Source organism: Sciurus vulgaris (genome assembly GCF_902686455.1).
Source record: "Sciurus vulgaris genome assembly, chromosome: 11".
In the NCBI taxonomy this organism is placed as follows: domain Eukaryota; kingdom Metazoa; phylum Chordata; class Mammalia; order Rodentia; family Sciuridae; genus Sciurus; species Sciurus vulgaris.
In genome coordinates this window covers 13439462-13583640 of record NC_136472.1, presented here as the reverse complement: position 1 = coordinate 13583640, position 144179 = coordinate 13439462, and the positions used below count along the sequence as shown (strand labels likewise).

The window sequence follows — 144179 nt, the reverse complement described above, 5'->3', positions numbered from 1 at the left end:
GTGATCTCCCTCTCTCCCCCTTTTCCCCACCCCACCCACCACCTCGCCTCTCTTCTTATAGTTCATCACTTCTGGATCACTCCTGGCAGCAGCAGAGAAAACCTCCAAGAAGAGCCTGGCAAGTAACCGTATGTCCTTCTTTCCCACACATTAGAGAAATAGCTATTTTCTCAGTTGAAAACAAGAACCTTTAAAGAGCTTTGGAACCTCAGACTCTCCACTCTTGAAAGCAAAGGATCCTCCACAATGCCAGTTATGATTTTATTCATGCAAAACCTGAAAGTGAGATCTACCCTACATATGTCCTCAGAAACACAACTGAAGGCAGAGCCACGAAGTCTATGCTTACAATTGCGTTAATGTTAAGTGCGTGTGAAAATAACAGACCTTTCTCAAAGCCATGCTATTCCTCCTAGCCCAGCACTGAGGACAATTATGTCATCAACATTGTGACTGATTCCCCTTCTAGCTCAGTTAGAACCTTAAGTTGTAATCTTGAGCAAGTCCGTTTCTCTGTGAACCTCTCTTTTCACCTACTAGATGGAGGTGGTGTGACAGCCAATGGTCACCATTCCTATGTCTTCCAGAGGAAATCAGTGTGAGGATAGAATGGAGTAATGTCTGGTGGTATTTCAGAAGCTGGGAGCTTCCATGTGCTCTTGTTCCTATAACACCTAGGAGTTCACACCCAGGCTCCTGATTCTGGATGGATGAGGAGGAGCTTACAGCAAGTGTCCTTTCAAGAAATCCTCTCCCAACACTTGCACTTACTAAGCTGAGTCACTTGTAAAGTCTGAGTCACTTGTAATTTCAGTGAGGGCCTGGGTGGACTGAGGTGGTTCCTTTCTAAAAGTGGTCTAACAAACTCAGTTTTGGGGGAAAGAAACTGTGTAGATCGGATGTTTCCAATCTCCAAATGCAGCCAGACTTGCCCTCTGTAGATCTCATAGCCAGGGATGAAATGTGTGTGTCCTAAAATAATCAGCATCAATCCCATGCCATTGTGCCACTTGTCACGTAGATCTTCCTGTTTAACCTTTTATCATCCCTGAAAGGCAGAACATTCACACTGATATTCTCTCACCTACACTGCACAGAGACACCAGTCCTAACTCTATCTTGAAAGATGGTTGACTAGGGTGGATTGAAACCGATGTCAACAGGCAGTGGTATTATTGCTGCTGCTGCTTCTTTTTGTTCCTGATTGATGGTACAGTCCTGGAGGGTTCTAGTTCCTTCTCAGCCTATACCCACAGTACCATACTTAAGTGTGATGCAAGAATCTCTCTCTCTCTCTCCTCTGCCTTCCTTTGCAAAGAGATAATACTCTGGATGTCATTCATCTTCACTTTCTTGACAAATATTTTTCAAATACCTAGTAGGATGATGGCACTGAAATAAGTGTAAGGATACATGATATGAGATTCAGGGATCGCTCCTAGGTGTTTGCCTTAAACACAACGGACGGTGACAGCATAAAATGGGATGGAGAAGACTGAAAAAGAAACAAGACACTTGAGTTTTTATTTGCATAAATACAATTTATATGTACAATGTAGATTTTATTCATAGTGACAAAGAGGCTAAAAGCGGCTTAGAGAAGACCTCCAGTAATTTTAGGTGTAGTTCTTTGAGAGTCAGAGAGATGACGTCTGGGATTCCTTACTGATATTCTCCAAGTGGAAGTCAAACGTAATTAATGGATCTCTTTGTCTCTGTTTCAGGTCCAAGTGAAAGTAATAATGAACTCATTGAGTCTCTTTGCTGCCATTTCTGGAATCATTCTTTTGATCATGGACATACTCAATATTACAGTTTCCCATTTTTTAAAAATGGAGAGTCTGAATATTATTAAAACCCCTGTGCCGTATATTGACATATACAACTGTAAACTCACTAAGCCCTCTGAGGAAAACTCTCCATCTACAAAATACTGTTACAGCATGCAATCTGTGTTCTTGGTAAGTATGAAACTGGGTTTCTCTCCAGAGAAGGAATATGGCACTTTTATCCTGATTATCAACTCTGGATCCATAATGTCTGTCTGCTACTTATAGCATAGGTGGTTTCAGCAAAAATTTCTACCTATTCTCTGCCTAAGTTTCAACTGTAAAATGAGGATAGTAACAGCAGTCATTTCATAGGCTTTTCTTTCACTTTTTGTGGAATAAATGAGTTAATATATGCGAAGAACTTAGAACAGTGCATGGAATACAAAAAGTGCTGAGTGTTTCAAGATTAATTATTAATGTTATATGTGGTGTTAATATTTATCATGATTGTTAATATAATCATGGAAGAAAATCCTAAGATGTCAGAGTTTGAGGGAAAAGATTTCATCCCTCAAGTGTGAAAGGGTGCACTGAAAGCTAAATACAGTTTAATTTAGGACTCAGAACTTACTATTTCATTTACATAAAACTGATTATTCAACTGACTATTCTATCAGCAACATGCATTAACCATCTGCTATGTGCCTGAAGTCATTTTAAGGGTTCAGGTTATAAAGACCCTGTCTTCCATATTAACAGTTTTCCTGGTTAGTTGTTACTGAGCTAAAGAACAGACCTTTTAATCATTGAGTCATCAGTCATTCACAGAGCATCGGACGTGTTCTGTGTGCCATTATTATATTCTCACGGTCATTCTTCTGTTGCTCTTCAGGGCATTTTGTCAGTAATGCTGATCTTTGCCTTTTTCCAAAAACTCGTAACTGCTGGCATTGTTGAGAACGAATGGAAAAGAGCCTGCTCCAGGTCCCAAGCTGTAAGTAGGAACCAGTGTCCCTAACATCCCTTAGAAAATGCACATCGACAAAGGATCATATATGGAGAAGGGGATCCATTGAGACCTTAAAACTGGAAGCTTCACACACACACAAATGGTCTTGCTATGTTTCTGGAGAGCAGAAAATACCAGTAATGAGGAAAAATATCTTTGAAATTGAAAATATTTCTATAGCTAGACAGAAGGGATAGTTCTATCATATGCAAACCTTCTCACTGCCCTTTTCTTCTACTTGGTCTCATGATTCCATACTGGATGTTTAAGGACGGTTGAAGGTTAAAGGCCGATTTAAATCACTAGTTCTTTGATTTCATTTATCAGTAATTCCATTTCACCCAGTTTCTCTTCCAAAATAGTAGGTAGGTCCAAAGAGGCTCCAACGTTGGGAAATATGAACATCCCAGTGATGGTTCTATTGACAGCTGCTTGGGAACCACAACCTATTAGACTTGGAACAGAATTTAGAAATCATCATTAATCCCTTTACTGTGCAGATGTGGAAAATAGAATCAGAGAGAGAGAAAATTGTTCTGTCAGGATTGCAACACCTAAGGGCAAATCAGAACCAGGGGCTGAATCCTCTATTACCACAAGGTTCTTTTTCCGCGTTGTGTGGTCATTCCAGGTAAAGTGGCAACTGCCCGCAGCCTGGGCATTTACTCACACTTCAGTTTTGATAAGTGGCTTGATAAGGATTTCAGCACCTGGGAAATCCATCTTGGTTATGGGAGGCATGTAGTAAGTAACATAAGTTGCCTAAAAACTTGAAGGCCTTTGATAAATATGTGTAGAGATGGTTGAGAGAGGCACCAATGATAAAGGTCAAGGAAAGTTTGTTTGTGTTCTAGAATGTGGTTTTTATGTCAGCCGAAGATAAGAAAGAACAGACCGTTGAAATAAAAGAAGTGGTTGAACTAAATGAAGTGTCTTCTCAAACAAAGAATGAAGAAGACATTGAAATTATTCCAGTCCAAGAAGAAGAAGAAACAGAAATAAATTTTCCAGAACCTCCTCAAGATCAGGAATCCTCACCAGTAGAAAATGATAGCTTTCCTTAAACTATTTCTTCTGGGTTTTGCTTCCTCTTTTAAGCATTAGTGTTTAGCTTCCAAGAGACATGGTTACCCCATTTCTTGAGGCACTCTGAGCTTATTCTCCATGTTTCCACCTGGTCTTTGCATGGAGTGACCACAGTCCCATCTCTAGCACATTCAGCAGATTTAGCAATTGTAACAGATTGTGTTGTCATATTTCTCGTTTGGAGAAACTTTCATACATTGGATAAAAGCAGAAGTGCCACAGCACATGTTTCCCCTCTAGATCTTCCCTTGGTTAGGCTTTTTAGTAGTAGTGTTTTGTGGTTGTTTCTTCCATTAGCAACAGGACAACTCAGCATCTGATAGAAAAGATACATGATTGATCCATGCCATTCCCTTAAACTATCTTTAACTCCTCCCACATCTACATCTTTGGTGAAGTTCCTTTTGTACCATTGTGTAAAGCAATAAAGAATCAATCCATCAACATATCATAGAGCCGACACTGTGGCATGTTCTTGGAGTCTCTGCACCCACTAGGGAAGCTCTAAGTGGTCACTACCCAGTCCCTTATTTGTCCAAATGGTTCAGCTTCTATTTGAACATGTCTCTGTCTTAACTTTCCCCAACTCTACTCTAACCCTTGGTTGCGTTGTCTCCCTTCTTTTAGCCTTTAGGCAAAAAGAACAAAAGAATGACTGGAGAAAACTACCCTAATGAGTATCCAAATCTCAAGCAATAATCAACACTTTTATTTACAGAATGTTTTACAGGTGACTGCTTTATAAAATAGTTTTGTTTGATCTTCCATGCTCAAGAAAGAATCCCTATCCCTACTGAATAAGTAATTCAAAGAGGTGAACACAACCTGTCAACACTCACAGCTAGCAATCATGAGAAACTTGTTTCATTCCCAGATCTTCATACTCAGATCCTGGTGATGTTCAAAGCAACCGAACTATCTAATCAATGTCTGCATAAATCACCAGAGCCATGTCATCAGGTAGGATCAAGAAGCTACCCTGACCAGCAGGTGTTAAGAGAGTTACATAGAGAATCAGAATCAGATTTCATCCCTTTGGAATAAAAATCCTTAGAAATTCACAACATTCAGAAAACAAGTTATAGCATAAATATATAATCAGCTGGTAGACTATATAATGCAGACATTAAGTACCGCAGACATCCTCAGGAAGAAGATCACATATGAAAACAGCGTGATTAAAGTGCCAAATCGCAGGCAATAGCCACCCTGCTTTACAATTCCCGTTCATGTTCAGAGATACCAGTACCTTACCCCGAAAGCAAGTCAACCTAGGAAGATATCACGGTCATTCTTCAACCCAAAGCTGTAAACTACCAGCTTCCAGATGTGGTAGGTGTACAAAACAAGGCAATTTCCATCCCCTGTGATTTTTCCACTTTGTTAAGGACTATCTGGGGAAGATATTTCCTGTAATTACAAAAGAAGGAGATTAACCATTTCTCTATGTAAAGTCCTCAAAATTTGCTGTAAGTGAATAAAGCTTTGTGTTCTACTAAGCACAGTAAGTGATTCTCATGTGAGTGTCTCCCCATCCTTTACACTTGAAATGTCAGACCTTGGGGGTTCATCATATTCACATAAACCCAATATGGGCTGCAATGGTGAGGGGTTAGGTCATTAATATTCATGTTGGTACTTTCGTATGCACAGTCCCAAGGAATATCTTCACAGACGGGGTTGTTAATAATGTATGCTCACTCTCAGCAATCACGCCATGACCAGAATACATGGTAGTTGTTCCTGCTATAATTACAGAAAAGAGTATGTCAATGGCAGGCCCTCCTTGAAAACAAAAATAAAGTCAGAAAGACTTCAAAAAACACAAGATTTGATTTCTTTTTTTTTTTTTTAATAAAGTACAGAAGACAGACACTTTGATTTATTTATACACTTAGAACAATAGGTTATACAAGATAGTAGATATTTCATGGTCATTTTAAGGCTTATAAAAATCTTCATCACAATTTAACCAGGTATGCTCAGTAATCAGACAACAACAACAAAAATGTAGCCTCAACTCCAAGATAGCAGTTGTATGTTGACATAGCAGAATACAATTAATTCAAAAAAGTACTGGGACACTACTAAAGAAGTATGAGAGCTAATAAGTTGAGTAAAGTCAGAGGATACAAAGTCAATATTAAAAAATCAATTGTATTTTTATGTATGAACAAACAACAATTTGAATTTAAAATGTAAAAAACAGTACTCTTTTCAATAGCATTAAGAATAATGCAGGGGTAAATATAGCAGAATGAGTACAAGAATTGCCCAATGGAAATGATGAAACATTAAAGAGAGAAATTAATAAAAGACTTACCAAAGATAAAGAACTATATTGTGTTCATAGATGGGAAAACAATCCTGTTAAGATCTTACTTCTCTCCAAATTGGTCTCTATAATCAGTAAAATCCCCACTCAAAGTATTAGCAAGAGTTTTTGGTAGAAATGGACAAGCTGGTTCTAGATTTTTTTTTTTTTAATGTAATTAAGTTTTTGTTTTTTATTTTCTTTTTTCTTTTTTCTTTTTTTTATTATTTAAACAAATGGGATACATGTTGTTTCTCTATTTGTACATGGAGTCAAGGCATACCATTTGTGTAATCATAAATTTACATAGGGTAATGTTGTTTCATTCATTCTGTTATTTTTTTCCTGTTGGGGCCTGTGCCATGTTGGTGGCCGGGATGGCGCCTGATCACATTGGCAGCGAGGAGGTTGATTGACATAAGCACACTCAGGTGATTTTCTCGTGGAAGCACACAATGTATGCGCATGTGTTCTCGAGCACTAATTGCCTGCTCCCATTGTCTCGCCTAATCTTTGCTAAGAGGCGTGGCCCTTCTCTCCGCGTCCTGGAGGTGATATAAGCGTAGGCGGAGCGAGACAGACACAGCAGCCATTAGCAGGAAAACAGAAGAAGGAGACACGACGCAGCAGCCATTAGAAGCAGCCAGAGGGGAAAACACGGACAGCAGCCATTAGCAGCAGAAAAGCAGTAGCAGAAGACACACGGCACGGCAGTAGCCAGAGAAGACACGCCACGGCAGCCATTAGCAAAAAAGCCAGAAGAAAGAACACAGCAGCGAGTAGGGGAGCGGCGGAAGGCAGATCGCGGAACGGAGAACTGAGACTCATCACTAGGGCACCTTAGGTGGACGTATGCAGGACTTTAAGGCGTAGCAAGTTTCTCTCTTAAGCAAAGTCTCTCTCTCTGATAAGCGGGGTCTCTCTCTCCTCTCAAAGCAAGTAAACCTCATTTCCTCTATCCTCTATAAACAAGCAAGAAAGCAGTGCACCAAAGAGAAAGATAGAAGTGCCTCAGTTTCCACTCCACCACCCATAAGACCCCTGCAAGTTGTTGCTGCAAGCGGTGACAAATATCCACGGATATTGGAACCGCAAAGAGCCAGCGACATTTTCCCCTTCCGCCCCACCCCTCCCACTCTTCTTTTGCCTCTACACAGTTCTTCCTTCCTCCATTCTTACCACCCTCCTTATCCCTACCCCTAACGCTAACCCCTCCTACCCCCCATTATATGTTCTCATCAGCTTATCAGCGAGATCATTCGTCCTTTAGTTTTTTGAGATTGGCTTATCTCACTTAGCATGATATTCTCCAATTTCATCCATTTGCCTGCAAATGCCATAGTTTTATCATTCTTCATGGCTGAGTAATATTCTATTGTGTATATATGCCACAGTTTCTTTATCCATTCATCATTTGAAGGACATCTCGGTTGGTTCCACAATCTGGCTATTGTGAATTGAGCAGCTATGATCATTGATGTGGCTGTATCTCCGTAGTATGCTGATTTTAAGTCCTTTGGGTATAGGCCAAGGAGTGGGATAGCTGGGTCAAATGGTGGTTCCTTTCCGAGCTTTCTGAGGAATATCCACACTGCTTTCCAGAGTGGCTGCACTAATTTGCAACCCCACCAGCAATGTATGAGTGTACCTTTTTCCCTACATCCTCTCCAACACCTATTGTTGCTTGTGTTCTTGATAATCGCCAATCTAAATGGGGTGAGATGAAATCTTAGGGTAGTTTTGATTTGCATTTCTCTTATTACTAGAGATATTGAACATTTTTTCATATATCTGTTGAATGCTTGTACATCTTCTTCTGTGAAGTGTCTGTTCATTTCCTTAGCCCATTTGTTGATTAGATTATTTGTATTCTTGGTGTAGAGTTTTTTGAGTTCTTTATAGATTCTGGAAATTAGTGCTCTATCTGAAGTATGAGTGGCAAAGATTTTCTCCCACTCTGTAGACTCTTTCTTCACATTACTGATAGTTTCCTTTGCTGAGAGAAAGCTTTTCAGTTTGAATCTATCCCAGTTGTTGATTCTTGCTTTTATTTCTTGTGCTATGGGAGTCCTGTTAAGGAAGTCTGATCCTAAGCCAACAAGTTGAAGGTTTGGACCTACTTTTTCTTCTATAAGATGCAGGGTCTCTGGTCTGATTCCGAGGTCCTTGATCCATTTTGAGTTGAGTTTTGTGCAGGGTGAGAGATAGGGGTTTAATTTCATTCTGTTGCATATGGTTTTCCAGTTTTCCCAGCACCATTTGTTGAAGAGGCTATCTTTTCTCCATTGCATATTTTTGGCACTTTTGTCTAGTATGAGAAAATGGTATTTATTTGGGTTTGTGTCCATGTCCTCTATTCTGTACCATTGATCTACCTGTCTATTTTGGTACCAATACCATGCCGTTTTTGTTACTATTGCTTTGTAGTAGAATTGAAGATCTGGTATTGCGATACCCCCTGCTTCACTCTTTCTACTGAGGATTGCTTTACCTATTGTGGGTTTTTTATTCTTCCAGATGAATTTCATAATTGCTTGCTCTATTTCTGTAAGGTACATCATTGGGATTTTAATTGGAATTGCATTGAATCTGTATAGCACTTTTGGTAGTATGGCCATTTTGACAATATTAATTCTGCCTATCCAAGAACATGGGAGATCTTTCCATCTTCTAAGGGTTTCTTTAATTTCTTTCTTTAGTGCTCTGTAGTTCTCATTGTAGAGGTCTTTCACCTCTTTTGTGAGATTGATTCCCAAGTATTTTATTTTTTTTTCAATGCTATTGTGAATGGGGTAGTTTTCCTAACTTCTCTTTCTGAAGATTCATCACTTATGTATAAAAATGCATTGGATTTATGAGCATTGATCTTGTAACCTGCTACTGTACTGAATGCACTTATGAGTTCTAAGAGTTTTCTGGTGGAATTTCCAGGTTCCTCTAAATATATAATCATGTCATTAGCAAACAGGGATAGTTTGAGTTCTTATTTTCCTATTCGTATCACTTTAATTTCTTTGGTTTGGCTAATTGCTCTGGCTACAGTTTCAAGGACAATGTTGAATAGAAGTGGTGAAAGAGGGCATCCCTGCCTTGTTCCAGTTTTTAGGGGGAATGCTTTCAGTTTTTCACCATTTAGAATGATATTGGCCATGGGCTTAGTGTAGATGGCCTTTACAATGTTAAGGAATGTTCACACTATCCCTATTTTTTCTAGTGTTTTGAGCATGAAGGGATGCTGCATTTTATAGAATGCTTTTTCTGCATCTATTGAAATAATCATGTGATTCTTAACTTTAAGTCTGTTGATATGGTGAATGACATTTATTGATTTCCTGATGTTGAACCAACCTTGCATCCCTGGGATAAAACCCACTTGATCGTGGTGCACTATCTTTTTAATATATTTTTGTATGTGATTTGCTAAAATTTTGTTAAGAATTTTTGCGTCAATGTTCATTAAGGATATTGGTCTGAAATTTTCTTTCCTCGATGTGTCTCTGTCTGGTTTAGGTATCAGTGTGATATTGGCTTCATAGAATGAGTTTAGGAAGCTTCCCTCCTCTTCTATTTCATGGAATACTTTGAGGAGTATTGGAATGAGCTCTTCTTTAAAGGTTTTGTAGAACTCAGCTGAGAACCCATCTGGTCCCGGACTTTTCTTTGTTGGTAGGCTTTTGATGACCTCTTCTATTTCATTGCTTGAAATTGATTTATTTAAGTTGTGTATGTCCTCCTAGTTCAATTTAGGTAATTCGTATGTCTCTAGAAACTTGTTGATTCTTCAAGGTTTTCTGTTTTGTTGGAGTATAGATTTTCAAGATAGCTTTTAATTATGTTTTGTATTTCACTCGTGTCTGTAGTGATATTTCTTTGTTCATTCTGAATTTTAGTACTTTGAGTTTTCTCCCTCTTTCTCTTTGTTAGTGTAGCTAAGGGCTTATCAATTTTGTTTATTTTTTCAAAGAACCAACTATTTATTTTGTTAATTTTTTCGATTGTTTCTTTTGTTTCAATTTCGTTGATTTCAGCTCTGACTTTAACTATTTCCTGTCTACTACTACTTTTGGTGTTGGTCTGCTCTTCTTTTTCTAGGGCTTTGAGCTGTAGTGTTAAGTCGTTTATTTGTTGATTTTTACTTCTTTTGTTGAATGCACTACATGAAATAAATCTTCCTCTAAGTACTGCTTTCATAGTGTCCCAGAGATTTTGATATGATATGATGTGTCTTTGTTCTCGTTTACTTCTAAGAATTTTTTTATTTCCCTCCTGATGTCTTCTATTATCCATTCATCATATAATAGCATATTATTTAATCTCCAGGTATTGGAGAAGTTTCTGTTTTTTATTCTGTCATTTATTTCTTAATTTCAATCCATTATGATCTGACAGGATACAAGGTAGTATATCTTCTTGTATTTGCTTACAGTAGCTTTGTGGCATAAAATATGGTCTATTTTAGAGAAGGATCCATGTGCTGCTGAGAAGAAAGTGTATTCGTTCTTTGTTGGATGGTATATTCTATAAATGTCCGTTAAGTCTAAATTGTTGATTGTGTTATTGAGATCTACGATTTCTTTATTCAATTTTTATTTGGAAGATCCATTCAGTGGTGAGAGAGGTGTGTTAAAATCGCCTAGTATTATTGTATTGTGGTCTATTTGATTTCTGGAATTGAGAAGGATTTGTTTGATGTACATGGATGAGCCAATGTTCGAGGCATAGATATTTATGATTGTTATGTCTTGCTGATTTATGCTTCCCTTAAGCAGTATGAAATGTCCTTCTTATCCCTTCTGACTAGTTCTGGCTTGAAGTCCATATTATCTGAAATGAGGATGGATACTCCAGCTTTTTTGCTGTGTCCGTGTCAATTTTCCTTGATTTTTTTTTTTTTTTTTTTTAATAATCCTTGCTCACAACAGGGTAATCCACCATCCCAGTTTATCCAGGTTTAAAGGACTTCCTAGGATGTGGGATTTTCAATGTTTAAACCAAGATAGTCCCTGGTAAACTAGGTGGTTGATCACCACAGTTCATAATACTATGTAATTTCAACAAGTTACAATCACTTTAGCAGTTACAATATAATATACTTTCTACATGTAACAACATGTCATGATTTTCTTTAATTTCACAAGTATCATTTTTAAATTGCAACTGAGTATACAATGAATCAATCAAGATTAATTCAGCATTCTATTAGTACACTATAATTGAGTACTTGAGGTGTTTCCTTTTATAGCTTGTTTTCTTCTTTGGGTTGTTGTTGTTATTGTTGCAAATCACTTTTGGAGCTGCAGAAACTAAGTAAGGTATGTATTTCCTCTTCTTGTTATCCAAAATGTGGCTTCATATTCAAGCCTTGTCAATGTCTTCCAGAAGTATTGTCCCCTGTTAAAATCCAGGAAAATTAATTTTGAATTTCACTGGTCAAAGTGAAATTGTCAAAGATCCAACCCACAGACATGATAGCTTCGGATGAACTTAGTGTGAGTTCATTTATGGAATTTCATTTGTTCTAAATCCTTGGTCAATAACGTAGATGAGGGTTCAAATATGAATATTTTCTAGGGTAAGGCTGCAATTATTAAGGAGGCTCCCTTTAATTCAATCCTGGTTATGTGCTGTGAACATACAGAACCAAGCAATAGAAAATGAATATGGTAGAATCACGTAATGGAAAAATCAAAGCAAATTTAGGATTATCCTATGGAACCAGGATTGGCCCCCACTCATCTCTTCCCTTGTAACTTCCAGTAAGAAAGTATGCATTCTTCTGCAAGTGAGAACAAAATCCTAAAGGAAGACAGAACTGATCATTGAAAAACCATTGATTCATTTATCAAAAAATAGTTATTGATCACAGACTATTCTGCAGCACAAAATGGTGAAGAAAATAAGCAAATTGTCTCCTTAGAACTTACTATCTGGGTGGAGAAAGAGACATTAATAGATTATCTATCCGGCATCTACTATGAGGTGCTAATCAGTTTTCTGTCAATGTGACAAAATACCTAAGGAAATCAATTTAAAAGGAATAAAGTTTGGGGGGGGGGCTTGTCATCTCAGGGGTTTCAATCCATGGTTGGTTGTTCCATTGTGTTTGGGTCTGTGCTGGGACAGGACATCACAGTGGGGAGCACGTAGTGGAGAAAAGTCATTTACCTCATGGCAACCGGGAACCAAAAAAGGAGAGGGGAAGGGGCCAGGGTGCTAATATCCCCTTCAAGGGCACACCCCCAATGACATAACTCTGTCCACTGGGTCCCACCTCCCAAAGTTTCTGTCACCTCCCAATAGTGCCACAGGCACAGGGATTGGATCACGAACTCAGATTAGAGTAATTCTGTAGTTTTCTACTGTAGATGGGAGATTCCCCATATTAAACACTTTTCACATACCTGGATATAAGGCTTGGAAAGCAGAAAAAAGAACAGAATTGAAAATGAATTACATGAATTAGGCACCTAAAGTTGCTAGATTGAGTTACAGGGATGAATGAGGGTTCCCAGTGGACAGTGACACTTTGTTCTGAATGTCCCCATTTAGCTGTCATAGAAAATACAACTTGTACAGATGAAATTGAAGACATCTAAGAAAGTAGGAGAAGGATGCAAAGAGCATCTTGTCTTGGAAGCTGGGGAAGGACAGGTGTCTCAAAGAGCAGGGAAGCAGTGTTGTTGAGAAATCCTGAAGAATAAGAATTGAGTAGAGACCCCTGGATTTGGCAATTAGGAGGTCAGTGTCAGCATTAGAAGAAACAGCTGTAGGTAAGCATTAGTGAGAGAAGACAGATTGTAAAGCACTGGGAAATGAAAAGTGATGTGAAAGTATTCAAACTGTGAAAGCAGACTGCTTTTGAGATATCTGATTGCACAGGAAAGGAAAAAAGACAAGTCAGTAGTTTGTATGAGAATCAAGGCAAGTGATCACTTTGACTAGTGGGTAGTCTAAAACCTGCAGGCACAGAGAAGTACAAGGCCACATTCATTTAGCAAATTGAACAAATATTTATTGAGCACCTAAAAGACAGAGGATATTGCAGTGAGTAACATAGGCAAAAACTGCTGTACTCCTGGAATTTATAGAATTTAGATGCATTAGTCTGCTTCTTACTAGCAAGTAGTCAAGAAGACAATGCAAAATTTGAGACCTATATTCACTTAGAGCTAAGGATCAGTCATGTCATATTCACCTTATTAATATTCTAATAATGTATTAACAATTGAGTGTGTCTTTTGCAGTATTTTTGATCTTCACACAAATATTGTTCAGCTTTGATAAAAACAATCATTATGGCTAATGCAGTAGAAACAAATTTGTAGGCTGCAGTATCAATGGCAAGAACAGTATTACTGAATGGACCAGATAAGATCGAGGAAAAGTCCAGGAACTTAAAGTGTCTAAAAGCTATTGTCATGTAATAATTCTGGCACCATTTTTCATCAGCTTCCACAGTAATAGAACTACCCAGTGATCTATTCACAATTCTCTGTGCTTTTGTCTTTATAGGAAATGAAACTTGTTAAAGCTATGCTTTTGCATTTGGCAGGAAACAGCTGCGATGAAGGCAAGTGTATGATAGGAACAATGTGTGTCACCAGATAGTAGAAGACTTATTTAAAATTTATTAAATAAGACAGAGACATAAACTTGAATTTGGTGACAAAATAATAAGCTAAACTCTATTTAAGAGCACTATTCATAGACCTTTTGTTTGCCGATGTAGAACTGCAAGAGATGCTTTTAAATGTCTTTTTATTCCCTGAGTCCCTGAAAATTTATAATTGGGAAATCTCTGAGAAAGACAAATTCAAAAAAGGATATCATTGAAAGGGAGAAAAGGAGTAGACATAAGCTTAATTATGTCTTGTGTAGGTGTTTCAGCAGTTTAACCTAGAACGTACAACATTTTTCAAAGTCAATGGTTTTCAATAGCAGCCATGCCTTGGAATCATATTGGGAAATTTCAAAACATTCTGATATTTGAGATGTTAAAACTAATTACATCTGGCTTGGCTAGAGTGTAGGGTTGTTTTGGTTTTGTTTTGTTTAAGTTCCATGTGATCCCAGTGTGGATTAATTTGAGGACCTCTATTCTAAATTATTTCTAAGGAGTCCAAGACATACCTGTTATGGTTTGGATGTGAGGTGTCCCTCAAAAGCTCACATGTGAGACAATGCAGGAAGGATCAGAGGAGAAATGATTGGGTTGTAAGAGTCTTAACCCAGCCAGTGAATTAATTCCTGAGATGGGATTAATTGAAGTGGAAGGGTGTGGCTGGAGGAGGTGGGAATTGGGGCGTGGCTATGGGGTATATGTTTTGTAACTGGGGAGTGGAGTCTCTCTGCTTTCTGATCACCATGACGTGAACTGCTTTGTCTGCCACCTTCTCCTACCATGATGCTCAGCCTCACCTCGAGTCCCGAGGAACGGAGACGGCCTTCTATGGATTAAGACCTCTGAAACCATGAACCCTCAAATAAACTCTTCCTCTTCTGTAATTGTGCTGGTCAGATCCTTTTAGTCACAGCAGCAAAACAGCTGACTAAAATAATACTAAAACACAAAACAAAACAGAAGGGAATAAGATCTGTCAGGTTTTTCCTCCCCTCCTTCTCTTTTCCCCTTCACTCTGCTTTTATTTGTTTTGTTGTTTTTTTTTAGTTGTTTTGTTGTTGTTGCTTGGGAGGCAACACCTTTAAAGAAAGTAGATGACATAATTTCTGGAGAAATGAAATAAGAAGAATCCTTTGAGTAGACAATTTAATAAAGAAAATAGAGCTGGTGACAGAAAAGATGCAATGAGTTAAAGAGGGTAGATTAAAATTTTATTAGAGAAAAATAAAAACTGGAGAGTCCATATTTAACAACATTCTATAGTATTCGCCAGGAGGAAGACACCTAACCTGTGAGATACCCTTGCAGAGTCAAACTATTTCCTGAAGATGTGAAACGACAGTTGGTTTTTTTGTAATCATATGTGGATATTCAATAGGCCGAGGATGCTTGTGCCTACGTGTGAAGTGGTCGGTGTATCAACCACTGAAGACCATGTTTCAGTCAGCAGGACAAAGAGCAAGGAGACTCAGGTAGGAAGACAGAACAACATTAAGACTAAGACTCCTCCTTCTAAAGCAACTCAATTAAAAATTATGCCTGCACTGCAGAGACTCAGCCAAGAGGAAATGAATTTAAATTGATACAAGAAATGCATTGGTTGAAAAGGAGGAGAAACTCAGTGAAGTACACACTAATGCCTGTCATTAAGTATACAGCCCAGCAAGCATTAGAGTAGAAACATTACATTCAATATGTCATTTATTCCTCGCTCCAACCCAATTGATGTGTGATTCCTTTTCACAGATGAGGATATGGAATTTAAAGAAATGTCATTTCCCAAGGTCACATGGCACGAGAAGGGGACTGGGAAACAAACCAGCCTAATGACAAAATTTTCATCCTTTCCCCTTTTTCTTAAGACTAAAAAGAAAAATCTTTATATTTTCCATAAGGATACACCATATGACATTAAATATCATCTTGGAAATCCTGCAGTGTCATAGGTTAAGTAGCAGAGTCTTTCTTTCTTGCATTATATAAAATAATGGTACATTTCACCAACCATGATATGAGAGATTGAATGAAATACTTAGATACGTGACTTACTTGAGGGAAGTTCCAGCAGAGATATTTAAGAAATAATAATAACAAAATTGTTTAGATTCAGATATTCACTCTTGGCTGAAAGGCAGAGTCCTAGAAAAGAACATCTTTAAGAGGTGGCTTCATTTAGCTATGTTCTTCACTCTTAGTTTGATGAAGCTTCATTCTGAAATATTCTACCTTCCAATACTTAGGGGGGGGATCATTTTTTTTAACTAAACTTCTTTTGCCTTGGTTATTTGAAAAAACAAACAAACAAACAAAAAAACCCAAAGACTGTACTCACAAAAAAGAACCTTTAGCTAAAGTGTGTTTGAGAATATTCTATAAAATCAGAGCAGGATCAGAGAGAAGAAAACTTGTCCCTCAAGAAACTGATCCCATGCTGTAGCCCCCAAGCCTCTTGTCCCACAGAGCAGAAACTAATGGGGAAGAGGAAGTAAAGAGGGTGTCCATCTGGTGGTGGAGATGGGGCTGGCCAGTCCTGTGTTCCCCAAGTCCCTCCACCTCAGGCTCCCAACACAGGGATGGGGTGGGGCTCCATTCCAACTGAAAAAGAACACGAAAGGTGGACATCAGCCAAGACCAGGGGCCTCATCCTTTTCCATGGGTGAAGTTCAGACCTGGGGAAGTGTAATGAGACAAGGAAATTATAGGAATTTGTATAGTTGTGTGTTATGTAGTAAAAATAAGCTGTATTTGGTATTTGCCTGGACTTGTAAAACTAAAATCATAAGATGCAGCAGGCACCTGGTGACAAACTTGCTGTGTGGAAGCATGACACAATGCCGATATGAACCTTTATCTATGATTTGAGTGGGGGCTCCTAGTCTAGTCGTGTTCTGTCTTTATCAATGAAGACCAGAGCATGACTGGGCTGAAAATCACTACTTACACCCCTGGACTTTTGGAGCAAACTGTCAGCAGCACCATGACCAGAGGACTCCACGTCGCTCTGTCTCTTGACTGCCCCGGCTGCTGTCCACACTATCGCTGATTGCTGATGGACCGTTGTCACCAATCCCAGATGACTGACCACCAATCCCATGATGACGACTGCCATCCAGCCTCTGACTCATTGGACAACCGAGGACATCCGAGGACATCTGAGGAACTGAGAGAGGCTACAGCTGAGAAGAATCCCCCCGGTCTTGCTGACTGACTTCTTGGCTAAGAGACGTTGCATTGAGTAAGTCCATGAGGACTGGACTCTAGGTGAACAAGGGAGTGAATCTTTAATGTATTGGTTACTCGCTATTAGGAATGTTAAGTTGACTTGCTATTATTAGGAATATTAAGCAAGCGTGCATTGCATGAATAAAATCCACTTGTTAGAACCAAATTCAGTTCCTCTCTTACTTGCTGCTTGAGACAGGAAGATCAAGGAGTGAGGATGAAAAGGGCTCTCGTACCTGCAGCCTGGGCCAAAATTAAATCCTCGTGCTGCTGCTTATACAGCAAAGGTTGCTTCTGAGCCTCTGAGGTCCCACAGACCCTCCGTCTCAGAAGTCCTGCTCAGGGGCAGATTCCAGAATGAGGGCGCCTGGGAAGCTTCACCCACCACGCACTCCACCTGCTTCTCTGAGGCACCGACTGGATCTCAGAGCAACTATGCACTTCACTGTCTGCCTTTCAGCCAGATGTAAGCTTTTAGAACGTAAAAAACATCTTTTACTCACCCCTCAGCATCCTGTCCCTACTCAATCAATCCCTCCTAAATAGTCATTTTAGACTCTGTTCTTTAAAGCCCAGGGAAGAAGTCATTCCCAACACAATTTCCATCAGCAGTGATAACTCCTCAAGGCATTCAAACTGGAATGTAAGTAAATATGTTTTCACTTCTACATAACTTTACTTCCTTTCAAATAAAGAGAATGTGAGGGGATGGACATGCTAATCAGTTGGATTTGACCACTTGACAAGGTATCAGAACACTGTGTTGTATACCATAAATATATACAATTTTTCATTTGCCATTTAAAATTACCATTTTAATCCAGAGTACTTCATTTTTAATTTCTTGACTCAAACCGTTTGAGAGGGGCACATAGTTCAAACCACAATTTGTAGCCAGTGCTCTCATCTATGTCTTCCTGATGCCCTTCACGACACTAAGCTGTGCGTCTACTTATCCTGCTTCATACTCACAATGACCCTTTGGCAGAGAACTGCTACTTTCCTCTTTTCAAGACAAAAGCCCAGAGTGGTTGACTAAGATGCCCAGGGTTCAAGTATCAGAAGAGGGAGGTCAGGAACCCACATCCTGCTTATCCTCCATGGAGTCTGCCTTCCCTTCTTCTTTACAAACGCCATCTTCAATCCTTACATTGATGACTTGACTTCTGCCTTTACAAACGCCATGTTCAATCCTTACATTGATGACTTGACTTCTGCCTTTACAAACGCCATCTTCAATCCTTACATTCATGACTTGACTTCTGCCTTTACAAACGCCATGTTCAATCCTTACATTGATGACTTGACTTCTGCCTTTACAAATGCCATCTTCAATCCTTACATTGATGACTTGACTTCTGCCTTTACAAACGCCATCTTCAATCCTTACATTCATGACTTGACTTCTGCCTAGCTTTGTTATTGTTTTGTGCTTACATCTTTTTTTGTTTGTTTGTTTTTGGAAATAATTTTAGATTCACGTAGAAGTTGCTAAAATAATCTGAGATGTTCCTGGGTACCCTTCTGCCAGCTTCCTCCTCATTCACATCTTATGTAACGTAGGACAACTGGCCAAAGCAGGAAATTGACATTTGTGGAACACTGCTAACAAACCTCAGAACTTAATCAGATCTCACCAGCTCCTGCATGCACTCACTATATGCATTGTGTGTATGTATAGTTTATTTATATCACACATAGAGATTCATGGAACCACCACCATAATTGGAACTCAGAACAGTCCCACCAATCCCTAAAGCACTCCCCAGAGAGTGTATATCTCCCAACATCGCCAACTCCATTACTGTCCATTTGCAGTTCCAGTCCTATCCCTAACTTTAGTAATCACTGGTCTGTTCATCATCATACATCTTGTCACTTGAAGAATATTCTATGGATAGAATCATATACAGCATTTTGAGACTGGCTTTCTTTTTTTAACCACATGGTTTTTTAACTGATGCCCTTGGGATCCATCAGTTGTAGGTACCAAGAGTTTATTACTTTTTCTTAGGAGTAGTATTCCATTAAATGGGATTTTGCTTAATTACCACTTAAGTGTTTATTTTTTTTTCTCTAGCCCTTCTATGGTTCTTCATAATTCCATGATTTTCAAAATCCATCAGAAGGCCTTCCTTCAACTAGTTATAGAGTTAAAAATGCAGAATTCTGGGTCTCATTTCGGATCCACTCAATCTGAATGTCTTTACACTGGTCAAGACCAGTCTTACAATATCTATAGTTCAAGTTCTTCAAGGTACATGATACAATATTGGTTGCTTTTCAGTTGCATTCAGATACAAACCTGTGTAGTTACCACTTCAATTATGAACGGTGATGGTTAACTGACATTCTAATCACAAAAACTATTCTCCAGAGGCACATGGTGGTATTGATCAACATCACACCCCTTTCTAGTTATAATAGTTAATGTCAGATTTTTTAAAAAATGAGTGTCTTGTCTTGTTACATAGCATATTAGTAATGAATTCTCACTAATGAAAATAAGGTACTGATACATTAGAGACAGACCCCATTTTAGCATGGACAGGACTTCAGTATCGAACAATGTCTGTAGGCCTTACCCTTATGCTCCAAACATGCCAGATATTCTGTTCCTTTGTGAACTTGGAGAATTGATGATTGCTTTGCTTGACAGTTTCACCTTCCATGTAGAACAGTGTAAATGGGAGGATTTAAAAGGATACTGAACCTAGGGGTGTGATAAGCATTCTTTTATCATGGTCACTTACCAGTGCGTGGCACAGAGCTGGCCCTAGTAAATACTTTGTGAATTTAAATATTGTGTCCTAGTCTTGATAGCTCCACAGTGTTAGCCAGAATCATAAATCCAATTAATCCTTAACTAGCAGAATTCAGGTCTTCAGTAGACAAATACTTAAAGTTCATAATACTTGACCCAAATTGACATAATATACAAAAGCTTATACATGGTTATAACATTCCCAATCATTTGTCACTTTTGGGGTTGCCTGACATCAAGGAAGAAGCAAAGAAAGACATTTTTGTGCCTCTCCTCCAAGATAACTTTCTGATATCTGAAGAGAGAGAGGGGGAGTGAGAAAAAAAGAGAGAGAGAGAGAGAGAGAGAGAAATATAATTGTAAACAAGCAAAAAGCTAAAAAAAAAAAAAAAAAAAAAAAAAAAAAAAAAAAAAAGCGAAGATTAAGCATGAAGGACACCTGGTGGTGAAATCTGTCACATCATGTCACAACTGATGTCTCAACTGCTCCTCTGCACCACACTTGCCCCTGAGGACCATTACCAGCCTGTGATTCCACAGTTTCAAGCCTGTGGAAGATCACACCGTGAAAGCCTCATGTGTTTGTTCTCAAGCACACTCCACCTGTCTCACCCCTGGTTGACTCATGTTTCCCTGGGGATGTCCTCCTTTCAGAGAAGCGGTACAAGGCTGAGACTCAGCCATACCTAGACACAGACCCTCTGCCATCTCCTAACTCCATAACCTTGATCAAATTGCTCTCCATGCTGAGAAATGGATTCCCTGTGTATAAATCAGCAATTAAATTTAGTATGGAATTGCTGTAAGAAGTTAAGGAGATTTATATAAACAAATATCACCCAATAAATGGCAATAATATTATTATCCTAGCTTGATATTGATACCATCCTTCCCTCTAGTGACCAAGGTTTGGAATTTCTCTTATTTCCAGTACAGTATCTTCAATAATGTATTGATTATAGTAATTCCATGAAGATAAGGACTCCAGCATTTTTACAGTGGCACATAAGATTGTTAAAAACAAGTGTAAGAAGAGAAGAGTATTTACATAAAGTGATGACATATTGCTTAATTTAACAACTAGTAAGAAAATGGTTGAGGATTTTGATACTACATATCTGCAAAGGTTAGTAGCAATCAATCACCTTACAAATTATATATTCCATCAAAAGAAGACCCAAAAGTTAAAAATTAATCTTCCTGGAATCAATTTTTTATCAAAAGGAAAAAAAGTGTCATTCTGTAGCTTTAAAAGATAAATTGCTGGAGCTGACTACTGATGGGCTGAAGGTGCACTCTGAAAATACTTTATCACTTGTCTGATTTTGCTTGAATTTTAAAATAAATATCCTGTGTTTCTGAAATTATTCTAAAATGTCTTGTATTCCTGTCCACATGACTCTATGAGACTAATTTCTGGACTATGACTGTTATTAAAACAAAATGTGGAAACAGTTTAAAAGCACATTATCCTCTGCAATTGGCTTTGCCACCAATCCAATTTAGATTAAGCAAATTAATAAACACAAAGGAAGCTCATTTAAATAACGGAACTTTAAATAGTGATATGTATCATGTTCATGCCAAGAACAAGTGTAGATTTGCAAAGTAGGAAATCATGATTTCCTTTGTAACTTTTTGCTTATTTGCAATTGTGGAAAACCAAGTTATGTGTAGTTGTGATTATACCAATCACTGATCAATGTTTTCAGACTTGTAATTCTTTTCTGCTTTTCTAAACTATATTTGTTTATATTTATTGTGATTTTATGCCTACTGACTGTAATGAAAACATTAGACTTGAATTATTGTTGTTTTGATTTTATTTTTCTAGTAAAAATAAAGGTATTTTATTTACAAAAATATTGACCCAAAATGAATTGATTCTTTTTTTCCCCAATGGAAAATGGTCTTTCTCTACAGATAGTTTGTAAGCTTAGAGCTGGGACTGTCCTGGGGCCAGTGCTGTTGTTATTTGACACCACCTGCAGAATTGGGGTGTGGAGCAGAAACCAAGCCCTGAACCACACCTCTCTGAATCTTGCTTGAAATTTGGCCCCATGACTCATTTCTTAGGAATCCTGTTCCATAATTAGGCCAAATTTCCCAGAATTGAAACTTTCTAAAAATGTCTTTCTAAATATTTATCAGAAAAGCTAACTAGAGAAGTGTTTTTGTGTTTAATTTACAACAGATATCATGGTTATGTAACAGACCACAAAGCAGCATCCACACACACTAAAATTTCACTGCCTAAAAGAACAAAATCATTTGCTCCCATAATATACCCATATAAGTTTACTCAGTAATTTGTGTGCAAATACTATAAGATTAGGATATAGACATTTTAATAAATGGACCTGCAATTTATTTGTTAATACATGACAAATTATCTTACACTGAAACAAACAGAAGGGCAGCAACTAACCAGTTTTTACTACAAAGTCGCCTTGGCAGCTAGCCTGTGTTCCTGAGATGCAGTACCAGAAAGAGAGTACTCTGAATTTTTGTGGTATTTTCTAAAAGGATCATACCCCTCTCCTGATTCTTCCAGTTTCTGAGAAATCAAGTAGGCATGGATCAATGCACTTTTCAAATGTTAGTTCAGTGTCTATAGAAAGTCTGTGAGACTAGCTGTTTTCTTGCATTAGTGACTCAGCAAGGAAAATCGGATGTGGTATCACCCTTGTTTCAGCGAAACAGGGTGGGAGACTATTTTGAGTTGACTAAGAAATAAATGTAGTTGATAGATATTAGATGAGAATACTTGAAATCTTGCTGAAAATTCATAGAAAAATAACAAGAGTATTTTATTTTTGGTAAAACTAAAGTAACTTTCAAAAAAAAAAAAAAAAAAAACAGATGAAGCTCAGCAATCCATGCATTGGCATTTTATTTTTCTTCTATGAAACAAAAAGATGTGATTAAGAAAACAATACAAGGAAATCTGGACTACAGTATGGTTACCCTGTTTTAGAAAGGTATGGAATCTATTGAGAGATTTCCATCCAAAAAGGTTGACAGGAAAATATTTGTATGCCTAAAGGGTTAATGCTCACTTTTTCTACAGAGACTCAGTTTCCCAATAAAGGCATGAAAGGTGTTACAACATATGTAAAGTGGTCTTTGTGGGACTTTATTCTTAAGCACTAACTACCTGTATGACCTGGAAAGTTACTTCTTTGTGACTCAATTTAAGAAAGTTAATCTACCAGAGTCTTAGAACTAGGCCTTGTCAACTTAAATATTCTTAGTGAATGTTATTATACCTATGTTATAACAATGCAGTAGTAATAATAACAGCAACGTTATTCCACACCCCTTCTTCAGTTGGATGTTCTTTACCTGCAAGCACCATTTACATGCTTATCTCTGGAGATCTTTTTCAGTCATACGATCAGAACTCCATAGGATATGCCCACAGGTATCACTTTCCCCAGCTAGTTGGTAAGATCACTCAAGGTAGAGAAAATATTTTCTAAATTACTTATAGAATCTAGTAGCCCATAACTCAGAAGTCTGAATAATGAGTGTCATGCTTGTTTAGAAGTTTTCTCTCTTTTTTTTTAATAAAGAGAAAGTAAGCATTTTATTTAAAAATTAATGTTAAATGACTTGAGTCATCCTTCATAAACATTAAATTCAGTTTTACAAGCAGGTTCCTATGTTAATGGTACAACAGAGATTATGAATTGATGCTATGGCTCCTGCCCTTTTGAAAGCTAGGAGATGGTTGAAGAAACAAGTCAGAGTAATGTACAGGAGAACCACATGGCATCCATCACACAGTTTGAGAGCAGGAAGGAGCGAGGACAGCAGAGCAGTCTTGAAGAAAGATTTACTGCATGGAGCTGAATCTGGAAGGTCACCAGGAGGAGGGAATCGGCTTAATGAACACCATCCATTTTCTACTTGCCTGCTGCCCAGATAACAGGAATCAGGTTGATCATGTGATACCTTATCCAGCAGCAGCCACGATTCTCTGGTCTTCCTAAAACAATGCTGACTCCTTATCCCTTTAATTATGCTCAGCTTTTGAGCAATAGGTAGCCTGAAACTGTCACTTTCTTAATTAAGCTCATAACAGCAGGAATCTTTAGCATCTGTTTTTTCCCATTTTAGAAAAATACCCAAAAATGTAAGCCCATAAGAGAGAGAAGAAAAAAACTTCAATAACACACTTGAAAAAGGAAAAAGCTTGAAAAAATGATCTGCACTCATGCCACCAACTCATTCCATATACATTTAAAGGTGTTCACTATGTGGACACCATACCTGGGACTAGAGGTGAGAGTGGATGCTAGCCCTTTACACAAGGATCTCTGGCCTTAAGGTGCCCACTTGTACCTGTGAGATGGGACTGAAAAATAAGTAATTGGCATATAACAGGACACTTCTGAAAATAAAATATCATACCACTGTTAAGAATCATAATAGGGCTGGGATATAGCTCAGTGGTAGAGCATTTGCCTCACACGTGTGAGGCCTTGGGTTCCATCCCAGTACAGCAAAAAAGACCTTAAAGTCTAGAATTGGGTTTACCTCTCCAGCCTACAGAATAGGATGCATTATAGAACCCACCAGATAGACCAACCTCACTTTGATTTGGGTGCAGAGATAGGGAGAGCATATATATATATATCCTAATTGACAAAATCATGTCTATAAAAGACATAAATACTAAATTTACAAATCTAAATAAAATAATATTGTTAATTATGCTTAGTGTTGGGATTATGGGTCCTTTTTCTCCCTCTTAAATTTCTGCATTTCACTGTGTTGTTTATCTAAGTTAAAGGGATTAAAATGCAATCTGATATTAGATTGAAGAGCATCAGAAAGCACAGGGGGACTGGAGAAATGAAGAGCAACTTGCTGGAGGAGTCAGAACAGGCTTCCAGCATAATCAGGAAGAGAGAGTATCAGTGGAGCATGTTCCAAAATGTGAAAATGAGCTTGCGCATTCACTTGGGGTGAAACAGTGAGCAATAAAAGGACTTTGGAATTATACGACTATGTGAGACAGTTTGGTTAGAAGCAAGGAAGTAAAAGGTACTTATAAAATCCAGGGACATATCTGTGACTGGAACAGAGCGAGGAGCAGAGACCAAGAGAGAACACAGAGGTGCCAAGGGAACCGAGAAAGTTCACTGAACAGCTCTGCCTACCTCCGTGCTGCAACCACAGGGCATAAGGTGAGGAGGGTCTGCCTGGGGGTAGACCCTCGGCTGCACACTGTTCTGTAGGCTGCAGAGGGGAAGTCAATTCTTGACTCTATGCTGAGACCAGGAGATAATGAGGGGGAAAGAAACCTGGAGGGAAATGGAACCGGACGGAAATGAAATGGGAGAAGAACAAGAAGGAAGTCAGTTAGTGAAAGACAGATAAAAGGTACTTACAGAAAAAAAATAGCAAAGCTAATACTGAGACATAGCAAGTTCAAATGTATCCGATTCCATGAATATTAACCAACAAGGGGGAGCAGTTGCTGGGAATGTGGCTGTCACAAGGCTGCACACACGGTAGAAACAGGGTAGCACTTGGGTTTCAACACATTCTTTAAATAAGGTGCTGCTTCTTTCTGGAAAAAATTTAGGAGGGGAAAATCATTCTTTTTCACTCAGTCAATCCATTTACTTGTGGAAGTTCATATACTTGTCTACTTTTGGATGTACTGAGTGATTCTGTGGAAATTATTTGATATGCTATTTCACGATATATTGTAATATATTCTAAAAGATAGGAGTCATCTTTTCTGTATTAAAAGTAAAGTTAACAGGGAAGAGGGGTCAAAAGAAACTAGAAAAAAGTAAATTTTGCAATTTTTTACAAATTATCTGGTCATAAAGCAAATTAGTAAGTTTTTCTCTTCTTGCTATGGTTGTGAACTTTTAATCTCATCAGACATTATAGGTGTATGTTTCCCTGTGCTTAAAAACCCCTACAATTGTTCTCATTTTAGAAGAGAGATAACAGATGGTAAGTATCTTAACTTGTCAAGAGAAACATCTTGCTAAATCAGTGGACGGAATCTGTGAAAAAGTGCTCTTCATTGGTTTCCCTTTTCTTTTATCATTTACAGGATTACCCTCATTTATCCTCATTTCAGTTCCCCAAGTATTTTAGCTGTTTGCACAGTAAGTCATTTTGGCATAAACCAAATGTATCAAACCAGGCTCTTTAATATTTTTTCTAAAACCGAACTTGGCCTAGCAAAAATACATTTTGAGACTAACCATGATCTTTATTAGAGCCAGGTGTTAATAATTTGGGTTCTAAACAAAATTTATAGATCTTAGTCCAGAAACAAAATAGCAGATAAAAAATGAGAAGTGATTGATAAAGGAAGGTCTTGAGTTCTTACCAATTTTCTGAAAGAGACAAAAAAAAAAAAAAGGTCAACAGCAAAGAGGAAGGTAACAATATCACATACACAGAGAACCACAGGACAACCATTTAATTGTATACTTATTAAAACCTCAAGAAAATTCTGATTCTGGTTAAGTACCCCCAACACCTTCTCCTAGCTCCTTCCTTCTAGCATTGACCTTCTGAAGTTCAATTGCTCAGGAAAACTTTTCATATGTGCACATCCTCTACTTAAAACAAGAGAGAAGACTGTGGGTTTTAGAATAAAATAGTAGCTACCCTTTACCAAACTCTTGTTCTATGTTGGGCACTGTTGCAAAGGTTTTAGGAAAAGAGCAACTATTTGATCTTTGCACCAGTCTCTTCAAATGGCATCATCTCTCATTATACAGCAGAGACACAGAAACTGACAAGGATTTAGTTAAGAAAGTCCCCCACCGCCCCAGAGTTAACAAAATAGCAATTGGGGATAAGGAAAGAAAGAACTGGAGCAATATTTATCCACAGACTCCAGAACCACAGAATTCATGACTCACATTCTTAGCTGTTATTTGAGAGTTGTAGAGAGATAACCCAAGAATTCCAGTCTGGAATTCTTTTATTCCTTGTTTAATACAATTTTGTATGGATTAAAATTTGTTCCATTTTGAAAAAGTAATCTTTTTGTAATCAGACATTTCAGAAATGTGTTTTCTCTCCTTCCACTGAGTGTTCAAGATTGTTTTTGTTTTTATCTACCATATGAGCAGCCTAGAATAAGGACTGTGAAAGAAAGTGACAGGTACTTATAAAATCCAGGTAGATATCTGAGATGGGAACTGAGCTTAGAGCAGAGGAAAAGAAAGGAAAGGAAAGGAAAGGAAGGAAGGAAGGAAGGAAGGAAGGAAGGAAGGAAGGAAGGAAGGAAGGAAGGAAGGAAGGAAGGAAGGAAAACATGGAGATGCCAAGGGAATGGATAAGTCCATTATATTCTCTCAGTGTAAAACAGGAATAATATTAGTATCTACCTTATGGGATTTCATAAAGAAAGAGATAATATATTGTATGCATATGACATAGCAACAATAATACAGCAACCCACGTAGCCGTGATTCTGAGTCCACCCTCTGAATAAGTGACCCTGATCAAACACCAGCGGTGCAGTGCATAAATGGGTTATTCCTATGATTTCTACTTCATGCCAAGGATATAGACATTCCTTACTCCTATTTTCTTAAATCCATGAAGTATGAGAAAAAGTTTTGCAGAGAAGGTGTCAAAAAGGAATCTAAAGCTACCGAAGAGAAGATTTTGTGTGTCATAATTTTTTTCAAGAATTAATGATTTTTGTCCATATCTAGTTGTGTTGATTTATTTCAACAAAATCTCCCTTAGCCACAAGGGACCTCAGATGCTCTAGGCTTCTTGAAGAACAGAAATGAACAAAGAATCTCAAGAATATTTTCCTTAAAGAAAAGGAAAATCAACAGGAATGTCCATAAATGAGTTATCTACTTTTCCAGTTATGGATAATTTTAATCCCACACTGTCTTCCTTACCATACAGTTGCATTATTGACCCTTCTACAGTTTTCTAATTGTTACTCTCACAAATTATCACAAACTTAGTGGCCTAAAACAACATAAATTTTTATCTGGCATTTCTATAAGTCATTGGGCTAAGTGCAAAGTGTTTGCAGATCTAAGGTTTTCTGGAGACTCTCAGGAAGGATCTGCTTCCTTGTTTATCCACCTTCTAGAGTGATCCATCCTCCTTGTTTCATGACCTCTTCACCATCTTCAATGTCAGCAGCATTACATCCTCGTGACCCTAACCTGCATCATTGCTTCTTCTTTTATTTTATTTTTTTAATTCTCTTATACCTTTCTCTCAATTTTAAGGGTACTTAAGATTGGGCCCACCCAATAATCCAGGACAATCTCCCTATTTCATGGTCAACTGAATAGACTTAATTCTATCTGCAACCTTAATTCCCCTCTGCCAAGCAGGCTAACATAGGCACAGATTCCCTGATTAGGATGTGGACAACTGCAGATGTCTATCTACCACAGTTCTTCCCTCCTGCTAATCTTCAGAAGCAAGTAACTCAGGAAATGCACACACACACACACACACACACACACACACACACACACACACACACAACTAAATAGGAAGAACTACAAAATATCACCCCTCCTCTTCACTTCCTCCAAACCACAGGACATACAGGATTCCAAAACCAAAGCAGAATCTGATTTATGTGAGTCCTCGTTACTCATTTTCTGCTGTTCACTTGCTCCCCTCTATTTGGATAAATAATTGACATTTGACAAGATGTTCTTTAATTTCTTTTCTGGATTAATGTATTGCTTTTGTATGTTTTGTAATACTTAGGACATAAAGATGTCATCCCAGGTCACAGCCTACCATGGAGCACATGAAAGCAATCCTTACCCACCAAACAGCTCCCTGGCTCCTGGGTCTCAGCAACCTCTGGGTCTAATAAACCCAGGAAACCAAGTTCAAGGTGGTCAGCCTTACTTCCTCGCATCTCCAGGAATCGTTCCTAGCAGTCAACTGGGTCAAGGAAACATACAAATAAATCCAGCTTCAGGAACAGTACTAACAAACTTCAAAGAAGCAAAGACACTGGGGGTGAGTCTATTTGCTAACAGAATTCTAAGTTTGCATTTGCAAGGGTTTGTTTGGTTTTGTACCTATAAGCTATAGATAGATTTACTATCCAATTATTAAAGAGCTCTGAACAGTATTCAGGAAACTGTATCCCTTTCGGGTAGAAATAATCAATCTGCATATAGACCGTACCTCAAGTTCACTTTATTTTGGATTCAAGCAAGAATCTAATGGGTGACAGAGGACCCCCCTCCCTAGCAGGGGCATTCAGTACCACGGGAGCACCACTGCACATAACTCAATCTCACTTCTGCAAAGGACTGTTTAGACAACCTCAGTCCCACTTCTGGAATGATTACAAGCCTGGTGTTTTCATACAGGTGAATTCACAGGTGGCAGCTGCCCTAAAAGAAGTGGAGTTACTAACAGGAAGTCCAGGAAGTCCAGGGAAGGCCCAGGGTGAAAGAATTGGAAGGCATTTCACCTGCTGGGCCTCCCTCGGCAGTCCCCTGACTTAACTGGAGCTGCTGACTTAACTGATGCCTTATTTCTACAAAGGCTAATTTGAACTGAATACCCACAATCTTGTTTCTTCAGAGTTTGGAAAACACGCCATACTTGGAGGTGAAGTATGAACAGGTAGAATCACTAGTCCTTTTGCCAAGAATTCCAAGGACTCCTTTCATACATAGAACATAATTCCACCAAACTGCATCAAGTCCTCCGTGTGCAGCTCCAACCTCTTGGCTGGAGAAGTCTGTGAATACTGAGTCACTATTTGGGCCAGACTCCTCTAGCCAGCTTACTACCTACTTTAAGTCTCGACATTTTAAGAAAGTAATAACGAGTCTCAGTCCCCCTCCAGCAGCCAATCTAAGCTGAGAAGGTGCCCCTCAGATCCTCCTCCTGCCAGATTGAGGAAAGTCCCTTTTCCTGCTGAACAGAAGGGACAAACCCCATACAGGCGAACCCACACAGGAGCTGGGATTATTGTCCTCACAGAACCTACCACCTAGTGGGGGAAATCAGCTGCACATGTAATAAGGAAGTGAAGTACCGGGTGTGTTGGAAAGTGACAAATGATACACAGAGAATAAAGTGCAAAAGGGATAAGAACTACCAGGCAATGAGGCAAGAGCCATTTCAAGCTGGCCAGCCTGGGCTTTCCCTAGAACAGAACATCAGAGCACAGATGTGAAGTTAGGAGTGAGCCATGCAGATATCAGGGCAAGAGGGAAACTTGGTGTAAAGGTCTTTAGAAAAAAAATGTGTGTGATGTATTTGATGGACAGGGAGGAGACCAATAAAGTAGAAGAGAATGTAAGACAGGGAGGAGCTAGAAGGAGATGCAGAGGCACGGTAGCAGCCAGAGCCCGTGAGACTTGGAAGACAGAGGCTTTGGCTTTTGCTGAGTGGAATGAAGTACCACTGGCTGGTACCAAAGAGGTGTGAAATAAACGTACTTTTAAAAGTGACTTTAAAATAAAAAAAGCTGCAGTTGGCAGAAGCTATTTCTGCATGAAGACTATACATCTGTGTCACTAGCAGCCCCAGTCACAACAACAGTGCAGAGACCATGGGTGATGGGACGTAGAGCATCCACACCAATCAGCTCAGAACTTTGGGTGGTCCTGTGACCAAAATTGAAAAATGAACTGAAAACACAAATGGTTAAGTTTACTGGTGATTTTGATCAATTAGTGGTACAATCAGAATGAAGATGGGAAGTTTGTAGCTAGAATATTTTGGAGCTGATGAGAAGGGCTCGTGGAAACCAAAGATAAAATCTCATGCAGGAGTTCTTCACCCAAGATGTATCATCACTAAGAGAGGCTGTTAGCTCCCTGAAGCCACATGCAGAAGTATGACATGCTTACACAGATGGGCAAGACTGACAGGTTCACAGTTCTTATGAGAAACTCAAAGAGACTCATTATTCAAAAGTACATCAATCTCTTAGCTCTGCTTATGAAACTTTTAATTCAACTTAATGATATGCAGTAACTATTTATGGAAGAAATAAACACAGAAGTCTCTGTGTTTGTCTCTTCCTGGATAGATAAGAGACACACACTGGGAAGAAATGAATCATGTCTTCCATTGACTTTTGCACCAATACAGCAATTGTCATTTCTCAGAAGTATATGTTTACTCAGGACAAAGAAAGGTGTGACAAGAGGTACAAAAAAGTACAAAAAAGGTGTTCCTTGTCTTCGGATATATATATACACACACACACACACACACACACATATATATATATATATATATATATATATATATACATATATATAGACTGATAAGAAAATGACTGCACACCTGAATTTTTTTATAAAAAGCAATATAAGTGAGTAGAAAGCCAAATAAAAAGGTGTGTTTATATTTTAAAATGCAACAATAACTGGGGGAGGGGGTGTTTGGAAATTTTTTATTTCTTTATTACTTTAGATATACATGACAGTAGGGTGTATTTTGACATATCATATATACATGGAGAGCAACACATTCCATTTGGGTCCCATTCTTGTGGTTGTACATGATGTGGAGTTATACCAGTCATGTATTCATATATGAGCACAGGAAAGTTATGTCCAATTCATTCTATTGTCTTTACTATCCTCATCCTCTCTCCCTTCCCTTCATTCCCCGTTGTCTAACCCAATGAACTTCTACACTTTCTCCCTACCCTCCATTGTTATGGGTTAGCATCCATATATCAGAACATTTGGCCTTCCATTTTATGGGATTGGCTTATTTGACTCAGCATGATATTCTCCAGTTCCATTCATTTACTAGCAAATGCCATAACTGCATTTTTCTTTTTGGATGAGTAATAATTCATTGTGAATATACGGCACATTTTCTTTATCCATTTATCTGTCGAAGGGCATCTAGGTCAGTTTCATAGCTTGGCTATGTGAATTGAGCTGCTATAAACATCGATGTGGCTGTGTCACTGTGGTATACTGATTTTAAGTCCTTTGGGTATAAACCAAGGTATGGGATAGTAGGGTCAAATGGTGGTTCCATTCCAAGTTTTCTGAGGAATCTCCATACTGCTTTCCATAATCATTGCACCAATTTGCAGTCCCACCAGCAATGTATGAGTGAACTTCCCCCCCACATCCTTGCCAACATTTATTGTTGTTTGTATTCTTGATAATTGCCATTCTGACTGGAGTGAGAAGGAACCTCAGTGTAGTTTTAGCAATTAGACAAAAGAAAGAAATTAAAAGGACACTAATAGGAAAAGAAGAGCTCAAACTATTCCTATTTGCTGATGACATGATTCTATATTTAGAGGAACCAAAAAATTCCACCAGAAAGCTTCTCAGACTCATAAATGAATTCAGCAAAGTAGCAGGATATAAAACACCCATAAATCAATTGGAATTCTATACACCAATGATGAATCAGCTGAAAGAAAAATCAGGAAAATTATCCCATTTACAACAGCCTCAAAAAAATAAAATACTTGGGAATCCATCTAACAAAAGAGGTGAAAGACCTTTACAATAAAAACTACAGAACACTAAAGGAAGAAATTGAAGAAGACCTTAAAAATTGAAAATACTTCCCATGTTCTGCAATCAGTAGAATTAACATTGTCAAAATGGCCATGCTACCTAAAGCACTATACAGATTCAATGCAATTCCTATTAAAATTCCAATGATGTTCTTCATAGAAATAGAAAAGGCAGTCATGAAATTCATTTGGAAAAATAAGAGGCCCAGAATAGCCAAAGCAATCCTCAGCACGAAAAGAGAAGCAAGAGGCATCACAATATCAGACCTTAAATTATAATACATAAATACAGTAACAAAAACAGAATGGTATTGGCACCAAAACAGACATGAAGACCAATGGGACAGAACAAAAGACAAACCCACATAAATACAGTTATATCATACTAGACAAAAGTGCCACAAAAATACAGTGGAGAAAAGATAGGCTCTTCAATAAATAGTGCTGGGTAAAGTGGAAATGCATATGTAGTACATTGAAATTGAACCCCTATCATTCACCCTGCACAAAACTCAACTCAAAGTGGATCAAGGACCTAGGCATTAGACCAGAGACCCTGTGCCTACTAGAAGAAAATGTAGGCCCAACTCTCCATCTTGTCAGCTCAGGAACAGACTTCCTCAAAAAGACTCCTAAAGCAACAAAAGTAAAATCGAGAATTGATAAATGGGATGGCATCAAACTAAAAACTTCTTCACAGCAAGGGAAACAATAACATGAAGAGAAAGCCTACTGAATTGGAGAAAATCTTTACCACCTGTACCTCAGATAGAGCATTTATCTCCAGGCTGTACAAAGAACTCAAAAAACACCAAAAGAACAAATAGCCCAATCCATAAATGGATAAAGAAACTGAACAGGCACTCCAGAAGAAGAAAATAGGAATGGTCAAAAAATATATGAAAGAAACATTCACCATCTCCAGGAGATGAAAACGACAGATCATGCAACAGAAATTTAGAAAGAAAAGGTGGTAAGTCAGTTTAACAGGTATAACCAGGAAGACTTAGTGGAAGAGATGGACCTGCATCGAGCCTCAGCAGGGACAATGCTAAAGAGTTCAAAATGTGGGCTCTGGGTTGAAATCGCAGCCGAAATCCCCAAATCTGCCCCTTAGTAACTGCCTGAACTTTGATACCTAATTTCTTTATATCTCTGTGTCTATCCATCCAGTTGTTGGAAGGATTATGAGGAATAATAAGTGTAAAATATAACATAAATAATAAGTGTAATGTGTAACATTAACAAGCAGAAAATTAATGCCCAGCAAATAATTTTATCTTCACTGATCTATTTACTCACAACTGGCATCACCCAAGCAGAGAACTGCTTTTTTAAGAAAGAGAGGCAGTGGAGCCACATTTAGTAGTAGTAGTATTTTTTACGTGTCTTTTAGAGGCTCCTAGAGGATGCTAATGGATGCATAAGTAGTTGCGCTCTCTGAAGAACTCTTCTTGGGCCACCCTGCACGCTTCCTCCAAAACCTCAAGCAAGACTTTACACTGATACTTTTGCTCCCATTATTCTAGAGTCTATCAAAAGCTCCACAGTCCAACTCCTGCTTTGTGTGCATGTCCACGGGATGCCTACGGAACCTGGCAGAGAGGTGGACGAACGAACAGGAGCAGCAATGACCGTAAGGTTGCACAGGCTGGAAATGAAGAAGTAATTTTCAAATGATTGTTTTCTCTTCCAGGCCATCCAGATCGTGATCGGCTCGATGCACATTGGCTTTGGAATCATTCTGGGCCTTTTGAGTTACAGTACTAAAGATGTTTGGGGTTTTGGCTCCTTGACTTTCATTGCTGGATATCCATTCTGGGGTGGAATCTGTGTGAGTAGATGGCTAGGACACCTGTCCCTACATGAACACCTCCAGCCTGCACGTAACTCAGTTCTTAATAATCTCTGTATCCGAGGGTGGGAGAATTTAGAGAAATATCTCTGACTGGGCATAAAAAAGGAGGAGCATCGGTCCCCACTTCTGACTTGCAGCTCAAACCATCCTCTAAAGTTCACTCAGCTCAAGTAATCTAGCCACAGTTTTAGATCCCTTCCACATGGTTGATGGAAATGGGCATGTTGGGTGGAGAGTGGCAAAAGGAGGTAATTGGAAGCATGATAAAAAAAAAAAATAAGCAACATTTCATGAAACAGCATTGGGCAGAGAGGCTCAGGAATCTTCAACAAGAAATACTTTCAGGAAAATGAGTTCTTTCTGGGCAAGGATGTTAGGGGTGGGGAAGAGTCAAATCATATCCCTCAGCATTACTCAAGAAAGTTGAGAAAAACAACAGGCAATTTTGAGAGTGAAACTAGATGAACATAGACAGACCAACTGTCCACATAAGGACAAGTTCCCAGGCACAATCAGAGAACCCACCCCTTTGCAAATAATTTTTTCCTATTTCTACAGTTCATTATTTCTGGCTCACTCTCTGTGTCAGCATCCAAGGAATTTTCCCCTTGCCTGGTAAGTGAGAATGTTTCTACTTTTTCAACCCCTTTAAAGATTAGTTTAAATTACTGAAGAAGAAGACTGAGGAAGTAGACTCAGAAAGTGTGAACAGAAGCATTTGTTCAAAGTATGTGGAGGAGCAGTCCATGCAATTTGCCAGTGGGAAGTGTCAAACCTCCACATCCTGACACTTGAACTCAGAGGGTGGGGAAATAGTAAAGATAAGGTTTGTTTAAGCTTTAACCTAAAGACACTCTGGTTCAGCTAAGTCAAACATCATCCACAGAAGTCCCCCAAAAAATTCAGGAACTAGAAAATAGCTACATGCCCCTCAGTATCAAAGTCTCTGATATTCACTTGCCAATTCTCAGCTCTGCCTTGTGGCTCTGTGTGTGTGTGTGTGTGTGTGTGTGTATGTGTGTGTGTGCGCGCGCGCGCGCACAACGATACATATTTCCTATTCTTGAGATTGGGTTTTTGATGTACAATTCTTTAAATCAGGATTAATCTAGCTCAGAACATAAGAAAATTTTATAAAAAGATCAGCAATACAGGACTTTCAATTCTCCAGTTCCCAGCACACCAAATTCCTGGTTGAATTACAAACCAGGAGAAGGAAACAGACTTACCAAAAATTAAAGCAGAGGTGGTTTCAAGATGATGTAATCAGGCACAAGGAGAAAGAGTGGGGAAGTGGGAACATAAAATCATGTTGCTCATGCTCTTCCTGTTAGCAGGAAAAGACCGGGCAGGATGCAAACCTCACACGTCATCTCAGCTCTTTATTCAGGGGAATGAAATGGTGCCTGTGGATCCCCGTGCTGGTGGAAAATGAGCCACTGAACCAAGAAAGGGACTGGGTTTACACAGGTCATTTTGAGGGGTGGTCTAGTGAACATGCCAGTTTTGCCTAGACAGTCAAGGTCAGTGGACAGTGCTTAAAAAGGATTTTGCTTTGGAAGAGATAACGCCTCCTAGAGACTTTTCTTTTGAGGACAATAAAACGTCCTCATTGCCTGCAACCAGCATGTAGAAACATTTCGTCTTGGGAGATGAAAGCTGTCAATGCATGACCTTCATTTTTACTCCCTTTTCTTTATCTCAGGCCTCATTATTTTGGGAATTTCCTCTTCTCCATACCCATTACTTCCAGACAATACAATACAATTAAAGTTAGCCTAATCCGGATCAAACACCCTTTATGTAATCCAGAAATGAAGTAAAGCATCTTTCACCTGAATCCTTTGCAGGTCCTGCCCTCTGAGATTGTCCAAGAATAGACTCTGTGCTTTTGGAATAGGCAACCACTGAAACCTACCGAAGGGCTCTTTCAAAGGGCCTCTCAGAGGCCTTCTGGAGAGTCCAAGGCCTGCTGACGCAGTGCACATCCTGAGAACCCTAGCTGTGCCACCCTTAGCAAATCGGTTGACGGCTGATTTCACAATTATTATGCCAGATGCCATGGTGCTATTGTCAAAAGTGGGACAAGTTTTTCACTCTGACCACATGCCTACCCACGAAGCCTAAAGGGTTTCTCCTTCGAAACTTGGAGTTCATGGCCTGGTCCCTAGAGAGCTGTTGGGGCTTTCATTGGTTCTTAAATCTATCAGCAGCAATTTTGGAGGTAGATAGTTTCCCTTCTACAGAACCAGATGCCATCGTGCAACCTCATACCACGGCTATAGGAGTTCATTGTGACAATGTGTTCCAAACATTTAACAGTACCTGTCACAAAACAATGTCCTTTAAAAGTTTATTTGTTCTTCCGTTTTTAAAAGAGAAATAAAGTTGTTATGAAGCACGAGACGTTTAAGCAAATATAATAGATGAACTCCTGCTTTACATCATTGACATTTTACAACTTTTTACAAGGACCCGACAACGAGGTTGCAGAGTGATTTTGGTGTTAATCACCCATAACTGCAGCAGACAAGAAACCATTTCGACTTCAAAAATTGTTGCAAGATGTCAACGATTAAGAACCACATAACTTTGATTCTTATTTCGTTTAATTTTATTTATCCTCTAGGTAATTTATTTTTTCTGTTGTCTCCATTAGATAAAAAGCAGCCTGGGAATGAACATTGTGAGTTCCATCTTTGCCCTAATTGGGGCGATTCTGTTGCTGGTGGACATGTGCATCAATTACCTCACTATTCAGGCCTACTGGGCACTGGTGAGTGACCTGTAAGCTCCTCATTTATGCTCTTTCTATTCCACAGGATGTCTATGTTTTATATCTCCTTTTACCGTAGGAACACCAGTGGAAATCTCTTCTTTGATTCCAGCCCTTCTCCTAGAAATGAGATTGCTGGGACTATAAAGTTGAAGAGTTAAACCTCTAGGAGGGACTGAAGCAGAAAGAGCATTATTGGTCCATCCCACTGTTAATTCCAGGAACAAACACAGGGAAAGGACTTGGATAGGCCCACTCCTCAGAATACCCCAAAATTATTTCCCAATAATTTGAAATTCTGTGTCAATAAGAAAGTGAAGCTACTTAGTGGCTTCTTGATTTTAGGTTAAGAACGGGGTGACAGGAAAATGACAGTGACGAGGACATCCAGTGTTTACTAGAGAAGCCCAAAGAGTGATGTGATTTCAAAATGAAGCATGTGCCTCTGCACATGTTCAAAACACGATCATCCATTCAGGATCCTTATACAGGCCAAGCAAGGAGTCTGAGCCTAAGAGGAGATGGGTGGCCTCAGAGCCACAACGGTTACCACAGATGAGGAACGCACTCTTGCCTTGACAACCCAGTGAATGGCTTTGTTCTTCCTCTGAGAGCAAAGGGAAATCACAAAAGAAGAGTTTTTTTTTTTTTTTTTTTAATTTCAAGTGGGGTTTTTTGTTATTTACAAAAGTAGTTTATTAAATTGCAGCGAACTGCATATATCTTAAGAAATAGAAGAATGTCTCTCATATATATAGAAAATAAAACATTTAGACAATATCAACAAATTTTAAACAAATAAACACGATAACATTTCCCCTATCGGTCCATTTGGCACTGGATAGGTAACTCGGTTCCCCTGAATTTTGGAACGGCGGCAATCTTATGAAGTCCTCTGCTTCTCAACTAAAGGGCTCTGAAATCCTGACTCCAACCACCAGTTTGATATGAAAGTTGTCTACACACTGCTACCAGAGGCCCATCCCGAGAGTTTGATCTCTGAAGTGTCAATAGTTTAAAGTAGCTGCACACTCCTTTTCCACTGAGAATTTCTGAGATGATCCTTTCTTTCTAAAGACACAGAAGCGTTTTAATCAGAGAACTGAGATAATCCCGTTTGTATTTTGAATGAATTGTTGCCTTTACCATATAGAGAAAGGCATATAAAAAGGCAAGAATAGATGAAGTGATATTTTAGTCTATTTTGTGTTGCTATAACTGAATAAATGAGGCTGGGTACCTTACAAAGAAAAAGAGCTTTCTTTAGTTAATAGTTCTGGAGGTCCAAGGCATAGTTAGTGTCAGTATTAGCTTCTGGTGAAGGCCTCTTGGGAGATAGCAGGAGAGCATGCATCCCATGCATCCTATGGAAGGAATGCATAAGAAAGACAGACAAAAGGGCCAGGCTTGCTGTTCTATAACAACTTGCTCTTGTGAAAATTGACCTGCCCCTATTTCATTCAGTAGATGAGCAGTAACACCTTCCCAAATGCAATCCTGACCAATCACCTCCCACTAGGCTCTGCATCTTAAAGTCCCACCACCTTCCAGTGCTTACTCCTGCCATGTAAGATTGGTTCATGTCACCAGCGCATGAACCCTTGGGGTATAATCCATATCCAAACCATAGCAGGGGACTTCTTGGTGAATAAGGTGGAGTTAAGCAAGAAAATGAATTTCATCTTGTACAATGTCAAATGAAAAGAACAAAAGTTACTAAAATCTCAGCTTCTACCCAGGAATCCATGTACGGAAACAATTCCGTCATGACTCAAGATGGCAGAGAAAGCACAGCTCCTAGCCCTGGTTCTTACCCAGCCCACAAGAAACCAAAGTTAGGCAAGAAGGGAAGCCAAGAAGTACTGAGAAGCCTTACCAACGTTCTCCCATCTGGAGTCGGAAGACTAAGGTGGAAAGCCTTCAATGCTAAGAAGGAATAGAGCAGATGATTTATGACAGAAGCCCTCCCAAAGCACTCTGGGGCCTCAAGGGAAGTGAAGAAGGCCACCCGGCTTAGTGCTTCTCGGTGCAGTTTGCTCACCTCATGTGGAGGAAGGAGCAGAAACCCACAGGAATACAATCCACCTCTGGCTGTGGAGCAGACAATGGAACCAGTCACGTAGCAGACTCTCAGAAGAGAGAAGTGAAGTCCAAGTCACTGTGCTCAGCACCAGCTCAGCTCTTGGTCCCTGCCTGGTAGGAATTCAGAAAAAAAAAAAAAAAAATGTGGCAGGGGAGCCCATAACAATTGTGGCCTTCAAGTCAGAGCCAGCGACAAGGAAACGAATTGGCGTCAAATGGTGGAAACACAGATCAAGGAAAATTCACCCACCCTACCTCTGCACAATACAAGGCCCAGATGGCTCTCTCCACTTTGAGAATGAAAGGCTGACAATAAAGGACAGGAAATTAACCCAACCCATCAGTGTGTTGGAAAGTGGGGAAAAAAAGAAAAAAAAAAAAAAAAAGGGAAGGAGGAAAGAAGACCTAAAATTCTGTCTGGTTAGTGAGTCAGCAGAAACCCACAGACACACATTATCCATTTTTAGTAAAGGCATAATCCAGCTCATTAGGACACTAAACACACTGAATGATAAGATGGATGTGAATTTATATGCCTTCCTTCTTCCTCATAAATGTACCTTGGTTTGATGAGGGTGTGGGTCATATAAACCAAAAAAAAAGAAGAAGAAAAAAAACAATACTGAGCTTCCTCATTCTTAGGGTTAAAATCCAGGAAAGCCGTATCCTCCAGTTCTAAGCCAATCACCACCCAAGGAACAGTGAAAGTACTCAGTGACTATCACAGGACTCAGACCTGACATCCTGGTTTCCAGGCATCTGTGTAAGGTTTTTCAACTAAACATAGAAACTATAAACCACAAAGCGGCAGGTTTTGCCGCACCATGTGCTACCCCAGCAGGCCCACGCTGCCGCTTCCACATGGAAGGAGACATTACCCCACCGTCAAGACGATGTCCCATGTGCATTTTATGATGCTCTTGAAAATCTGATACTAAAATGACAGAATGAAATCATGTATCTAATATGCATATCTAATAAAGACATGAGAAATGGCCTCAAATAAAAATGGTAGAGAAACAAAATGTGAGCACAGCCCTGTAGAACAAAGAGATTAAAGTCACCTGAAAAATGATAAACATGGAAGGTAGGCAAGTTTGGTCCACACCAATCACCACTGGACTCTCTGAGGTAGAGAATCCAACAGATAGTACAGGAAAAGAAGTATTTATCATTTCTGAAAACATTTCTGAAATACAAGAAAAAATTGAACATTAAAAAGGAAAAAAAATCTAGAAAAGAGGTACAAAATAACTGAGATTAGATAGATAGATATCCCCTTGGTAACACATAAGGTATAAACAAATAGTTCCTTACAGTTTTAGGCAGAAAAAGCAAATTACCTACAAGGTGAGGAAATCAGCTTGGCTCAGACTCCATCACAGCAACATTCTAGGAGGGAAGACTGTGGGACAATGTTCACAAGGTTTTGATGTAAACAAACTGACTCACATATCCAACCACAGCCTTGTGGAGGCATAAAGGCATGAGAAGATACTGTGGTAAAGTGACCACATATTAGTGATGTAACACTCAATCACAGAGGAGTTAAATCAAGGATTCAGAAGGCAGCACTTAAGGGGTCAACTAAGACTGAACAACTGGGGAAATGACAATTGTACAACTGAATATGCATGTGTCATTGTTTCATCCCAGAAAAAGTAAAAAAAAAAAAATATGGTCACCAAAAACTGGGAGGTGAAAAGAGGAGAGGTAAGATAAAATATTCTTCATTTTTTCATGATAATCATTTAATCCTGTCTAAAATGGAAATGTGTAGATTTAAAATGACTTGAACTCCTTTATAACTATCTTTTTAATTTAGCAGATTTAATTTGATTTCCCTTTGTTCTTTTAAAGTCAAGCAGACTTAATACTTTCATCTCAAAGTAGAAAGTATGAAAGAAATTCTGAGAGCCTCTCTCTGACTCTCCTGCCCTCTCTTACTATTTTTCCTTTCTTGCTGTCTCTCCACGTGTCCGTTCTTCTCTTTGCCTTGTGTCTGTTCATACAGATCCAGAATAAACAGCCATCACTGCTAATTTTGGTCACTTCTAGGCAGCAGCATTTGAGATAATGGATTGGTTTCTATATTGCTTGCTTTTTGTGAATGACATTTAAAACAACAAGGAAACTATTGAAGGAAAAAAAATACCTTTTTTCTGATATTCTAAGTAAATCAGTCTACTTGCCAAAAGAAGTCTTCTGGTATTGTAAAGAAAAATCAAAATAAATCCATATGACCCTGAAGTCATATGGTACTTGATGGTAATGGGGAATCATTTTCATATAAGAATGAGCAATATCACATTTAATGAGGCCCTCCTGATTACTATTTATTTGTGATTTCAGCTTTCTGGGAAAGGAATTTCAGCCATGCTAATGATTTTCTCCCTCTTGGAGATCTGCATAACTTGTACCACGGTCCATTTTGCCAGGCAGATGGTCACCAACACCAACGGGGTGAGTTGGGTCTCTTCTTTGTAGAATAGCCTGTATCCGTGCTGGAGAAATTGGAGAAATACAGACATACAAGGGGACTTTTTGTCCTTTGTTGAATGGGGCTGGAGAGGGCCAAATAGGATTGTTTTAACAGTACTGCTTGTTTTTATTCACTCTTTCTAGCCTGTCCTGGTTATTCCAAATGTGTATGCCAACTACCCCATGACACAAGAGTCTTCCTCGGCTCCTCCCAGAAGTAATGGCTACCCAGCTTACACCCCTAAATATTAAAAGAAAAAGGGGGATAATGGGCCGATATCATGGGGGTAAAACGACTCTGCAGAAACTGCTTACAACGCTGGCTTTTCCTGTCTACGATGATTGCTAATCTTCAAAGACTGCATTTGAGATTTGTGCATCACTAATGACAACCGTATCTCCCAGTCGCTGTCTTTTCCTACTTACCAGTACTCCACACTGCAAAGGTGAAGGACCAGAGGACTGAAAACACAACTCTGAAACTCTCTGAAAGCTAGATATTTTCCTGTTCACATTACCTTTCCCTCAATAAAATGTTGTTATGAACATGATCCTTTCCTTGGTATTTTTTTTTTTTAATGTTTGATCTGATACTGGTTGTGCAGTAGCTCTGACAAAACGCTGCAAAGCAGACTGACACAGCTTTTTGTTTTTGTTTTTCTTTTTTTAATTAATATTTTTTGATTCATTTTACACAAATGGGGTACAACTTTCATTTCTCTGGTCGTACACAAAGTAGAGTCACACCATTTGCATAATCATACATGTACACAGGGTAATGATGTTTGCCTCATGCTATTATCTTTCCTTCCTCCTGCACCCTCCCCACCCCTCATTTCGCTCTACACAATCCATCCTTCCTCCATTCTTCCCTTACCCCTCCCCCACCCTGTTATGTATCATCATTCACTTATCAGAGAAAACATTTGACCTTGTTTTTTTGGGATTGGCTTATCTCACTTAGCATGATATTCTCCAACTTCATTCATTTACCTGCAAATGCCAAAATTTTATTCTTCTTTATGGCTGAATAATATTTGTGTATATATACCACAGTTTCTTTATCCATTCTTCTACTGAAGGGCACCTAGATTGGTTGCACAATCTAGCTATTGTGAATTGAGCTGCTATGAACATTGATGTGGCTGTATCTCTGTAGTATGCTGATTTTAAGTCCTTTGGGTATAGGCCAAGGAGTGGGAAAGCTGGGTCAAATGGTGGTTCCATTCCAAGCTTTCTGAGGAATCTCCATACTGCTTTCCAGAGTGGCTGCACCAATTTGCAATCCCACCAGCAATATGAGTGTACCTTTCTCCCCACATCCTCTCAAACACCTGTTGTTGCTCGTATTCTTGATAATCGCCATTCTAATTGGGGTGAGATAGAATCTTAGGGTAGTTTTTATTTGCATGTCTCTTATTACTAGAGATGTTGAACATTTTTCCATATATCTATTGATTGTAGATCTTCTGAGAAGTGTATGCTCGTTTCCTCAGCCCATTTGTTGATTGGGTTATTTGTTTTCTTGGCGTAGAGTTTTTTGACTTCTTTATAAATTCTGAAAATTAGCTCTGTATCTGAAGCACATGTGGCAAAGATTTTCTCTCACTCTGTAGCTCTCTCTTCACATTGTTGATTGTTTCTTTTTCTGAGAAAAAGCCTTTTAGTTTGAATCTATCCCATTTATTGATTCTTGCTTTGATTTCTTGTGCTTTGGGAGTCTTGTTAAGGAAGTCTGGTCCTAAGTTGACATGATGAAGATTGGGACCTACTTTTTCTTCTGTTTGGTACAGGGTCTCTGGTCTAATTCTCAGGCCACTGATCCATTTTGAGTTGAGTTTTGTACAGGGTGAGAGATAAAGGTTTAATTTCATTTTGTTGCATATGGATTTCCAGTTTTCCCAGTACCATTTGTTGAAAAGGCTATCTTTTCTCCATTGTATGTTTTTATCTCCTTTGTCTAGTACGAGGGACTATATTTATGTAAGTTTATCTCCGTGTCTTCTATTCTGTACCATTGGTCTGCCTCTCTATTTTGGTGCAAATACCATGCCGTTTTCGTTACAATTGCTCTGTAGTACACTGTTCTTAGATAGACAGAATTAATATTGACAAAATGGTCATACTACCAAAAGTTATACAATTTCAGTGCAATTCCAATTAAAGTCCCACTGAGGCACCTCATAGAAATAGAGAACGCAATCATGAAATTCATTTGGAAAAATAAGAGACCCAGAATAGCCTTCGCAGGAATAGCCAAGCAGGAGGTATCACACTGCCAGACCTGACAAAGCTTTTCCAGTAATGACCTGCAGCATGTCCAAGTCACAGGAGTTCCTTCACTCATCCCTGCCTCCCCTCCTGTTCAGAGAGGAAATGCCCATCTGCCTGTGTTAGGGGCTACATTATTCTATACATTAGTCTCACCAAACAGCTTGCCTCTTGGAAATCTGCAAAGCTTTGATATTTACGGAGTGTTTTCATGGACTTGAAATCATTTACAACAGCAGGACAAGAATGATGCATTGGGTTGTTGTTGTTTTTGTTTCCATTTTGGTTTTCTGCTTTTCAAGTGGAAGAAGCATTCACATGTTTAAAAGCCAGTGGGAGCCCGGCGCAGAGGCAGCCGCCTGTAATCCCAGTGGTAAGAGAGGCTGAGGCAGGAGGATCACGAGTTCAAAGTCAGCCTCAGCAAAAATGAGGCCCTAAGCAACTTAGAGAGACCCTGTCTCTAAATAAAATACAAAATAGGGTCGGGAATATGGCTCAGTGGTTAAGCACCCCTGGGTTCAATTCCTGGTCCTAAAAAACAAAAAGCCAATGGGAACAATTAAGGTAAGAGAGAAGGGATGAATTGACAGAGTAAGTTTTAAGAGGTCAAAATCACAGATGGAGGACATGACCTAAGTTGCAGGAGGAAGGGAAGATGTAACTTTGCAGAGAACCACAGGTTGGCATGATGGTAGTGAGTATATAAGGAGCTTCCAATATGATGGCTCTTGTCACGTCTGTCAAAGTAGAAGTGAGCTCATGTCCAAGGTGAAGAGCGTGGGTAGAATCAGAATATGGAACAGAATATGATAAAACGTCATGGAAGTGAAGACTAAGCTGGCAAGAGAAACAGGATTGCGAGGCTCTGCTAAGGGCATGTTTGAGGGGATGATCACAAATTTGTAGTTCAAACAAACTCCTCCAGCAGAGTTTGGGTGCTCAGATCCAGATCCAGAAAAAGCACCTATCTAGCATTAGGGTTGTTTCTAGAGAGGATAATAAGATAGCAGAGATAGAAGGTCAAGGACATCATTTAAAGTATTATTAAAATAATGCCATATGAAATCTAAACTGGATTTAGATTTTAAAATTTTAGATTTTAAAAGTGAGAAAAATGGAAAAGGACAGATGAACTGATTTAAAAATTTTGAGATATCTATCTTTATCCAGTAGAGTTGTTACAAAGGACAAATTAGATATTGGGTGAAAATGGTTTGAAAACAGACAAGCATTACCCATTTTTGAAGTTTTAAAATTGTTCAAGAAGTCAGATGAGGAAAAAAACACACAATGAATGAATAAACCCAAGAAATAAAAGTCACTGGAGAAGCAGATGAAAAAGAGATGTTGTCTGAGAAAGCAGGTGTGTTATGTCAGGGGAGAGTCATACCATTTTGAAGTTCTAGGTCTGCCTGCATCACCGACATATCAACAAAAGTGAAGGCATGTATTGTGGTCTGAGGGTCTAGAAATGAAATAATTGCCCTCCCAAAGGTCTGGGGGCAAGGTGTGTTGTATATCAAGCACACAAAACCACCATACAAGGAACATTTTCTTTAGGGACTGTTGCTATTCCCAACAAAGTTCATTCTTAAGAGAAATTTCTAACAAATATATCCTATTTTTTAATTTGTTTAAGTAATAGTAATTACTAGTAATTATGAGAGAATTTTGGCAAAGAGGTTAAAAACTTGACATGCCACTGTCGAAGGATAAAGCAAGGATTTGAACCCCAAAGTCTGATGACTAAGTCCAGGCAGTTCCTACTGGCTCGGATGTAATCATAGATTTTCAGCTTCAAAACAAAGAAATGAAAACATATTTCTCTATAGGAAACTTGTAGTCTGGAAGGAACGGCCTTCCTCCATGATAGGCGCTATGTGGGTTAGTAATATAACAGTACTGCTTCCAACACTTGCTTCCTGAAGGTTACCATCACCTCTGAATCACTCCTGGGAACCCCCAGACAAAACTGCCATAGTGTCAAGTGCTTCCTGCCAAAGGCCCCACACCTGCCAACTGCTCCTTTCACTAGATAGTCAAAAGATGCTGAGAGTGTTGAACTCAACTACCCAAAATTTTATTTGATGCTCTTTAGAATACAAAACCAATATTACCTACTTTAGCAGTTTAAACAACACTATAAGCATAAAATTTTTAAAGAGTGAACTCGTGTTAAACAATGAAATCAACTGGATTTTTATCCAAATAAGAACAATATTTATGCATCATTTGACAAATATTGAGTGTATACTCTGGGCAGGGCAGTATTCTGTGTGCTTGAGAAAAATAAAGATTCTATTCCCTGGAAGCTTATATTATTTAAGTGTTAGACCTCCTGTTAAAATATAAAATCAAATGTTTGACTTCGAAGTTTAAAACTTGTAAATCTCCTGAAAATGTACCTATGATCTGATACCTGAGGTGACTAAAATATAAATATTAAAGCTCAACATAGAGGTCACATGCTCATTATTATTTGCAGTCTGAACTATTTTTTAAAAAGTGTTCATTTATTCATTAGTTTCTCCAAAGAAATATAGTATACCATACAAACACTATTAGACTATTACATAAAATTTAGACTTTAAATATTTTCTGTTTTACAGTAATATAAAGCAGAATGGAATGGACTTTATCTAAATGTTGATGCACAAGTAACTAATGCTGAATTTCAGTACAAAAATTTTCACCCCCAAAATTATGACTTGAGCTATATACACATGTAACTCACACACATTCAAATTTGAGTACCCCATATTTAGTCTTTTCCTGCCTCAGAAAAGCATGGGTTATTATCAGAATTCTAGAATGTCTTCCAATTCTAAGTTTGAAGGCTTTACTGAAGGTCAATAATTCAGTACAGATACATGAGTTCAAGAGATATCTTTTTTGAATTCATAAATATATCTCAGATAAATGTGTATCTTTGATTAATGCTCAGCCTATACAACATTTATGAAAACTCTCTTTCCCAAAGTATGTTCTGCAGTTGTTACACCCCTCTAATAATCAATTATTCACAACTGTCCACTTTTCCCAAAGAGCAGATGCTAGCCAAACTTGCCTTGAATTTGGATGATAGAAAGTGGGGTGCAGGGTCCTTAGACATCTATTTGCAAGGGTGATTTGCACCAGAGGAAAGATCCTGCAGAAATTTTGAGTTCAGGTATATGAAGCTTACGCTGAAAGACAAAAAATGAAGACCAGTCTCCAGACTGGCCTCAATGACCAGGTCAGATCCCTGTGGAAAAAGGTGAATACTCCTCAATTGTGCATGGACTCAAACAGACTCCTGTTCTGTAAGAAGAAATGAAGAAAAAAAAAAAAGTTTTGAAGACTTCCAAAGCTTTGAAGGTAATGGAGCCCTGGGACACAGCCCCTGGGCGAGGCAGACTTTTCCCAGGAAATCTGCAGTGAAGCCTGAGAAGACACTACCGGAGGACATACCCAGGTGAAGCGTGGTGGTCCCACACAATGCAGCAAAGGCTCAGTGGAGGCCTGCCAGAGAACAGACGTGCAAATTCTGGAAACTCTCTGAAATACTTTGGGAGAGGGGGGACTTAAGAAAATAGATAATTCTTCAGCAGATACAGGTGCAAACCTGGCAAATTGGCCCTACAGATTATAGGTTTTTCTAATTGCCACAGAAAAATCTTGGATATCAGTGTTTTCACACAACTGTCTGATTTCTGTCCTTCTCCATTCATTTTGCACAGAAAACAAAGATTTCCTCCCTTGAGGTGATTCTCTACATGACAAATTATAAGTTCTTACTATTTGCTCTGCTCTCCTAACTCCTCTTCTCCATTCCTCAGTTCTTGGCATCCAGTCTTAAAAAACAGCAGTTGTTTATTAAAATCTACCAGCTTGAAAGAGCTTAGGTTCTTCGTTCCATCTCCTTCTCCAAAACGTGCCCAGGGTGTCTCTATCCAGTATTTTGCTTACAATCTGATTTTATGTTTCAGAACTATTTTAGATGATGGTGTGGACTTTTAAGCCAAATGTCACTTCATATATTCTTATAATGCTACAATGGGTAATTTAACATCCTCATTTTACAATTGAGAAAATGAAGTGAGAGTTGTACAGGGAGTGTATGTAGTCAGAACTGGGCTGGGAATCATTCCTAAACTGTTGTACACACACACACACACACACACACACACACACACACACACACATTTTTTTTTTAAACAAAGGATTAAACCCAGGGACACTTAACCACTCAGCTACATCCCCATACCTTTTTATTTTCATTCGGATACAGGGTTTTGCTAAGTTGCTGAGGGTCTCAATAAGTTGCTGATCCTGATCTTGAACTTGCATTCCTCCTGCCTCAGCCTCCCAAATAGCTGGGATTATACAAGTCCAACAGTCACAAAACTAAGCCCTTCCTGAAGAAGGCTGAAAGGAAAATAGAAGAGGAGGGGAGAAAAAAATTCTAAAACTAGGTTTATATTACTGAAGTCAGAATCCAAACTCTAGCATTTATAACTTATGTGACCACAAACAAGACCCTTAACCTCCCCTAGCCCCATTATTCTCATCTGTTAAAACAGAAATAATATCTTAGACATGTTGTAAAGTGAATATGAACAATTTAAGGCACTAAAACGTTGCCTAAACATAATAAATGAAAAAAAAAAAACAGAGAAAACTATTTTTAAACTATTAATTAGCATTTTATTAAGAACAGTATTCAAGTGATAATGATAACTATATGAAAACTGAAATCACTGTATATGCATATATGTCTTGATGTGCATACATATACACATATACAATATAGTCTGTGCACGCATGCACACATAAATATTGCATTTATACAATAAACCCCATTACACAGATTGGTTTCCATTTTTCTTACTAGAACACACTGGTGTTTACATGGAGGAAGCACCTGTTTTCTCATAGAAATAAAATGAAATTACTCAGAAGGATTGAGGCAAGGTATTTTATCAGGACTCACGGTCAATGCTGATTACAACATTGCCATAATCATCTCTAACAATGGTTTTAACAACATTATAAAAGGCACGGTGGTTTCAGCACATTTCCCCTTACTGCTCTTATATTCCGGGCACCAATTCAAGGGAAATCAAAAACACGATCCACATGGAGGAATACTAAGATAAAAAAGAAAAAGAAGTGAGTCATGCTAGATGTCAAACTATGACTGGTTGCCTCCTCATTACTGAAGGACACAGAGAATATAAGAACAAAATGATAAAAATTTAAAAGAAAGGAATTCTGAATTTTTCAAATTCAGTTTATAGGTATAGAGAAAAATCAGAGTTGGATTATTGCTTTGTAATATTATCAGGAATGAAGAGGTACCCAGGAACTGTGCTTATTGCAGTTTGACTTACTATTTTATTCCTGTCTATGTTCATACTGAATCCACATTGTGGCCTCTATCAAAGAAAATGTTCAAATTCAATTTCCAGAGACTGTTGGCTGAACCTTAAATGAAAGAAAAAAATATCAGTCATGGTGGCCAGTTACTACAAAGACTCATTCCATTAGAAATGGCTATTTCCACCATGGATTCTAATATATCCATGATCATGGATTAATCTTGAAGAAGCATTCAAAATTTGTTCTTCTTTCTACGGCACACAAAATAGATAATATTGTTCAGACCTTTCTGCATATAGACAAATCACAAAAGAACACGACAAATGTTAGAAAATGAAGTGTTATATTATTTAAGAATAAAATCAATAACTGCAATGATATTCTGATCAGTACAAAATGTAAAGACTAAAGTACACGGCCTTTTTTTTTTTTTTTTTTTTTTTTTCCTTTTCTTTGAAAGGACTTTGGAGTACCAATGATGTAAGGAAATTAACTGTAAGACTAAAAAAAAAAAATTTGGAGTTGACTTTTCAGGCTATAAAAAACTCACAAAATATCTTGGCAGCTTTAGACACCAATCATTTCTTTTGATAGCTTTAGCTACTACGGATGTTGGAGAGACTTGGAAAATTTCTTTAAAAGAGAAAAACATTTCTTTCTGAATATTTGATTCACTAGCTATCATTCACTAAATATTTACATCGCAAGCCAGAATTTTAACTCTCCAAAATGTCAATTTAAAATATCCAAGAACAAATCAAAGTTCAAAGCATGTAGTGCCGAGGGAATGTCTGCTCTCCAGGTACACCTCAGTTAAGTCATCCAGAAGATGATATGTACTTGCCAGGGTCCATTGTTTGCCTGAGCCCCAACCCCCTCCCAACTTCCTCATCCACCTTTCCAAGATCTGATTCGTTTCTGTTCCAGCTGCTGCTTCTACTGCTCTCCATAAACATTGTTTGAAATACTGCCTACATCAAATAGAAAACTGACACCTTGTACATGAGATGAAACACAACCTCCCCCCTCTAGATTGGTCAAATATTTATTCTGGCCTCTTGCTACTTCTTTTGTTTGTCTGAAAGGGAGGTGAACCACTAACTCAGTGCTTTGCCTTTTCCAAGTTCCACACCTGGTAAAGTGCACTTGTGATCAAACCTTTTGAGGAGGGCAGAAAGGGTGACTGGGCTGACTTTTCATCCTCTACCCCGGCCCCTTCGCCGCCGGCAGGTTTGTAAGAAACACCAGGAAGCAATACCCAGGCGAAGTCACTGCTGGAGACCCCCAGCAAAGGTGCGCAGGCGGGACGATCACGTGGCTGCAGTCCCTAGGGAGTCTGCGCAGGCGCGCTCCCTCCGCCCCGCCCGGCCCGGCCCCAGAGTTCGCGCAGGCGCACGAGGACAGCGCCACTGCCGTTGGACACCTTCACCACCAGAGGAGCCTGAGGACCGGCGGAGTGCTGGACTCCGGGCAACCTCTTGATGGCCACGCAGCGGCGTCTGGGGACCTGGCGCTGAGGCCGCCCTCGGCCGGGATCTGCCTCTTCAGCGGACCCGGGCGCTGGAGTGAGGCCTCGGACTGGGTGCCGGACGAGCGCCCCGGACCAGGGTGACGGCCCAGGCGGGGAAACCTTATCCTGGGCCTGGACCGGAGAGGGGGAAGCTTGATCTTTGGGACTCTGAACAAGTAAAATGCGAGGTAATGACGTCGCTTTGCTTTCCTGAATGCCGGGAGCCTCAGAGGGGCCCGGAGCCTGCGCCCTGCGCGCCAGGTGCGGCCTCGCCCTCGCCTTGGTCTTTTCCTCGGGCTGGAGTCTCGCTCCCAGCCCGGGACTGGCCTTGAACATGCAGAAGTGAATCCCCTGGCTTCCGGGAGCTCCTGCTGACTTGGGAGGCAGCCCCGAAAATCACAAGTAGGAATTGTGGGCAAAATATTGGGAAACCCGGGCTAGCTAACAGACTTGAGAGTCTCCGCTGCTTGCAGAGCTTCCTGCCGCAGCGTTGGACCGAGCCCGGGTGGTGGCCCCGGGGCGGTCGGGGTGAGCAGGCAGGTCGAGGGCTTTTGAAAATTTTGAACTTGTTTTTTTGTACCCTCCCCCCCCAAGTTTTTTGTTTTTTTTTTTTTTTCCCATTCTTCTTTTTGTTTTAATCTAAAGACAACGAGGGTTTGCATCTCTACCAGAGATGCTCTACTGAGCATGCTAGAAGCGGATTCTAGATACAAGCTCTGTAACTGTTGTAGAAATTTCTGTAGAAAGCAAGCCTGGGGGTGAGAGTAGGGCTTGGAATATGGACTAACGGACTTGTTCTTCGTCTCCTTTTGGGTTCCTGAGGGAACCACCAGAAAATAAAGGCAAACAAATGACTATTTACTTTCACAAAAACATGATGCATAATTGGGTTGTCGTGCAGCCAAATGTAGAATTTTTTTAAAGAAAGAATTCCAGTTATTCCATGAATATGTTGGAGTATTTCTGTCTTCCATTAATTAAGATGAGGCTTTTAAACACAAACACACATTCTTTTTTCTCATTAGTATTTATTTGAATATTTCACTTGGGGTGGCTTTGGTGGGGACCTGATAGAGATTATATTGTTGCTAAATATTTTGCTCCCAGAGTCACTCCATGTTGCTTTCATTGTCTAGCAGTGAGCATGAAAAGGATTTATCTACATATTCAAAATGATTTCTTTTAATTTTCCTCTTATCTGAAAAGTGACAAATAATATGACTTTTCATCATTGTTCTACATTAATTCTATAAGTCTACAAATTTTATTTAATCATGATACAGATTTAATTTGTTTGCTTGTATATGAAAAGTTGCCTTTTTTCCTTCTCTCAAACTGTCCAAATATATAAAGTTTGTTTCAATTACTAATATATTGTTTTCTGTCTTTTGCTGTCACTAGCTCTTGTAACATTAAGAGACATTGAGAAAATAAATTTCAGAAACCAAGATTAATGAAAACAAACCATTAGATTTTAAAGGTATGGGATCATTTAGTCAAAACTCCCTCCTTTCTGAAAAGGTCAAGGGTGAAATTTTAAAATTTCATCAGTCAGGTGGCATGACTCCTCTGTGACATCCTCATCACTCAGCGTTTCACTTCTACAAAAGGATACAATCCTACAAGGGAATAGAATTATTAGTCAAGCTCTTATCTTAATACAAACTAGAAAGAAATGCAAGACCAAGGGAGGGAAAAAGAAGAAGAGCCACTTTTAGGATAGCAGAAGCAACTTCAGTAAGTTGTGTGACAGAAGAAAAGGTTATTTTTGTATGTAGAGAAGAACTAGGTAGGAGGGATGTTTCAAAAAAATCACAGTTGGCCAATTCAAGTATATGAACTTGGTTTTGAAAATGCAAATGTGGCATTATGAATGGTATTAAATTGATTATGAATTGCAAATGAATTGTTGAATGCTTTACTGAAAATTTCTCTAATACTGTTCCTTGGGTGTCCCTTCTGTTTGGTCATCTGTAGACACAGTTAATACCATTAAGAGATGATATCTGTAATATACCAGTATTTTTTAGTCATAGAGGTTTTCTCCGTGAAGGCTGTCATTCAGAAGAGGTGGATGCACGTTGATACCTCTAAGAATTGAAGCATAGAAAGTACAGCTGTTACTTCTAAGTTTGGGAAGATAATTAAAACTATAAGAAAGAATCAAACATTTATTTTCTTCTGAGGAAATCATGTGTGTGTGTTTCGTATTGTTTTGTAGAAGTTTGCTAATAAAGCTATCACCAAAGGTTAGAAACAAAATCAAGTAGAAGAAATGCTTATAGTATGGCATGTGCACAGACCTCTGCAGCAGATAGTCTTGTTTTAGGGGTAAGTAATGTTTCACTTTGACTACATTCCAGATCATGAAATATTTCAGTTTTGAAAAGGATATTCTTGGATCTGGAAAGGGATAGATTTGGTTAAATCAAAGGATAAGAGTTTAATTTCTTAAAAATGTTTATTGTCTTCTACAAATTTTGACTTATTTTATATTCCTTGGTAAACAGATATGTGCTTAGATATAATTATATTGACTAAACCAACACACAAAGTGTTAGAGAAATCCAAACAAGGAATAAAGTTTTAAAAAGAATTTATGTGTGTGTTTTAAGAGAGCCTATCATTGATCTTTTAATTCCTATACAGTAGGATAATTGTAACTTTGTTTTAGTTTTAGTTCTCTTAATAAATACTAAGGAATTATGAGTGTCATGCACTTTTTACACCTAAAAGGAAGAAGACTTTCCTTTTGACTAATTCTTCCTCCGAATTTGAATACGGTGTATGCCAGTTGTCTAAGTCTTCTATCAGATTGTTAGCAGAGATCCTTAGCCTTTTTGGAGTCATAGACCACTTTGAACATAGAAATGAAAACCTGAATCTTCTCCCCCAGAATCATGTACATATGGAAGTTCTTCGTTCTTTTTACTTTTTTCTTTTTTTTAAGTGGGAGGGAGTTTGACCTCCTGGAATCCACTTTTTGGCTCCAATTAAGAACTTAGATTTTATTTTTTCAGTACTAGAGATGAAACCCAGGGCCTCCATGCACACTAGACAAATGTTGTACCACTAAGCTCTATCCCAGACATTAGAAACCATTTTTAAATAAGAAAACCTGCCTGTCGGCAGAGTTCTTTATAAGCTTTGACTACATGGATATTTCATAGTTTTATATAGAAAAGCATTCAGTCATATATAGAGAGACATTATTTTTCAAGCCTACCACTTTTATCATTGGGAAAGTCACGTGGAATTAATATTCTTGATACCAGTATGCTTATATAGGAGGTATTGGAATTGTGTGTTCAATTACACTATTTCAGTACTAACAACGTTCTCTTCTTACAGGCTATCCAGATTATGATTGGCATCTTTCATATTTTCATGTGGTATTTCCTATTGGTTTTGTATATGGGACAAATTAAAGGAGTCTTTGGGACATATGAACCTATAACTTACAAAACAGGATGTGCTTTTTGGGGAGTTTTTGTGAGTACAATACATTTATATTGATTCAATCATTTGATGGATAATATTCATTTGATGGATAATAATGTCAGTAGTAGAAGATAGAAAAATAATGATAAAAATAATTAATTTTCATGAAAAATCCAGATAATGATGCATGGTTGATAAGTGATGTACTGACTCATTAATAAATGATGCACTGACTCATAATGCCAAAGCATTGCCTTGGGAAAAAAATAAGAGTTTATAGTAGCATAATTGCAATTCACAATAGCCAACTTAGGAAACAGCTTGGGTGCCACTTAATAGATGAATGGATCAAGAAAAAGTAATCAAACACACACACACACACACACACACAATGGAGTTTTATTCAGCCATAAAGAAGAATGAAATTATGACATTTGCTGGTAAATGGATGGAAATAGAGAACATCTTGCTAAGTGAATATAAACCAAACACAGAAAGTCAGGAGTGTAATATTTTCTCTCATCTGAGGAAACTAAAGTAAAATAAGGGGTAAAATGGTGGTATGGGGGGGATCCCATGAAAATAGAAGGGAAATCGTTAGAGGAAGGGTTGAGGAAGGACAGGAAGAGGGAGCATACACCAAGTAAATTTTACCTTTAAGTCTTATCTAAACTACTAATTTAAAAAACAAATAAATGGAAGATCAGTTGGGTAAAGAAAAAGGCAAAAGGTAGAGAGAGGAGGGTAAGGAAAGAGGAAGTACTAGAAACTGAAATATGTAGCAAATGATGTTCCATGTGTATGGGATTTTGATATCAAAGGGACATCATGTCTAAAAAAACTTAAAAATATCATTTTAAATAATAAAATTTTCTAAAATATCAATAAAATGTAATTCAATAAAACTTCTCAGGTTGCAAATTTTGAAAGTCATTTTATTAAGCAAGTGGCCTGATAATCTAGTTGGAAAGCACGCGAGTTTAAAATTCACAAGATAGTTTCACTTTTTAGATTCTGTGTTAGCTTTTTTCTTCACTTTCTACCTCCTTAGAAATCTTAGCTTTGTTACAGAAGTGAGCATAGAATATGTAATTTAAACTTATTCTTGTGGAATTTGTAAGTTTTGAAATTTGACCTTCTTAAATGGTGTAGCATGCATGCTCTTTTTTTCTAAAATTAGCCTTTGCCAATAAAATCACTAAACAGATAAGGCAAGGAATATTTCGGGGGTTGTACAAATCACTTTCAAACTATATGGCAATGTTTTCCTGTTCTTGGAAATAAATTTCCAGTCATGAAATAATGGGATCTCTCTTTGAAAAATCAAACAAAAGCATTTATGAATAGCAGCTGTTACCTTAATAATTACTATAGTTTTAGCTCAGAGTCATATTTTGTAAATCACAGTGTGAGATAGACTCTCAGGCCACATTTTCCATATCTGGACATGTACTTAGTCATTATAGTCAATGTATCATCTCATTAGAAGCAACAGCTTTAGAAGTAATAACTGGGTTGTATACGAAGTATCATACACACATACAAGCAGACTTGTCCCAGAATCAGAACTGACAGTCTGCATTCTGTCCACTCTCTCCTATATATTTCTGTTAATGGTGACCCTGTGGTTATTTTTTATAACAATTACCTTTAGATAACATTACTTCATGATGGAAAATTATCCTGACCCCTTCTAGTTTTTTTTTTATTATTTTATTACTGTTTAGTGTTTTAAAAATACTTAGAAGAAGGAATTTTTTTAAAAAATAATTTTAAGTTGGCAAGCATTATCAATAAGTACTTATGTTTTTATATCCAGTATATTGTGTCAGGAGTTTCCTCAATAAGATCAACACAGAATTCAAGTCGATACCTGGTAAGTTGAAATGTTTGGGTATCTCTAGAAATTACTGTCACTATGCTAAACAATAGGTCTTAAAGAAAAGATGATGTCAGAATAATGAAGTAATCTACACACCCTATAAAGCAAAGAATTAAGTGAAAATCTAGGATCACATAAGTTAATAGAGACAAATATGTTGTAGTTAGTCATGATTACCTTACGTAAAAGCTTATAAACTTAATTATAGTTTTTAGGATTTTTTGTTTGATGTTCTGCCTTTTAACATATGAATATTATGATTAGAAAAACTTTAATAGGAGCTGATATGTTTATATGTAGGTATTACAGTGCTGTAAAACTTCATTTTCTGAAATAGCTTGTAAAGAGGATTATGTCTTGTAACAAAAAAGTAGGACATTTGTCCAAGGAAAAGATCTATCTGTGATGTAGGTAGAAAAGTATTGAAAAGAAAGAAAAAAAAAAAACTTCGAGGTAAAAGATATGGAAATTAGTCTAATCTTATAATTTTATAGACTATAAACTCAACATCTATCTAAAGTTATTGATAAAATTTTCCCAGATAATTAAAACCCATAATTAAAACTTCTCTTTGGTTTTATTTCCACAAACAGTTGTCATTTCCCATTGCTTTTTTTCTTCTTTTTTTCTCCTTTTAGTGGAAATCCTTTGGTTCAAATCATATTAACAACTGATTCACTAGATTGTAAAATACAATATTTTTTATCCCCAGTGGAACAGAAGATTGATATTTGGTGATATTTTAATGTTCTGGGTTTCATGTAAACCAGAAATATATTTTGCATGAGCAGCAAGCGTACAAATACTTCTGAAGCCTCACAAATAGATCAAAGTTTTTAATTAGATGACTTCGTTTTAGCAAGACAAAATGTTTAACCAAAGTATTTATTCTGAATATAATAAATATACCTTATGTCTCCTTTTCAGAGCATATGGGCTTTGACCATGAACATCTTCTCTGTGATTACTGCACTTATTGCACTATCTCTAACAATCGTTGAGTTGTCTTCCTTTAACACTGTGTCATATAGGAATTATGGACAAGCGGTAAGTGGCAAGTTGTGTAGGAAAACCTTAATTTCAAAGTTATTCTTTTAGTGGTTTTGAAGACTTAAGAGATAAAATGAAGCTTGTATTGTTCCTCACAAATATTTTTTGTTGTGGCAGTGAGCTCTTGATTTAAAGACTTAATTCAAAAAAATGATTCTAAGGTAATATCATATTAAAAAGCCACTTGAATTCTTGACTTTCCCAATTAAAATAAAGCAAGTAAAATAAAGACTTCAATAATAAGTGTCTATGTGTTAGACACAGGTCTCTGATGATTCGTTTTATATAAGAAAAGCATAATCTTCGACCATAAAACCCCCAAATCAACATTCCCAAAATCAACAATTCTCCTATGTATGCATACAGTTCAAATTTTAAATACCTAGTAATTTCTCATTAAACAGAACTTTTCATAGCAACCTATCTTTGCATCTTACATAATGTTGCTTATATGAAGTCCCTATATTTCTTCCTACAATAGTAACATTCTAAGAAACTACATTTATTCCAACTATTTGACTTTAAAATCCCAAAATTATTGCTGTAAAAGATTATAGTAATACTTTAAAAAAAATCTCCCATTTAAAATGAGGAAAGATTGGAGGCAAGCCTCCTCCTTGGCCAACAGAACAAAAGATACAACAGTTAAAATAATGAGTAGAAGAGTTATTGTAGGAGAAGTATATAACTTCCTGCTCCTTCCCTATACACTTCCTTTCTTTACCTGCAATATAGTCTATAGAAGACCATCAGTGGAAATAATTCAGAGAATAGAAAACTAGACTGGAGAATAATGAGACAATGGTAGGAAGTACAGTAATACCCGAAAATAGATCATGTGTAATAAATGATGATTTAAATAAACATGCCCAGATTCTCCCTATAAATTCTAAGAAAAATCTCCAGTATATGGTGATTCAGCTTATAGAAGTCTGCAATTCTGATTTCACTTGCATAGAATAGGAAGAGAATACTTAAGTTATTAATTGTGTCTAATTGTTTCAGGGTACTTTCTTATTCCTAAATTTATAATCATCAATTTAAGATAGTATTGCATAATTGTCAAAACCTGCTATATTAGTCTGTTTTTCATAGCTATAACAAAATAACTGAGGCTATATACTTACAGAAAAAGGGACTGAAAGTCCCAAGATAGGCAGCCAGCCCTCTCTGGCCTCTAGTGAGGGCTTAATGGCAGATAGTATTATGGGAGAAAGTACATAACAGGGTCTACAGGCAAGACCTGAGGTCAGAGTAGGGAAGACTCAGCCTTGCTCTTTTATAACAACCCTTTCACAAGATTTAGCCAGGGTCTTATGAGAACTACATTAATTCCTTTCAAGAACAGCACCTCCAATGACCTAACAGTCCCTCCCCCTATGACCTTCTCTGAAAGTTCCCTCCCACTTCTTACCATTACCAAATGAGAACCAAGTTTCCAATACATGGAACCCTTGAGGGGCATGCTCAAGCCATGTCCAAATTATAGCACCTTTTTTTTTGCAATAAGTATTATGAGCCACCATAGACTGTATTGATCTGAATCCAGTACTAATGATCTTCCCAAAACCACAAGTTTTAGCCTTGTTTTCTGTGGTTAGTTATGCAAAATTAACTTGCATAGTAGACCTACATTTCTTATCCACTATCTTTTTCCTGTTGGCATAGTGTACATTTATTAAGATAGCTAACATTTTACAATATTTTCATATGCCTCTTTTCTAACATAAGCAAGGTGTTTGGCTACATCCACAAAGTCATCAAATTATCAGTGTTCCCATGAACACAGTCATCTATCCCCACAAAGTACATGCCTCTGAATTATGTCTCCCTGTAGCCACGTGGTTGATAGTCTAGACTCCAGAACCAGATTGCATTGTTCAGATAGGATCCTTAATACTCGCTAGTTTTTTGTAGTGCTTTGGAGAAGTTTAGCTTCCTGTTCCTTATCCTTGCATGTAAACCAAAAAAATGTTCTAATTCATGCCTGTTAACTAATTATTCTGTTCCTTTTCTCAAACTCCAGGCCTATTCTGATGGCTAGCTTGACTTTTTTACTTGGATTCTATCATCTCAAACTCAAAGGTTATAAAATAGAAATTGTTAACTTACTCAAAAATACAGTACTGCATGACTCCCTTGTTTATAAATTTTCTAGATCCAAAATCTTAACCTTGACTGCTCTTTCTACTGGCTTTCCAATTACCAAATAGTATTTATTCTTTATTTAACATTTTAATATTAGGGTTCTCTTAGTTTTAAGTCATAGGAAATACAACCCAAGTTGACCTTAGTGAAAAAGGGCACTTGCTGACTTAAGTCTGGTTCATAAGCTTAGATTATGTTTTAAGAATTTAGTCTCATGTTCTATCTCTTACTTTCCTATTTGAGCTGTCCCATCAGACATCTTGCCACTTCAAGGGAAGAGATTTGATAACAACACTAACTTATAAATTAAGGGATGTAGGTAAAATGACTTTTTATGTCTTGCCAGTGAAGAGTCCGTAAGCAGTCACCACCTAAAATGTTGATTTTGTATTCCTGCCAACAAACTTAAATTAGACTTAAATCCTCTAATCTTCCTAATCTTCCTGTTCATATTACATGTGATCAAACGCTATATTTAACTTAAAACTTCTTTATCATTCCTCAGATATGTTTCTTGCATTAAGTTGTTTGCTTGCATAAATAAGCTAGGTCATTGTGATATAGCTTCATTATTGGCTTTATTTTACATCTGTTTTTTAATTATTTTGTCACACTTTTAACGTATTTGGGGGGGTCTATTTCTTTTTTTTCCCACTTTTTTTTATTGATGCATTATGGTTGTACATATTGATAAGATTTGTTACATATTCATACATGCACCCAATACACAATATAACAATGTAATTTAACCAGTGTCACTCCCCAACACTCCCCCCTCCCACCCCTTGGCCTCTTTACTCATCTCCCTTAGATTTTCGTGAGATCCAGCCCATCTTTCTTTTCTCCTCTTTAGCTTCCTCTTATGACAGAAAACAAATGACTCTTAACCTTCCGAGTGTGACTTATTTCACTTAACATAATGGTCTCTAGTTCCATCCATTTTCTTATAAATGCCATAATTTCACTTTCTTTTCTGACTGAATAAAACTCCATTGGATATATCTGCCACATTTTCTTTATCTCTTCATCTGTTGATGGACACCTAGGCTGGTTCCGTAGTTCGACTATTGTGAATTGTGCTGCTGTAAACATGGGTATGCATATATCACTGGTAAGATGACATTTAATTCTTAAGAGTAGATACCGAGGAGTAGAACTGGGTCATATGGGTGGCTCCATGCCTAGTCTTCTGAGGAATGTCCATTCTGATTCCATATTGGTTGTACTAATTTGCAGTCCCACCATCAGTGTAAAAATGTTCCTTTTCCTTTCCATCCTCTCCAGCATTTATTATTATTTGTACTCTTGATGACTGGTATGAGATGAAATCTCAGTGTACTTTTGATTTACATTTCCCTAATTGCTAATGATATTGAATATTTTTTCACATATTTGTTGATCATTTGTGTTCCTTTTGTGATGTGTTTGTTTAAATCATTAGCTCATTTATTAATTAGGTTATTTGCTTTTTTTGGCATAAATTCTTCCTGAAAACAAGGTTGCAGTGAAACAAGTAAATAAAAATTAAAGCTGCTTAAAATTCTGCTTCTTTCTTCCTTTTTTCTCAGCCCTACTCTTATTTCAGAGATCCTACCTCTTCGTGAAGCCTTTTTAGATATTCGTGGCTTTGAATGAACCTCCTGTTCCCTCTAATTATTACGCACATTTTTATTCATTTTGACTTACTGACCTTACCATATATGACTTATTACTTTTTCATCTTTTCTACTTAACTACAAAGTTTGAGAAAGCAGGAAGTTTTTATGTATCACTGTATTCTCATTATTTAATCTATAACACCCCACTTTTTTTTTTTTTTTTTTTTTTGCATATAAAAGATAGTAAATAGAACCAACAAGAAAAAGGAGAAAGAAGAGGAATAGAAGGAATTGAAGGAGAGTGAATTGCGATGCTATTCGTTGTAGTTCTTAATATCCTTGTTACATAGCCAATACAAAGACTGCCTGTTCAGGAAGAGCTCTGTTATGATTCACTTAGCTCACCCATAACGTATGTAGTAGAAAATATTTCCAGTAACATTAGAAGAGATCCATTTTATTTATCTTGGCTTTCACGTGAAATGTTCTTTTGAATTCTTTTTTAACTTGCTCATTATCATATGCTATTATAGCAATATGAAATGTGCTATAATGAAATTTTTATCACCACAAATATAAATATGTTTATTTGTAATTACTAATACCTGTCTTATTAAACAAGGATAGCTTATCAAAAAACCTCTGGGTTGCCATCTTGGCCTTGAGATAGGAGGGCCAAATCTTATTAACTGAAGACTTTACGTAGCAAGTTGTGCCAGGGACTCTGTAGTGAAGACGTTAACAGGAGTAAACATTGTAAGAAGTATAACAAGAAGGCTAAGTAATGAAGATCAACGATGAAAACCGCAGATAATGAATTGAGAAGAATTATAGCATGAAAAATTAAAAAGCAAAAGAATAAGAATGTCTAGGGAAATCACATAGGGAAAAAGGTCCATCTATTATTTTCTTCTTTTCCTTGGTTCTTATACTATGAGCTCCTTCCAAGGACATGTTTGTGCTTACCAAAGATAATAATGTAAGATTTCTCCCTATTTCCTGATTACAGAAACTAGGGAGGGAAGTTTCACGTATTTTATTGACCACCTACCTCTTGGAAATTGCTATTGCCTTTGCACATGCAATCTGCTGCTGTTCACAGTTGGTAAGTGTTTACTCAGGCAAATCAAGAGATGTTAGTTTCTAGTAAGCATACTCTATGAGGTGATGAAGCACACTGTCCAATATTTAGTATTAATAAAATGGAATATATTATTTACTTTTTATTCTTTCCTTCATTTAATAAATAGAAGACACAAAATGACAAAAGCAATACATGAAACTACATATCAAAAGTAGAAAAAAATTATAGAGTAAAAAGTGATTGTTCACTTAATATAGTCCACACATTCCCACACATTCTAATCTACTACATAGAAAGTTTTTTACTAATTAATTGTGTGATCATTTTCTCATTTTGTTACATTCCTTTTTTAAGCATCTTTTCATTACAAAACATCTAAAGAAAGCCTTTTAATAACTTTTTTTAACTTTTGCATTCCCTTATTACTGCACATTTAACCTTGTTTCCAGTTTTTCCTAAATATAAACAATGACTTAGTGAATATTTCAATACAAACATTTTTGCATATAAGACACTATTTCTAGAAGTGGTAGATTTGTAAAAATATAGTTGCAGGGTCAAATTTAATAATATCCCCAAATGCCATAATAATTCACAGTAGCACAGAAATACATGAGAATGTCTGTTTTCTCACAAGCTTAAAATAAGTAGATACCTAACATTCATTCATGTTTTTCTCAGCTATTCATGAATATTAGCTAGGCTTTATAATAGGCACTAAGGATGCAATGACTAATAAGACAATGTCTCTGTCAGGGAGTTTGATTCAAGTGGGGGAGAAAGACATATATAAAATGACTATGTTATATACACACACACACACACACACACACACACACTACATATAGTCACAACAGGAAAATGTTATGAAGTAAAGGCAGAATAAGGAGATAAGGCAAAGATATTTTACATAGGATGGTCGGGTAAGACCCAGGGACTGACAAAAGTACATCAGCAGAGACGGGAAAAAGTTTTGGGACTGTGTGTGTTTGTGTTTTGATATGTGTCCACATTTATTGAGATAAAAGGACTACAGTATATTTTGAGAGAAAAACATTAATGAATTAATTTGGCATAATGTAAAACCATATGCACATAATCCATATGGATTTATTTAATTGGTGTGTATTCATTATATAAAGCAGTGGGTTTCATCGTGTCATATCCATACATACATGTGACATAATTTGATCAATTTCACTCCTCAGTACTTCCCCTTGCCCTCCTCTCCCTCTGATCCTCTTTCTCAAACCTAATGGTCTCCCTACTTCTCATGAGATCTTGCAAAGCAGGTTTTGAAAAATATAGAAAGAATAGGACTTCCAGAATGACTAAGGACATAGCGAATATTCCTAAAAAGTAATTCTGGAAGTTGGCCAATGTGTACAACAAATTATGAAGTGTTTTTGTTTTTATACTGGATCTAAATAAAAACTGGATATCTCTGATATGTTAGCTTGGGGCTCACTTTCATTCCTTCAACAACCTCAGCTTCATTATGCAGAAGTTTACCGTGGTGAGTCACACAGTGAGGACCAACAGTTTGCTGCCTGAGAGTTAATTTTATTTGAGGCAGAACACAGAAAGTTCCATGACTAGGATTATTAAATCAATAGAGATAACAGTCACAAACAAGTAGATAACACCAACGTCACACTTTGAGATTACAGTACTGTTGGGCAATAATTGACTAGCAACCAGCCAGAAACTCAATTCAGAGAACAAGACAGCCACCATGGGATATTTGCCTTGATAATGTGTATCCCTTGTGGTCTGGAAGAATACAAATGTGTGCAAGGGGAAATTGGAGGAAGCTCTAGTGAGCTACTCACCTCTAGCTAAAAAAAAGAAGCATGCAAAGTAAAGTAAAAGCTGAAATAGACGTATAAGTAGCCTAAACTTTGGAAATATTCTTCAATTCAGAACAAAACAGAGGATCAGAGGACCCCACAACCTCGTAGCAGCTCCCTGAAACTGAACAAAAAACACAGTTCTACAATGGGAAGTCAAGGTAGGAAGGCTATAGAATAACATTTACCCCTTATAGTCTGGAAGAATATAAATATGTGCAAGGGTATGCACACTATGGAAACTGGAGAGAGCTCTAGTGAGCTACTCACCTCTAGCTAAAAAAGAAGCCACGCAAGGTAAAGTAAAAGCTGCAATAGACTTATAAGCCTAAACTCTGGAGATATTCTTCAATTCACTACTAAGAGTGGATCTGAGGCAACCACGTTCTCATAGCAGCTCCCTGAAACTGGACAAAAACCACAGTTCTACAATGGCAAGTGAAGTTAGGGAGACTGTAGAATAACATTTATCCCTTATGGTCTGGAAGAATATATGTGCATGGGTATGCACACTATGGAAACTAGAGAGAGCTCTAGTGAGCTACTCACCTCTAGCTAAAAAAGAAGCCATGCAAGGTAAAGTAAAAGCGCAGTAGACTTATAAGAAGCCTAAACTTTGGAAATATTCTTCAATTCAGAACTAAGAGAGGATCTGAGGCAACCACGTTCTCGTAGCAGCTCCCTGAAACTGGACACATAAACCAGTTCTACAAAGCCAAGTCAAGGTAGGAAGACTGTAGAATAACATTTATCCTTTATGGTTTGGAAGAATATAAATATGTGCAAGGGTATGCACACACTAAGGAACTGGAGAAAGCTCTAATGACACACTCACCTCTAGATAAACAGGAAGCCATGCAAAGTAAAAACTGAGATAGACTTATAAGTAGCCTAAGCTTTGGAAATATTATTTGATTCAGAACAAAATGAGGATCAGAGGACACTAAGAAGTCATAGGAGCTCCCTGAAAGTGATCTAAACACCAGTTCTGTAAGGACAAATTAAGATGGAAAGACTGGGGAAATGCTGACAGACAAATCAGAGCTAGCAACCAGGTTAAACTCTTTAGTATTGGTTTTTAGAAAGAATTAATAAAAGGTGGCAGTACTTGGCGGGGGTGGGGGGGGGCTCCCCTCCAATAAGCTGAAAAACATTCTCCCGCCAAATTTAAGACAAACAGGCATTGATGTCCAACAGACTTATAGTCTAAACAAAATAAGCTCTGATCTTGTGAGCTGAGCTGGCATGGGAGAACCCTCAGCACTTTGCAGCGAAGGTAGTAAAAACTGGGAAGTGGCAACAGCTTTCGAGCCAGAGAATAGAAATCCCTACAGTTTACCTTTATTTTCCCTATATCTCTTTTTTCCCCTCTATTGCCTTGTTCTAAGCATACTCTCTTTTTGAATATCCAAGACCAAACAGCCACTTATGCCTTTTCACTGTATTATTGGGTGCACGTGCCCCATGCTGTGAGTAGGTCTGGACACAGGAATGAGACTAACATTTGAGAGAAACACAGGGTGATTATATGAGCCATGGACTGCTTTTCTAAGGCACTTTTATTTGAAATTGGCACTCTGAACTCTGGATAATGAGCATGGCTGACAAGGAGGAACTGGGACAGATTATAGTTAGGTGGAAAGCAGCAATCCCATAACATCCTGCATGCCCAGAAGGATGTAGAGAATAAACGTGCATTCCACACACCTCCTCCACCCACACAGACTGATGTTCTCAGAATAAGGGGTGCAAAACAATACAGTCTACAGGTGCATGGTTGAGAGGACTAGCCTACAGGCCTGCCAGATTTACATTCCCATTCCCATCCCTGGTCACAATAGCAGCCATTTTGAGAATGGAGTCTGCTCTGAATCATAGTGGTACTCCACTAATAGAAGCTGCCAGGCAAGGAGGGTGTAGACCAGTGCATACATACTCCTCTAACAAGTTTGGCCAGTTTGACTAAGAACTGACAACAAACAGTACAATAATTCTGTCAAACAACCTTCCTCAGCTGGGAGATTGTAAATTCAAAACCCTGAAAAATCAGGTCTTCAATTTCAAATTCTCAACAAGAAGAAAACCAAATTCTTTATTTTTCAATTGGGTCCTCTCTCAAAACCTCTTTATTTTGCTTTTATCTCATTCCCTTCTCTCCATCCTTTTTTCTCTCATTTTATCTTTTGTTGCCCGAACACACTTTTTTTCTATTTATTTTTTATTCTTCCCCTTCAATTTAGCATCCTATCAGTAAAACTTAATTTTTCCAGATAATTCTATATTATTTCTCACTTTTCTCTTTGTTTGTACAGTTGTAAAGATCATTTGGAATAACTTATAGGATATGTTGATATGAGGTTTGCTCTTAAATTTCCACTGTTATTAGCAGTTATTCTTTCAGAGTTGTACTGGTGGTTGAACTTGGCACTTTGATTATGCTGAAGCTAAGATACCCCCAGTCCAGGGATGATTATAAGGAGATAACTACTCACTGAAGGACCCACACATAAAAGGGGAAGAGGGATTCATCTCAGTGAATGTGCAAATATATGACCTCAGGAAACATAAATACTCACCTCCAATAGTTTATAACCTTCCAAAAGATACTGAAGTGGATGAAGTTCCAAAGATTTTTTTAAAATGTTTAAATGATCAGAGAACTAAAAGAAAATCTTAAGTAATGAAGTAAGAGAGAAACTACAGGTTGTATAGGATGTGAAAGAGCATTTCAATAAAAATATAAAGGTACAGAAAAAGAAACATCCTGAAAATATGAGACTATAAATCAAATTAAAAATTTATTTGAAACTCTATTTAACAGATTAGATCATATGTAAGACAGAATTTCACACCTTGAAGACAAGACAGGTGAATTTGAACCCTCAGCTAGAAATAAAAAATAATCATGATCACAATATATATATAAGAACTCAGGAACAACATTAAGAGCCCAAACATAAGAATCATTGGATTTAAGGAATGTAGACATAGACTAATGACATTCAAAATCTTTTCAGTGAAACTCTAGAAAAATTTCCAAGCATTGGGAATTAGATGGGGATCCACATAGAGGGCATTTAAAACCCCACATAGAAAAGATCAAAATGGAATGTCTCCATGACACATTATTCTTAAAATACCAAATATATAGGATAATGATAGAATTTTAAGAGGTTCAAGAGAGAAACATCAGATTATAAATAGAGGCAATCCAATCAAAACAACATCCAATAACCTCAACAGAAACCCTAAAATCTAGGAGGGCTTAGAAAAATGTGTTTCAAACACTGAATAAAATGACTTTAAACCAAAAGTGCCATATCATACACAGCTACCTTCAGAATCAAAAGAGAAATGAAAACCTTCCAAGATAAGCATCAACTTAAAGAATCAATGACTACTAAGCCAGCATTATGAAAAATACATAAAGAAATCCTGCACACATAAAAAATTGAAAACAAATACCGGAGCTCAGGAGAGGATGAATCTCATTGAAAGAGTAGTTAAGTAAATTAAACATCTCTCTAATAACACTGAATGTAAATAATTTCAATTCTCCAGCCAAACAACAGACTGGCAGATTGGATTTCAAAAAAACAAGGTCAAACCATATGTTGTTAGGAAGTGACATACCTCTCAAGCAAAGATATCTACAAGCTGAAAGTGAAAAAAATGAAAAATGATATTCCATGCAAATGCAGCCCATAAGCAAGCAGGAGTAGTGATTCTCATATCTAACAAAGCAGACCTCAAAGTAATCACAAGAGACAAAGAAGGTAACTTCATATTAGTGAAGGGATCAAGTCAACAAGATGATATAATGATAGCAAATATGCTCAATGTTGATGAAGCTAATAACATAAAACAAACACTACTTAACAAAAAGACTCTGAATAAACCCCAACAGAATAATACAGGATAATATCAAACACCTTTCTCACCTACAGATTGGTCAGCCAAATATAAGTTCAGTGAAGACACTTCAAAAATTAAAAAATACTATAAAATGGTTCTAACACATCTGTAGACTATTTCATCCAGCAACAACTGGATTTACTTTCTTCTCTGCTGCTCATGGAACTTCCCTAAAAAAGACCAAATTTTAGTCATAAAAAAAGTATGATCAGAAAAATGAAAGATTACACTCCATTTATGTATAATCTATCAAAATGTATAAATGCATTCTGTCATGTACAACAAATTAGAGCAAATAAAAACAATTTAAAAAGAAATAAGAAATTATAAAGAAGGAAAAACTACAGATCCATATAGCCTTGGCAAACATCAATTCTTAAATATTAGAAAATCATATTCAAAAATACATTGAAAAGATTGCACATGATCTAAGTTGATTTCATTCCAGATGTACAAAAATAGTTCAATGTTGACAAATCAATACATTTAATTCACCACATAATAAAATTAAGGACAAAATTCACATGATTGTCTCAGAGATAATGAAAACACCTTTGATAAAATTCAGCACCCATTCATGATAAAAACATTGTAAAAACTAGGAAGAGAAGGCCTTCCCTAAACGTATTAAAGGCTATATGGAAGCCAATAGGATACACAAAAACAAAGCATTTTTTTTCTAAGATAAGCATGTGTACCCTTACCTCTCCTAAACAATGTAATATATGAAATTTTAGCCAGAGCAAAGCAAGAGAAGATTAAAAAGGGGTACCAATAGGAAAGATAGTTAAATAATTAATGTTTGCTTATGATATGATCCTGTACTTAGAAGATTTACAAAACTCAATCAAAACTTAAAGATCTGTTAAACAAATTCAGCAAAGTAGTAGAATACAAAATCAACATACAATAAGCAATAGCTTTTCTATGTACTAATATCAAATATGCTGAAAAAGAATCCAGGAATCAATTCCATTCCCAATAGCCTCAAAAAAATAAAATACCTATGATAACATTTAACCAAAGAGATGAGAGACCCTATACAATGAGAATTCTAGAACATTGAAGAAAGAAATTGAAGAAGACACAAAGTGGAAAGACCTAAAAATTCTTTTTAGGCAGGATTAATATTGTTAAAATGGAAATACTACCAAAGGCACTACACAGATTCAATGCAATCCCCACCAAAATACCAATAACATTTTTCACAGAACTAACTAGAAATGAAATTCCTTAAATTGATATGGGAGAATAAAAATACCCAGAATAGTCAAAACAATTCTGATCAAAAAGAGCAATCCTAGAGGAATCACTGTACCCAATTTCAAATTATAGTACAGAGCTTTAATTATAATAACACCATAAAACTGGCATAAAAATATATGTGTAGGCCAATGAAACAGAACAGAAAACACAGGGACAAACCCACATAGATGCAGTGATTGGATTCTTGACAAAAATGCCAAAAACACACATTGGAGAAAAGACAGCCTTTTTAACAGTGCTATAAATAATGGATGTCCATATGTAGAAGAATGAAACTAAATCCTCATCTATCACCCTGAACAAAAGTTTATTCAAAATGGAACAAGAACTAGAGATTAGTCCAGAAACACTGCAATTGCTCGATGAAAACTTCAGAGTCAATACTCCAACATTTTGGTGCAGGCATTAACTTCCTTAATAAGACTGCTAAGGCTCAAGAAATAAAAAAGAAGAATCAATAAATGGAGTGACATCATGCTAGAAAACCTCTGCATAACAAAGGAAGCAAGAAGAATGTGAAGAAACTGGAGAAAAGATAGCCTATTCAATAAATGGAAAATTGAAAAATCCATATGTAACAAAATGAAATCAAACCCACATCTCTCACCCTGCATGAAACTCAAAGAGGATCAAAGACTTAGGCACTAGACCAGAGACCCTTTTCCTAATAGAAGAAAAAGTAGGTCCAAGTCATCACCATGTCAGCTTAGGATCTGACTTCCTTAATAAGACTCCTAAAGCATAACAAGTAAAATCAAGAATCGATAAATGGGATGGATTCAAACTAAAAAGCTTCTTCTCAGCAAAGAAAACAATAATGTGAAGAGAGAGACTACAGAATGGGAGAAAATCTTTACCATGTACACCTCAGATAGAGTATTAATTTCCAGGATATATAAAGAATTCAGAAAACACCAAATCAATAAATGGGCTAAGGAACTGAACAGGCACTTCACAGAAGAAGAAATATAATGGATCAACAAATGTATTTTTAAAAGTTCAACATCCTTAGCAATTAGAGAAATTCAAACCAAAACTACTATAAAATTTTACCTCACTGCAGTCAGAATGGCAATTATCAAGAATACAAACAACTATAAATGTTGGCAAGGATGTGGGGGAAAATATACACTCATACATTGCTGGTGGGAATGCAAATTGGTGCAACCATTATGAAAAGGGTATGGAGATTCCTCAGTCCACTTGGAATGGAACCACCATTTGACACAGCTATCCTACTCCTTGGTTTATATTCAAAGGACTTAAAATCAGTATATTACAGTGATGCAGCCACATCAATGTTTATAGCAGCTCAACTCACAATAGCTAAACTACGAAACCAACCTAGTTGCCCTTCAACAGATGAATGGATACACACATATATACAATGAAATATTACTCATCCTTAAAAACGAATGAGAAGGTGACATACATTTGCCAGTAAATGGATGGAGCTGAAGAATATTGTGCTAAGCAAAATAAGTCAGTCCCCCAAAACCAAAGGCTGCATGTTTTCTCTCATATGTGGATGCTAATTCACAATAAGCAGGGGTGGGTTAGGGAAGAATAGAATTACTTTAGATTAAGTAGAGGGGAATGAAGAGAGGGAAGGGTGTACGGGAATAGGAATGATAGAATGAATCAGACATCATTACCCTATGTACATATATAACTATACAACCAATAGGACTCTACATCATGTACAACCAGAAGAATGAGAGATTATACTCCCATTATATGATGTTTCAAAGTGCATTCTACTGTCAAGTATAACTAATTAAAACAAATTTTAAAAATTTTAAAAAGAATGTGAAGAGAGCCTACAGAATGGGAGAAAATCTTTTTCAACTACTCAGAGGATTGATATCCAGAATATGTTTTTTAAAAACTCAAAATACATGTCACCTAAAAAATAACCCATGCAGATGTATGTTTTCTCTCATGTGGAAGCTAGAGAGGAAAAAGGGTGGTGGGGAGATGTGGGTAGATCTCATGAAAATCTAAGGAAGATCAGTAGAGGAAAGGGAACAGGAGGTGAAAGCTGGAGAGGGTGTGGGAGAGTGATGGAGAGTGATGTTGGCCAAATTTTATTATATTGTATGCATGTAAAATATGTTACAACAAATCACATCATCATGTAAAACTATAATGTACCTATTTAAAATGTGGGAAAAATGAAATTTAAGCTCCACCAGTCACAGTGGTCAATAGAACATTAGTTTTATTGTCCTGAACTACCCACTGAGCTACTTTAAAGGCAAGAGTACAATCTTTAACCAATCAAGTCATTTCCTGTTAAACTTGGGCATTCCCCCTATAAAAGTCTTCCTCTGGGTCTCTTTGGCAGAGCCCAAACCATTTTTGGGTTGGAGCTGCCCAATTCATTTATCAGTGACTGCTTACATAAATAAACTTATTAATGATATTAATAACAACCATTAAACAAATGGAGCAAATGGCCAATAAATGCATGGAAAAAAAAATTCAACACATTTAGCAATCAAGAAAATGCAAATCAAAACTGTGATGTGATTTCTTCTCACTCCAATTCAAATGCACAGTCATCAAGAATACAAATAGAGGGTGCCGGGGATATAACTCAGTTGGTAGAGTGCTTGCCTAGCATACACAAACCCCGGGTTCAATTCTCAGCACCACCAAAATAATAATAATAATAATAATAATAATAATAATAATATAAATAATAAATGCTGGCAAAAATGCAGAGAAAAAGGAATATTTATATACCCCTGTTGATATTGTAAATGAGTACAGCTGCTGTCAAAATCAGTATGGAAGTTATTCAAAAGAGTAGGAATGGGACTGCCATATGACCCAGCTATACCACTCATTGGTATTTGTCCAAAAGAAAGTCAGCATACTATAGTAAGTTATGGTACCAGCCTAGATGTTCATCAACAGGTAAATAAATTTTTTAAATGTATTGAATAAATATAAAATGGAGTCTTAGCCATAAAAAAAGAAAGAATTTTATGTCATTTGCAGAAAAATGGATGGAAATAGAGAACATCATGTTAAGTGAAATATGTCACAAGTGATGTTTTCTGCATATGTGAAAGCTAATGAGACAAAAAAGTTGGGGAAGAGGAGATCTCATAAAAATAGAAGGGAAACCAGTAGAATAGAGGATGGGGTTCTGGAGGAGGAAGAAGGGGAGAGAAAGGGCACATACTTGGGAGTGAAATTGAACAAATTGTGTGCATGTACAAATATATCACAGTGAATTCCACTGTTATGTATAATTATAATGTACCAATTAAAATTTTAAGAAATAATAAAATTTAAAACTATGTGTTTCAAGCTGCACTAGTCCTTCAGAAAAGAGTAGAAATCTTTCTATCTCAAGGAGTGTAATACTTTACTATTGCTACCATAACAAAGTACCACAGACTATGTGGCTTGAACAACAGAAACTTATTTTCTCACAATTCTAGAGGCAAGAAGTTCAAGATGAAAGTGTTGATAATGTCCGTGTCTTAGTTTGAGGTCTCTTCCATAGCTTTCAGATGACCTTCTTCTCCCTATTTCTTCAGGTGTTCTTCACTCTGTTTATGTCTGTATCCTAATCCCTTACTGGATTAGGGTCCAACCAAGTCACATAATTGTAACTTTTATTATACTTCAGAGACCTGATATCCAAGTATTATCATATTCCAAGGTACCAGGAGTTAGGACTTCAATGTATTAGAGCTTTGTGGGACATAGTGCACATAACAAGGTGTTTAAGCATACCCTGTGACTAGTCATTGGCTGAGCACTTAGACTGACCCAGAGAGAAGCCCAGGAAGTTAGTCTTAAATATAAAACCAAGAATTAAAAAAATGAAAAAGTGAATATCTATTTTAGAGGCCACATACTGCAAGGGAAATAGACTCCACACATTAGTGCAAACAAATTACTAAAGCAATAACCATCACTCTTGTAAGATAAAGCCACTGGAATCCAAAGTTGCTTATTATTATTATGTTATATATTAACATAATATCTTAAAATGTTCTATTTTTAGAAAAAAAAACTTTAAAAAAACCCTGAGGAGCAAAGTATATAATGATTTTTACCCTAAAAAGAGCACGCAAGATATAGTCTCTTCAAAGAAAGACAGGGGTGAGGGGAATGATGGAATTAATGAAGAATGATGTAAAAACAAAAAGAAAAAAACTAAAGGAAATATGTTTGAGTTAAAAGGTGACAGCAATGACTCATCAAATAAGACTATTGAGAAAAGAGACAAAAAGGAATGGAAATTCTGGATTTTAAGAACACAGTAACTGAAAAGAAAAATTCACTATGGGGCTTAAGAGTATATTACAGCTGACAATATAAAATCAACAATCATGAAGATGGCATAAAAGAAATCAGTCTTAAAAACAGAAGGGGTGCAGGGAAGAAAGCCTCTGAAACCATTTAGTGTATAATTAAAGTTCTTTAGAAATTGAAGAGAAGGGGAAAAAATGAAATGATGGCCAAATATTTCACTAATTTGATGGCAAATATTATTCTACACATCCATGAATTCAGTGATCCCAAATTACAATAAACACAAAGATTTTTTCATAGACATCTCAGTCAAAATGATGAAAAAAAAGGAGAAAGAAAATCTTGAAAGTAGTAAGAAAAATATTACTCTTCATAAGCAAGGGAACCACAATAAGGTTAACAGTTGACTTCTCATCAAAAATAATGGAGGTCAGAATAATGAGATGGCATATGAAAGTGCTGGGGGAAAGAATGCTTAACAGGAATTCTGAATCCTTTAAAATTATCCTTCAAAAATGAAGATAAAATAAAGACATGCACAAAGGACTACAGAATGTGTTGCCAGCAGAAATGCCTTCTAAGAAACACTGAAGGAAACTCTTCGCATTGAAAGAAAGTGATAGCAGATGAAATTCAAATGCACATAAATGAATAAAGAGCACCCATAAGAGTAACTATGGTCATTACAAAATCAAATAAATACATCTTTTGTTTTATTTGGTGGAACTAATTTAACAGAAAATTGTATAAATTGCATCGAACTCACGCAGGTAATCCAGGATAATCTCCTTGATGTAAGGTCATGTTATCAGCAACATTAAGTTCATGTCACACTACTCAAGTCCAACTTTTAGCATGAAAGCATTCATGGATAATACATAAATGAATGGTTATGCATTTTTTTCAATAAAACTTTGCTTCCAAAATAGATTTGATTCACATGTCATAGTTTATCACCCATGCTCAATAGGTATAAAATTAAAAAAAAAACCTGTTAAAAACAATAATTATACCATAATACTGTTGAGTATATAATATATGTGGATATAATACATAATAGCATATTGGAAGATGGAGGTAATAGAACTATATGAGAACAAGGTTACTCACTATATCTTACTGGAGTTGATATTCATCTGAAATGATGGTTGACAATTTAGATGCATATTAATGACTAATAAAACTCAAAAGTAGTTTAAAATCTAAGGTATTAACACATGAAGTATTTTTAAAAACAGGGAAAGGAGGAAAACAGAAATGAGATCTATAGAAAAATGTAAGATGTGAGACATATATCCAACCACTTAGACAGTAACATTAAAATAAAAACTAAATGAGAGTAGATGTCAGAATAGAGAAGATCACTTTCCTAGTGTGAAACCAAGAAAGCATATAGGCAGCTTCTCAGCAAGATGGATGGAGAAAAAAGGGGGGGACTTTGCTGGAATTTAATACTAGATATTCTAAGCATATCAGGGACTCAGAAGGTTGGATATAATCGAATAAGGAAGAAATCCCAATTGCCACAGCCACTGCCATGTCTAGAGGCAAAAGGAACCCACACTTTTAGGAGGCCTGAAGCATGTGTGGGTACAGAGAGCTTAGAGATCAAAAATATTCTCTAACATGAAAGGTGTGCTGCACAATATCCTTGTGCAGGAAAGAAGTCCCATCTCTCCTGGCTGGACAGATGGAAGGAGCCATTTTGTAGCCATGGTGTAGGGGCCAGCAACTGGGGACAATTCCTGGCAAACCTGAATTTGACCTGAAATACAGGTCTGGCAAACAAATACAGCACTACATGAAGTGTGCCTAAATGACCAGGAGAAAATTAAATGTGGAGAAAGGGATCTACTGGTAGTGGAAACCCACCTAGCTTTCACTCTTCCCATTCAATCTGGCTGCATGCAGAACCAACTGGGAGAGACACGCTGGCTACGAATTTAAAAGGGCAAATGGAGAGATTGAGTTTGGAGACAGAACCTGAGACCAGGAAATATGGGGTCCACAGGTGACGTAGTGAACATGAGTGAAGCCCAGGGGAGAGCCCTGGGGAGCAGTCTTCCAGTGTGGACTAGCAATTGCTGGGTTCTGGAGGTGCACTGATTTAAAATCTCCAGACCAATTGGCATTCAGCACAGAACCTAGAGCATACTTAAGCCTAAATCCTGCCTCCAGGAGTTCCATCTATGGGATTACCTCTCTCACTCCAGAAACCCTACCCTGAGGGTGAAGTAAGCATCGCACCAGATGACCCTCCTACCACTGTTGGGAAGGAAAGCTGAGAATGTTTTGAACTCCAATGGAAACAATTCTTTAATTTTTCATCAAGACATTTTTACATTCTTTTTCCTATTCTCTGTTTAATTGTAAACGTAATGGCTCATGAAAATTTATACCTCATTTCTACCATTTGGAAAGCCAGTTATTCTTCATGGATCAGTATTTTGAGGACTAGAATATTTGATTAGTATATTTCAGTTTTGCTTTGTATTCTCTTATTTTTTAATATTTTAAATTGTTACTGTATGTACATTTTTTCTCTCTTATCTGTTTCTCTTGATTCATTCTTTTCTTCTTCCAACAGCCAATCTCTATTGTTTTCCCTTTCACTCTTCCTTTACTTTTTTACTTCTCTCTTTTCTCCTTCTCCCTCATAATCATCACATCTTACATCACTTCTGCTCTATCCATGTCCACCAATGAAGACAAAATATATGATCTTGAAAATAAAGGGGACCATGGAGGAAAGATGTTAAGACACCATGAACAGAATTTCCAAGAAATATGTGATAACCTGAAAAGACCAAATTTAAGATTTATCAGACTAGAAGAAGGCTCGGAAATACAAACAATACAGTAAGGATCAATATTAAAGGATGCCAGAGACAAACAATAGGTCATAGTTAGAGGAAAACCCACCTGGAGCCAAGCTGATTTCCCTATCTAGACCTTCAAAGTTAGGACCCTTGGAATAAATGTATACCAAGTTGTAAAAGGAAATGAATGCCAGCCAAGAATATAATACCCAACCAGATTAAGCTTTAGAATTGAAGATGAAGTGAAAACTTTCGACAATAAGCAAAAGTTAAAAGAATTCACAGTTAGAAGACCTGCACCACAAGACATACTCAATAAAATATTTCATGAATAGGAAATGAAAAATAAAAGTGAACACAGGTGAAAGGAGGAACTACACTAGGAGAATAGACAAAGGAGAAAATAATTGAAATTAAAAACCAGAAATAAAATTACAGGGAAAAAATCATTTTTTCAATAATAACATTGAATGTAAATTGTCTAAACACATCAATCAAGAGACATAGACTGGCAGATTGGATTTGAAAACAAGACTCAACAATATGCTGTCTCAAAGAGACTCACCTCATAGGCAAAGACATCCACAGACTGAAGGTAAAAGGATAGGGGAAAAAAACATATTATTCACATGGATCTCATAAACAAAGAGGGGTTCCTACCCTCATATCAGATAAAGTGGACTTCAAGCCAAAGTTAATCAGACGTGATAAAGACATTTCATATACTTAAGGGAATTACACATCAGCAAGACATAACAATCATAAATGTTTATAACCCAAACAATGGAGCATCTACATACATCAAAAAAACCCTTCTCAATTGAAAGAAGCAAATAGACCACAACACAATACTGGGTGGCTTTAACACACCTCTCTCATTACTGGATAGATCCTCCACACAAAAACTAAATAAACCATAGAACTAAAAATTATAATTAATAATTCAGACTTAACAGACATATATAAAATACCTCATCAATGACTGAATACACTTTCTTCTCGGATGAAATGGATCCTTCTCAAAATAGACCATATCTTAGGTCATAAAGCAACTATTAGCAAATACAAAAAAATGAAGATAATGCCTTTCATTTTATCAGATCGTAATGGAATAAAATTAGAAATCAATGATGGAATAAAAAGTACAATCTACTCTAACTCTGCAGACTAAATAATACACTATTGAATGACCAAAGGATAGCAGAAGAAATCAGGGATAAAATATTAAAAATACTTAGAGATAAATGAGAATAGTGATACAGCATATCAAAATCTCTGGGACACTCTGAAGTTCATTGCATTGAGCTCATTCATTATAAGATTAGAAAATCCAAATAACCTAATGTTACATCTCAAAGCCCTACAAAAAGAACAAATCAACACCAAAAACCAACAGAAGACAGTAAATACTTAAAAACAGAGTTGAAATCAATGAAATTAAGACAAAAAATTCAAAAAATTGACAAAAAGTTGGTTCTTTTAAAAAAATAAAATTGATAAACCCTTAGCCAAGCTAATGAAGAGAAAGAAAAAGAAAACTCAAATTACTAAAATTTGTAAAAAGAAAGAGAAAAAAGAAAGATCATAATACACACTACTGAAATGCAGATGAAAAGAAAGTATTTTGAAAATGTATACTCTAATAAAATAGAAAATATTGAAGACATCAACAAATTTCTAGAGACATATGACCTACCCAAATTGAATAAGGAGGACATAGAATATTTAAATAAATCAGCTTCAAGCAATGAAATCGAAGATGCCATTCAAAACCCTACCAACAAAGAAAAGCCCCAGGACCAGACAGATTCTCAGCTGAGTTCTACAAGACCTTCAAAGAAGAACTTACTCCAATAGTCCTCAAATTACTTTGTGAAATAGAAAAGGAGGGAACACATCTGAACTCATTCTATGAATCTAGTATCACCCTGTTGCCAAAACCAGATAAAGACTAAGGAAAGAAAACTTCAGATCAATATCCCTGGTGAACATAGTTTCAAAAATTCTTAATAAAATTCTGGCAAATTGCATACAAAAACAAAAACATAGTGTACAATGATCAAGTAGGGTTCACCTCAGGGATGCAAGTTTGGTTCAACATATGGAAATTAATAAACATAATTCATCACATCAATAGACTTAAAGACAGGAATCACATGATTATCAAAATATATTCAGAAAAAGCATTTGACAAAATATAGCATCCATTCGTGTTCAAAACACTAGAAAAACTAGGACTAGTAGGAGCATACCTCAACATTATAAATGCTATGTGTGTTAAACCAAAGGTCAACATCATTCTAAGTAGAGAAAAATGGAAGGTCTTCCCTCTAGAAACAAACACAACAAGGATGCCCTCTTTCACCTTCTATTCAGTGTTGTTCTTGAAACTCTAGCCAGTGCAATTAGACAAGAAAGAAATTAAAGGTATAAGAAGAGGAAAAGAAGAACTCAACTCTCTTTGCTGACAACATGAATCTATATTTAGAATACCCAAATAAAACTCCACCAGAAAACTTCTAGAACTCATAAATGAATTTAGGAAAGAAACAGGATATAAAATTAATACCTATAAATCAATTGTATTCCTGTACATCAGTGATAAATTAGGAAAACCATCCCATTCACAATAGCCTTGAAAAAATAAAATATTTAGGAATCCATCTAACAAAAGAGGAGAAATACCTCTACAATTAAAACTACAGAACACTAAAGAAAGAAATTGAAGAAGACTTTAGAAGTTGAAAAGATCTCCCATGCTCTTGGATAGGCAGAATTAATATTGTCAAAGTGGCCATACTACTACCAAAAATGCCATACAGATTTAGTGTAGTGCCTATTAATATTCCAACAATGTCCTAAATAGAGATAGAAAGGGTGGTCATGAAATTCATCAGGAAAAATAAGAGGCCCAGAATAGCCAAAGCAATCCTTAGTGAGAAAAGTGAAGCAGGAGGCATCACAATACCAGACCTTAAATTATACTCCAGAGCTATAGTAACAAAAACAGCAAGGTATTGGCACTAAAACAGACATGAAGACCAATGGGCCAGAATAGAAAACACAGAGATGTACTCACATAAATACAGTTATCTCATACTAGACAAAGGTGCCATGAACATACACTGGAAAAAAGATAACCTCTTTAACCAATGGTGCTGGGAAAACTGGAAATCCATATGTGGTAAAATGAAATTGAACCCTTGTCACTCACCCTGTACAAAATCCAACTAGATCAAGGAACTTGCCATTAGACCAGAGACCCTGTGCCTACCAGAAGAAAAAGTAGGTCAAATCTCTATCATGTCAACTTAGGAAACTGAATTCCTCAACAAGACTTCTAAAGTGCAAGAAGTAAAATCAAGAATCAGTAAATGGGATGGTATCAAACTACAAAGTTTCTTCACAGCAAAGGAAATAATCAAGAATGGAAAGAGAGGGCTTACAGAATGAGAGAAAATCTTTACCACCTGCACCTCAGATAGAGCATGAATCACCAGGACATATAAAGAACTCAAGAAACTTAACACCAAAAAAAAAAAAAAAAAAAAAAAAACCAGCAAAAATCATCAAATAATTCAGTCTATAAATGGGCAAAGGAACTGAACAGATACTTCACAGAAGAAGAAATACAATCAATCAATATATAAAAAAATGTTCAATGTCACTAGCTATTAGAGAAATACAAATTATAACTGCACTGAGATTCCATCTCACTCCAGACAGAATGGCAATTCTCAAGAATACAATTAATATTAAATGTTGGTGAGGATGTGAGGAAAAAGGTACACTCATACATTGCTTGTGGGACTGCAAATTGGAGCAACCACCCTGGAAAGCAGTATGGAGATTTCTCACAAAACTTGAAGTGGAAGCACCATTTGACCTACTTATCCCAGTCCTAAGAAACTCCTAAAGGACTTAAAAATCAGCATACATCAGTGAACAGCCACATCAGTATTTTTAGCAGCTCAATTCATGATAGCTAACCTATGGAACCAATCAAAGTGCCCTTCAACAGATGAAATGATAAAGAAATTGTGGGACATATACATAAGGGAATATTACTCTGTCATAAGGAAGAATGAAATCATGGTATTTGCCAGTAAATAGATGAAACTGGAGACTATTATGTTACATGAAATAAGCAGATTCCAAAAAACCAAAGGCCAAATGTTCTCCCTGATATGCAGATGCTAACACACAATAAGACTGGCCAGGAGAATAGAAGTTCATTGGATTAGACAAAAGGAATGAAGGCAAGGGAGTGGGATGGGAATAGGAAAGGCAGTAGTGAAGTGGACACAACGTTGCTATGTTCATATATGAATACAGGGCCAGTGTAACTCCACATTATTTTTTTATATTTATTTTTATTGTAAACAAAATGGGATACATGTTGTTTCTGTTTGTACATGGAGTAAGAGCATACCATTTGCGTAATCATACATTTACATAGGGTAATGATGTTTGATTCATTGTTATTTTTTCCTTCCCCCCACCCCTCCCACCTCTCTTTTCCCTCTATACAGTCCCTCCTTCCTCCATTCTTGCCTCCCTCACACCCCCCCATTATGTGTCATCATCTGCTTATCAGCAAGATCATTCGTACTTTGCTTTTTTGAGATTGGCTTATCTCACTTAGCATGATATTCTCCAATTTCATCCATTTGCCTGCAAATGCCATAATTTTATTATTCTTTATAGCTGAGTAATGTTCCATTGTATATATATACCACAGTTTCTTTATCCATTCATCAATTGAAGGACATCTAGGTTGGTTCCACAGTCTAGCTATTGTGAATTGAGCAGCTATGAACATTGATGTGGCTGTATCTCTGTAGTATGCTGATTTTAAGTCCTTTGGGTATAGACCAAGGAGTGGGATAGCTGGGTCAAATGGTGGTTCCATTCCGAGCTTTCTAAGGAATCTCCGCACTGCTTTCTAGAGTGGCTGCACTAATTTGCAGCCCCACCAGCAATGTATGAGTGCACCTTTTTCCCCAAATCCTCTCCAGCACTTGCTTGTGTTCTTTATAATCGCCATTCTAATTAGGGGGAGTTGGAATCTTAGTGTAGTTTTGATTTGCATTTCTCCTATTACTAAAGATGGTGAACATTTTTTCATGTTTGTTGATTGCTTGTAGATCTTCTTCTGTGAAGTGTCTGTTCATATCCTTAGCCCATTTATTGATTGGGTTATTTGTATTCTTGGTGCAGAGTTTTTTGAGTTCTTTATATATTCTGGAAATTAGTGCTCTATCTGAAGTATGAGTGGCAAAGATATTCTCCCACTATGTAGGCTCTCTCTTCGCATTGCTGATAGTTTCCTTTGCTGAGAGAAAGCTTTTTAGTTTGAATCTATCCAGTTATTGATTCTTACTTTTATTTCTTGTGTTATGGGAGTCCTGTTAAGGAAGTCTGATCCTAAGCCAACAAGTTGAAGATTTGGACCTACTTTTTCTTCTATAAGATGCAGGGTCTCTGGTCTGATTTCAAGGTTCGTGATTCATTGTGAGTTGATTTTTGTGCAGGATGAGAGATAGGGATTTAGTTTCATTCTGTTGCATATGGATTTCCAGTTTTCCCAGCACCATTGGTTGAAGAGGCTATTTTTTTCTCCATTGCATATTTTTGGCCGCTTTGTCTAGGATGAGAAAATTGTATTTATTTGGGTTTGTGTCTGTGTCCTCTATTCTGTACCATTGATCTACCTGTCTATTTTGGTGCCAATACCATGCCATTTTTGTTACTATTGCTTTGTAGTATAGGTGAAGGTCTGGTATTGCAATACCCTCTGTTTCATTCTTCCTGCTAAGGATTGCTTTAGCTATTCTGGGTTTCTTATTCTTCCAGATGAATTTCACGATTGCTTGCTCTATTTCTGTAAGGTACATCATTGGGATTTTAATTGGAATTGCACTGAATCTGTATAGCACTTTTGGTAGTATGGCCATTTTGACAATATTAATTCTGCCTATCCAAGAACACGGGAGATCTTTCCATCTTCTAAGGTCTTCCTCAATTTCTTTCTTCAATGTTTTGTAGTTTTCATTGTAGAGATCTTTTACCTCTTTGGTTAGATTGATGCCCAAGTATTTTATTTTATTTTTTGAGGCTATTGCAAATGGAGTTGTTTTCCTCATTTCCCTTTTAGCTATTTCATGGCTTGGGTATAAAAATGCTTTAGGTTTATGCATGTTGATTTTATAGCCTGCTATTTTGCTGAATTCATTGATGAGGTCTAGAAGTTTTCTGGAGGAGTTTTTTGGATCCTCTAAACAGAGAATCATGTCATCCACAAATAGTGACAGCTTAAGTTCCTCTTTTTCTATTTGTATCCCTTTAATTTATTTGGTCTGCCTAATTACTCTGGCTGGAGTTTTGAGGACAATGTTAAATAGAAGTGGTGAAAGAGGACATCCCTGTCTTGTTCCCGTTTTTAAAGGGAATGGTTTCAGTTTTTCTCCATTAAGAATGATGTTGGCCATGGGCTTAGCATAAATAGCCTTTATAATGTTCAGGTATGTTCCTACTGTCCCTGTTTTTTCTAGTGTTTTGAGCATGAAGGGTTGTTGAATTTTGTTGAACATTTTTTCTGCATCAATTGATATAACTATATGATTCTTATCCTGAGGTCTATTGACATGATGGATTACGTTTATTGATTTACGGATGTTAAACCATCCTTGCATTCCAGGGATGAACCCCACTTGATCGTTGTGCACAATTTTCTTAATATGTTTTTGGATATGGTTTGCCAATATTTTGTTAAGGATCTTTGCATCTATATTCATCAAGGATTTTGGTCTAAAGTTTTCTTTCCTAGATGTGTCTTTGCCTGGTTTGGGTATGAGGGTGATATTAGCTTCATAGAATGAGTTTGGTAGGGTACCCTCCTTTTCTATTTCCTGGAATACTTTGAGAAGTATTGGAATGAGTTCTTCTTTGAAGGTCTTGTAGAACTCGGCTGAGAATCTGTCTGGTCCTGGGCTTTTCTTGGCTGGTAGGTTTTTAATGGCTTCTTCTATTTCATTGCTTGACATTGATCTGTTTAAATTGTGTATGTCCTCCTGGTTCAGTTTGGGAGGAGCATATGTCTCTAGAAATTTGTCAATGTCTTCGGTAGTTTCTATTTTGTTGGAATACAGATTTTCAAAGTAGCTTCTCATTGTGTTATGTATCTCAGTGGTGTCTGTTGTGATATTTCCTTTTTCATCAAGAATTTTAGTAATTTGAGTTTTCTCTCTCCTTCTCTTTGTTAGTGTGCCTAAGGGTTGGTCTATTTTGTTTACTTTCTCAAAGAACCAACTTTTTATTTTGTTAATTTTTTGAATTGCCTCTTTTGTTTCAATTTCATTGATTTCAGCTCTGATTTTAATTATTTCCTGTCTTCTACTATTTTGCTGTTATTCTGTTCTTCTTTTTCTAGGGTTTTGAGCTGTAATGTTAGGTCATTTAGTTGTTGACTTTTCATTCTTTTCTGGAATGCGCTCCATGCAATGAATTTTCCTCTTAGTACCGCTTTCATAGTGTCCCAGAGATTTTGATATGTTGTAACATCATTCTCATTGACCTCTAAGAATTTTTTTATCTCCTCCCTGATGTTTTCTGTTATCCATGTTTTCAATAGCATATCATTTAGTCTCCAGGTGTTGGAGTAATTTCTGTTTTGTATTTTGTCATTGAATTCTACTCTCAGTCCATTATGATCTGATAGAACACAAGGCAGTATCTCTATTTTTTTGCATTTCCTAAGGGATTCTTCATGGTATAACATATGGTATATTTTGAGAAGATTCTATGTGGTGCTGAGAAGAAAGTGAATCTGCTTGTTGATGGATGGAATATTGTATGTATGTCTATTAAGTCTAGGTTATTGAGTGTGTTTATGAATTCTATGGTTTCTTTGTTTGGTTTTGTTTGGAAGATCTATCTAGTGGTGACAGCGGTGCTTAAAGTCACCCAGAATTATTGTGTTGTGGTCTATGTGATTCCTGAAATTGAGAAGGATTTATTTGATATACAGGGGTGCACCATTGTTTGGGGCATAAATATTTACTATCATTATGTCTCCCTGATTTATGGTTCCATTAAGCAGTATGAAATGCCCTTCTTTATCCCTTCTGACTAACTTTGGCTTGAAGTCCACTTTATCTGATATAAGGATGGAAACCCTGCTTTTTTTACTGAGTCCATGTGCATGGTAGGTTTTTCCCATCCTTTCACTTTTAGACTGTGGATGTCTTTTTCTAAGAGATGAGTCTCTTGCAGGCAGCATATTGTTGGGTCTTTCTTTTTTAATCCATTCTGCCAGTCTATGTCTTTTGATTGATGAGTTTAGGCCATTAACGTTCAGAGTTATTATTGACATATGATTTGTATTCCCAGTCATTTGGCTCATTTGTGGTTTTTAAGTTGGCTCGGTTTCTCCTCTGAGTGGTTTTTCTCTAAGGTAGTTCCTCCCTTTGCTGACCTACATTGTTGTTTTTCATTTTCTCCTTATGGAATATTTTGTTGAGAACATTCTGTAGTGCAGGCTTTCTATTTGTAAATTCTTTTAACTTTTGTTTATCATGGAAGGATTTTATTTCATCTTCAAATCTGAAGGTTAGTTTTGCTGGGTATAGGATTCCTGGTTGGCAACCATGTTCTTTCAGGCCCTTCTAGCTTTTAGAGTCTGGGTTGAGAAGTCGGCTGCTATCTGTATTGGTCTCCCCCTATATGTAATCTGATGCTTTTCTCTCGTGGCCTTCAAAATCCTATCTTTATTTTGAATGTTAGGCATTTTCATTGTAATGTGTCTTGGTGTGGATCTGTTGTGATTTTGTGCATTTTGGTGTTCTGTAAGCCTCTTGTATTTGATTTTCATTTCATTCTTCAGGCTTGGGAAATTTTCTGATATTATTTCATTGAATAGGTTGTTCATTCCTTTGGTTTGTATGTCTGTGCCTTCCTCAATGCCAATAATTCTTAAATTTGGTCTTTTCATGATGTCCCATAGTTCTTGGAGATTCTATTCATGATTTCTTACCATATTCTCTGTTTGGGCAACTTTATTTTCAAGGTCAAATATTTTCTCTTCATTGTCTGAGGTTCTGTCTTCCAAGTGGTCTAGTCTGTTGGTGATGCTTTCCACTGGGTTTTTTATTTGGTTTATTGTTTCCTTCATTTCAAGGATTTCTGTTTTGTTTTGTTTTTTTCTTTTTTTTAGAATCTCTATCTCTTTGTTGAAATGATCTTTTGCTTCTTGCAGGTGCTCTTTCAGCTTATTGGTATTATCATTCATTGCCTGCATTTGCTCTCTTATCTCATCCTTTGCTTCGTGAATCATCTTAATCATGTATAATCTGAAGTCCTTTTCTGACATTTCTTCTAACATACTGTCATTGGATTCTATTACTATAGAATCTAGATTTATTTGGATCATTTTCTTCCCTTGTTTTTTCATGTTGTTCATGTATCTTCCCCTCTAGCAGTCCAGATCTGGGGTATTGCAGATTTCCCCCTATAGGCTTATAGTGGCCCTATAGGTTTCCAAAACCCTTTCTTTAAGGGGAGATCAATATTAGCAGTGCCCAATTCAGACACTATGCAATCCTAGACCAAATAGCCTCTATGAGGACAATAACAATATTGTCATAATAAACAGAATGAGTTCAAATGTTATCTTCGATAAAACAAACAGGTTTGCAATAAGGTCTGCAGTTTCTAATGTAGGACAAAGAGGATGCAGAGGGATGTAGAGTGTGGCTGTTAATGGAATAAGAAAATAATATACAGAATTTCTAGATAATAGAAAGGGTGAGAGTGTAATCAAAAGAAATTGGAGGGTAGCATGCAAAAAAGGGAGAAAGAGACTCTGAGGGAACAGGCAAACAAAAGGAAAAGAGGGCAAGAAAATAAAGAAATAAAAACTTAAAGTTTTTCAATAAGGAGAAAAAAGAAAGTCTACAGTATAACAGTCATATAGTAATGAAACCTCCCAGTGTTCAGTAGCCTGATGCAGGAGAGGTACCTGACAATGAGCTTCAACCTCCAGCAGGTGTCTCAGTATGGGATTTGCCCCACCTAAAGATCGTTACAATGGCATCCAGGATTACCCAAGATGGCTGCTCTGGCTTCGAAATGTGTTGGCAAATGGGAGCTGCAGCTCAGGGTGTGGTCGTGGTCAGCTGGAGGTCCTGGAGGCGGGATGCGGTTGGTCAGGCAGGGGACCTGGAGGTCCGGTGTGTTTGGTGTGGTTGCGGGATCCTAGAGGCCAGGTGTAATCAGTCGGTCTGGGGTCCCGGTGATAGGGCGCAGCCAGTTGGTCTGGGGTCCTGGCAGCAGGGAGCAGTCAGTCGATGTGAGTGCCCCAGAGGCAGGGTGTTATCGGTCGGGCTGAAGGATCCTGAAGATGGGGCTCAGTCAATCCAGCCAGGGGTCCTACGGGACCTGGCTGCTGTCTCAAAATGGTGGCAGCCACGTGTAATCAAACCTGCAGGTACTGTAACAGTGAACTTCCAGGCAACAGCAGGCAGCTGGTGCTCCACTGGCAGTTGGTGATCAGTTTGCTGATTGTTGTCGGTCGATCAGGAGGTGAACCTCATGTGTTGGGTGATGGATAGGTGTAAGTCAGGCGATGGACAGGCGAGAGGCAGACAAATGGCAGATGATAGGCGCCTGACAGTGAGCAATCTGCTCTCAAAAAAGGCGTCGATATGCTGGCAGACTGCAGGTGATCACAGCAGACAAATGGGGTAAACAGCAGGGGATCGATAAGAAGCAAAAATTGCCTTTCCAAGAAACAGATATCCTCTGCTTGAAACCGGAGTTACAGAGCAACAAGGAACGCAGCCTCCCTCTAGTCCGCCATCTTGAATCTCCCGTAACTCCACATTATGTACAACCACAAGAATGGGAAGTTATACTCCATGTATGTACGTATGTCAAAATGCACTCTGTAGTCATGTATCTCTAAAAAGAACAATAAAAATTTTTAAAAAGAAAACTAAATGAGACATTAATTAAACACTAACAATAATTAAATGTCCAATTATTTATAATTCTAGGTAATATTAAAGACTATAGATAAAAGAAAACTTATGCTTTTGATTAGAATATAAATTATCACAACAAATTTTGAAAACCTTTTAGACATTACCTATGAAAAGTTAAGATGTGCTTAACCATTTGATCAGTAATCTAACTCCTTGTTATACACCCAGTTATTTTCAATAGTTCCAAAAAGGAAACAACAAAAACAAGTGAGAGGTGAATAACTGGGGTAGAATTCTCTATTATAATTCTATGTAACAATTAAAATGCACTAACTTATACTTAGAAACGTAAAGGAAGACTCTAAAGAATTCATGTTTTTGTATTCCATTCAAACAAAATTCAAAACTAGGAAAACTAAAGCTAAATTACATTGTTTAAGTAGGAATACGAGTTCATTTGGTGAAACTAGAAAGGAAAAAATAAAGGGGTGGGGGGCTGATTACCTGAAAGTCAAAATGACACATTACCTGGGAGGGAAGGAATAGATAATAGTTGGGAAGTATCATGAGAAGTTCAGGTGAATTTGGGGGTCCTGACATCCGGCCATGAGTATTTTTATTGAAAAATCCAGGAAGTATACCAAAAGTTAGAAGCAATTCCGTTGGTATTAAAAAGGTGAGCTGAGGTAGGAATGAGACAGTAATAAGACAAAAGACAGTTGAAGATTTTATTCAATAAATATCAACATTGTGTTTTGAAAAATTATCTATTTCTTATATGATTTTAAGAAACCTGATGTGACTTGTAATTGGTTAATTTTTTTCCAGGCTACGAAATCTGAAGACGTTTCAATTAATACAGAAGACATTGAGAGCTCTTCTTGAAAACCTTAGAAATGTGAGATTTTTACTGGTGTTGACACCTGATATGGGTGATATGATTGTTTCCATAGAACAAAGCTGATACAAAGCCCACAGATTTTGTATAAAAGAAAATACCAAACAAGTTGGATTTTTCACCTTAGTATTCAAGAAATTTCTATATGTAACGTTTTCTAAGCTCCAAGGGGAAAGCTCTTCCCCATATAAACACAAGACTATTAGGAGAAAGGATTTGTTATCTGGATACTCTACATAGCTCTCAACTTTCCCTTACACAGCTTTTATAAAAGAGCATAAAAAAGATTTACTTCTAGAGTGCAGGTCATGAAGACTTGAAGCACGATGTATAATTCACAGAAAAACTAATTTATGTTTGTATGAGTAAAAAGCACATTTCATCTTCTGAGTTCTTCTACCTGAACTAGCCTCTACCTTAACAAAATACGAATCAAAGTATGAATCAAAAGTATGAATCAAAGTATGAATCAAGTTCCTTCATTGTTCCTTGACTTCTCCTCTTCTCATTAAAGTTCCTTTCTGCCCTGAGAGCTTCTGCTGTCTTTCTTCCCCTTTCATTCCCCCTGCATCCTGCTTATCATTGTTTGGGTCCTCTGTCCACTTGCTTTTCAAAGCAAACCGCCTTTACCCAATAGGAAGTTCCCAGGAATCTGATCTGAATCCAGTTTACCCTCTTTTCCATTATGGAACATTACTTCAGAAAACTTGGTTCAGTGATACTAATCATGCCATTGAGTCCATGTAACTCTCTTTTAAAGGCGATGTCGTTTTGTTTGTTTTCTGCCCTGTCTCTTGAGGTGTTTCAGATTGTTATCTACTACGGTCAGTTAGAATCCTTTCCGTCTGGCAAGAGAAGAAGGGAAGGGAGGAATGGTGGCTTACAGTCCGCCCCTTGTCAGCTGTGCTCACTCATGGTCCTGCTGGTTCTCAATGAAGTTCTCAGGGGGAAGTAAATACAATGAATAGGGATAAACAGCTCTGAACACTTCTAAAAGTGACACTGTTCATGAGCTCGAAGTATACATAGAATTATGATTCATAATTATACATTTTAAATATCTGTTTAATTCAAATGAAGAAAAGAAGAAACAAATAATAAATAGTATGGCATCAGAATAAAAACCAAATATATCACAATGGATTGCTAAACCCTATGCTGCTAACAAGAGACAGAAAATAAAGGTAGCAGGATATGTAAGATTTCTGGAAAAAAAATAACCCATATATTGAACTGAGTGTAAACAAGAAGACCCAAATAAATGAAGAGATTTTCTGTGTTTCTTTATTTGAGAGGATCAGTATTGAAAGGTGTCAGTTCTCTCATTTTTGACAACAATAATGGAATTGAAATTGACATCAACAGTTATGTGACCGCACATGAGACAAGGGGGCACTGGAAAAGCACTGGAGTCTGACTCCAGAGTCGTGACCAGGAAAAACCCAGAAATATTGTTTCTTTGTTTTTAGAATAATGAACAAAAAAAGATATAGACTACACCAGACCACATGCCAGGCATGTGGCTACTTGGAGAGGCAGGGGAAACTCCCCTCTAGATTGTCCAAAAAAAAAGAAAGAAAGGAATCTTACTGAATTTAAAAAAATAAAAAACAGACTCTACTATCAGACAGATTAGCCATCCTAGCAGAGAAGTAATATTGCGTAGTAATAAGGTGTGGAAGATGAGACTCCCATACTGCATTTCTCTACACCTTCTGTGTAGGAAATCAGAAATCTCTCATTTTTCACTGGGCACCAGATGACTGGACCAGGCTCAGCAGTGAGACGGGATGAAATTGGGGAGCTCTGGGCTACAGCAGGCATGAAAACGGGTCCTTGGAAACTGGCCATCTAAATTTTAGAACAAGGTCTGAGAGCAGCAGGGTGTGGATGTGGGAGTGCCTGGGTAGGAAGTGTGACTCCGGGTTTAGTGGGGTGCTTACCCCTGCAGTGCTTCATCCTAGGACAAGCAATACAGGCCTGACTGCCTAACCCATGCTCAAAGGTGTTTGGAGGAGTCACTGCAACTTGGACATTTCCTCACCCCATTCCAATCCCCCGCCACACACACACACACACACACACACACACACACATGCTCAACACATAGATTGACCCCTGGGGTATAGGGCTTAATGCAAATTAAATCAGTCCCCAGACTCTGTAGGCAAGAGGTCTAAGCCAGTGCCCCTACTATAGCCATGCCCATATTCCCAGGCACAAAATTCAGAAACATTGAGGTGAATTTAGCTCTGCAATGAATGTTCCCATAGTACTTCTGGGTGGGCAAGAAGGGGTATAGTTGAGCCTGTAAACTTCACTATCAGGTTTGGCCTTCATGGGTTGGAACTGAGAAAAAGCAAACTGATCTGCAATTACACCCCACAAATTTACCCATATCTGGTGTATCTTAAATCTGAAGATCCAGAAGTTTCTCCATTTTTATCATCTCAGCAAGATGGTGATTTTCATTGTTGTTCGTTTTTGCTTATGCTTTTATGCTAGTTTTCCTTATTTTTTCCTTATTTTTTTCCTTATTTTTTCCTTTTTTTCTCTAATTAGTATGTTTTAATTAATTGAATTTTTGTCAGTATTTTTTTGCCTTTCTCATTTATATTCCATTCTATCTCATTTCTTCTATCTTCCCTCCCTCTTCTTCTTTCTTTCCATCTGTATCTTTCATTGTTAAGTATATTATCAATGCCTAATTTTTCAGCCTAATCTATATTATTAATCCTCTTTTCTCTTTGGTTAGTGGAGTTGCAGAGATCATACATATATAAGTTTTTATCATATGTTGACATATGGTTGAATCTGAAAATACTATTGCTAGTGGTGGTTATTCTCTCCCTTCACAGTGGTGCTGGTAGATGAATTTAGTTCTTATATTATGCTGAGTAGGTGCTTTGACACTGAGGTATACCCACAACCCAATGCATATAGTAAAGGCATAATATCTCACTAAAAGCCATCCCAACAGATGTGCAAACCTCAACATAGAATGGCAAGAAAAATGAGAAAACATGAGATGCCTCCAAAAGTTGTAACTCCCCAATCACTGAATCCATAGATATCAAAGTGAATGAAATTTGGACAAAGTATTCAGAAAATTGAGAGATAAAATAATCAATGAATTCAAAAGATACAAATAACTTAATGAATTAAAGAAGACAAGGGACTTGGGTTGTAGCTCAATGGTAGAGCACTTGCCTAGCACACGTGAGACACTGGGTTTGATCCTCAGTACCACATAAAAAAAATAAAATAAAGGTATTGTGTCCACCTACAACTAAAATAAGTTTTTTAAAATAAAAATTAAAAAGGAAGACAATACAGGATATGAATGAAAATTCTATGGAAATTCTGAAAAGAACCAAACAGAAATGAAAGCACAATAAATCAAGTGAAAAACTCAATTGAAAGTCTCAGCAATAGACTAAGTCAACAAGAAGACAGAATTTCAGGACTGAAGACAAGGTTGTGGAGCCTGAACATATAAATAGAAATAATGAAAAAAATCAGAATACACAAGAACTCTGGGGACAATATAAAGAGAAACAATTCTCATAAGCCTGGAGGAAGGATAAGAGATACATACCAATGGCATTGATAACCTATTCAGTAAAATAATAGCAGAAATTTTCCCAAACCTTGAAAATGAGATAGGCATTCAGACATTGACTCCAGTTAGAACCCCAAATTGGAAAAAAGAAGACAAGAATCTCTCCACAACACATTATAATTAAAATGCAAAAAATTCAGAACAAAGAAAAATTAAACAGCTGCAAGAGAAAAAGAGTAGATCACATTTAAAGCAAATCATTTGTAACAACAGATTTCTCAGCAGAAACTCCTAAAGTCCAGGAGGACTTGAAACAACATACTTTAAGCCCTGAGAGAAAATAATTGCCATCCTAGATTTCTATGCACACCAAAACTGTCCTTCAGATTCGAAGCAGGAAAAAAAAAAAAAAAAAAAAAAAAAAAAAACTTCCAAGATAAAACTAAAGGAATTGAAGACCAAGAAGCCAGCATTTCAGAAGATACTCAAAGGAATTCTACAGAAGATAAACACAACCATGAGCACATAGGAAATAATAAATCTCATTAGAAGAATAGATAAGCAAATGAGAAAATGAGAAAAAAGAATGAATTAAACATTAAAGATAAAATGACAGGAAGTAAAAACACACCTCTCTATAATGACATTGAATGTAAATCATCCTAATTCTCCAATTAAAAGACATTGATGAAACTATATTATAAAACAAGTCCCAAATATATGTTGACTTTAAGAAACACTACTCATTGGCAAAGACATACACAAACTGAAAGAATGGAAAATTATATTCCATGCAAATGGAATGCACAAGCAAGACTAGCTATATTCATATCTAACAAAGCTGATTTCAAGCCAAAATTAATCAGAAGAGACAAAGGTCTATGTACTGGTAAAGGAAGCAATCCAACAAGTATATATAATGATGTATGGAATCAATCTGACCTAATTTTCCTACATATATATGTGAATATACCACAGCAAATCTCACCTTTATGTATTTCCACAAGGCACTAATTTAAAATTAAGTAAATAGCAGAAAGGTCAGCAGAGTAGAGGGAAGGGAATGGGGAATGTGGGAAGGAGAAAGAGAGGGAAAGGGGAAGTACTACAGACTGAATTAGAGCAAATTATATTCTGTGCTTTTATAATTATGTCAAAATGAACCCTAAAATTATAACTGCAAAGAACAATAATTTTTAAAAGAATATATAATGATTGTAAATATTTATGCTCCAAATGCCAGAGCACCCAATTTCATAAAATGAACAATACTTGACAGGACAAACATAGACCCCAATACAATAGGAGTGGGTGATTTCAGTGTACCACTGTCACAAATGAATAAGTTATCCTAACAACAAAAAAAAGTCAACAAAGATATTATAGAGTTAAAACAATTTTTAGACCAAATGAATTTAGCAGATATCTGAAGAATATTTCACCCAGTAGCAATTTCATACACTTTTCAGCTACCTATTGAACTTCCTACAAAATACATCATATATTAGGCCACAAATAAGTTATAGGAATACAAAAAAAAAAATAATTCCTTGCATCTCATCAGATCATTATGGAATAAAATTAGACATAAACAGAAAAAAACCCTACAGAAACTATACACAAACTATACAACACATAGAGTTTGAAAAATATACTTTAAAAAACATTATTAATGCATTTTATTTATATGTAATATTGGGATTCATATTGGCATAATCACACATGCATGAAATATGATTTGCTCCACTTCAGTCCCCAGTACTTTCTCTTTCCCTCCTTGTTCTCACCCTCTATTCCTCTTTTTCTGCTCCACAGATCTCCCTTCCATATATTAATTGTTTTTTAATCACTGCTTCATAGATATATAAAGGTGAAATTCACTGTGGTATTTTAACATATGTACATAGCATAACTTGGTCAATATCATTCCATGGTTCCTGCCTTTTCTCATTCTTCCTCCCTCTTAGTCCCCTTCCTTTGCTCCACTATATCCCTTTTATTTTGGGGTGATCCCCCCTCCTCATTTCCCCCCTTATTTGCTCTAGCTTCTGCATATGAGAGAAAACACTAGACTTTTGACTTTCTGAGTCTGGCTTATTTCACATAGCATTGTGTTCTACAGTTCCATCCATTTATCAGCAAATGTCATAATTTCATTTTTATTTATGGTTGAGTAAAAATCCATTGTTTATATACATATTTTCTTAGTCCATTATCTGCCATTTCCCTAGGATGGTTCCATAACTTAGTACTTGTGAGTTGTGCTGCTATAAACACTGATGTATCACTTGATCATACTGATTTTAATTCTTTTGGATAAAAACCAGTGAGAGGGGCAGTTGGATCATATGCTAGTTTCCTAGTTTCTCGAGGAATCTCCATGCTGCTTTCCAGTTTGGTTGTACTAATTTCCAGTCCTACCAACAATTTATGAGGGTACCTTTTGCCCACATCCTTGCTACTTCTGAATGATTGATGGTCATTGAAGAAATCAGGAAAATGAGCAAACCCATCCCAAAAACAGCAGAAGGAAAGAAATAATGATCCAGCTGAAATTAGTGAAATAAGTATCAGGATCAGGATAAGGATGCTCCTTTCACCTGTGGCATTCAACATCATACCGCAAGTTTTAGCAAGAGTAATTAGACTGAAAAGAAAAGCATCTAAATTGGAAAGGAAGGGCTAAATACTCTCTAATCACAACATGATCCTCTAAATAGGAAATCCAAAAGAAACCACAAGAAGGCTACTAAAGCTAATAAACTAATTCTACAAAGTTTCAAGGTACAAGATTAATACACAAAAATTCCTGAATTAAAAAACTACTACAAAGCTAAGTTACTGAAACAGTGTGATGCTAAAGACAGATATGCAGACAAATGGGACAGAATAGAGAAGACAGAAATAAACTCTTGCATATTTCCTGAATAGAGTTTCAACAAGGGTGTCAAACTGTTTAATGGGGTAAGGACTTTCTTGTCATCAAATTGTACTTGGAAACTGGAATAGCTACATACAAAGTAAATGAAGTTATACGTTACACCAAGTACAAAAATAAAGTATACGTTACACCAAGTACAAAAATAGACTGTTAAATTATCCCTATTTTAGATATTTTGTACACTGAAAAGTAAAGAACTCAACCAAAAAACTATGAGATCTGATGAACAAATTCAGTGAAGTAGTATACAAAATCAACATACGAAAATCAGTAGCATATTTATACACCAATGAGGAACTTCCTGAGAAAAAAATCATGAAAGTTAGGGATATAGCTCAGTGGTAGAATACTTTCCTAGCATGTGCAAGGCCTTGAGTTCAATCCCCAGTACAGAAAGAAAAAAAAAGTATCAAAAAAGAATGCCATTCACAGTAATGACAAACAAAACAAGTATCTAGGAATACATTTAACCAAGGAAGGGATTGATCTCTACAATAAAAATTACAGAATGCTGAAGATACAAAAACTGGAAAGACTCCCCATGTCCACAGATTGGAAGAATTAATATTACTAAAATGTCCATTCTATCCGAAGTGATTTCCTGCTTTAATGCAATTTCCATCAAAATACCAATGACGTTCTTTACAGAAATAGAAATTAAATAAATACTAAAATATTTATGGAATAGAACTACAAAAGACTCCAAATAGCCAAAGCCATCTTGAACAAAATGAAGGAATCAAAATACTTGCTCTCAAAACATACTACAAAGCTATAAAAGTACAAAATCATGGTACTATTACAACTGACACCAATGGAACAGAATGAGAATTCTGAAATAAATGCACGTCTACACCCAACCGATCTTCAACACCCAAAACTGCATTAGATGAAGAACAACTGCTTCAATTGATGGTGCTGGGAAATGAATATCTATATGCATAAGAATAAAATAACCACCTCACCCTGTGCCACTTGCCGCGGACCAGCAGGACAAACGACATGTACACTTCAGAAGTTCATGAAGCAGCTTCTTCTTTATTCAGATAACACCCTCAATATATAAGCAGTCTCATGCATAAGCAATTGTAATCACATATGTCCATCCAATCCTGTTAAAGGTCAAGCAATACGAGCTCAAGCATACATGTAAGATATATCTGTCCGCGCGCTAAGCAGCTGAACTAATTATCATACAGCCAATGGTAAGCACTTCCTGTTTTTCTCAAGGCGCATTCAGCACGCACTTTGGCTCTCTGCCAGTCCCCATCTTGGATGCATGTGGTGTAACCCTGGGCCCCGGGTCTTGCCCACCACAGCCCTGTACAAAAATCAGCTCAAAATGGATCATCGACCTAAACATAAGACCTGAAACTATGAAGCTACTAGCAGAAAACAAGGAGAAACACTTTGAGACATTCGTGTACACACAATTTTTTAAATAAGATTCCCCCAAACACCGGCCACCAGACCAAAAATGAAACAGCAAAGGAAACAATCAGCAGAGTGAAGAGACAACCTGAAATGGGACAAAATATTTGAAAACTATTCATCCAACATGAAATTAAAATCTAGACTATATATGGAATCCACGCAATTTGACAATAGCCATATAAATCAAATTTTAAAGCAGGCAAATGATCTGAATACACATTTCTCAAAGGAAGATAAGCAAATGGTCCACAAGTACATGAAAAGAAGTTCAACATCACTAACCACCAGGAAAATGCAAATCCAAATGAGACGTCATGATCCACAATGAGATATCATCTCACTCCAGTTAGAATAGCTACTTCAAAAAGTCAATAACATGCTGGTGAGGATACAGAGAAAGGTGACTCACATTCACTATTGGAGGGAGTAGAAATTAGAACAGGTATAATGGAAAAAGGTATGTAGTTTCCTCAGAATAACTAAAACTAGAAGTACCACATAAGCCAATAATTCTACTCAGGGACATATATCCGAAGGAAATGAAATCAGCATATCAAAGGGACACCTGCATTTCCATAATGATGTAAAACAAAAAGAAAAAACTAAAGGAAATATGTTTGAGTTAAAAGGTGACAGCAATGACTCATCAAATAAGACTATTGAGAAAAGAGACAAAAAGGAATGGAAATTCTGGATTTTAAGAACACAGTAACTGAAAAGAAAAATTCACTATGGGGCTTAAGAGTATATTACAGCTGACAATATAAAATCAACAATCATGAAGATGGCATAAAAGAAATCAGTCTTAAAAACAGAAGGGGTGCAGGGAAGAAAGCCTCTGAAACCATTTAGTGTATAATTAAAGTTCTTTAGAAATTGAAGAGAAGGGGAAAAAATGAAATGATGGCCAAATATTTCACTAATTTGATGGCAAATATTATTCTACACATCCATGAATTCAGTGATCCCAAATTACAATAAACACAAAGATTTTTTCATAGACATCTCAGTCAAAATGATGAAAAAAAAGGAGAAAGAAAATCTTGAAAGTAGTAAGAAAAATATTACTCTTCATAAGCAAGGGAACCACAATAAGGTTAACAGTTGACTTCTCATCAAAAATAATGGAGGTCAGAATAATGAGATGGCATATGAAAGTGCTGGGGGAAAGAATGCTTAACAGGAATTCTGAATCCTTTAAAATTATCCTTCAAAAATGAAGATAAAATAAAGACATGCACAAAGGACTACAGAATGTGTTGCCAGCAGAAATGCTTCTAAGAAACACTGAAGGAAACTCTTCGCATTGAAAGAAAGTGATAGCAGATGAAATTCAAATGCACATAAATGAATAAAGAGCACCCATAAGAGTAACTATGGTCATTACAAAATCAAATAAATACATCTTTTGTTTTATTTGGTGGAACTAATTTAACAGAAAATTGTATAAATTGCATCGAACTCACGCAGGTAATCCAGGATAATCTCCTTGATGTAAGGTCATGTTATCAGCAACATTAAGTTCATGTCACACTACTCAAGTCCAACTTTTAGCATGAAAGCATTCATGGATAATACATAAATGAATGGTTATGCATTTTTTTCAATAAAACTTTGCTTCCAAAAATAGATTTGATTCACATGTCATAGTTTATCACCCATGCTCAATAGGTATAAAATTAAAAAAAAAACCTGTTAAAAACAATAATTATACCATAATACTGTTGAGTATATAATATATGTGGATATAATACATAATAGCATATTGGAAGATGGAGGTAATAGAACTATATGAGAACAAGGTTACTCACTATATCTTACTGGAGTTGATATTCATCTGAAATGATGGTTGACAATTTAGATGCATATTAATGACTAATAAAACTCAAAAGTAGTTTAAAATCTAAGGTATTAACACATGAAGTATTTTTAAAAACAGGGAAAGGAGGAAAACAGAAATGAGATCTATAGAAAAATGTAAGATGTGAGACATATATCCAACCACTTAGACAGTAACATTAAAATAAAAACTAAATGAGAGTAGATGTCAGAATAGAGAAGATCACTTTCCTAGTGTGAAACCAAGAAAGCATATAGGCAGCTTCTCAGCAAGATGGATGGAGAAAAAAGGGGGGGACTTTGCTGGAATTTAATACTAGATATTCTAAGCATATCAGGGACTCAGAAGGTTGGATATAATCGAATAAGGAAGAAATCCCAATTGCCACAGCACTGCCATGTCTAGAGGCAAAAGGAACCCACACTTTTAGGAGGCCTGAAGCATGTGTGGGTACAGAGAGCTTAGAGATCAAAAATATTCTCTAACATGAAAGGTGTGCTGCACAATATCCTTGTGCAGGAAAGAAGTCCCATCTCTCCTGGCTGGACAGATGGAAGGAGCCATTTTGTAGCCATGGTGTAGGGGCCAGCAACTGGGGACAATTCCTGGCAAACCTGAATTTGACCTGAAATACAGGTCTGGCAAACAAATACAGCACTACATGAAGTGTGCCTAAATGACCAGGAGAAAATTAAATGTGGAGAAAGGGATCTACTGGTAGTGGAAACCCACCTAGCTTTCACTCTTCCCATTCAATCTGGCTGCATGCAGAACCAACTGGGAGAGACACGCTGGCTACAATTTAAAAGGGCAAATGGAGAGATTGAGTTTGGAGACAGAACCTGAGACCAGGAAATATGGGGTCCACAGGTGACGTAGTGAACATGAGTGAAGCCCAGGGGAGAGCCCTGGGGAGCAGTCTTCCAGTGTGGACTAGCAATTGCTGGGTTCTGGAGGTGCACTGATTTAAAATCTCCAGACCAATTGGCATTCAGCACAGAACCTAGAGCATACTTAAGCCTAAATCCTGCCTCCAGGAGTTCCATCTATGGGATTACCTCTCTCACTCCAGAAACCCTACCCTGAGGGTGAAGTAAGCATCGCACCAGATGACCCTCCTACCACTGTTGGGAAGGAAAGCTGAGAATGTTTTGAACTCCAATGGAAACAATTCTTTAATTTTTCATCAAGACATTTTTACATTCTTTTTCCTATTCTCTGTTTAATTGTAAACGTAATGGCTCATGAAAATTTATACCTCATTTCTACCATTTGGAAAGCCAGTTATTCTTCATGGATCAGTATTTTGAGGACTAGAATATTTGATTAGTATATTTCAGTTTTGCTTTGTATTCTCTTATTTTTTAATATTTTAAATTGTTACTGTATGTACATTTTTTCTCTCTTATCTGTTTCTCTTGATTCATTCTTTTCTTCTTCCAACAGCCAATCTCTATTGTTTTCCCTTTCACTCTTCCTTTACTTTTTTACTTCTCTCTTTTCTCCTTCTCCCTCATAATCATCACATCTTACATCACTTCTGCTCTATCCATGTCCACCAATGAAGACAAAATATATGATCTTGAAAATAAAGGGGACCATGGAGGAAAGATGTTAAGACACCATGAACAGAATTTCCAAGAAATATGTGATAACCTGAAAAGACCAAATTTAAGATTTATCAGACTAGAAGAAGGCTCGGAAATACAAACAATACAGTAAGGATCAATATTAAAGGATGCCAGAGACAAACAATAGGTCATAGTTAGAGGAAAACCCACCTGGAGCCAAGCTGATTTCCTATCTAGACCTTCAAAGTTAGGACCCTTGGAATAAATGTATACCAAGTTGTAAAAGGAAATGAATGCCAGCCAAGAATATAATACCCAACCAGATTAAGCTTTAGAATTGAAGATGAAGTGAAAACTTTCGACAATAAGCAAAAGTTAAAAGAATTCACAGTTAGAAGACCTGCACCACAAGACATACTCAATAAAATATTTCATGAATAGGAAATGAAAAATAAAAGTGAACACAGGTGAAGGAGGAACTACACTAGGAGAATAGACAAAGGAGAAAATAATTGAAATTAAAAACCAGAAATAAAATTACAGGGAAAAAATCATTTTTCAATAATAACATTGAATGTAAATTGTCTAAACACATCAATCAAGAGACATAGACTGGCAGATTGGATTTGAAAACAAGACTCAACAATATGCTGTCTCAAAGAGACTCACCTCATAGGCAAAGACATCCACAGACTGAAGGTAAAAGGATAGGGGAAAAAAACATATTATTCACATGGATCTCATAAACAAAGAGGGGTTCCTACCCTCATATCAGATAAAGTGGACTTCAAGCCAAAGTTAATCAGACGTGATAAAGACATTTCATATACTTAAGGGAATTACACATCAGCAAGACATAACAATCATAAATGTTTATAACCCAAACAATGGAGCATCTCATACATCAAAAAAACCCTTCTCAATTGAAAGAAGCAAATAGACCACAACACAATACTGGGTGGCTTTAACACACCTCTCTCATTACTGGATAGATCCTCCACACAAAAACTAAATAAACATAGAACTAAAAATTATAATTAATAATTCAGACTTAACAGACATATATAAAATACCTCATCAATGACTGAATACACTTTCTTCTCGGATGAAATGGATCCTTCTCAAAATAGACCATATCTTAGGTCATAAAGCAACTATTAGCAAATACAAAAAAATGAAGATAATGCCTTTCATTTTATCAGATCGTAATGGAATAAAATTAGAAATCAATGATGGAATAAAAAGTACAATCTACTCTAACTGCAGACTAAATAATACACTATTGAATGACCAAAGGATAGCAGAAGAAATCAGGGATAAAATATTAAAAATACTTAGAGATAAATGAGAATAGTGATACAGCATATCAAAATCTCTGGGACACTCTGAAGTTCATTGCACTGAGCTCATTCATTATAAGATTAGAAAATCCAAATAACCTAATGTTACATCTCAAAGCCCTACAAAAAGAACAAATCAACACCAAAAACCAACAGAAGACAGTAAATACTTAAAAACAGAGTTGAAATCAATGAAATTAAGACAAAAAATTCAAAAAATTGACAAAAAGTTGGTTCTTTTAAAAAATAAAATTGATAAACCCTTAGCCAAGCTAATGAAGAGAAAGAAAAAGAAAACTCAAATTACTAAAATTTGTAAAAGAAAGAGAAAAAAGAAAGATCATAATACACACTACTGAAATGCAGATGAAAAGAAAGTATTTTGAAAATGTATACTCTAATAAAATAGAAAATATTGAAGACATCAACAAATTTCTAGAGACATATGACCTACCCAAATTGAATAAGGAGGACATAGAATATTTAAATAAATCAGCTTCAAGCAATGAAATCGAAGATGCCATTCAAAACCCTACCAACAAAGAAAAGCCCCAGGACCAGACAGATTCTCAGCTGAGTTCTACAAGACCTTCAAAGAAGAACTTACTCCAATAGTCCTCAAATTACTTTGTGAAATAGAAAAGGAGGGAACACATCTGAACTCATTCTATGAATCTAGTATCACCCTGTTGCCAAAACCAGATAAAGACTAAGGAAAGAAAACTTCAGATCAATATCCCTGGTGAACATAGTTTCAAAAATTCTTAATAAAATTCTGGCAAATTGCATACAAAAACAAAAACATAGTGTACAATGATCAAGTAGGGTTCACCTCAGGGATGCAAGTTTGGTTCAACATATGGAAATTAATAAACATAATTCATCACATCAATAGACTTAAAGACAGGAATCACATGATTATCAATATATTCAGAAAAAGCATTTGACAAAATATAGCATCCATTCGTGTTCAAAACACTAGAAAAACTAGGACTAGTAGGAGCATACCTCAACATTATAAATGCTATATGTGTTAAACCAAAGGTCAACATCATTCTAAGTAGAGAAAAATGGAAGGTCTTCCCTCTAGAAACAAACAAACAAGGATGCCCTCTTTCACCTTCTATTCAGTGTTGTTCTTGAAACTCTAGCCAGTGCAATTAGACAAGAAAGAAATTAAAGGTATAAGAAGAGGAAAAGAAGAACTCAACTCTCTTTGCTGACAACATGAATCTATATTTAGAATACCCAAATAAAACTCCACCAGAAAACTTCTAGAACTCATAAATGAATTTAGGAAAGAAACAGGATATAAAATTAATACCTATAAATCAATTGTATTCCTGTACATCAGTGATAAATTAGGAAAACCATCCCATTCACAATAGCCTTGAAAAAATAAAATATTTAGGAATCCATCTAACAAAAGAGGAGAATACCTCTACAATTAAAACTACAGAACACTAAAGAAAGAAATTGAAGAAGACTTTAGAAGTTGAAAAGATCTCCCATGCTCTTGGATAGGCAGAATTAATATTGTCAAAGTGGCCATACTACTACCAAAAATGCCATACAGATTTAGTGTAGTGCCTATTAATATTCCAACAATGTCCTAAATAGAGATAGAAAGGGTGGTCATGAAATTCATCAGGAAAAATAAGAGGCCCAGAATAGCCAAAGCAATCCTTAGTGAGAAAAGTGAAGCAGGAGGCATCGCAATACCAGACCTTAAATTATACTCCAGAGCTATAGTAACAAAAACAGCAAGGTATTGGCACTAAAACAGACATGAAGACCAATGGGCCAGAATAGAAAACACGAGATGTACTCACATAAATACAGTTATCTCATACTAGACAAAGGTGCCATGAACATACACTGGAAAAAGATAACCTCTTTAACCAATGGTGCTGGGAAAACTGGAAATCCATATGTGGTAAAATGAAATTGAACCCTTGTCACTCACCCTGTACAAAATCCAACTAGATCAAGGAACTTGCCATTAGACCAGAGACCCTGTGCCTACCAGAAGAAAAAGTAGGTCAAATCTCTATCATGTCAACTTAGGAAACTGAATTCCTCAACAAGACTTCTAAAGTGCAAGAAGTAAAATCAAGAATCAGTAAATGGGATGGTATCAAACTACAAAGTTTCTTCACAGCAAAGGAAATAATCAAGAATGGAAAGAGAGGGCTTACAGAATGAGAGAAAATCTTTACCACCTGCACCTCAGATAGAGCATGAATCACCAGGACATATAAAGAACTCAAGAAACTTAACACCAAAAAAAAAAAAAAAAAAAAAAAAAACCCAGCAAAAATCATCAAATAATTCAGTCTATAAATGGGCAAAGGAACTGAACAGATACTTCACAGAAGAAGAAATACAATCAATCATATATAAAAAATGTTCAATGTCACTAGCTATTAGAGAAATACAAATTATAACTGCACTGAGATTCCATCTCACTCCAGACAGAATGGCAATTCTCAAGAATACAATTAATATTAAATGTTGGTGAGGATGTGAGGAAAAAGGTACACTCATACATTGCTTGTGGGACTGCAAATTGGAGCAACCACCCTGGAAAGCAGTATGGAGATTTCTCACAAAACTTGAAGTGGAACACCATTTGACCTACTTATCCCAGTCCTAAGAAACTCCTAAAGGACTTAAAAATCAGCATACATCAGTGAACAGCCACATCAGTATTTTTAGCAGCTCAATTCATGATAGCTAACCTATGGAACCAATCAAAGTGCCCTTCAACAGATGAAATGATAAAGAAATTGTGGGACATATACATAAGGGAATATTACTCTGTCATAAGGAAGAATGAAATCATGGTATTTGCCAGTAAATGATGAAACTGGAGACTATTATGTTACATGAAATAAGCAGATTCCAAAAAACCAAAGGCCAAATGTTCTCCCTGATATGCAGATGCTAACACACAATAAGACTGGCCAGGAGAATAGAAGTTCATTGGATTAGACAAAAGGAATGAAGGCAAGGGAGTGGGATGGGAATAGGAAAGGCAGTAGTGAAGTGGACACAACGTTGCTATGTTCATATATGAATACAGGGCCAGTGTAACTCCACATTATTTTTTTATATTTATTTTTATTGTAAACAAAATGGGATACATGTTGTTTCTGTTTGTACATGGAGTAAGAGCATACCATTTGCGTAATCATACATTTACATAGGGTAATGATGTTTGATTCATTGTTATTTTTTCCTTCCCCCCACCCCTCCCACCTCTCTTTTCCCTCTATACAGTCCCTCCTTCCTCCATTCTTGCCTCCCTCACACCCCCCCATTATGTGTCATCATCCGCTTATCAGCAAGATCATTCGTACTTTGCTTTTTTGAGATTGGCTTATCTCACTTAGCATGATATTCTCCAATTTCATCCATTTGCCTGCAAATGCCATAATTTTATTATTCTTTATAGCTGAGTAATGTTCCATTGTATATATATACCACAGTTTCTTTATCCATTCATCAATTGAAGGACATCTAGGTTGGTTCCACAGTCTAGCTATTGTGAATTGAGCAGCTATGAACATTGATGTGGCTGTATCTCTGTAGTATGCTGATTTTAAGTCCTTTGGGTATAGACCAAGGAGTGGGATAGCTGGGTCAAATGGTGGTTCACTCTGAGCTTTCTAAGGAATCTCCGCACTGCTTTCTAGAGTGGCTGCACTAATTTGCAGCCCCACCAGCAATGTATGAGTGCACCTTTTTCCCCAAATCCTCTCCAGCACTTGCTTGTGTTCTTTATAATCGCCATTCTAATTAGGGGAGTTGAATCTTAGTGTAGTTTTGATTTGCATTTCTCCTATTACTAAAGATGGTGAACATTTTTTCATGTTTGTTGATTGCTTGTAGATCTTCTTCTGTGAAGTGTCTGTTCATATCCTTAGCCCATTTATTGATTGGGTTATTTGTATTCTTGGTGCAGAGTTTTTTGAGTTCTTTATATATTCTGGAAATTAGTGCTCTATCTGAAGTATGAGTGGCAAAGATATTCTCCCACTATGTAGGCTCTCTCTTCGCATTGCTGATAGTTTCCTTTGCTGAGAGAAAGCTTTTTAGTTTGAATCTATCCCAGTTATTGATTCTTACTTTTATTTCTTGTGTTATGGGAGTCCTGTTAAGGAAGTCTGATCCTAAGCCAACAAGTTGAAGATTTGGACCTACTTTTTCTTCTATAAGATGCAGGGTCTCTGGTCTGATTTCAAGGTTCGTGATTCATTGTGAGTTGATTTTTGTGCAGGATGAGAGATAGGGATTTAGTTTCATTCTGTTGCATATGGATTTCCAGTTTTCCCAGCACCATTGGTTGAAGAGGCTATTTTTTCTCCATTGCATATTTTTGGCCGCTTTGTCTAGGATGAGAAAATTGTATTTATTTGGGTTTGTGTCTGTGTCCTCTATTCTGTACCATTGATCTACCTGTCTATTTTGGTGCCAATACCATGCCATTTTTGTTACTATTGCTTTGTAGTATAGGTGAAGGTCTGGTATTGCAATACCCTCTGTTTCATTCTTCCTGCTAAGGATTGCTTTAGCTATTCTGGGTTTCTTATTCTTCCAGATGAATTTCACGATTGCTTGCTCTATTTCTGTAAGGTACATCATTGGGATTTTAATTGGAATTGCACTGAATCTGTATAGCACTTTTGGTAGTATGGCCATTTTGACAATATTAATTCTGCCTATCCAAGAACACGGGAGATCTTTCCATCTTCTAAGGTCTTCCTCAATTTCTTTCTTCAATGTTTTGTAGTTTTCATTGTAGAGATCTTTTACCTCTTTGGTTAGATTGATGCCCAAGTATTTTATTTTATTTTTTTGAGGCTATTGCAAATGGAGTTGTTTTCCTCATTTCCCTTTTAGCTATTTCATGGCTTGGGTATAAAAATGCTTTAGGTTTATGCATGTTGATTTTATAGCCTGCTATTTTGCTGAATTCATTGATGAGGTCTAGAAGTTTTCTGGAGGAGTTTTTTGGATCCTCTAAACAGAGAATCATGTCATCCACAAATAGTGACAGCTTAAGTTCCTCTTTTTCTATTTGTATCCCTTTAATTTATTTGGTCTGCCTAATTACTCTGGCTGGAGTTTTGAGGACAATGTTAAATAGAAGTGGTGAAAGAGGACATCCCTGTCTTGTTCCTGTTTTTAAAGGGAATGGTTTCAGTTTTTCTCCATTAAGAATGATGTTGGCCATGGGCTTAGCATAATAGCCTTTATAATGTTCAGGTATGTTCCTACTATCCCTGTTTTTTCTAGTGTTTTGAGCATGAAGGGTTGTTGAATTTTGTTGAACATTTTTTCTGCATCAATTGATATAACTATATGATTCTTATCCTGAGGTCTATTGACATGATGGATTACGTTTATTGATTTACGGATGTTAAACCATCCTTGCATTCCAGGGATGAACCCCACTTGATCGTTGTGCACAATTTCTTAATATGTTTTTGGATATGGTTTGCCAATATTTTGTTAAGGATCTTTGCATCTATATCATCAAGGATTTTGGTCTAAAGTTTTCTTTCCTAGATGTGTCTTTGCCTGGTTTGGGTATGAGGGTGATATTAGCTTCATAGAATGAGTTTGGTAGGGTACCCTCCTTTTCTATTTCCTGGAATACTTTGAGAAGTATTGGAATGAGTTCTTCTTTGAAGGTCTTGTAGAACTCGGCTGAGAATCTGTCTGGTCCTGGGCTTTTCTTGGCTGGTAGTTTTTAATGGGCTTCTTCTATTTCATTGCTTGACATTGATCTGTTTAAATTGTGTATGTCCTCCTGTTCAGTTTGGGAGGAGCATATGTCTCTAGAAATTTGTCAATGTCTTCGGTAGTTTCTATTTTGTTGGAATACAGATTTTCAAAGTAGCTTCTCATTGTGTTATGTATCTCAGTGGTGTCTGTTGTGATATTTCCTTTTTCATCAAGAATTTAGTATTTGAGTTTTCTCTCTCCCTTCTCTTTGTTAGTGTGCCTAAGGTTGGTCTATTTTGTTTACTTTCTCAAAGAACCAACTTTTTATTTTGTTATTTTTTGAATTGCCTCTTTGTTTCAATTTCATTGATTTCAGCTCTGATTTTAATTATTTCTGTCTTCTACTATTTTGCTGTTATTCTGTTCTTCTTTTTCTAGGGTTTTGAGCTGTAATGTTAGGTCATTTAGTTGTTGACTTTTCATTCTTTTCTGGAATGCGCTCCATGCAATGAATTTTCCTCTTAGTACCGCTTTCATAGTGTCCCAGAGATTTTGATATGTTGTAACATCATTCTCATTGACCTCTAAGAATTTTTTTATCTCCTCCCTGATGTTTTCTGTTATCCATGTTTTCAATAGCATATCATTTAGTCTCCAGGTGTTGGAGTAATTTCTGTTTTGTATTTTGTCATTGAATTCTACTCTCAGTCCATTATGATCTGATAGAACACAAGGCAGTATCTCTATTTTTTTGCATTTCCTAAGGGATTCTTCATGGTATAACATATGGTATATTTTTGAGAAGATTCTATGTGGTGCTGAGAAGAAAGTGAATCTGCTTGTTGATGGATGGAATATTGTATGTATGTCTATTAAGTCTAGGTTATTGAGTGTGTTATTGAATTCTATGGTTTCTTTGTTTGGTTTTTGTTTGGAAGATCTATCTAGTGGTGACAGCGGTGCCTTAAAGTCACCCAGAATTATTGTGTTGTGGTCTATGTGATTCCTGAAATTGAGAAGGATTTATTTGATATACAGGGGTGCACCATTGTTTGGGGCATAAATATTTACTATCATTATGTCTCCCTGATTTATGGTTCCATTAAGCAGTATGAAATGCCCTTCTTTATCCCTTCTGACTAACTTTGGCTTGAAGTCCACTTTATCTGATATAAGGATGGAAACCCCTGCTTTTTTACTGAGTCCATGTGCATGGTAGGTTTTTTCCCATCCTTTCACTTTTAGACTGTGGATGTCTTTTTCTAAGAGATGAGTCTCTTGCAGGCAGCATATTGTTGGGTCTTTCTTTTTAATCCATTCTGCCAGTCTATGTCTTTTGATTGATGAGTTTAGGCCATTAACGTTCAGAGTTATTATTGACATATGATTTGTATTCCCAGTCATTTGGCTCATTTGTGGTTTTTAAGTTGGCTCGGTTTCTCCTCTGAGTGGTTTTTCTCTAAGGTAGTTCCTCCCTTTGCTGACCTACATTGTTGTTTTCATTTTCTCCTTATGGAATATTTTGTGAGAACATTCTGTAGTGCAGGCTTTCTATTTGTAAATTCTTTTAACTTTTGTTTATCATGGAAGGATTTTATTTCATCTTCAAATCTGAAGGTTAGTTTTGCTGGGTATAGGATTCCTGGTTGGCAACCATGTTCTTTCAGGCCCTTCTAGCTTTTAGAGTCTGGGTTGAGAAGTCGGCTGCTATCTGTATTGGTCTCCCCCTATATGTAATCTGATGCTTTTCTCTCGTGGCCTTCAAAATCCTATCTTTATTTTGAATGTTAGGCATTTTCATTGTAATGTGTCTTGGTGTGGATCTGTTGTGATTTTGTGCATTTGGTGTTCTGTAAGCCTCTTGTATTTGATTTTCCATTTCATTCTTCAGGCTTGGGAAATTTTCTGATATTATTTCATTGAATAGGTTGTTCATTCCTTTGGTTTGTATGTCTGTGCCTTCCTCAATGCCAATAATTCTTAAATTTGGTCTTTTCATGATGTCCCATAGTTCTTGGAGATTCTATTCATGATTTCTTACCATATTCTCTGTTTGGGCAACTTTATTTTCAAGGTCAAATATTTTCTCTTCATTGTCTGAGGTTCTGTCTTCCAAGTGGTCTAGTCTGTTGGTGATGCTTTCCACTGGGTTTTTATTTGGTTATTGTTTCCTTCATTTCAAGGATTTCTGTTTTGTTTGTTTTTTTCTTTTTTTAGAATCTCTATCTCTTGTTGAAATGATCTTTTGCTTCTTGCAGGTGCTCTTTCAGCTTATTGGTATTATCATTCATTGCCTGCATTTGCTCTCTTATCTCATCCTTTGCTTCGTGAATCATCTTAATCATGTTAATCTGAAGTCCTTTTCTGGACATTTCTTCTAACATATCTGTCATTGGGATTCTATTACTATAGAATCTAGATTTATTTGGATCATTTTCTTCCCTTGTTTTTTCATGTTTGTTCATGTATCTTCCCCTCTAGCAGTCCAGATCTGGGGGTATTGCAGATTTCCCCCCTATAGGCTTATAGTGGCCCTATAGGTTTTCCAAAAACCCTTTCTTTAAGGGGAGATCAATATTAGCAGTGCCCAATTCAGACACTATGCAATCCTAGACCAAATAGGCCTCTATGAGGACAATAACAATATTGTCATAATAAACAGAATGAGTTTCAATGTTATCTCGATAAAACAAACAGGTTTGCAATAAGGTCTGCAGTTTCTAATGTAGGACAAAGAGGATGCAGAGGGATGTAGAGTGTGGCTGTTAATGGAATAAGAAAATAATATACAGAATTTCTAGATAATAGAAAGGTGCGAGTGTAATCAAAAGAAATTGGAGGGTAGCATGCAAAAAAGGGAGAAAGAGACTCTGAGGGAACAGGCAACAAAAGGAAAAGAGGGCAAGAAAATAAAGAATAAAAACTTAAAGTTTTTCAATAAGGAGAAAAAGAAAGTCTACAGTATAACAGTCATATAGTAATGAAACCTCCCAGTGTTCAGTAGCCTGATGCAGGAGAGGTACCTGACAATGAGCTTCAACCTCCAGCAGGTGTCTCAGTATGGGATTTGCCCCACCTAAAGATCGTTACAATGGCATCCAGGATTACCCAAGATGGCTGCTCTGGCTTCGAAATGTGTTGGCAAATGGGAGCTGCAGCTCAGGGTGTGGTCGTGGTCAGCTGGAGGTCCTGGAGGCGGGATGCGGTTGGTCAGGCAGGGGACCTGGAGGTCCGGTGTGTTTGGTGTGGTTGCGGGATCCTAGGAGGCCAGGTGTAATCAGTCGGTCTGGGGTCCCGGTGATAGGGCGCAGCCAGTTGGTCTGGGGTCCTGGCAGCAGGGAGCAGTCAGTCGATGTGAGTGCCCCAGAGGCAGGGTGTTAGTCGGGCGGGCTGAAGATCCTTAAGATGGGGCTCAGTCAATCCAGCCAGGGGTCCACGGGACCTGGCTGCTGTCTCAAAATGGTGGCAGCCACGTGTAATCAAACCTGCAGGTACTGTAACAGTGACTTCCAGGCAACAGCAGGCAGCTGGTTGCTCCACCTGGCAGTTGGTGATCAGTTTGCTGATTGTTGTCGGTCGATCAGGAGGTGACCTCATGTGTTGGGTGATGGATAGGTGTAAGTCAGGCGATGGACAGGCGAGAGGCAGACAAATGGCAGATGATAGGCGCCTGACAGTGAGCAATCTGCTCTCAAAAAGGCGTCGATATGCTGGCAGACTGCAGGTGATCACAGCAGACAAATGGGGTAAACAGCAGGGGATCGATAAGAAGCAAAAATTGCCTTTCCAAGAAACAGATATCCTCTGCTTGAACCGGAGTTACAGAGCAACAAGGAACGCAGCCTCCCTCTAGTCCGCCATCTTGAATCTCCCGTAACTCCACATTTATGTACAACCACAAGAATGGGAAGTTATACTCCATGGATGTACAGTATGTCAAAATGCACTCTGTAGTCATGTATCTCTAAAAGAACAAATAAAAATTTTTAAAAAGAAACTAAATGAGACATATTAAACACCTAACAATAATTAAATGTCCAATTATTTATAATTCTAGGTAATATTAAAGACTATAGATAAAAGAAAAACTTATGCTTTTGATTAGAATATAATTATCACAACAAATTTTGAAACCTGTTTAGACATTACCTATGAAAAGTTAAGATGTGCTTAACCATTTGATCAGTAATCTAACTCCTTGTTATACACCCAGTTATTTTCAATAGTTCCAAAAAGGAAACAACAAAAACAAGTGAGAGGTGAATAAACTGGGGTAGAATTCTCTATTATAATTCTATGTAACAATTAAAATGCACTAAACTTATACTTAGAAACGTAAAGGAAGACTCTAAAGAATTCATGTTTTTGTATTCCATTCAAACAAAATTCAAAACTAGGAAAACTAAAGCTAAATTACATTGTTTAAGTAGGAATACGAGTTCATTTGGTGAAACTAGAAAGGAAAAAATAAAGGGGTGGGGGGCTGATTACCTGAAAGTCAAAATGACACATTACCTGGGAGGGAAGGAATAGATAATAGTTGGGAAGTATCATGAGAAGTTCAGGTGAATTTGGGGGTCCTGACATCCGGCCATGAGTCTTTTATTGAAAAATCCAGGAAGTATACCAAAAGTTAGAAGCAATTCCGTTGGTATTAAAAAGGTGAGCTGAGGTAGGAATGAGACAGTAATAAGACAAAAGACAGTTGAAGATTTTATTCAATAAATATCAACATTGTGTTTTGAAAAATTATCTATTTCTTATATGATTTTAAGAAACCTGATGTGACTTGTAATTGGTTAATTTTTTTCCAGGCTACGAAATCTGAAGACGTTTCAATTAATACAGAAGACATTGAGAGCTCTTCTTGAAAACCTTAGAAATGTGAGATTTTTACTGGTGTTGACACCTGATATGGGTGATAATGATGTTTCCATAGAACAAAGCTGATACAAAGCCCACAGATTTTGTATAAAAGAAAATACCAAACAAGTTGGATTTTTCACCTTAGTATTCAAGAAATTTCTATATGTAACGTTTTCTAAGCTCCAAGGGGAAAGCTCTTCCCCATATAAACACAAGACTATAGGAGAAAGGATTGTTATCTGGATACTCTACATAGCTCTCAACTTTCCCTTACACAGCTTTTATAAAAGAGCATAAAAAAGATTACTTCTAGAGTGCAGGTCATGAAGACTTGAAGCACGATGTATATTCACAGAAAAACTAATTTATGTTTGTATGAGTAAAAAGCACATTTCATCTTCTGAGTTCTTCTACCTGAACTAGCCTCTACCTTAACAAAATACGAATCAAAAGTATGAATCAAAAGTATGAATCAAAGTATGAATCAAAGTTCCTTCATTGTTCCTTGACTTCTCCTCTTCTCATTAAAGTTCCTTTCTGCCCTGAGAGCTTCTGCTGTCTTTCTTCCCCTTTCATTCCCCCTGCATCCTGCTTATCATTGTTTGGGTCCTCTGTCCACTTGCTTTTCAAAGCAAACCGCCTTTACCCAATAGGAAGTTCCCAGGAATCTGATCTGAATCCAGTTTACCCTCTTTTCCATTATGGAACATTACTTCAGAAAACTTGGTTCAGTGATACTAATCATGCCATTGAGTCCATGTAACTCTCTTTTAAAGGCGATGTCGTTTTGTTTGTTTTCTGCCCTGTCTCTTGAGGTGTTTCAGATTGTTATCTACTACGGTCAGTTAGAATCCTTTCCGTCTGGCCAAGAGAAGAAGGGAAGGGAGGAATGTGGCTTACAGTCCGCCCCTTGTCAGCTGTGCTCACTCATGGTCCTGCTGGTTCTCAATGAAGTTCTCAGGGGGAAGTAAATACAATGAATAGGGATAAACAGCTCTGAACACTTCTAAAAGTGACACTGTTCCATGAGCTCGAAGTATACATAGAATTATGATTCATAATTATACATTTTAAATATCTGTTTAATTCAAATGAAGAAAAAGAAGAAACAAATAATAAATAGTATGGCATCAGAATAAAAACCAAATATATCACAATGGATTGCTAAACCCTATGCTGCTAACAAGAGACAGAAAATAAAGGTAGCAGGTATATGTAAGATTTCTGGAAAAAAAATAACCCATAATATTGAACTGAGTGTAAACAAAGAAGACCCAAATAAATGAAGAGATTTTCTGTGTTTCTTTATTTGAGAGGATCAGTATTGAAAGGTGTCAGTTCTCTCATTTTTGACAACAATAATGGAATGAAATTGACATCAACAGTTATGTGACCGCACATGAGACAAGGGGGCACTGGAAAAGCACTGGAGTCTGACTCCAGAGTCGTGACCAGGAAAAACCCAGAAATATTGTTTCTTTGTTTTTAGAATAATGAACAAAAAAAGATATAGACTACACCAGACCACATGCCAGGCATGTGGCTACTTGGAGAGGCAGGGGAAACTCCCCTCTAGATTGTCCAAAAAAAAGAAAGAAAGGAATCTTACTGAATTTAAAAAATAAAAACAGACTCTACTATCAGACAGATTAGCCATCCTAGCAGAGAAGTAATATTGCGTAGTAATAAGGTGTGGAAGATGAGACTCCCATACTGCATTTCTCTACACCTCTCTGTGTAGGAAATCAGAAATCTCTCATTTTTCACTGGGCACCAGATGACTGGACCAGGCTCAGCAGTGAGACGGGATGAATTGGGGAGCTCTGGGCTACAGCAGGCATGAAAACGGGTCCTTGGAAACTGGCCATCTAAATTTTAGAACAGGTCTGAGAGCAGCAGGGTGTGGATGTGGAGTGCCTGGGTAGGAAGTGTGACTCCGGGTTTTAGTGGGGGTGCTTACCCCTGCAGTGCTTCATCCTAGGACAAGCAATACAGGCCTGACTGCCTAACCCATGCTCAAAGGTGTTTGGAGGAGTCACTGCAACTTGGACATTTCCTCACCCCATTCCAATCCCCCGCCACACACACACACACACACACACACACACACACATGCTCAACACCATAGATTGACCCCTGGGGTATAGGCTTAATGCAAATTAAATCAGTCCCAGACTCTGTAGGCAAGAGGTCTAAGCCAGTGCCCCTACTATAGCCATGCCCATATCCCAGGCACAAAATTCAGAAACATTGAGGTGAATTTAGCTCTGCAATGAATGTTCCCATAGTACTTCTGGGTGGCAAGAAGGGGTATAGTTGAGCTGTAAACTTCACTATCAGGTTTGGCCTTCATGGGTTGGAACTGAGAAAAAGCAAACTGATCTGCAATTACACCCACAAATTTACCCATATCTGGTGTATCTTAATCTGAAGATCCGAATTTTCTCCATTTTTATCATCTCAGCAAGATGGTGATTTTCATTGTTGTTCGTTTTTGCTTATGCTTTTATGCTAGTTTTCCTTATTTTTTCCTTATTTTTTTCCTTATTTTTTCCTTTTTTTCTCTAATTAGTATGTTTTAATTAATTGAATTTTTGTCAGTATTTTTTTGCCTTTCTCATTTATATTCCATTCTATCTCATTTCTTCTATCTTCCCTCCCTCTTCTTCTTTCTTTCCATCTGTATCTTTCATTGTTAAGTATATTATCAATGCCTAATTTTTCAGCCTAATCTATATTATTAATCCTCTTTTCTCTTTGGTTAGTGGAGTTGCAGAGATCATACATATATAAGTTTTATCATATGTTGACATATGGTTGAATCTGAAAATACTATTGCTAGTGGTGGTTATTCTCTCCCTTCACAGTGGTGCTGGTAGATGAATTTAGTTCTTATATTATGCTGAGTAGGTGCTTTGACACTGAGGTATACCCACAACCCAATGCATATAGTAAAGGCATAATATCTCACTAAAAGCCATCCCAACAGATGTGCAAACCTCAACATAGAATGGCAAGAAAAATGAGAAAACATGAGATGCCTCCAAAAGTTTGTAACTCCCCAATCACTGAATCCATAGATATCAAAGTGAATGAAATTTGGACAAAGTATTCAGAAAATTGAGAGATAAAATAATCAATGAATTCAAAAGATACAAATAACTTAATGAATTAAAGAAGACAAGGGACTTGGGTTGTAGCTCAATGGTAGAGCACTTGCCTAGCACACGTGAGACACTGGGTTTGATCCTCAGTACCACATAAAAAAAATAAAATAAAGGTATTGTGTCCACCTACAACTAAAATAAGTTTTTTAAAAATAAAAATTAAAAAGGAAGACAATACAGGATATGAATGAAAAATTCTATGGAAATTCTGAAAAAGAACCAAACAGAAATGAAAAGCACAATAAATCAAGTGAAAAACTCAATTGAAAGTCTCAGCAATAGACTAAGTCAACAAGAAGACAGAATTTCAGGACTGAAGACAAGGTTGTGGAGCCTGAACATATAAATAGAAATAATGAAAAAAATCAGAATACACAAGAACTCTGGGGACAATATAAAGAGAAACAATTCTCATAAGCCTGGAGGAAGGATAAGAGATACATACCAATGGCATTGATAACCTATTCAGTAAAATAATAGCAGAAATTTTCCCAAACCTTGAAAATGAGATAGGCATTCAGACATTGACTCCAGTTAGAACCCCAAATTGGAAAAAAAGAAGACAAGAATCTCTCCACAACACATTATAATTAAAATGCAAAAAATTCAGAACAAAAAAAAATTAAACAGCTGCAAGAGAAAAAGAGTAGATCACATTTAAAGCAAATCATTTGTAACAACAGATTTCTCAGCAGAAACTCCTAAAGTCCAGGAGGACTTGAAACAACATACTTTAAGCCCTGAGAGAAAATAATTGCCATCCTAGATTTCTATGCACACCAAAACTGTCCTTCAGATTCGAAGCAGGAAAAAAAAAAAAAAAAAAAAAAAAAAAAAAACTTCCAAGATAAAACTAAAGGAATTGAAGACCAAGAAGCCAGCATTTCAGAAGATACTCAAAGGAATTCTACAGAAGATAAACACAACCATGAGCACATAGGAAATAATAAATCTCATTAGAAGAATAGATAAGCAAATGAGAAAATGAGAAAAAAGAATGAATTAAACATTAAAGATAAAATGACAGGAAGTAAAACACACCTCTCTATAATGACATTGAATGTAAATCATCCTAATTCTCCAATTAAAAGACATTGATGACAAACTATATTATAAAACAAGTCCCAAATATATGTTGACTTTAAGAAACACTACTCATTGGCAAAGACATACACAAACTGAAAGAATGGAAAATTATATTCCATGCAAATGGAATGCACAAGCAAGACTAGCTATATTCATATCTAACAAAGCTGATTTCAAGCCAAAATTAATCAGAAGAGACAAAGGTCATTATGTACTGGTAAAGGAAGCAATCCAACAAGTATATATAATGATTGTATGGAATCAATCTGACCTAATTTTCCTACATATATATGTGAATATACCACAGCAAATCTCACCTTTATGTATTTCCACAAGGCACTAATTTAAATATTAAGTAAATAGCAGAAAGGTCAGCAGAGTAGAGGGAAGGGAATGGGGAATGTGGGAAGGAGAAAGAGAGGGAAAGGGGAAGTACTACAGACTGAATTAGAGCAAATTATATTCTGTGCTTTTATAATTATGTCAAAATGAACCCTAAAATTATAACTGCAAAGAACAATAATTTTTAAAAGAATATATAATGATTGTAAATATTTATGCTCCAAATGCCAGAGCACCCAATTTCATAAAATGAACAATACTTGACAGGAACACATAGACCCCAATACAATAGGAGTGGGTGATTTCAGTGTACCACTGTCACAAATGAATAAGTTATCCTAACAACAACAAAAAAAGTCAACAAAGATATTATAGAGTTAAAACAATTTTTAGACCAAATGAATTTAGCAGATATCTGAAGAATATTTCACCCAGTAGCAATTTCATACACTTTTCAGCTACCTATTGAACTTCCTACAAAATACATCATATATTAGGCCACAAATAAGTTATAGGAATACAAAAAAAAAAATAATTCCTTGCATCTCATCAGATCATTATGGAATAAAATTAGACATAAACAGAAAAAAAACCCTACAGAAACTATACACAAACTATACAAACACATAGAGTTTGAAAAATATACTTTAAAAAACATTATTAATGCATTTTATTTATATGTAATATTGGGATTCATATTGGCATAATCACACATGCATGAAATATGATTTGCTCCACTTCAGTCCCCAGTACTTTCTCTTTCCCTCCCTTGTTCTCACCCTCTATTCCTCTTTTTCTGCTCCACAGATCTCCCTTCCATATATTAATTGTTTTTTAATCACTGCTTCATAGATATATATAAAGGTGAAATTCACTGTGGTATTTTAACATATGTACATAGCATAACTTGGTCAATATCATTCCATGGTTCCTGCCTTTTCTCATTCTTCCTCCCTCTTAGTCCCCTTCCTTTGCTCCACTATATCCCTTTTATTTTGGGGTGATCCCCCCTCCTCATTTCCCCCCCTTATTTTGCTCTAGCTTCTGCATATGAGAGAAAACACTAGACTTTTGACTTTCTGAGTCTGGCTTATTTCACATAGCATTGTGTTCTACAGTTCCATCCATTTATCAGCAAATGTCATAATTTCATTTTTATTTATTTATGGTTGAGTAAAAATCCATTGTTTATATATACATATTTTCTTAGTCCATTTATCTGCCATTTCCCTAGGATGGTTCCATAACTTAGTACTTGTGAGTTGTGCTGCTATAAACACTGATGTATCACTTGATCATACTGATTTTAATTCTTTTGGATAAAAACCAGTGAGAGGGGCAGTTGGATCATATGCTAGTTTCCTAGTTTCTCGAGGAATCTCCATGCTGCTTTCCAGTTTGGTTGTACTAATTTCCAGTCCTACCAACAATTTATGAGGGTACCTTTTTGCCCACATCCTTGCTACTTCTGAATGATTGATGGTCATTGAAGAAATCAGGAAAATGAGCAAACCCATCCCAAAACTAGCAGAAGGAAAGAAATAATGATCCAGCTGAAATTAGTGAAATAAGTATCAGGATCAGGATAAGGATGCTCCTTTCACCTGTGGCATTCAACATCATACCGCAAGTTTTAGCAAGAGTAATTAGACTGAAAAAGAAAAAGCATCTAAATTGGAAAGGAAGGGCTAAATACTCTCTAATCACAACATGATCCTCTAAATAGGAAATCCAAAAGAAACCACAAGAAGGCTACTAAAGCTAATAAACTAATTCTACAAAGTTTCAAGGTACAAGATTAATACACAAAAATTCCTGAATTAAAAAACTACTACAAAGCTAAAGTTACTGAAACAGTGTGATGCTGGCATAAAGACAGATATGCAGACAAATGGGACAGAATAGAGAAGACAGAAATAAACTCTTGCATATTTCCTGAATAGAGTTTCAACAAGGGTGTCAAACTGTTTAATGGGGTAAGGACTTTCTTGTCATCAAATTGTACTTGGAAACTGGAATAGCTACATACAAAGTAAATGAAGTTATACGTTACACCAAGTACAAAAATAAAGTATACGTTACACCAAGTACAAAAATAGACTGTTAAATTATCCCTATTTTAGATATTTTGTACACTGAAAAGTAAAGAACTCAACCAAAAAACTATGAGATCTGATGAACAAATTCAGTGAAGTAGTATACAAAATCAACATACGAAAATCAGTAGCATATTTATACACCAATGAGGAACTTCCTGAGAAAAAAATCATGAAAGTTAGGGATATAGCTCAGTGGTAGAATACTTTCCTAGCATGTGCAAGGCCTTGAGTTCAATCCCCAGTACAGAAAGAAAAAAAAAGTATCAAAAAAGCAATGCCATTCACAGTAATGACAAACAAAACAAGTATCTAGGAATACATTTAACCAAGGAAGGGATTGATCTCTACAATAAAAATTACAGAATGCTGAAGATACAAAAACTGGAAAGACTCCCCATGTCCACAGATTGGAAGAATTAATATTACTAAAATGTCCATTCTATCCGAAGTGATTTCCTGCTTTAATGCAATTTCCATCAAAATACCAATGACGTTCTTTACAGAAATAGAAATTAAAATAAAATACTAAAATATTTATGGAATAGAACTACAAAAGACTCCAAATAGCCAAAGCCATCTTGAACAAAACTGAAGGAATCAAAATACTTGCTCTCAAAACATACTACAAAGCTATAAAAAGTACAAAAATCATGGTACTATTACAACTGACACCAATGGAACAGAATGAGAATTCTGAAATAAATGCACGTCTACACCCAACCGATCTTCAACACCCAAAACTGCATTAGATGAAGAACAACTGCTTCAATTGATGGTGCTGGGAAAATTGAATATCTATATGCATAAGAATAAAATAACTCCATCCCTCACCCTGTGCCACTTGCCGCGGACCAGCAGGACAAACGACATGTACACTTCAGAAGTTCATGAAGCAGCTTCTTCTTTATTCAGATAACACCCTCAATATATAAGCAGTCTCATGCATAAGCAATTGTAATCACATATGTCCATCCAATCCTGTTAAAGGTCAAGCAATTACGAGCTCAAGCATACATGTAAGATATATCTGTCCGCGCGCTAAGCAGCTGAACTAATTATCATACAGCCAATGGTAAGCACTTCCTGTTTTTCTCAAGGCGCATTCAGCACGCACTTTGGCTCTCTGCCAGTCCCCATCTTGGATGCATGTGGTGTAACCCTGGGCCCCGGGTCTTGCCCACCACAGCCCTGTACAAAAATCAGCTCAAAATGGATCATCGACCTAAACATAAGACCTGAAACTATGAAGCTACTAGCAGAAAACACAGGAGAAACACTTTGAGACATTCGTGTACACAACAATTTTTTAAATAAGATTCCCCCAAACACCGGCCACCAGACCAAAAATGAACACAGCAAAGGAAACAATCAGCAGAGTGAAGAGACAACCTGTAAAATGGGACAAAATATTTGAAAACTATTCATCCAACATGAAATTAAAATCTAGACTATATATGGAATCCACGCAATTTGACAATAGCCATAAAATCAAATTTTAAAGCAGGCAAATGATCTGAATACACATTTCTCAAAGGAAGATAAGCAAATGGTCCACAAGTACATGAAAAGAAGTTCAACATCACTAACCACCAGGAAAATGCAAATCCAAATGAGACGTCATGATCCACAATGAGATATCATCTCACTCCAGTTAGAATAGCTACTTCAAAAAGTCAATAACATGCTGGTGAGGATACAGAGAAAGGTGACTCACATTCACTATTGGAGGGAGTAGAAATTAGAACAGGTATAATGGAAAAAGGTATGTAGTTTCCTCAGAATAACTAAAACTAGAAGTACCACATAAGCCAATAATTCTACTCAGGGACATATATCCGAAGGAAATGAAATCAGCATATCAAAGGGACACCTGCATTTCCATGTTTACTGTAGTACGACTCACAACAGCCAAGATATGGAATGAAACAAGATGCTCACTGGCAGTTTAAAAAATGTGGTATATATACACAACAGGATATTATTCAGATGCAAAAAGAATAAAATCCTGTCATTTGTAGCCAAATGGATGGAACTGAAAGTCATTAAGAGAAATAAATCATGGTGGTGCATGCCTGTAATCCCAGTGACTCAGGAGGCTGGAGGATCACAAATTCAAGACCAGCCTCAGAAATTTAGCAAGGCCCTAAGCAACTCAATGAGACCCTGTTTCAAAATTATAAAAAAAAAAAAAAAAAGAATTAAAGGACTGGGGATGAAGCTCAGTGGTAAAGTACCCCTAGGTTCAATTCCTGGTACCAAAAGAAAAACCTCAAGAGTGTGTTTTATCCATCTTTTTCACTGCTGTGACTAAAATCCTGACAAGAACAATTTTAGAGTAGGAAAAGCTTATTGGGGGCTCATAGTTTCAGAGGTCTCAGTTTATAGACGACGGGCCCTATTCCTCCAGGCTTAAGGTGAGGCAGAGCATCAGGGTAGAAGAGTGTGGTGCAGAAAAGTATCTCACATGATGATCAGGAGGCAGAGAGACTCCACTGGTCGGATAAAAAATATACACCCTAAAGGCACCCCCAATTCCCACCTCCTCCAGCCACACCCCACCCACCTTCAGTTACCACTTAGTTAACCCCATCGGGGGATAAATTCACTCGTTGGGTTAAGGCTCTATGACCCAATCATTTCTCCTCTAAGCCTTCTTGTACTGTCTGACGCATGAGCTTTCAGGGGACACTTCACATACAAAACAGAGAGATAAATCAGACACATAAGACAAAAACTTCTCCCATTCAAACTCTTAAAAAGTTGATCTCATAGAAGAAGGGAGTAGAAAACTAATTATGACAGGCTAGGAAGGGTTGGAGGGAAGCAGAATAGGGAGAGATTGAGTAAAGGGTGCCAAAGCACAATTAGATGGAAGAGATCAGTTCTAGCATTCTAGAAAAAAGGATGACTGCCGTTTATAGCACTTCCGTGTGTATTTTATAAAGAATACTAGTAGAACTACTAGTAGAACACTAGTAGAGTGTTCAAAACCTCCCTGTATAAGGAAATGATAAATGTTTAAGAAATGGTTTGATCATTATAATATAATATATAAAATATATAATATGAAATATTTTAATATATATAATATATTATATATAATATATAAATATATTATAATATATAATATATTATGATATATAATTTATATAATATATCTTGAATTATCACACCGTACCCTATAAATATGAACAATTACGATGGATCGATCATTTTTTTAATGTGGATCAGAGATCCAACTTAAATGTTAACACTGTAAAATACTGAGAAGAAAACATTCTGGAAAGTCTTCATTCCTAATCACTGGATTTGGCAATGATTTTGTGGCGATGACACCAAAGACACAGGCAGCAAAAGTAAAAAGTCAGTAAATGGAAAATGGTCAGGAGAGTGCTAATCCAGAGGACACGGTCAAGAGAGTGCAATGTCAGGAGAGTGCACCAGAGGACACGGTCAAGAGAGTGACAATGTCAGGAGAGTGCTAATCCAGAGGACACGGTCAAGAGAGTGCAATGTCAGGAGAGTGCTAATCCAGAGGACACGGTCAAGAGAGTGCAATGTCAGGAGAGTGCACCAGAGGACATGGTCAAGAGAGTGACAGTGTCAGGAGAGTGCACCAGAGGACATGGTCAAGAGAGCACTGATCCAGATTCTAACACCAGGTTCTAATAGGAATTTGTCTTGAAGTATAAATGATTAATAAAGGACAGGAAATAAATGGTTCAAATTGGGTAAAGAAAGAATTATAAAGGAATTTTAGATATGAACTTTAGACGGGAAGGACATAAAATTAAAAACACATTTACCAAATCAGAGAAGGCTTTTGGGTTTCATTCATAACAAATAGTAAGGGATATTCATTAAGAAAGGTTAGAGTGAATGTAGGATTTTTTAAATAAACTTCCCAGAGGGACATTTTATAGAAGAAACCGGCAAGGAGGAAGGAAAAGTGCAGCGATCATTTGACAATAAGTTAGTTTTATTAATTAAACTTTTGATACTTTCAAACTATGCATACTGACTTAAACCCACACAAAGTGCCCTCCCATGGACGCTTTATTTAATTCATTAATTTATATGTGTGAATGGAACCCAGTGCCTCACACATGCCAGGCAAGCGCTCTACCACTGAGCCACAACCCCAGCCCCACACAGTGTTTTATCAGCTAGAAATTAAGAACTAGCTTCTGAGGCTGAAAAGAAATGGAAAGATACATGAACGCATTCCCCCCACATACACACAATTTCAAAACTTGATAATGGTATCTCCTTGCTTACCTAACTTTTCCAGACTCATTCAAAAATAGAGTTTTAATCAAAATCTCAATATTGCAAAGGCAACTTGGCCTTGTCTGACCAAGAGAGAGAAGCATGGCATATTTACAGAAAGGCAAGTAGCTTGATAGGATGAAGGACCGTGCCCATAGAGAGAGAGAAGGCAGGAAAAGTTTCTCAAACAGACAAGAGGGAATCGTGACATCACTTGAAGGACACGCTGAAGCTTTGCAATTGCAGCTTGTCAGCGGTAAAGTGCTCTGGAAGCATGAGTCGAGTCACCATTAGAGTTTGGTTAGTTGTTTTTGGTCAGGATATGGAGGGTCAAACTGAGGAAATTTATATACTAAAAACAGGTAATCAAGGTTAGAAGATGATCACAGTTTTTTTCCAGAGGAGAAATGATGCATCCTTCAACCACAGTAGTGGGAAATGAAGACAAAGAAATATGAGCTGTGTATGAGAGATCAATTCAAAAGGATTTGGAGATTGGTTAGATTTGGAAGTGAATACAGTGCTCTGGTTTGGGAATTCCAAGGTGATGCTATCAATCAGAATGAAGAAACACTTTATGGCAAAAGATGTTCACAGATTTTTTTTTTTTTTTTTTTTTTTTTTCCAATCCGGATGCTTTTGGATAAGCCATGCAAAACACTGAGTAGGAATTCAGTAGCGAGTTCTATGGTTGAAACTCAGGGAAGTCATGTCTAAGGTCACAGTGCCCCCTGTATAGCAAATGGCATGTCCCATGGGAAAAGCCCAGAGGCAGCATTCAAATACCCACCACGGAAAAACAAAAACAAAAGCAAAAACACAGGCTAAAAAATACTTTAGAAAGTGGTGATCTGATGGAGTCTAGGGAAAGTTAAAAAAAAAAAAAAAATTACAAAATAAACCGAAGGTCTTTCTAACTGTGTGTTCTTTAAGGAAGAATATAATTTAAGACCAAAATGTAAGACCATGGAATAGACAGTTAAGAAAACTAGGAGAGGGTAAAACATTGACATTGAACACTCAGAGACAGACAACCGTGGGGGGGGGGGGGGGGGGGCAAACTGCCTTAAATTAACTTTGTCATTTACTTCTACTTTCTGTAATATACAGTCACACCACTGGGGCTGGCACAGGCAGGAAAGGGGCCTCGGCGACAGCTCCCTCCTGGGGCCGCATCCCCGCCCGCTCCCTGGCGGTGCACGGAGCCCCCCAGTCTCAACCCCCTGCGCTGAGCGCGCTCAGGTCTCGCGCAGCGGCCCTGCCAACTGCGCTCTTGGCCACAACCGCGGCCTTGGAACCACCAAGAAGGTGCACGAGCCTTCCCCCGCAGGAAGCAGAGCCCACCGCGCAGGTGCTGCCTCCAGGACTGCCTGACATGGAATATCTGCAACTGAAAGCGGCTCCTGCACCATCCCGCCTCTCTAACCTGGTGATCAAGTCATTGTAGGGATCCTTGCCCCAGCGGGGACCACGCTGAGGGCAGGCTTTGTCAACGCTGGTTCTTCTTGGCTTTCAGTTGTATACCGGTTTCTCTCCTTTGCTCCCCAGTACAATCCTATGGGTGTTTTTGTTTGTGATTGTGTTTTCTGCGGAGGACAGAACCTTTGGAAAGAGTAAATGAATGGACAAGGTCACCTAAAAACTGGTAAGAGGTGTGCTCAAGTTTGACTTCTTTCCTTAAACCTTCCTGTATTTTCTCATTCTCAAGCGCCAGTGGGCCATCCCGAGGACAAGGTAACCAACCTTAAGACTTTATGGTTTCTATAATTAGAAGGAAAGTTTGAAAATGAAGAATTTGAAGATAGGACTTTACACTCCAGATATGGTTATAAATAAGGGCTGAAGAAAAACAATTAGCCATCAGACTTTGGCGATTGAGAAAAGTAGATGGTAAGACCCATGTGAGAAAAACTAGAGGAGAAGACCTTTAAAAAACAAAACAAAACACATCAAAAACCTTCTGGTTATAAGAAACAAATCACTGCTCAGTCATTTTATCAAAATTAAGATTTATTTATTGTAACATATAAACAGGTATATTTACATAGTAAAAGAGCAAGAAGTCAGCCAGGTTTCCAAAAGACATGGGCACTAGAGAATTGAAAGTCATCAGAAACTTAAGGAATTCTGTTTCTTCTCCCTCCTTTCTTTTCCTCTTTATTCTTACTCCCAAAAGAGCGTGGCCTTGCCACTGATCCTAATTCTTACAGTTAACCAATCCTGGCTCCCAGTCATCTTGAGTGAGATAATCACTTTGTCTCAGTCAGTTAGGATCAAGAAGTAATATCTCTCTCTCTCTCTCTCTCTCTCTCTCTCTCTCTCTCTCTCTTTCCCCCTCAGCCTCTCTCCATCACTCCTCCCCTTCCTTGCCCTGGTGGTGTTGGGGATTAATCCCAGGTTCTTGGGTATACTAGGAAACTCTCTACCCCTGAGCTGCGTGCCCAGCCCAGAATAATCCTCATGGATAGTAAGTACCGAAGCTAGGAAGGACTGATGTGAGTTGTACAGAACAACAAAAGTTGATGATGGAAATCTGGGGGTCATGATTTTTCCAGTTGAACACCTTCCTTATATTTTCATTGGTCCCTAACCTATAAAGCCCATCTTTCAAAAATACAGTATATGGCACTTTATTTTCCAGACTCTTCTGAAGCTGGTGTAAGCATGTGATGTGGAGTCTTCCAGTCTGGCATGCCTGAACTAGACTTCAATTTGAAAAGCAACAAGTAATAGAACAAACCCAGAGTAACTGGAAGTCCAGTTTTCTGCATCCTGTAAATGTGGGAATATGGGTCATTTCAAGAGGGGTCAATGTGAAGGGGCAGCCACAATTTAGTATTTTCTAATACTATATACTCTAATTTAAGGTTGATAAGTGAATAAAACACCTTTGAAAAGGTAAGTATTGGATTTTGTCAAAATAATAATATTGGTGATGTGATGCAGAACTATCTCCTGTGGGACTTCAAAGTAGTGAAAATGAGTAGCTGTAGGATCATATTTCCTCTCAAGTTTCTTGGGTATCTTACCTAAGAACATAATTAATATTAACTTGTCTCCATATTTTCCTCAGAAAAGAAACATTTACCCTTTTATTTCTCTGTTGCATCTTAGAGAAAAATGCCGCAAGGTCGTCTGTTGGTGAGAGATGAAATGAGAGCATTGGGGGTAAGATTTAAACGCCATTTGAGTGAATAAATGACTGTGATGTTACAATTACTAAATATAAAAGGGAGAAAACGTTAACCACCTCCATGAACTCCCCACAGGCAGGAAGGTTCATGAAAGTGTCCCTACAATGGTCATGTAGTATCTGTTTTCCACATGCAGCCTGAACACATAAGTGCTATATTAGATGAAAGTTAGAGCAGAAATTGTGGGGGTATCAGCCTTGTTTCAATGGCCCAACACCATTACAATCTGCCCATGACCTCAGAAGACATACCCCAAGTCTGGAATGGGGTAGAAACTCTTTTTTGCAACTGTAAATGATTTCAACCCTAAACTGGTAGTAGAATCCTAAACACCATGGTCAAATTGTGGGAACTACATTCAGAATAAACTGCAAGCCCCAGAACCCTGTGGATGATGGTCATGACCACATCATCCCCCAGACACGCCAGTGTTCTCCCAGTCAACCCTGTCCACCAGGGCAGGAATCCCCCTTGTTGCTGGGAGATTTAGCATTGACCACTCATATTGTTGAATGTTAGAGCCAGATTAGGAGTCAAACGAGCAGGGTTAAAGATTTATTCAGGGAAATCCTCAACAATCAAAAAAATTTAAAAGTGTGGGAGGGCATCCTCAAACTATGAAGTGAATTGAGCAAAGTCACAGGATATGAGATCAATATACAAAATAAATTGTGTGTCTGTATAACAGCAGTGAACATAAGGGAACCTGAAATTTAAGATGCAGTACTATTCACAATCACTCAAAAAAATTAAAATACTTAGGAATACATCCAACAAAACATGTAGAGGACTTGAATTCTGAAAACCACCAAATACTGACGAAAGAATTCAAAGACATGATTGTAGATTACAGAGTTCAACATAATAAGCTGTTAATTCTCCCCAAATCAACATGTAGACTTGGCACAATTCCTATCAAAATCCCAGTAATATCTTTGGTAGAAATGTAGATAAGATTATCTAAACTGTATATGGAAAGGCAGAGAAGCTAAGACAACTAAGTTTTTATATATTAGTGCACTATAGTTATACATAATAGCAGAGTTCATTTTGACATATTCACAAATGCATACAGCATAGTTTGCTCCATTTCAATCTCCAGTACTGTCTCTTTCCTTTTCTCCTCCTTTCCTCTGATCCTCTTCCTCTGCTCTGCTGGTCTTCCTTCTATTTACTGATTTGATTTTAAATCGTTGTATTGTAGTTATACATGGAAGTGGAATTAATTGTGATGTATTCATACAATCATGTGGTATAATTTGGTCAACTTCATTACCCAGTTCTTCTCCTTTTCCTCCCCGCTTCCCTACCTCGTGGCCCCCACTTCTACTCTACTGATCTACCTTTAATTTTTGTGACATCCCATCTTTTATTCCCTCTACCGTCCATATATGAGAAAATATTTGACCCTTGGGTTTCTGAGTCTGGCTTATTTCACTTAGCATATTATTTTCCAGTTCTATCCATTTACCAGCAAATGTCATAATTTCATTCTTCTTTATGTCTGAGTGGAACTCCATTGGATGTATATACCACATTTTCTTTATCCATTTGTGTACAGGCACCTAGACTGGATCCATAACTTTGGGTATTGTGAATTGTGCTACTATAAACATTGATGTGCCTGTATCACTTTAGTATGATGATTTTAGCTCTTTTGGATTCATACCAAGGAGTGGGATAGCTGGGTCATATGGTGGTTTTATACTTGTTTTTTGAAGAATTTCCATAGAGCTTTCCAGAGTGGTTGTACTAATTTGCAGTCCCACCAACAATGCGTGTCTCTTTCCCCCCACATCTTTGTCAGCAATTATCATTACTTGTCTAAATTATTTTTAAAAATAAGAATAATGTGGAAAGAATCACACTGCTTGGTTTTAAAACATTTAGTAATTAAGACTGTGTGGTGTTGTCCTAGCAAGAAAAGCATAAACAAGTAGAACAGAACACACAATCCAGAAATAGACCACAGAAGTACAACCAACTGCATTTTGATAAAGTTAATTCAATGGAGGTAATATAGTTTCCTCATCAAATGGTGTTGGAGAAGTCATCAGATAAAAGAAATAAAAACAACTTCAACCTGTCTCCCACCTTATAGAAAAATAAATTTGAGATAGATCAAAGGCGTAAATATTATCCATAAAGCTATGACACTTAGAAGGAAGTGCAGGAGACAATATTTGGTATCTTGAGCACAATGGAAAGCTCCAGATATGACACCAAAAATACAATTAATTTACATAAAAGAAAAAAATCAATAAATGAAACTTCATTAAAATTAAAATACTTGTGCTTTGTGAAAGACTGTGTTTTGGAAAATGAAGTGACAAAGTACAGTTTTGTGAGAAAATACTTGAAAACTATATATCTGACAAAAGATTTGTATCCAGAATATATTTTTTAATTCTCAAAACAGTAGAAAAGATCACAAATGGTTCTATTTTAAAGTCAGCAAAAGACATAAAGAGACATTTCATTGAAGAAGATACAAAGATGGCAAATGAGCACAGAGAATAATCATTTATCACCAAAGAAACAAAAACAGACTATGAAGAGCTATCACTACCCATCCATTAAAAACAAGTAAAATAAAAAAGTGACCACGTCAAATGCTGGAGACCACATAAAGAAATTAGATATCTCTTAACATTGGTGAGAATATAAAGATGGTACAGCCACTCTGGAAAAAATAGCCTTTTTAAATGCCAAACACACACTTGCCGTTAAACCCGGCAAACACATCCCTAGGCATTTTTCCCAAAGTATGGAAAACTGAGGTGTGCATGACAGTTTACACATGACTGTTCACAACATCTTGATTTCTAATAGCACCAGAACTGGAAATTCAAATACCGTTCAACAGGTAAATAGTTGAACCAACTATAGAGTCTTCACCCAATGGAATACTACACAGAAATAAAAAAGGGATGGACTCCAACAGCACACACAACAACTTGATGGACCTCAAAGGTGTCATGCTAAATGAAAAAAGCCAGTCGCAAAGGCACTCACTGAATGTCTCCACCCTGTGACATTCTCTAAACGATAGAAGTCATAGGTACGGGAAGCATCCTAGTAACTGCCAGGAGTTAAGACTGTTGGGAGAAGAAGGACAAGAAAAGTGTGGCCTGAGGGACACCTTTGTGTTGATAGGGTAGTTGATTGTGGCAGGTCACACAAATACATTCATGCCAACATAGCACACCACATCATGTCAAGAGCGACTTCTTCATCCCGCTCTTCATCGTACCATAGGTAAGACATGACCGTTCTGGGAGGGTGTCACCTTCCTTCTTCACCTCCACATTTTCTTGATATGTGTTTCTTACAGATGTTGGACTGAAATGGTAAGTGATTAAGGATGGTGTTTTTTTTTCCAGGCCGTACAAATAATGACTGGTGTGATTAATAACAACCTGGGACTGATCTGGCTGTATTTGTTCTTAACACAATCTGCGATATTAGAACAAAGGCACCTGCCTATTACATTGCTGTCGGGATATCCGTTTTGGTCATCTTTGTGTGTGAGTAAATGATTTAATTCCTGATAGTCACGTGTTCATTTATTCATTACATTTGTTGACACTTTCTGAGACAAGCAGATAGAACACTGAAAACACACAATCCCTATTCTCAAGAAATTCATTCTTACATCCCGTTGCTGCATCAACATGAAAAAGCTTAGATTCTTTTCGTTGGTATTCTTTCAAAATAAAGGTAGATTTTGTTGAAAGGCCACTTTTATATTAGGTGTGATGGTAAGGTGCACACAAGGCATTTGGGGAAGACAGAAAATTGTTAGTTACCCATATGGTATTTATTTTTCCAGAAAAGCATGTAAGCTGAGAAAACATAATTTCTAAGGAAATAATGAAATATAGAGATCTTGAGTAGGAAGAAAAATGAAACCTTTGTGTTCTGTTGGTCCAAGAAGAACTCGACAGAATTGAACAGAGATTTATAAAGTAATTTTATTGTGTATGATAATGATGAATTATGTGCCATTGTGGTCACATAAGGAGATCCTGAAGAAAGGCTGTCATGATCTGTGATGTGTCATTATCGTCCCCAGAATACTGAGTGACACTCGTGATCATAGAAACACATTTGAAGTTTGGTTATTTGACCAGCGTTTATTGAGGACTCCCTACTAGCAGTCGCTCTCTCCCTAAGATGCATCAAAAAATAAAACAATGATCTCGGTTCTTTTTTTATGAGAGTAGAAAATAATAGGCTTATTTTTTTCATTGGTTTTTTAGTTATACATGACTTGAAGCTTTTTTTTCCTAGCAGCGGTTAGCACCTTAGAATATAGTGTATAAGGGAAAAAAAGAGGATGGTAAGAGGGAGTGGAATTTCTGGGAAAGTGGAAAAGGGATATAGCTTTTTGTTTAAACTAGATGGTTGAAGTAGGACTCTGGGTCTAACTTATGAGGCACTAAAAGATACACAGACTCTGACTGGTGAGAGACCTATTCCAATTAGATGTGTGAGGCCTTTACTCCACTGGACAACCTTATCACAAGTAGGTATCTTATTTACTTGAAACTTACTGGTGAGATACTGAAGTTAAATTTATATAAGGGGGAAAAAGTGACTATTATCAATCCACTGCCTGATCACACAACAGCATTTCAGGTCTCACCTTGGATTATGGCTCCTAAATTCCCAGCCAAAGCAGATACAGTGTCCAAGTTGTAGGTTAAGGGGCAGAGAATCAGCCCAGCAACTATGAGACCATGGCAGGAATATGTGAATAGGTTGTTACTACTTGAAAGTAAAGAATTGTAACAAATAATTCAAACTGTCATAGTCAGGTTTGAATGAAGACTTGAAAAACTGATGATTCTGTCCACGTGGATATGTGAGGAAAGACTATTCCAGGAGAGGAAACAGTCAGAAAAGAGCCTTCAATGTCTGTTTCTGGAAGTGTTCCTAGAAAAGTGTGGTCAGTATTGTAGGAGCCAAGCAATCAAGAAAAAATAATAAAGAAAAGATAAAAATAATGAAGGGCCAGATAATATTAGGGTTTGTTGGCTTCAGTATTTACTGTAAGAAATTGGAGTCATTTTGTGTTCTATGAATACAGCTAAATAATATGACTCAAATTTTTAAAGAATCAGTTTTGTTTGCTGTGTTGAGGAAAGGAGCGTATCAAGGAGACCCTTCAGATAGATATTGCAAAAATCCACATTGGGTTGAGGTAATTGAACATCCTGAGAGGTTGGGGTGGAGTGTGAAAGAAGTTAAGGATAATGCCTGCTGAGGAGGGCAACAGGAATCAGAGACCAGCCAAGAGACAGGCAATGTGAACTGCAACCAGCAAAGCTACAGAGGCAAAGCTACCAAGCCTTTTGGAGTGAACATCCCACTGCCAGGTGCCCCAGCTGCTATAACGTTTACCTTTAGTATTAATGTCTTATTTTATTAATCTACTATAATTTATTTCTGTAATCTAATAAATGAACATTTGAGTTGCTTCTAGTTTAGGAAACCATACTACTTCCAGTTTGAGTTAGTAACCTTCATGTACATGTCTTTAATTGTAGATGTAGAGATATATATTTTAGACATATATGTAAAAATGGAATTAAAAGATCTTAGGTTATACACACACTCAACTTTAGTATATATGCTAAAGTTTCCCCAGTAGTTCTACAAATTTATATCCCTAATAGCATATCAGGAGAACTAACCATTGTTCCATATCTTTAGCAGTACTTTGTATTGTCAGTCTTCTTAATTTTAGCCATTCTGGTCAGTTCTTCTAATTTGTAGTTTTACTTTTGCTTAGCTGATTGATGAGAGTAGTTTTTCTTTTGTTCGCTGGCTATTTTGACATACTTTTTTGGTTAAGTGACTTTTTATTAAAAAACTTATACACCTTCCTTCACATATTTCTATTGGGTTGTCTCTATTTTCATACTGATTTACTATAGTTCCTTATATGTTCTAGATGCAAGCTGTTTCTTTTCTGTTCTACCAACATCTTTTCAAACCTTACCACTAAGTAGTTGAAGCCATTTCAATTTGCTGGCCACAGCACTGCTGAATGAGTCTTTTCTCTCCCTTGAAGGTGTCTTTCAATTCAAATAAATTCTTAATTTTAATTTAGTCTCATATAATTTTTCTTTATGGATAGCAATTATTGTATATAATTGAATAAATCTTTTCCATATCTAAGCTTAGGTTGACATTTCTGTATGGTTTTCTAGAAGCTTAATTATTTTACTTTTAGCATTTAGGTTACCAATATACCTAAAATTTATTTTGTGTGACTCTTATATTTAAATGTGTAAACTAAAGCTCAAATGAGTTTTGATTGATACTATCAATATAGTATGTTAACATTATATTAAAGTTACTTGCATATGACTGACCAAGATATAATATCATCTAATAGTCAATTCATTAATTGGCATATGTTCTTGTAATTCACTTGATAGACTCAGTCAGTTCTAATCAACAACGAATTAAGTAAACATTTCCCGTAAGTCTTTTCAAGGTGCCCCTAGATTCCACTTCCAATATGTGAGTTACATTAGTGACCAGAGACTTTGGCCTTCTTCATCTCTGTAAACAGAAAACCCTTGAATTATTTTCTGGACAATTTTATCAATGGTCCCACTAAAGAATTAAGGTGATATCCCTCATGTTAGAGCATTCCAGAATTCTCTTACTCTTTAAGTTTATATATAAACATAATGATTAGGTATTAACAACTGTGGTCTTTGTTTCCAGTTCATCTTCTCAGGAACTTTCACAGTAGTGGTGGAGAAGAAGCGTTCAAGGTTCTTGGTAAGTCAGAATTCTTGTAGTCACTTCAGTGAATTTAATTGTCAATAAAAGGAGAGTCAAGTGAGGAGGCAGCATTGTCTCTAGATCACTTCAAACATACTCAAAATTTCTGGAGGATAGCTATTTAAAATGTAAGAAATGTAAGCTTCTATTTATTGTATTTTAATTCATACACACACATACACACACAGGATACGCTCCAGTCGCTAAAATCTGTGTTGTATTTCATTAGTTTGGAAAATAATGCAGAATGCGTTCAGGATAATTTAGAAACATAATAAGTTAAATAATAATTTGGAATAATTCAGGAAGTTAATAATTAAAGCTTATATGTGAAAGATTATTTAATGCAAATTAAAATGTCAATTTTGGACTAGTCATGGGGAGCTCAGTGGTAGAGTGCTTGCCAAGCATGTGTAAGACCCTAGTTTGATCCCTAGCACTACAAAAAAAAAAAAAAGAGTTGTGAGTTGAGATATGTGCATTTGGATATCTTGAAAGGACCTGGTGTATGTTATTCTTTTTTCTTTTTTCCTTTTCTTTCTTTCAGCTTTCTCACATGTTCTTCTGTGGTTGTTGCTATTGTGTTGGGTTTTTTGTTGTTATTTGTTTGTTGTGTTGGGAACTGAACCAAGGACCTCACACATGCAAGTGCTACACCACTAAGCGACACTTCAGCCTTTTCAAATATTAGTTTTGATGTAGTGTCCAACTAAGTCGCCCAGACTGGCCTCAAACTAGATACTACTGCCTCAGACTCTTGAGTAGCTGGTATTACAGGCATGCACCACCACACCTGGCTTAGGAACTTTTCATTGCTATGGTAAACACTGTGTATGAGGTGTTGTGAAAAGTATGGATTGTGTTGACTTCATCTATAAGGTGTAGAGTCTTGTGGTGGTAGGTATTTCTGTGGAAGAAAAAAATTATCAAAACACAGGAAAATTTTAGGATATAGCAAAAGAAGTACTAAGAGGGAAATTTATGGTATTCTTGACCTACTAAAAAGTAGAAAGATTTCAAATTTTAAAAACCTAATAATGCAACTGAAAGACCTAGAAAATCAATAACAAATCAAACCCAAGAAAAGTAGAAAGAAAGAAATAACAGAGCTAAGCAAAAATTAACAAAATCGAGGCTAAAAATATGAAGGTCAAAAAAGAAAAGTTAGTTTTTTGAAAAGAAAAAATTGATAAAGTTTTAGATAAATTGATCAAGAAAAATCAAAATACTCAAATAAATAAAATCAGAGATACCAACAAAGAAAGTACAACTAATACCACACAAATGTAAAAGAGCTTTAGGATTACTATTAACAATAGCATAACAACAAATAGGAAGACCTAGGAGAAATGAATGAATTTCTGCACTCAGCTTACCAGAATTTAACAGTAAAGACTTAGAAAACCCAAACAGTCCAATAACAAGAAATGAGATTGAATTATTACTAAAAATTCCACCAAGAGGTTCTAAAGCCCAAGACCAGATGACTTCACTGCTACTTTCTACTGAATGATTAAAGAAAAATGAATATTTTGTTTTCTCAAGCTATTGAAAACAATTGAAAGGTAAGGAATTCTTCCAAACTCATTCTACAACCAGAATTACCCTGCCACCAAAATTACACAAGGACACAACAGAAATACAAAACTATAGAACAGTATCCCTGGTGGACACAGATGCAAAAAGTTCTCAACAAAATACCAGTGAACAGAGTCCGACAGCACATTACAAAGATACTCACTAAAATCAAGTGGGATTTATCCCAGGGATGCAAGGACGGAATGACACATGCAAATTAAGACGCATAGCATATCACATCAACACAATGAAGAATAAAAATCATGTGATCCTCCCAAAGCATTCAACAAAATCCAGCATCCCTTCATGATCAAAACCCTGAACAAATTAGGTACAGAAGGATCATACCTCAACATAATAAAGGATATATATATATGTTGAATCTACTGCTCATATTCAGTGTAATAATGGAAGCGTCAGCCAAAGTATTTAAGCAAGAAAAAGAAATAAAAGGCATACAAAATGGAAGGAAGGAAACAAAATTAAGCCTAAATGAAGAGGACATGATTCTTTAAATAGAAAAACCTAAAGACCCAATCAAAAGACTATTGAAACTGATGAGCAAATTCAGTGAAGTTGCAGGATATAAAATCAATACGTAAATATCAGTAGTATTTTATACATCAGAAACAAACTTGCTGAGAAAAACAAATCATTCATCAATCTCATTCACAAGTTACAAAAAATTAAATAAAATAAAATATTGAGGTATAAACTTAGTCAAGGAAGAAGGCCTCTACAGTGAAAATTTTAAAACATGAAAGAAGAAATTGAAGACACACACACACACACACACACACACAACACACACACACACACACACAGAAAGACCACCCATGTTCATGGATTGGAAGAGTTTATATTATTAAAACACCCATGCTCTCGAAGGTGGTTTACAGACTTGATACAATCTCCATCGAAATACCAAGTGACATTCTACACAGAAATAGAAGAAAAAAAAAACCTAAAATTCACATGTAATCACAAAAGACCCCAAATAGCTAAAAACAAATCTTGAACAAACAAAAAGAACAAAGCTGGAGACATTACAATACCTGATTTCAAGACATACTACAGAGTTACAGCAAAACTGTATGGTAATGATATTAAAACTGACATGTGTATCAGTGGAATAAAATGGAAATCCCAAAAGCAAACCCTTGGGACTATCACAAAAGTGTCCCAAAATGCACTGAGAAAAGGACAGCCTCTTTGATAATTGATGCTGGGAAGACTGAATAACCTTACCTGTAAGAAAGAAACTTCACCCCTGTGTCTAACCCTGTACAAAAGACAATTTGAAGTGTGAAGTGAAGCCTGAGTGTCACGAATCAAATCTATGGAACAACTGAAAGAAAACTGGAGAAACACTTTAACACTTTGGCATACGCAGTGATTTTCTATATGATCCTGAAAGCACAGGCATTAATAGACGGGGTTACATCCAACAAAAAGTTTCTGTACAGCAAGGGAAACAATCAGTGAAGAGACAACCTAGAGAGTGGGAGAAAAGAGACTCAATCTGACAAATGAGTACTAGTCAAAATATGTAAGGAAATAAAAAAAACTTAATAATAAAACCCCTAAATTTTCAAATGTGCAAATGATCTGAAGAGACATTTATCAAAAAGAAGAAATACAAATGACCAACAGGTATATGAAAAATTCTCAATATCATTAGCCGTTTGGGAAATGAAAAACATAATGAGATGACACTATACCCTAGTTAGAATGGCCATTATTAAAAAAAAAATGCTGGCAAGGTTGTTGACAAAAAGAAACTCTTATACACCATTAATGAGAATGTAAATTAGTATAGCTATTATGAAAAACAGCATGAGGTTTCTCAAGTAAACATACATCTGCCATATGATTCAACTATACCACTTCTGGGCATATTTCCAAAGAAAATGATGTCAGCATTTCAGAGATACCTGTACTCTCATATTTATTTTGGAATTATTCATAAAATCTGAGATATGAAATCAACCTAGTTACCCATCAATGGATGATTGGATAAAGAAAATGTGGTCTGTGTACACAATGGAATACTGTTCAGCCATAAGCTGTGTCGTTTGCTGCAAAATGGTTGCAATTTGAGGACACTGTGTTAAGTGAAAGAAGCCAAAAACAGAACAACAAACCCTACATGGTATCTTTCACATGTGGAAGCTAAATAAAATTGATCCTGAATTTAGTGATTATTAGAGGCTTAGGATGGTGTGGGTAGGAGGCTAGATGGGGGTTGGATAATGGGTCATAGGACACAGTGAGACAGAAGAGGTAAGCTCCAGTTCTCTATAGTGCAGTGGGGTGACTATCTCACAATATCCTGTTATATAACTTGAGGTAATATACTGTTTACAGGGTTCGTTCAGGAAAGTCACCACACAAGCAGGAACAACAAACCTTTTTGAAAAACGGAGAAAAAAGTAACAAAATCTGTGGAAGAAGCCAATAAAGTATATGCTCCAATGTATTGAATAAAATGTCCATTTTTCAATATTAAAAATGATATAAAGCATGTCACGAAACAAACATATTGCACGTATACAGGGAAAAAACAACCAACATAAAGTGTTCTACATTAATATGCTATGCTAATAAAGTTCCCAGGAACACTATTGAAAATAATGCCCAAGAATACAAAAGGAACAAGGGATATAACATGACACTAGTGCAATGGATTGTTTCCCTTCAAAAATTCACGTTGAAACTTAATCCCAGTGTAACAGAATTAAGAGGTGTGATCAGGGACAGGGGAATAGCTTAAATGGTGATGTGTCTGCCTCACATGCCCAAGGCCCTGAGGTTTTCCCCAGCACTTCAAAAATAAATAAGATGGAAAGGTGTAGTCTTCAGGAGGTGATTAGGTCATATGGAACTCACCCTCTTCATGAATTAGTGCTCTTATAAAAGGCATGAAAGGAATGAGCTATGCCCCTTCTGCCCTTCTGCCTTCTGTCCCTTCTGCCATCTAACAACACAGCATTTGTCTCCTCTGGGTGATGCAGTGAACAAGCACCATGTTGGAAATGAAGAGCAGCCCTCGCTGGACACCAAACCGGCTGTTGTCTTGTTACTGAACTTCTCTACCTCCAAAATCATAAGAAATAAATTTAAAATATTTATACGTTATCCTGGTCTGTGATATTTTGTCATAGCAGCACAAACAGGCTAAGACAACTCACACGTATCTGTTTAAGAAAATGAAGATAGTAATGGGAAGACAGAGGAACAGAACAGATGTACCATATATAGAACACAAACTGCAAAATGCCAGGCATAAATCCTGCCTCATCAGCAATTTCATTATATGTAAATGGATTAAGTGCTTCATAATTGATAAGTGAAAACATTTCCAGCTATATTCTGTTTAAAAGGGATACATCTTAGGTTCGAAAATGCAAATGAGTTGAAATTAAAAGAATAGTGGGATATCAGCAGCATGATGCAATAGGGCTTTCCAGTGCTCATCTTTCCAGATAAGCACCAACTTGAACGACTATTCACACAGAAAACTACTTTCATAAAAGCTAAAATAAAAAAAAATAAAAAAAAAAAAACGGTGAGAGATTATGGTACCTTGGTGTATACAGAAATAAAAGAAACATTGAAGATGGTAGGAAGGATGATTTTACATTATGTGTGTCGCCTCTTCCACAACCCAAGGTGGTAGAGTTCAGGGAGAAACACCTTTCATTTAGAGGAATGTAAACACCAGATTCTGCCTCATATCCTAACACTAAGATATTTTTTCAGGCACCCATGGCCCCAGACTAAGCCAGAACTCAAAGACTGAGACTCCAAGATCCCCTGGTGCCAGGCCAAATGTTGTAACTCCAGGCTCCATAATGCCCTGTGGACCCTCAGGCTGCCTGACAGCCAGGATGACCTCAGGGAACCCAAACTCCAGTTGGCTCTGACACTGTGCTTGCTCCAGCACTGAGCTGAGCCCCAGGACCTGTAGCCTTCAGGTCAATCCAACTCTCATGGGCCCAGCCTCCAGCCTAGCCCTTGTGCATACAGGCTCTTGGACCCTCAGTGCAGGATAGCCCCTGAAGCACCAGACTTCTAGGCAGTCCACATGAGTGGAGCCTGCCCTAGCTCCAGGTAGGATCCTGTAATCTCCCACTCTATCTCCAAGGTCATGCCAAAGCCATGATGAATTCAATATTCCTTGGTTCTAGACTAGTCCCAGTACCAGATGGTTCTGACAGGCCCCGAGCTTCGATCCTGCTCCAGCAACAGGCTGAACCTTGAAGTCCTAGTCAATAGGCAGTACGCATGGATCCAGTCTCCACATTAGCATCTGTGGATGTGGGACCCAGTCCCGCTCCAGTGCTGGATTGCCATTCTTGAGGGACTCAAGCACCTAAAAGCCTCCCATGGACACAAGTTTCAGTAAATGCCTAGTCCCAGGACAATCCCTGTGGCCCTGCATTTCCATGCTCCATCAGTCCCAGCATCCAGGCCCACCCTAGTAGATCCCAGTTTTGGACTGGCCCCCACATACCCAGGCTCCAGGACTGCCCCCTCTGTACCCACATTGCAGGCTGTCTTCCAGAGCCAAGGACGCTGGCCATCCCTCACGGACCTAGCTTCTGTGCTACCGCTTACATACCCAGCCTCCAGGCTGGCACCTAAAGACCCAGACTCCAGGTTAATCTCCACAGGCACAGGTTCCAGGCCAGCTCTAGAGACTACAGGCACCAGGCCTGCTCCTGTGATCCTAGGCTCCGCACCTGTCCCCGCAACAGTCTAGCCCCAGGCTACAGGCCAATCCCTGTGACCTCAGGACCCAGAGCATCCGTCATCCAGTTCTCTTCCAGCATACCCACGATGCAGACCCACCAGTAGACCCTGGTGCCAGGCCAGGTTACTTGAACTGAGGCTACAAGATCACCACTGTGGGCACAAGTTCCATGCTGATCTCCTTGGACTCAGGGCCCAGACTTGTTGCTACACACTCAGGCTCCAGGCCCACTAGGCCACTCTGCACAGACTCCACGTCCAGCCCTGTCGTCCCAAGCGCCAAGCCCCTCCCAATACCTGTTTGGCCGCCACTGGAACAACCCCATTGCCAGGCACCAGGACAAACTGCCTCCAGTCATACCAGAGGGTCTATTTAGAATCTCTGAACTGACTGACTAGTGAAAAGCTTTGCAAGACAAAACCAATTTTCCAAAACTGGAATACAACCTTACTTTCTCAAGTGGGCAAGAATCAACACAAGGCAATATGAAACAAGAAAACCCAAGGAGACATAACATCACCAAAGGAATGTGATAGTCTCCAGTAGCTGACACCAAAGAAATGGAGATACACAAACTGCCTCACAAAGAATTCAAGATAATCATTTTAAGGACTCTCGGAGAACCACAAGGAAACACAGGGAAATAATTCAATAAAATAATAAATGACCAAAACAATAAACCATTTGAAATTATTTTGCAAACCAAACAGAAAATTTGGAGCTCAAAAATGCAATGAGGAAAATGAAAAAAAAAAAAAAAAAAAAAAAAGGTAATAGAGAGCATCAACAGAAGAATTGATAAAGCAGAAAACATAATCTGGGAAATTCAATATAAAGTATATAAAGTAAAATGAATAAGAAAAAGAAAGCTTATAGAATTTCTGAGACAGGATCAGAAAAGGAAATGTTCAAAACATCAGAGTTCAAGAAGAAGAGAAAGACAGAGAATGTCCATTTAGAGAAATAATTACAAAGATTCCAAACCTAGGGAAAAACATGAATATCCAGATACAGAAAGTTAAAGATTTTTGATTAGACTACACTAAGACAAAGTGGACAAACCGTCAAAAGTTAAAGACAGAGGAACCTGAAAGCAGCAATAGAAAAAGCAGCTTGTTTTAGGAAATGGAGTTCTCATAAGGATAATATCAGATTTCTCAGCAGAAACCTAACAGGCAAGAAGAGATGGATGACACGTTCGAAGGGGTGAATGAAGCACTGCCAATCAAGAAGACTTAACCTGCCAGAAGCTTTCCTTCATAAGTAAAGACAGAGACTTTACTGAAAAACAAAAGACCAAGAGAGTTCATCGCCTTTTTACTAGTTTTACAAGAAATGCTAACTAGTAACATAAAAACACACAAACATATAAAAATTAATGGTAAAAAGTGAATATACAGTCAAATTCGGAATACTGTAATACTTTAACTGTGGTATGTAAATCACTTGTGTCATCAATATGAAGGTTAAAAGTCAAAAGTATGAAATACAACCATAGCTACAATAATTTGTTAAGAGTACACAATATAAAAAGATGTAAGTTATGACACTAAAAATTTTAAATGTTGGTAGTATAAAGGTGTCTAGTTTTTTACATGATCAAAGTTAAGCTGCTAACAGTAGAGTGTAAACAGAACCTTTACAGATACTATGGAACAAAAACAAAAATGAGTTACTTTATTGTGATACTTGCTGTACTGTGGTGCCAGAAGCAAACCCATAACATCTCCAAGGTATGCCTGTAATGTATACCTCATGCATAATAAAACTTACTTTAGAAATAAATTTAAAGTAAACAGAGGAAATAAACTTAAAAAGTAAAAACAGTACTTAGAATAAATATAAGATTAGAAATATCGGAAGAAAACATCCGTAAACCTGAGTACATAGTAACTATCCAAAATAATAAACAAAGAGATAAACAACTAGAAAGAAAAGGAACAGAGTAATGCTGACCTGCACAAGATCAAGTGACCTGATTTGTAGATGAAGTCTCAGAACAAAGAATGAATCGAATGGTATTTCTAAAATAATGGTCAAATGTTTACTGTATTTGATGAAAATTATAAACTATGAACCTAAAGGAGAATGAACTGTCCACCTGGAATTTCATATGTGATCAAAAACACATTAAAAAATGAAAGCCAAATACTTTTCAAGACAAAAAATAATTTCTTATCAGCACACTTGTAATACAAGAAATATTTTAATGCTTTGTTTTAGTTTTGACTAACGTGTATTAAGATTATCTACTAATGATGTTCAGTGTGATATTTCAACACATGCATATGTTAAAGGACAGTCTTTTATCATGTGGTACCATAGGGTACAAAGGATTTAAGAAAATAATGAGTAATTCCAGATATGATAAATATACAGGCAAACAAAAGTTAGATTTTTTTCTGATTTCTTAAATATGATTACCTTGAGCAAAAATAATAACAGTGTGTTATTATAACAGTGTGTTGTGAGGTGTATAACATATATAAACATTTTATTTCAAAGAATGCAAATTATAAGTGGTAAATGAAAACATACTAGTGCAAGATTCATTCATTGTATATGAATTATAAAATATTATTTCAAGGAATATCATAAATATTTACATCTGTGTATTTTACCTAGGGTAACAGCTAAAAAAAAAAGAAAAGAAAAGTAAAAGAAAAACCAACAGTCATTAGTGGATTCAAAATGGAATCATGAAAAATACTCCATTCAAAAATAGGCTGAGAAAGAGGGAAAAGGAGACAAAATCAGTTAGAACAAAGAGAGGGTGGGGGTAAACTAGAAAATAACACCCTTAAATTCAACCATACCAATAGATACACTAAATACAAATTTCCTAAAAACTACTATTACAAGGTAGCGATTATAAAATTGAGTAAAATGCCAATCCCTAACTCTCCATTCAAAAAGAAATTCATTTTAAGTAAAATTAAGAAAGATTAAAGTAAAAGTGAAAAAATATGCAATATTAACATTGATCAAAAGAACACTGGAATAACTACATTATCTCGGACAAGGGAAAGTGCAAAAAGAGGAATGTTACCAAGAATAATGGAAAAAAGTCTTATGATGATAAAGAACATTATTTCTCAAGATTTACCAAACCTAAGCATATGTGTGCTTCATAATAGAATATATATGAAAGATGAACGGACAGGACAAGAAAAGACAGGTAAATTCAACAGTTATCATCAGAGAGGTCAATGCTCCTCAGTAATTGGAATAACATGTATTCAGAAAGTCAGTAACAATGTGGAAAATGTAAACCATACCATTAACCAACATTACCTAACTACCATTTGAAGAACAATCTATTTAGCCATATAATAAATACTTGTTCTTTTCATATACTTTTAACATTTACCAAAATAGACCATACTCTGTACAATAAATAATCCTTGGCAATAGTAAAAAGAAAATTCTTTGACCATAACAGAATCAAACTGGAAAGCAATAACATAAAGACAATTAGAAAATGCCCAAATATTTTGAAATTTAAAGACACATTGCTAAATGACTCATGTGTCAAAATGGAAATTAAAGGACAACTAGAAAATATTTAGAAAAGAATTTATACAACACATATCAAAATTCAGGAGATGAAACCAAAGCAGTTAAAGAATTATAAAAGAAAATAATTTTGAGTCAGTAATCTAAGCCTCCTATTTAAGAAATAAGAAAAAAATGGAGCAAGTCAGATTCAAAGTAAATTGATAGAAAAATATAAAGTATAGACATAAATACATTAAAAACAGAAAAACAATAAATAAAACTAGACCTAAAGAATGAATAAGGGAAAATTGCAGGATATGTAGACTATTTCAATAAAGGGGTAAAGATTCCAAAAAAGAACCTACAGAAATCTGAGGAAGAAAAGTCACAATAAGTCAACCTAAAAACTCAGTTCAAAGTCTCTCCAATAGATTAGTTCCAGTAGAAGACAGAATCTCAGAACTTGAAGACAAGAAAGAGTTGAACATTCAGACAGTATTAAAGAAAAAAGTTTGAAACTATGATTAGAATGTACAAGAACTCTGTAACACAGAGCAAACTCAGGTCTCAGAAATATTGAAGATGGTGCAGAGATAAAAGGCAATGGCACTTCTAATCTATTCAGAGAAATAATGTCAGAAAATTTTACAAGCCTTGACAAATAAATGGATATCCAGATACTGCAGGCATTCCAAATACCAAATAGATAAGATTAGAAAAGAACCTTTCCACAACACGTTATAATTAAAATGACAGAATTTCAAAACAAAGACTTAAAAGTTGCATAACAGAAACACCAGGTTATACTTAAAGCAAACCAATCAGGATAACAGCAGAAGCCCTAGAATCCACAATGGCTTGGAACAATGCATTTTAAGTCCTGAGAGGAAATAACTGCAAACTGTAATTGCTATGACCAGAAAACAATCCTTGAGAATTAAAGAAAAAAATAAGAACCTTCCAAGATAAACATAAGCATAAACAAACACGACCACTGTGCCAACATTGCAGAAGATGTATAAATGGATCCTACACACAGAAAAAAGTGAAAACACCAAAAGAGACTGGGGACATAAGAACTCTTATTAAAAAACTAGGTTAGCAAGTGAGAACTAAGGTCAAAAAAAACATTAGAAATAAACCATAGGGACAAAAGCAATATATACCTGTCTGTAATAATAATGAATGTAAGTGGTCTTAATTCTCCAATTAAAAGAGATGTACTGGCAGACTGGGTTTAACAACAGGACCAAACCATATGTTGCCTGCAAAAACCACAGCTCACTGGTAAAGATATCCACAGATTGAAAATGAAAGAATGGAAAATGATGTTTCATGTAAATGGAACTCAAGAGCAAGCAGGAGTACCTACTTTTATATATGATGAAGACTTCAAGCCAATATTAGTTAGAAGAGACAAGGTCACTACATATTGGTAAAAGGAATAATCTAAGAAAATATAATGACAATAAATATGTTTGCCCGAATGCAGATGCACCTAATTGTATTAAAAATAAACACTACTCTACATAAAGGCTCAGATAGGACCCAATAATACTGACTGATTTCAGTATATCTCTCTCACTAACACATAGGTCATCCAGACATAAAAATAACAAAGATACTAAAGCTAAAACATACTGTAGATCAAATTGACTTAATAGACATCTGTAAAATATTTTACTAAAAAGAGCTGGATACTCTTTCTTTTCATCTGCTCAAAGAACTTTCTCCAAAATAGATTATATTTCAGATCACAAAAAGTCTTAGCAAATACAAATTTTTTGTAGTAATTCCTTATATCTTATCATAATGAAATAAAATTAGAAATCAGCAGAAAAACCACCTAGAAACTATACAAAAATATGGAGATTGAACAATATACTTTTGTATGAAGAGTGGGTCATCAAATCAGAAGAGAAATTTAGAAATTCTAAGAATCAAACAAGAATAGGAATGCAATATACCAGAATCTCTGGGCTATAGTGAAAGTGGTTCTAAGAGGAACAGTTATGTCTATGAGTGCCTACATTTAAAAAGTCAGAAATCCCAAATAAATAACCTAATGATGCATTGAAGGTTTCAGAAAAACAATAGCAAAGCATCCCAAACCTGTAGAGGGAAGGAAATGGTGAAGATCAGAGATGAAATTTGTGAAATAGAAAACAGAAGAAAAAATTAAGAGATTCAATGAAACAAAATAGATTCTTGGAAAAAAACAAACAAGACTTATGAACCCTTAGCCAAACT

At 36.9% G+C, this 144179-nt stretch overlaps 3 protein-coding genes across 9 annotated transcripts in view; all 3 read left to right on the top strand.

Annotated features, from left to right (window-relative positions):
- The window catches only part of MS4A1 (membrane spanning 4-domains A1), a 13360-nt gene extending 8110 nt beyond the window's left edge, over positions 1-5250 (top strand). Inside the window, exons 4-7 of one of the 2 annotated variants that reach the window (XM_079102024.1) lie at positions 62-118; positions 1725-1961; positions 2665-2766; positions 3636-5250. In XM_079102024.1, coding sequence (XP_078958150.1) covers positions 62-118; positions 1725-1961; positions 2665-2766; positions 3636-3845 — 606 coding nt within the window. In that variant the 3' untranslated portion in view covers positions 3846-5250. The remainder of the gene's footprint in view (positions 1-61; positions 119-1724; positions 1962-2664; positions 2767-3635) is intronic. The other variant, XM_079102023.1, reaches the window with a different exon arrangement.
- Positions 5251-24860: 19610 nt separating this feature from the next.
- On the top strand, positions 24861-42003 carry MS4A12 (membrane spanning 4-domains A12). Of its 2 annotated transcripts, none has more exons than XM_079102739.1 (7): positions 24861-24983; positions 28534-28794; positions 33996-34133; positions 34716-34772; positions 36817-36933; positions 41368-41478; positions 41641-42003. In XM_079102739.1, exons 2-7 carry the CDS (start codon positions 28543-28545, stop codon positions 41746-41748), a joined length of 783 nt encoding a protein of 260 aa, XP_078958865.1. In that variant the 5' UTR covers positions 24861-24983; positions 28534-28542; the 3' UTR covers positions 41749-42003. The 2 variants fall into 2 exon arrangements, with proteins under 2 accessions (XP_078958865.1, XP_078958866.1); XM_079102740.1 differs by lacking the exon at positions 24861-24983 and adding an exon at positions 28370-28399.
- An 8684-nt stretch (positions 42004-50687) lies between these two features.
- Positions 50688-88638, top strand: MS4A13 (membrane spanning 4-domains A13). Of its 5 annotated transcripts, none has more exons than XR_013757621.1 (8): positions 50688-50826; positions 52860-52969; positions 53990-54130; positions 55899-55955; positions 56889-57008; positions 61767-61862; positions 64330-64416; positions 87780-88638. XR_013757621.1 is itself a non-coding variant. In XM_079102765.1 (8 exons), the coding sequence occupies exons 3-8, from the start codon at positions 52925-52927 to the stop codon at positions 87834-87836; spliced, it is 516 nt and encodes a 171-aa protein (XP_078958891.1). In that variant the 5' UTR covers positions 50742-50826; positions 52040-52118; positions 52860-52924; the 3' UTR covers positions 87837-88638. The 5 variants fall into 5 exon arrangements, 4 of the variants coding, with proteins under 4 accessions (XP_078958889.1, XP_078958892.1, XP_078958891.1 ...); XM_079102765.1 differs by lacking the exon at positions 64330-64416 and adding an exon at positions 52040-52118 and having other exon boundaries at positions 50742-50826; XM_079102763.1 differs by lacking the exon at positions 64330-64416.
- The last annotated feature ends 55541 nt before the right edge of the window (positions 88639-144179 follow it).

Bases quoted from the DNA above. Each gene is read 5' to 3' on its own strand.
- MS4A12 (XM_079102739.1), top strand. From the start codon at position 28,543: ATGTCATCCCAGGTCACAGCCTACCATGGAGCACATGAAAGCAATCCT. The intron at 36,934-41,367 runs GTGAGTGACCTG...TTGTGATTTCAG, and splicing joins TTCAGGCCTACTGGGCACTG to CTTTCTGGGAAAGGAATTTC. The intron at 41,479-41,640 runs GTGAGTTGGGTC...CACTCTTTCTAG, and splicing joins TGGTCACCAACACCAACGGG to CCTGTCCTGGTTATTCCAAA.
- MS4A13 (XM_079102763.1), top strand. From the start codon at position 52,925: ATGGCATGTGCACAGACCTCTGCAGCAGATAGTCTTGTTTTAGGG. The intron at 54,131-55,898 runs GTGAGTACAATA...TTTTATATCCAG, and splicing joins GTGCTTTTTGGGGAGTTTTT to TATATTGTGTCAGGAGTTTC. The intron at 61,863-87,779 runs GTAAGTGTTTAC...ATTTTTTTCCAG, and splicing joins TCTGCTGCTGTTCACAGTTG to GCTACGAAATCTGAAGACGT.